This window comes from Ixodes scapularis, unplaced genomic scaffold, assembly GCF_016920785.2.
Source record: "Ixodes scapularis isolate PalLabHiFi unplaced genomic scaffold, ASM1692078v2 ptg002596l_1__unscaffolded, whole genome shotgun sequence".
Lineage (NCBI taxonomy): Eukaryota > Metazoa > Arthropoda > Arachnida > Ixodida > Ixodidae > Ixodes > Ixodes scapularis.
The window spans coordinates 1-110,731 of record NW_024610256.1 but is presented as its reverse complement, the minus strand read 5'-3'; the positions used below and the strand labels follow the sequence as shown (position 1 = coordinate 110,731).

Below are 110,731 nucleotides of genomic sequence, written 5' to 3'. Positions count from 1 at the left end.
GTTTTGCTTGTTCACGTGCCCATCCAGATGAAAAATAGCTTCGTCCGTGAAAAGCAGAAACGAAAGGTGGTTCCTGTTTGTGGAGATGCGCCCAAGTTCGTCCACGCAGAACTGCTTTCGCCGTTCATAGTCATCTGGCTGCAGCTCGAACAGAACCTGTGGCTTGTACGGATACATTTGTCGGCGGATCACCATCCAGACGAAACTTTTACTGATGCCAAGTTGTCTTGCGACTTGCCGCACGGACAGGCGTGGGTTCAATGCAAATGCCGCAAGCACGGCGTGTCGTTTGTTCTGCTGTGGCGACCTCTCTTCAAGTACTCGCAGCCTGGTCTGCACAGTATTTTCCGTGTTGAATCGGTGCACCCAGCGCAGGACAGTCCGACGGGTGGGCGGACGCCTGCGAAAAGTGGCTCGAAACTTCGATCTCACTTGCCTCATACTCCTGGTTTCTGTAAACCAAAGGACTACTTTTGCCCTCTCTTCGACGGTCAGGTGACGCATTGTGGCTGTTTTCTCCCCAACCACGACAGAAAAGGTCTCGGAAGCAGCGTCCAAGGATGCAACCGACCAGCGAAAGAAAGCAGACGACACGCAGACGAAATCCGCCGGCAGCAAGAGCGCCGTCAGCGTTGTCGTTATGCAACCGCGTTTTCTTTTATTTTTGTTACTTGAAGTTTTTCTATCATTGTCTGCATTTATTTTCACGCCAAAGGTAGATTACAAAACCGATTATGTTGGTGTCAATAAACCACGGTCGACGCGGGCACTTTCGATATTTCATTGAAAGCAAACCGAAACCAGAACTCTGACGGATGGATGGATGAATACGGCTGAGCCCTTTGGATCGGGCGGTAGCTTACGCCACCTAGCCATTTTGTTTTACCATTTAAGCTTAGAATATTTAAATGTGAAATCTATAGACCAACTCAACTCTCTGACGTCACGCCGCTGCGGTGGCGCTGCTGTCGGCACTGCGCATGCGCAGATGCTTCGCCTCGGGCGAATCTGGTTTCTGCGCGCGCGCAGTGCTCTCATTCGGTGGGCAAACACGGGCTTGTTTGTAAACAGTGTGTTGGTTAATATTCACTCCGCAGTGCAAAGAAAGTGAGGCTATGAAACCCCCTTGCCGGAAACAAGGAGGTAGCGCCATCTATCAATAGGAGTGTCAAACACACCCCGCACCTTGACTTGGTCGTCTGCGTCGCCTCCCGCCGTTGACCCAGGCAAGTTTCTTGGCCTTATTTTTTACAGAAAGAGAACTACGCTTTGTAATTCTACAAGAAAAAACCGACCTATGAAATACACCTTTGACGAAAAGTTTGAGGGGCTACGGGCAGGCGTCGATTTTTACGGTCCATTTTAGATCGAGCCTGGCGACTTTAGCCACCCTATATATGGTGGCTAGAGAGTTGGGTGTGTCGAGCGGCGGCCGGTGTAGGACGCCGATCTCACTACCCCTCCGCTACAGAGGCTAGAAAGGGTTTCCTAGTGTCCCGAGCGTACGCTCTTTCAAGCGGCCACGGAGAAACCGGTTTGGATGACGCGCGCAGGTGGCGCTGCGTCCAGCAGGCGCGCTATTCTCCCCGTAGGCGCGGCCCGGGCGAAAATGGCGGAAGCACATTTTTCCGTGTGACAGAACCGAGCCGTCCGAGGGTCTTCCTTTGTTGTTTGTGCGGATCTGTGGATTACATCGCGGTGCACAACGAAAGACCAAAGGTGTGTCATGCGTCAGTGTGTTGGATGCATCTGATCATGCCGGCGAAGAAAGGTAGGACCTGCTTCGTGCCGTTGTGCAAAGGCGGCTACAAATCGGCTGCAGAAAAAGTATCGTTGTTCCGAGCTCCAGTCGACCCCCTTCGTCGGCAAGAATGGGCGAGGAACATCAAGCGAGAAGACAAAGTTCTCGACGAAACCTGTGTCGTGTGTTCCCGTCACTTTGATGAACGCTACATAGAAAAAACTTTCAAGCACATCATCAATGGCGAGCTCGTCGAGCTGGACCGCGAACGGCCAGTGCTCACCGACGACGCCGTCCCTACCATATTCCCCGACGCCCCCTCGTATCTGACAAGGCCTGTCCCCAAAAAGAGGAAAGAAAGGAACCTCGCTGACCGTGGTACCCCACCAGTGAAACGCAGGGCTGCAAGCGGATCCACGCATGACTGTGATCCTGGAAATGCCTGTACAGAACCAGCGCCGGAGACGCACCCGTTCAGCGACATTCTGCCACCCTCGATGTATTGCAGCAGAATCATTTTATCGAACGATCCAACGGCACTGTGCTTTGGATGGCACGCCAGGATGGAATCGGACGATGTGCGTGTCATAAAGCACGTTACGTTCTCGGCATGTGCCGAAGCCACCGCTGCACAGGGGAGCGCATACCTTTGCGCCATATATTGCCGAGGCATCAAAGTCGAAGAAATTTGTGTAAGTAGACGAGATGACGCCCTTGGGGCATTGAAAAAGGCCGAACAATTGCTTCTTTGCCCAGGCTGTGAAATTGAGCCAGTGGCAGCTGGTCAGTGTGTCCAGTTTGGTTCCATGCACTTCGCAAAAAACTGCTGTGTGACAACACCTGACGGGAGAGCTTGTTTACGATGCAAATACACAAAAAAGCTCATCCAAAACCAGATGTACAGGCTCAAGAAGAAACGTCGAACGACATTTCAGCAACGGATTGCCAGGAAGTCCCTTCAGCTGTTCCGGGCGAAAAAAAGGCTAGAAAAAGCCCAAGAAAGTGTTGCAAAGCTTCGAACAGTCACAGAAACAATTTCCAGCTCAGTTTTGGAGGAGAAAATCAGGAGCCTCCCACCAAAGCAGCGTCTTGCTGTAAGAACCTGTTTTGATGCGGCATCCAGAAAATCAAGCCGAGGCATGGCGTACGACATGCAGTGGGTCCTGGAGTGCATTTTGATGCGCATGAGAAGCCCCCAACTCTACGAGTATGTTAGAAGACACAAGATTCTTGCCTTGCCGAGCAAATCATGCCTGGACAAACACATGCAGGGGTTTAAAAGCACGTTTGGTTTCAACACTAGTGTGTTTTCAGCTTTGGAAAAGAAAACACGAGACATGGACGAGTTCAGCCGCCATGGTGGTCTTGTGTATGACGAGATTAAGCTCTCCGAGAACATCAATGTGACGGCATCTGGCGAACTGAGTGGCTTCGTTGACCTCGGTCCTTTCATGGAGGATAGCAACGAGACAGCACTGAGTGACCACGGCCTCGTCGTAGTATTTCAACCCTTTAAAGGCAAGTTAATTTAAATAAGTATGTCGTGACGGCAATACAATTGTACGCCTTTTTTGGTTGTTGTACATCCTAGAGCCTAGTCCACCTAGTGAAGTTTGTGATGTCATTTACAACATATTTACTTCAGTGATGCCTAAGCCGTGATTTACATTTTTATATTTCTCACAGTGAAACATCTTATTTTTGCAGGAAAGTGGACACAAATCCTCGGAGTCTTTGCTTCCAGAGGCAATGTAAAGGCGCCTGTCCTCTCGAAGATTCTCCTGGAGGCTACGATACTGGCTGAAAATTCCGGCCTCTTCGTCGATTTCTGGACAAGTGATGGTGCTCCCTGGAATCGCTGTCTCTGGAAGCTGCTCGGCATCAAAGGTGGATCATTTCCGTCCCAGAATCACAGTGAAAGGCTTTTCTTGCTTATCTCCTGTTATTCACAGATATTCCTTACTTGTGCAGCTTCGTCTAAGGAAATCACCTGCAAGGTTCCCCATCCTGTCGACACAGCAAGGAGCCTACACTTCATCTCTGATTTTCCTCATCTGATCAAATGCGTGCGGAATACTTTTGTCTCAAAAGGCGTACAGATTCCATGTGGTCATGCTCATGTTGATGTCATCAAAGAGGCATGGAAAAGGGACAAGGAAGCATTGACACTGAAAGTGATGCCACACATAACACAGGCACATGTACAACCGAACGCGTTTGAAAAAATGCGTGTGAATTTGGCTTTTCAACTGTTCAGTCAAGAGGTGTTGAAAGGGCTTTTCTTTTATAAAGGTGACTTGGAAAGAAGGTTCAGAACAACGGAGCCAACAGAGCAGTTTGTGAAGCTGATGGAGATGTTGATTTTCGTGATGTCATCCAGGGTCCCGTCTAAGGGCCTTCGAGCCCAGTCAGGAAGTGCCCAGTTTTTGAAAAAGTTCATTGCCTTCTTAAGTGAATGGGAAGTGTACGCTGCCCAACACGGTGGTGGATTCCTAAGCGCAGGGACTGCCCTTGGACTCTGTGTGACTCTACAGAGCACACTGTCACTTCTGGACTATCTGATTACCTCAGTGCACTACAAGTACTTGTTGACTGCAAACCTTAGTCAAGATAAACTAGAAAACATCTTTGGGATTGTGCGACAATCCTTTGGATGTAATGACCACCCCTCCCCTGAGCAGTTTTTGGTCATTATTAACAACCTAACTTTCTACAGCCTTGCAAGACCACCAAAGAATGGAAACTCGCCAGCTGAGCTTGTAACTGCACTTTTGCAGCCATCTGATGCTGGAAAAGAAAAGGCTGCTCGTGTAACAGCACTCGTCGATGAACTGTTGGACGAGGGAAGTCTGGCTCATGCCGCAGTTGTGCTAAAAGATCACAGTAGCCTGATTGACCACCACGTCTGTGTCGAGAAAAGAAGTGACAGTCGGCTGATATATTACGTAGCGGGTTACGTTGTCCGCAAGTCCCTCAAAAAATTCCCGTGTCCAGAATGTGCATCTTGCTTGAGTGTCCTGCCCCTGCAGGCTGAGTGCAATGGCAACGCCTCATTGACGAGAGAATTCGATCATGGGGGTTTGCTGTACCCTTCGAAACCACTGGAGGCACTGGTAACCAGACTGGAAAACGCCTTCACTGTTTTCTTTACCAGAAACAAGCTCCATGCTAAGAGCATGATCTGTTTCCTGCGCTTCCTTCAGGGGCATGCACTGCAGGAGGTTGGCTGCAGTGAGCATGGGCGCTTGGTCACAGCAAATGTCATCAAATTCTATGCTCTGACCAGGATGCATTTCTTTGCTAAGGCTGTTAACAAAGATCGAGATTCCCAAAGGGAGAAGCAAAAATTGCTCAAAATGAGGCGATGCCGGTGAGGACCGGACTGCGGTACTGGAGAGGCAGAGCACACCAAATAAATTTTTCGCGAACAAAGACCTGGAATAGACATTTAGCTTTGTGATGTTTTTTGTGGATAATTCGCAAGTTTGTATGCTCTTTTCCTTTGCTTGCGCGAATATACCTTTAATTCGTTTCCCGAGCAATGAGGAGATGAAGGGGTTGTTTGTTACACGCGCTGCGCTTGCTGGCGTCTGCAACGGTCGATTAGTAAAATAAAAATAAATGTCATGTTGCACACACTCTCGTCATCATCTCATTTTAGCGATTTACTTCCAACCTTTCTTACATAAAAGGTGAGCGCGTGCAGCAGATGAAACTACACTCAAGCGCTTCTCTTTTGACCGTACCGCTCCGCGCGGTCTGTCTCAAGCGCGCTGCGGAGAACGCCCGCCGAAGCAGAGAGGTTTTGCAAGACTCGTAGAGAAGTGGTCTTTATATATCTCTCTCTCTATATATATATATATATGCGTGCGTGAAGATTAAACGATAGCGAGCGCTACAACAGCCACACATTTACATCCGGAGACGCGTCTCCCGTTGAAAATCGCGCGCCTACCGCCAAGCGACAGCGCGCCTGCAGGCAGCAGCGCCACCTGCCCGCGTCATCGCAAAATATTGCCGCTCCTCGGCCGCGTTGACGACACTAGGAAACCCTTTCTAGCCTCTGTACCTCCGCTCCGACTACGGTAGTGGTTTTGGCGTACGCCAAAATCAATACCGTAGTCATTTCGGCGTACGCCATAGTCAATACCGTAGTCTTTTTCGCATACCCCCAACACACTACCCTTACGCCAAATTCAATACCTTGAATAACGTCGGTTGAGCAGGGGTTGAGCTCCGCATTTCGCTAAAACTGGCGGAAGTAACTTTCTGCAGCATAACACCCTGATTGTTTGTTGTTTGTATGAGCGGCGGAACGCGCGCGGCAGGCATTAATTAATTGTGATTAGCGTTGATACGGCTGACGGCGCGCAGAGCTGAAGGGCACAAGCAAGGAAGCTTGGGGTGATTCTGTGTCGATGTGATTTGACATCGCTTCTTTCTGGTTCTTCGATCATGGTGCAAATGCAGGTGCCCGACTCCCGAGCGATTCGAAGGCAAGAGTGGTAGCCTGTCCGCTGGTCTTTCAATCGCATGCACTGTCGTCATTTTGGGCACAGCGGAAGAAAATAAGACGTTCACTATTTTAAATAGCGTGCGATCGGCCTGTCTAGGTTCTGGCGACACCGTTTCAGGCTGTAGATGAGAAAATTTAGCCACTACAGTACGACTGCTAGCCTGGGGTCTGTGCCTCACAACAGATCGAAACGGGTAGGGGTAAGGATCCCTGGCAGCGGGACCTTTCGCCGCACGAGCTGCGGTGCGCTAACACACTCGACTTCCGATACCCCCTTGGGTCACAGCGCTTGCTGAAAGAAGTTTGGATCGTTTTACGCAGATTTTGCAGTGCGTACGAGACGCGCAACAGCTACGTACTACGTCCTAGATGCCCAAACTGAGGCTCGCTACTTGTGCGCGACTGTCGTGATCTGCAGCTGGGAACAGTATGTTCGCCATGAAAACGTTGCAGTGAGAAGTACGGAAAAGTAATACTATAGAAGTATAGTATCTAAAACTGGCTTACATTGTCACTGAACATATGGAAATAAAACTGATTAGGAATGCCGATCAGATGGGTGGAAATGTTATATAATGTGCTCAAGTTATGTGTGGCGTCACGTCGGCACAGGAATTCAAACTGGTTGCCCCCACCCCCGCTCCTAAATTCTTCCAATGCTGCTGGCAGCTTTTTATATATATATATATATATATATATATATATATATATATTGTAACTTTAAGGGCCCCAACAGGAGCATTACATAAGGAGTGTGTGTGTGTGTGTGTGGGGGGGGGGGGGGGGGAAGGAAGGAAGGAAGGAAGTACATGAAAAATACAAAAGATCAACATATGAACAGACAGGTGGCTGATACCTACAGGGCTGGTGAGTATAATATAAACAGTGAGAACAAGTGTGTGTGAAATAAAACTGGTACATAAATACACTTGCTAAAAGAGTAATCGAAGCATTGCAGAACAAGACTGGGTTACCTATTGCCGGGCAGAACCAGGGTAATCACCGACTCGCACCAAGCATACTGGAGCTTCCAGTCGAGCCTGGTGTCCTGAAAAGCACTGCAGGTGCTCAAAAACAAAAGACCCCCAAAGGAGCCCATAGAATTTGAATGGATACCTGCCCCCTCCGCGGTAGAGGGCAACAAACTTTTTCACCAGCAGGCCCGTGCACTGACTTACCGGGCCACAGCCGTGGAAGAGGTGCAGCTAGGACCAACCCATGGTCACCTAATAGGAAATACTAGTCGCATTCTACTGCAAAGAAAGGCGAAGACTGCCAGCCCCGCATCCTAAGTTAACGCTGGAGGAACAGGTAGCGTATAGGAAAATTCAGTCGGGGTCCTTCCCCCACTCCCTTTTACTCAGTCGCATATGTTCCTCACTCAATACAGTGGGAACTGCCCAGTATGCCAAGAGACAGGAGCCCTCCGCCACAACATACGTGAGTGTAAATTCAATCAAGACCACCCACCACCCACACCCTTTCCCCTGTAGAGCGATGGGAGAACTTGCTGTCCAGCCCCGCCCTGGGGGATCAGCTTCAATTGGTCAACAGGGGCCAGGCAGATAAGGCAGCATATAGTATCTCGTGAAAAGGGAAGCCCTTCCTTCCGGCACAGACCACCGTGCTGAAATGCTCAGAATAAAAGTTTATTCTCTCTCTCTCTCTCTCTGATTGGTTGAAGTAGTTTGTGATCCGAGATACGTGACATGGGTGATTTAGTCGAGACGATGCTCTTCAAGGAGGAAGTACGAGTGAGTTATGAAGCATTGGATTATAATAGAAAATTTTATGAAATGGGGTTAAGCATGATATATCTTGTGGCGCGACTTATATAGCGGGCATTTCAGTGCAGAGACACTAGTTCTTCGGTAATGGTCACTAAGAATCGACCTGGCCGTGCGATTTTGAACTGACTCAAGATGGTTAATGAAATAAATTTGATGAGCATTCCGAATTGCTGCTGCATACTCCAACTTTGGTCCAACGTAAGTCTCGTATGCCATTTTCCGGAGATGAGATGGTGGCGCCTTCAGATTTCTTTTGATGTACCCGAGAGTGCGCAAAGCCTCTGCTGAGTCTGCTTCAATGTGGTTATTCCAGGTTAAGTGATTAGGTAGTGTTGCACCAAAATATTTATAGATGGAGGCAAGCAGAGATGATTAGTCCAGAGCCAATGGAATACGAAAAATATGACGTTACATGTTTCCAAGTAAAGCGAAGTAATTTACATTTTGACATGTTTAATGACATTAGCCATTTGGAGCACCAGGCATGAATCAGGTCAAGGTCACTCGGAAGATTCAAATGGTCATCAGACAAAGTAATTTTGCAATATAGGACACAATCGTAAGCGAAGAGACAGACTACAATTGATAAGTTGTTAATAAAAATAAGAAACAGTAGTGGACCTAGTAATGCCCCCTGTGGAACCCCAGATATAACGTTAGTAATATCTGACATATGGTTGTTAGCCACAGTGAACTGAGTGCGAGAAAAGAGAAAGTCACGAATCCAAGAAAGGACCAAAGGGTCAATACCCAGGATAGAAAGTTTTGAAATTGGATGACGATGGGGAACTCTTTCGAATGCCTTCGAGAAGTCAAGGAATACAGCATCGGTTTGGCCCTGCGAGTCAAGGTTAGTGATTAACTTTTGTTTGAGTTCAAAGAGTTGTGTCTCGCATGAAAAACCTCTTTGAAATCCATGTTGATGATTGTAAAAAATATGATTGGCTTCTAAATATGATATGAGATGGTAGTTTGAGTCCAGCACACGATCACCGCTTTTAAAGACCGGAATGACCTTCCCCAGCTTCCAGTCCAATGGTGTACTCCGTTCCACCTTCAGTCCGACTGGACGTCGGGAAAAAATCGCGTGACCTTTCGGTTGGCCAGAGCGACGCAGGGAGCTCAAGGTCACATGACACTCTCTCAACGCTGAATTGGCTGGGATAGCTCCTAGCGTTTGCTGCGCTCGGACTGAAGGTGAAACTGAGTATAGGCAATCCTGCTGTGATGACTAAGAAAATATGAATCTGAGGAATTCACAGATATTACTTTGGTGTTGCTAAGAACTTTGGGGCTAATATTGTCTGGACCAGAAGATGATGAGAGTTTTAACCCTTCTATAAGTCAAAGCATTCTGGAAGCAGAAATGTTAGTGTCAATGGGGGCCATGGGCTCAAAACCAGAGCAAGGCAAACTTAATATATGATCAATGCTTTCGTTTGATAGTATGGAAGAGAAATACTTATTTAAAGCGGTAGTGCAATGTGGCTCACACGGCGTTTACATTTTCATTCTTTAGTCGGATAGAGTCAGTATTATCTCTGGGTGAAAATACCTTCCAGAAGTTCTGGGGGTTACTTAGCAGAATTCTTGCAGGTTCAAAGAAAATAACTTCTTTTTCGTCAACTCTACGCTCTGTACAAGATTTGAGACATGAAAAATAATCGTCCCAGACTTTGTTATTATTTACTCTATTAGCTCTTTTATACATGCGCTTCTTTTTGTTATTTATAATGATCGTGAAGTTTTATTGTACCAGGGGTTATGCCCGTCGCTGTTTACAATAACATTCGGAACAAACTGCTGAGTTAGATTATTAAGTTTGTTTTTAAATAGTAACCAGTTTTCTTCCACCGATCTTGAACAAAGGTTTTCGACATACAACTGATAGAACGATGACACGTTCCGATTTATGGTGACGTAGTAATCACCTTTGTTATAGCTCACGAATTGTTTGAACAGTTGGGCTCAGCGTCAGCACAGGGATAGATAACTCGATGATCAAGATGCCGTGGTCACTTAAGCCAGCAACACAGTTGACAGTTTTTATTATTTCTAGTGTGCTTGTAAGGGTACGGTCAAGAATATTGTCGCCACAGGTGGGTTGTTCAACAACTGGGGTGAGGTTAAAATTCAAACATGAAAAATTCTCGCGCAGCATTTGAGCTGCTCGTGGTAAGATGAACCAGTCAATGTTTGGAAAATTTAAGTCGTCAAAGATAGCAAAGTCTCCTTCTGGGTAAAGACTCTAATACCCGTGTCAGACGGCGTTCTAAAGGTCCTTTTCACTAAGCTCCTTTATAAAATCGGCGAACCAGCGCACGCCGTAGAGCACGTGCGCACTCCACATCGCGAGCTTATTGGCCGATTTTACAAAGGAGCTTAGTGAAAAGGATCTTTAGAACACCGTCTGACAGGGGTATTAATGTCGAGCAGTATGGTGCGCAAAGTGTCGCAGTGCTCAGAACCATTGTTCGGTGCCCGATAATACGATGGGCAGGAGATCAAACTATAAGGGGTACTTTATTTGAACTTGTTCCCACGGCCCGGTGTTTACCACAGCATAACAAAGAAATTGAACCTAGTCATCAGTCGTGGGCACGTTAACAGCAAAAAGTAACAGTACGTTACAGTGACAGTCACCGGCTTCAAAAAGTAAAATGTTACAGTTACTGCAAAAAGAGTAACGCCGTTACTTTCTCGTCACAGTACAAAAATTGGACTTAAGAAATCACAAACCAAAACAATATTATTTTATTTGTTACACTATACAGTAAGAAGAAAGGTAAACTGAGAAATTAGAAAAATTTAAACCCAAAGGGTGTTTCTTTTTTTTGTGTGATTCGCCATTTCAGCATTTTGATGTGCATAATTTATTTGCAATAATTGATAAGCCAATGCTTTTGATGAGCGACATCGAAGATGACGCTCCAAAGGCCACTTTTTATACGACCAAAGCGCTGGTAAGAGCGAAGTAAAGCACTCGTATCCAGACCGTGCATGACAAGCAGTCTTGGGCAGTAACTTGCTACTAGTAATGCGTTACTGGTAACTAGAGTTACTTTTTGGTAACGAGTTATTCTTTACTGCTGGTAACTTGTAACTGTAAGACTGTTTCTTTTGTATTGGGTAACTGTAACTGCAACTCCACGCATTAAACAAACAAAAAATTGTCTGGTTTAGCACACGACTGAGAATCGAGTCAGCACGAAACCGGGAGATAAAGGAAGCAGCACCCACAGTGGTAGGGGCGGCGAACAATGTCCGTTTCACCAACTTTGTCTCACTCTTCTCATGTGGGGACTATTTGCAGGTGTCGGTGCTCGTGCAATATGTCTCTGAGTGTTCTCCCTCTCTTTTCGCCTTTGTAGGATGTGCGCTGTCATTCTTACACCCAGCGGGTCACCGTCTCCTCTCCCTATTAGTTTTCAAGAAAGCCGTCCCCACATTGTGCAGAAAGCCGGCGCTTGTTTCACTTATTTGTTCTCTTCAGAGCCGCTCGAGTAAACACGAAGGCAGGTTCAAATGAAATATCCTTTCTCGTTGATAACCTCAAGAAACACCTCAATGGTTGGACACTTTGCTGTGGAACCACAGATGGGTTTTTAGACAAAGACCCCGCAGTGGTCGTCGTACATTCTCGTTGAGCACCAGAAGGCCTCACTTTGTCTCCTTTCCTGTATATTCTTTCGAAACTGTTTGACCCGCTACGTTCAGGCCTGCTTCCGAGTATATCCCGTGAGGTAATTATGCGATCATCCGTGTCCTCAGTCGTTTCGGGGTCAAAAATAAACAAAAACATTAACTGATGTGGGCCGATGACAATTTTGAAAAACAGTTTATTCTAAGTTATAGTCATATGCAAATAGTGGATTTTGAGTTTGAAGCGAAAAATTTTGGCCAAATATTTTCAATTTGAACATTGAAAAGTTTTCCCATGCCTTTCACTGCATTATATGCTTAGACGAAAACCCAGCTAAAATCGTGAAGGTTGTTCTACTAGTTCATTTATAAGGTAAGTTTAACTATCAAATATTTATGAACTGTGACCTCAGAAGGTCTGATGTCATGGGATGGCAGGTAAACGACGGATCTGATATAAAATGAATCCTATAGAGACAGCCAATCATACCTAATTGAGTGAATTTACAAATCTTGCCATATAAAATATTCTTTCTTTAATCTCGAGTTAAAAAGTGAAAGACGTTTACAACTCCCTGTAATGCCGAATTAGAGCGCAGCTCTTGAGGAGGAGGAGGGAAGTAGTGAAGTGAAGGTATACCCCTCCTCCCCCCTCACCTCCTTATCCTCCTCCTCTCCTCATTCTTGAATCTCCTCCGGGGGGGGGGGGGGGGGGGGGGGTATGTGACCTTGGGGGGGGGGGGGGGGTCACATGCAGCCCTAGTGGTTAGTCCATGCTAAGTTTGAGGAAATCTAACATGCTGGGAGCTTGTATCCATTTAGCCAAAAAACCAATTACTTTTATCTAATTGGAGACGTTTGGCTAACAGCTAGGAGGGAGAGAGAGACAAATTTTTTTACAATGATGCTTCGTCCGCATTATCTGCATCTCATTAGCGGTCAAAAAGATGCTGGTAGTGAGGGCGGCAGCATGGTCTCTGCGATGTTGAGAATGTGTGACACTAATTGGGGCCATAGTGTCAGTTGTGCTTCCCAGGGTGGGGTGGTCCAGCTCTTCCAACTGACAGATGTGGAAGGCATGAGGAGGAAGGGGGTGAGGTATTATGAAGATGATTGTGCACGGGTACAGATCGGTTAGGGTAGGCATGCACTAGTTATTAGGCACATATTCCAAAAGCGCCGCAAAGCAATATTTAGCCGACATTTAAGCGTTTGCACGGTGCAGCTAGGCACATAGCCAGGATTTTGTTTCGGGTGGCGCCCGCCCATGACTAAATTCTGTATGAGGGGGAGGGGTGAGAGGTGGTCCCAGCAAAATGCAATATTTCGAGGGGAGCCTGGGCACCATGGGTCTCTCTCCTGGCTACGTGCCACGGTGTATACATGAGTAAATCCTAGTGCTGCAGGGGGGAGGGGGTATTATTGTGTTGCGAGACTTGAAAAGTTTAAATTTGGTATACAAATCACTCCTTTTTATTATTCCGTATACACTGTGAAAACATTTCCTTGCCATTTGCATACTGTTTGGTATACACATCTAATACATTTGGTTAGAATATTTCTTAGTATAGTAGATCCCCAGCTAAAATTCTCATTAGATCCAATGGGAATTTTAACTGGTTTTAACCGGAATCGATTGGTTTTAGTGGGTTCCAATCAGCACATTGGCCAATGGGTCTCATCAATTGGAATTTAATAATTTGGAGGCATCCGGTTTAGAGAAGCTCGTTTTAGCGAACGCCGTTTTACCGACCCCGGTTTATCGAATCCCTTGAGAACCCAGTTTAGAGAAGATGGCGATGAGCTTCCCCTTAGCGAATTCGGCTGCCATTTGGCACGGATAAATTGGTTATCTGAAAACCCAACTGGTACCAATTTTAAATTCCAATTGGAATCTAATGGGAATTGGGATGCCATATGCAAATTAACCTTCAGCACCAGCATCTTCTTTGCCAAGCATATTTTGTCCCTTCATCAGGGAAAGCAACCTACTGGTGCGATAGTTTTGTTTAACCGTGTCTTTCATCTATTCTGGGTTCGGGGCAGCCGAAGTGAAAACAACCTGGGTCCGGACATTTCGTCGAACGCCGTTTCATCGAACACCGTTTCATCGAAGCCGTTTCATCGAACGCCCTTTCATCGAGCGCCGTTACAGCCTGTAATATTTTTGTAATTTATTTTAATTTTTATACACAACGTCATCTAATTCTCCCTTTTTTAAATCACAGGGTGCAGTGACGAGATAAGTTCCATTGTGAACATATCCTGCTTCGAGAAGAAAGCCTCCATAAAACAATGACCCCACTCCATGTCACATAAAACAATTAAAAATGAGACAAAAAAAAAACAACAACAGAAAGCACGATGTGCTTTCTGGGAAGCGGGTAGTGTTTTATTGTCTGACAGCGTGTACGTGTAACCTTGGGTTATGTGAGGGTCCGAAAGGGTTCTTGTCTTCTTCGGTGACAGAGTACAGCCAGGGCTTTACTATTGTCTGGTGCGGGTTGGCCTTCATAAGAAAGCGCCCTGAATATCATTCATAGGCAAAAGGGCCGGTGATAAAGTTAACAGTGAAGGGGAGGTGATTCCAGTCCAGGTGTAGCCCGGAACAATGTTGGCTGAAACTTTGTGCAGCTTTTGTCTCTGTATAGTTTGAAAACTAAAAAAAAAAAAAAGCAGAAACGTTCAATTTGAGCATAAAGCTGATAATCAGAGTATCGTTATGTTTTATTTTGTGTGCTCTCCTGGCAGAGTATCGTTATGTTATAAGCGTGCTGCCCTGGCAGTTAAATGCTTTCCGTGAATAAACCTTCAACTAAACGTAAATGTGCAAACGAGCTGGTGTGAATTGCACATTACTGAAACCCCCAGACTGCCGGTAAAAAAATGACACAGAAACCTAAAAGTGTTTGAAGTGTCGGTCCTTTACCTCCAGTGTCATGTTTTCTGTCGTGTACACGAGTAAAACTTTTCAGTAAGTCGCATACCCATTTGTTTTTATTTCTTTTTATACCAATGGTTTTTATTTCTAGTAGTTTGACTCCACCTTAAACACAGTTTCACAAGTGAAAATGTAAGGTAAAACATCTATAAAGCACTGTTATGCCCCAAAACTCGATACAGAGAAATTCGATGAAACGGCCCTTCGATTCGATGAAACGGCGTTCAATGAAATGGCGTTCGATGAAATGTCCATTCATTCGATGAAACGGCGTTCGATGAAACGGCGTTCGATGAAATGTCCGCTACCCAAAAAAACCGCATCTCCACGTGGTGAATGATGTTGATTGGGGCGAAGCTCTGGCGGTGCTTGTCTGCGTAGACGCTGAGCCGCAGAATGCCGAGCCTTTCGTTAGTTTTCATTCATGTCACGCTGCGTTCCATACCACACATTCTCTTTCTGACATGGATGAAAACGAACGAAAGGCGCTGCGGCTCAGCGTCTACGCAGACAAGCACCACCAGAGCTTCGCCCCATCAACATCATTCACCACGTGGAGATGGGGCGGCGGAGAAAAGCTCACCGGAGAAAAGCTCACCGGAGATAAGCTCACCGGAGAAAAGCTCACCGCAAAACCGGCAGATGCGGAGAAAAGCTCACCGCTTTTTTTTTTTTTAACTTAGCGGATTCCGCGCCAAACTTCGCAATTGAACATAATTCGCATACGTCACTTCATTAAAAATATGTCCTCTTTTTTTGTAATATTCTTGAAGTTCATTGTGCATATTTACTGATTCCTCTGAGATTAGTAATCAACAATTCTTTATATTTATAGAGCCGCAAGTATAAAATCAGAACATTGTACACCGGTAAAAAAAGACAATTCATCGACAGCTCACAGTGCGCAGTCGGGAGCTCTGTCAGATAAAGAGGTTTGTTCTTCGCGAGCTAATATGAATAGCGGCGTGTGAACCGTTTCAACTACAAAATATTCTGCTATGCCTGATAGACGAGCAGGTGTTTGTTGATGTAATCAGTGTCGGCTACGCTGTTTTGTTTCTGTTAATTTGAGTAACAAACCTTTAGTTGCGGGAACAGCTTTGTCTTGTCGTGTTTGTAGTCTTCACTCCGTCGTCGTCGTTTGGGTGGTTTTCATTAGGTGTAACGTTTCCAACTCGCCCTATTCGCTACCTCACAGATTACTACTTTTTATGTAGGTCAGGAGTAACGACTGTGCCAGTGTGCAGCTCTGAAGGTCATGAGTGGCTCACCGTAGAAGGGCACTATCGCACAAAGGCAGCGTGTGGAAACACCAGCGCGAACGGCTAGAAAACGTGCATTTCCGGAAGAAAGAAGCCTCGATATCCCTACTGACAGTTTTATCCTGTTTTCAAAGGTTAACAATAGCTTCAAAGAGAATTTCTGGCACCGCGTTGTTGCGCATGCACTTTCGAATCTTCCGCATTTACAGTTTTTATTTTTAAGTTTCGGGCAGATATTATTAAGTTTTCGGACATTTTCCTGCTCTTCAAGTTCATGAAGTTTTCAGTTAGGCTTTCATCGCCCAGAGAGTAAGCCACAAAAAAACACTCGCCCGCAATTTTTAATTTGCGAGCAATATACACAATAAGCTTAACAAATATATTACGAAAAAGGACATTTTATGTTTACAAAGCTGACGAAATTTAAAAATAATAAATTGATATATGTTTCGAGTGATCCAACAGCCTCCCTTAAAAAGAAAAAAAAATCGGTGAGCTTCTTCCGCATACGCCCAAAGGCCGGTGAGCTTTTCTCCGCATCCGCCGGTTTTGCGGTGAGCTTTTCTCCGGTGAGCTTATCTCCGGTGAGCTTTTCTCCGGTGAGCTTTTCTCCGGGATTCTGGAGATGCGGTTGTTTTTTGCCCTACACGAGCACGGGAGCATGTGCTCACGTGCTCGTGAGCACGAGCACCCGACGCCGGACATCGGATGGACAGGAGCTCGCCCGTAAAAAAAAGAAAAAGCGCGCTGCCCCACAAGCCCGCTGGCGGGACAGCGACCTGGTCGGAAAAGCGTTATCTGTCTCCGCCTAAATGGGGGAGGCACTCACTTGATCGAATGACGTTTTAGCGAATGCCCACGTTTCATCGAATGACACTTTAGCGAATAGTCGGACGCCGCGAAGCGGCGTTTTCGGGTGGGCCAAATGGGTTCACATTTTTGTAATGAGTTGCCGCAGACTGTCGCCGCGAAGCGGCGTAAAGCGCAGCGCGACGGATGGGTTAACGCGCGCCCCCGTTATTCGCTAAAACGACCATTCGCTCAAATGTCGCCGTTCGCTAAAATGTCATTCGCTCTTGTGATATGGACCCGCCTAAATGGAGACGGGAGGCACTCACTTGATCGAATGACGTTTTAGCGAACGCCCACGTTTCATCGAATGACACTTTAGCGAATAGTCGGACGCCGCGAAGCGGCGTTTTCGGGTGGGCCAAGTGAGTTCATATTTTTGTAATGAGTTGCCGCAGACTGTCGCCGCGAAGCGGCGTAAAGCGCAGCGCGACGGATGGGTTAACGCGCGCCCCCGTTATTCGCTAAAACGACCATTCGCTCAAATGTCGCCGTTCGCTAAAATGTCATTCGCTCTTGTGATATGGACCCAATGGAGACATCTGGTCACTTTATTGAAGGCTAAACATAAAACAGCGCAAAACAACGAGGACTAGCGCCCAGGACTAGTGCATCGTTCGTCCTGTGGTGTTTGTCCCTTTCCTTAGTCCTCTTTGTTTTGCGCTGTTGTACCTACATGACGTTTAACCAATCATAAACCTGAAATTTTTTGATCTACTGTAGTTGCCCTTGCAATTGCTTGAGCTCCTGTACCCTGCTCAGCCTGTGAGTTGCCGATGATGAGGTGCGTTGGTGACTCAAATGATATTCATGCAATAAATCATGGTAACTTAAAGCAGCTCCGTTGCCCAAACAAATCTTTATTAACACTTCAATTGTGTCTAACAAAGACCATAAATCCTTGATTACTACGCTCGACGACATGCTGCTATCCCAGCCATTAGGTGTATAACAACCTGAAATGCTTTTCATCACTGAACCAGTAAAGCCTATGTGAATTTCTTTCCAGGATGTTGGCCATGCATTCTCAATGTCAGTGTTTTTAGCTTGGCTTTCTGGTTGTTTGGCATTGAGTATGGGATCCAGACATAATGGTCCCGGACCTTATGATCCCAGACTATATGGTCCCGGACAAAATGGTTCCCAAGTGCCAGGCCGCACAAAATTGTCCCATGCTGTTTTCACTGCATTTTTCTTTTTTTTTTTCTTGCTTTTCACAAGTTTGTAGATTGCATGTATTTATTTTTGGTAAACATTTGTGACATGAGCCATTGGTTATTTTAAAGTTACTTTTTTATTGCTTGGTCTTCACAGGTTTATGTTATTAAATGTATTCGCAAAATACTTATATTGCGAGCCGTTTGTCAATCTAGAGTTTATATTTTTCACGCATAATTTTCGCCATTTGTTCTACTTTTCGTGTGTTCAACTTGAGTTTCAACCAGTCTACCGAGAAATGCAACAGAAACTTCAAACAATCTGCATACAGTACAAACAATTGAGCCGTATCATGAATGACCCTCTGAAAGGCGTGGGCCAAGTGCCGTTTCAAGATCGTAGACCTTTTGGACTGGATTGGGTTTTTATGGCGCAAGGGCTGCTGAGGCCAAACAGCATCAAAGAAGGGTAGACTTTTTGTGGGAACGTAATAAAACATGTCATGTGTTCAAAAGCATGTTTATTATTTTCCATTCATATTTTCTAACATTGCATCAAAACATGCGGTATCTGCACGGTAGATTGCCTTTATTCCCCCTATGACGAATCGACATATGACGAATAGACCGTTAAAAGTAATCGCTGCAGATATCAGTGACATTTTAGACAGAGCGTCAAATGTGTCGGAAATTTTACTCGGGACCATTTTGTCCAGGTTTGCGCTTGGGACCATATTGTTTGGGATCATATTGTCCGGGATGATATTGTCCGGGACCATTTTGTCTGGGACCATATTGTCCGGGACCATTTCGCCCGGGACCATTTTGTCTGGGACCATATTGTCTGGGACCATATTGTGCTACACCCATATATGCTATTTTCCCCAATTCCTGGCCATTAGATATATAGCTTCTGGCACAGGCTTTCATGGCGATGATTCTGAGGTATACGGAGTGCACCAGAGTCAGCGACCCAGACCATGGATCCATTGGTATCACAACACATGATCCCTGCATTAAACAACATCATGTCACCAACACACTGATCTCACCAGCTATTGTGCACATGCTTGGTGACGTCATAACTGCTCACAGGGGACAGACGGCTGTGCACAAGACAGGTGGTGTCGTTTCGTGTACTGCACGCACAAGCCCACAGCGGGGTTATCGCACGTGCAGGGGACTGCAGTTCTCAGAATGAATAGCAGCAGCAGCAGCGTAACAAAACCCTTGAATAGGTCAAAAATATCCTCTCTGGGGCCTCCGACATTTCTACTCTGAACTGCTTCAGACACGTGCGAAAGGGTGAAATTCTATGTGGTCTTTTCTGCCAGCTTCTGGAACATAATTAGAGTCTCCTGCAGGTCAAGAATAGCAGGAGAAGTCTCTGTCCCTCTCTCTCGACATTGGCGGAGCGAACACTGGAGAGAAGCAAACCACCTATCATGACAAGTAGAGGTTGTTTCCTCTTCTCCACTCTCATGCTATTCTTGACCTGCAACAGACTATAGCGCCCTTGTCAACGCTTGCAACATGAGCAGAACTGTGGGAGGGTTGGGCTCATCCTTGCCCGCAGGAAAGGCAGTCTGCTCAAAATGTCTGCGTTCAGATTCTTCAACGCACAGCTACAGGCAACACTGAATTTGCCTGCTGGCACCTGTCAGCATCATGGATCGTCTTGATCAGCTCGAGGCAAGGATGCCGAAAACCTCGTCCTCGGAGTTTTCGTGCAGCATGGACTCTGACAAACACTGTTCCAAGAGTCCGCAAAGAAAAAAAGGTCCAAAGCACCTAGGAAGAGGGTTCCTGTTCAAGCTGAGTCAGCCGCAGACACTGCAGTCGCTGACCAACGTGACTGTCAGCTCGGTTTCTCGGCTGCGCACGGACATCATCGCCTGGTTTCACCAGATAAATTTCAGGTTCCAGACGTTTAAAGTTGCACCAGGTGAGGCCATCCCATTGATTGTATCCAAGCTACCATCTAAGGACTCCATGTAGATTATGTACCACCTCAAGACGGCCAAGCTAACAATGTAGGAGCAAATGAAGAAAGCTTTCCGTCGTCGTTACAACCTGGACAACGAAGCTGAGGCAAAACAAAAGATGTTCAGCACAAGTCAGCACTCGGGAGAGTCCTGCACCGACTCCGCCTTCCATCTACTGGAGCTCATCCATGAGTGCAGCTACCCAGAGACGAAGGCGGAGAAATGCAAAGTTATCCTGGCCACACTCTTCCACAAAGCACGAAAGCATGCTTCGACAAGGGCTTCGCTTCGTTGAATGAGTTGCTGGACTCTTTCCTTTGCTTTGACCAGGTTGTCTTCAGCCAACCAAAGACACCGGTTTTGGCTCTCGCTGCAGAGCGAGTGCAAGCTGCGCAGGGACAAAGAAAGCGCACTCCTTCCTGCTCTTGAAGCAGGGCCGGCCACCGCCTCATCGGAACGCTGACGACAGCAATCATCACCAGCACCCTTCTGCAACAGAGAAGCAAAAGAAGCAGCATGTGTCGCTTCAGCATGTGTCAAAAACTTCGCGGGACTTTCAATGTTCTTCGTCCCAATACCCTGAAGTTCGTCCGCTCCGTCTCATTTGTAAGAGACGCGGCCACTTTGTCACGTGATGCCGGCAAGAGCTGACCCAAGAATTTCTGGAATGGCAACGGCACTTTGAGTCTGTTGCATTGTTGACGGAGAAAAGTGAAAACCTGATGCCCCTACCGCCTGGAAGGTGTCATTAGTAGTTTGTTACATCACCTCATGGTGCTGCAGTGGGCATCAAGACAATTAAGCTCAGCAATGCGAACACTGACCACATTTTCCGTTGATTAAGCCTTTTTTTGCCAGGGGACTTCTGTCTCAGAACCTTGGAAAGTTGTCAACCCTCAGCACCAACGTTGGTGTCACATTTGACAGCGGTACGCAGCTCGGAAGGTGACCTCCAGACAAATCAAGCTTGCTCAAGAAAAGCAAGAAAGCGACTTTGACAGTGGCACATGTATGTTCTTTTTAAGGACTAGCTCGAGTTGTAGGAGAGCCCACTCATCAGAGTCAAGGTAACACTATGATTTACTGGCCCTCGCCAAATCGTGAGCCGGCTCTCTCCCGTGAACTACGAGCTTGAACTCGTGGACGGTACTGGCCGCAATGTAGTGCACGTGGAGAAACTGAAGCCGGTCGTCAAATTTGTGCAGCCTCTACCTGGGGACTGAATTTTGTAAACTTTATAAGTTTTTTTTCTCATTTCTCACGTCGTATGTATATCATTATTTAATCATGTGCATATTGCTCAATGCAGTATTTGTTTAATGTTTGTTGCATGGCAGCGTGATATCAGGTCGACACTTAAAACCCTTGGCACGTGACGGGCTGCAAGAGACATCGCTCTGAGGCAGCTCGTGCGAGCGCTCATGATCGAAATAAAAGAAGTAGTTTTGGCATGGTAGTTGATGACGTTGACATGTCTTTCCTGAGCACGGTGCCCATTTATCTTGATGACCGATCCAGATCGTCACAACAACAGTACCCAGGTAGAATTCCATGATGGGTTTTCCTGCTAGGACTGTCTCCTTGCAGAGCTGAAAAATTGCCGCGGCAGCCGAAATTTTCAAGAGCATCCTTTTCACTCTGTGTCGTCCTTTGATGGTGTTTATGGTGAGCATATCTGCTGTCTCCACTGTCACACACAGCTAGTGGATTGCCTTGTGGCCGGGGCCTCTGCCGTGGTCTGCGTGGGGGTGGGTTGGGGCACAGCGAGTTTTCTTATCTTCCCCTCTGATTATTCATTGTTTCCATACGTGTATATGTGTTATCTTGTACTTACGACTACAGTTTGTTTATGTTTATACCTACTCAGCGGCGGGCTAGCAGGCGCACATGCGTAAGGGTATTAACCTTTCTGTCTAGCCTCGCACGCCGCTGAGTGGGCAAACTTTCTCGTGCAAATAAAAATTATTATTATTATTATTATTAGTGAGGTCCACTGTTGAAAAAATAGTGCCTCCAAGCACGCTCACCACAAAATTTGTTACAGCCCGCATCAGATTTACCGCCAGTTTTTCAACAGCGTTCAGTGTTGTGTTGGCTCGATTATGCCTTAGCTTTGGAGCATCCGGAGTTCTGCCTCCACTGTGGTACACATTGCAAACGGAACAGGGCTAGCCTTCAAAAAACGCAGTGCTGCATCTTTTTTCAGATCCAGGTTCACCGAGGGTTCTTTGTGCCTGCTCATCCCTGGGTGAAGAACTTCCTCATGTGTCAGCAACGCGTCATCTAGGGTCTTGCAGTAGAGTGCGACTAATATTTCCTTTTAGGTCACCATGGGTTGGTCCTGCACCTCTTCCATGGCTGTGGCCCGGTAAGTCAGCACGCAGGCCTGCTGGTGAGGAAGTTTGTTGCCCTCTACCACGGAGTGGGCAGGTACCCATTTAAATTCTATGGGCTCCTTTGGGGGTCTTTTGTTTTTGAGCACCTGCAGCGCTTTTCAGGGCACCGAGCCCGGCTGGAAGCTCCGGTATGCTTGGTGTGAGTCGGTAATTACCCTGGTTTTGCCCGGCAATAGGTAACCCCGTCTTGTTCTGCAATGCTTCGATTACTCTTTTAGCAAGTGTATTTATGTACCAGTTTTATTTCACACACACTTGTTCTCACTGTTTATATTATACTCACCAGCCCTGTAGGTATCAGCCACCTGTCTGTTCATATGTTGATCTTTTGTATTTTTCATGTACTTCCTTCCTTCCCCCCCCCCCCCCCCCCCCACACACACACACACACACACACTCCTTATGTAATGCTCCTGTTGGGGCCCTTAAAGTTACAATATATATATATATATATATATATATATATATATATATATATATATATATATATATATAAAAAGCTGCCAGCAGCATTGGAAGAATTTAGGAGCGGGGGTGGGGGCAACCAGTTTGAATTCCTGTGCCGACGTGACGCCACACATAACTTGAGCACATTATATAACATTCCCACCCATCTGATCGGCATTCCTAATCAGTTTTATTTCCATATGTTCAGTGACAATGTAAGCCAGTTTTAGATACTATACTTCTATAGTATTACTTTTCCGTACTTCTCACTGCAACGTTTTCATGGCGAACATACTGTTCCCAGCTGCAGATCACGACAGTCGCGCACAAGTAGCGAGCCTCAGTTTGGGCATCTAGGACGTAGTACGTAGCTGTTGCGCGTCTCGTACGCACTGCAAAATCTGCGTAAAACGATCCAAACTTCTTTCAGCAAGCGCTGTGACCCAAGGGGGTATCGGAAGTCGAGTGTGTTAGCGCACCGCAGCTCGTGCGGCGAAAGGTCCCGCTGCCAGGGATCCCCACCCCTACCCGTTTCGATCTGTTGTGAGGCACAGACCCCAGGCTAGCAGTCGTACTGTAGTGGCTAAATTTTCTCATCTACAGCCTGAAACGGTGTCGCCAGAACCTAGACAGGCCGATCGCACGCTATTTAAAATAGTGAACGTCTTATTTTCTTCCGCTGTGCCCAAAATGACGACAGTGCATGCGATTGAAAGACCAGCGGACAGGGGGGCTATGTTGCGCTTTTTGCACTCCCAGGAGACTAGGGAGAGGGAAGTGACGTCAACGACACAGCAAACGCAGATTGGGTGTTGATTTCGTTTTCTTCTGTCAACATCCAATCTGCATTTGCCTTGTCGTTGACGTCACTTCCCTCTCCCTAGTCTCCTGGGAGTGCAAAAAGCGCAACATAGCCCTCCAGGCTACCACTCTTGCCTTCGAATCGCTCGGGAGTCGGGCACCTGCATTTGCACCATGATCGAAGAACCAGAAAGAAGCGATGTCAAATCACATCGACACAGAATCACCCCAAGCTTCCTTGCTTGTGCCCTTCAGCTCTGCGCGCCGTCAGCCGTATCAACGCTAATCACAATTAATTAATAGGGAGTTTTCGTAGACCGCGTTGCCCAGTTAAAAATAACCATTGACTCCAATTAGGATATTCAATTGGAACCAACTGGAGTCAATGGAATTCAATTGGTTCTGGGTCATCCAACTGGTCATTCTAATTAGTTTCAATGTTTCCAATTGGTTACACCAACTAGGAACAAAATTCAATTGGCACTGGGCCACCTAATTGGTCACTAATTGGATTCAATGTTTCCAACTGGTTACCCCAATTACGACCAACTAAATTCAATTGGCACTCAGCCACCTAATTGGTCACTCTAATTGGATTCAATGTTTCCAACTGGTTATCCCAATTGGGATCAATAAAATTCAGTTGGCACTGGGCCACCTAATTGGTCACTCAATTGGATTCAATGTTTCCAACTGGTTATCCCAATTAGGATCAATAAAATTCATTTGGCACTGGGTCACCTAATTGGTCACTCTAATTGGATTCAATGTTTCCAACTTTATGTTTTCAATGTTTCCAATTGAATTTTATTGATCTCCGATTGGGATCAATAAAATTCAATTGGCACTGGGACAGAACTTGCCATTATCTCTTTGCTCACCACAAAGTTTCCAAAGATCGCAATTATTTTTTTTTTCTTTTTTCAGTATTGCGTTGCAAAAAATTTTTTCAACATCGCACTTTGAAAGAGGAAAAAAAATTTGTACGCTATTTAATAAAAAAAAATAAAAACGAAAAAAAAAGAAAAAGAAATCTGTTTCTAGAATTAGTCGGAATTGCCGGCAGCGTCGGTGTACACTGGGCAGCAAAGATGGCGCCGCGAGGACGGAGGAAGTGGAGGAAGCATGAAGCACATGGCGCCGATGGCGTGTACGGCATTCGTTGCATGGTTATGGCAATGATTCAAGAAAGTTCTATTGTGTTTTACTGCTGCAGAGTGCTCAATGGTGCGGTGATAATTACTTCATTTGACCTGCCAGCTTGTTAGAGCGCGAATGAGTGGCAACAAACGTTTATTGGAGCAAGGTAAGAAATTTTCTTTGTCCTTGCTGCACTGCAGTTTTGGGATTTCGGATTGTTAGATCTGCTGAGACACTCGTTGTTTGATCTTCAGTGAACGATGCGAGCGTGAATATATAGCTTTAGAGAAGAAAATTTTCCGGGCAGCTATCAGTTCGGAAGTTGTTGGGTATCCGCGAGGAAAGTTAAGTGCATTTTAAGCATCTCAAAACTAAACTATGAATTGCTGAAAACACTGACTGGGCACAGTTTCAAAAATTGAAGCTTTGGGATTCAAAATTAAGCAATTTCGAGGGAATTTTCGATGAGTGGGAAGTGGGGTGGGGGGGTCGGTCGGTCGGTGATGTCGGGTCATTACTTCTGGAAGTTGATGACTTCTAATAAAATAACAGTAGGTGCCGAAAATTTTGCATCTCATCCGGCGGACTATTTGCAGCTATGTTTCAAAATTTACTCTGTCTCACTCAGGGTAAGTTCAAAAACCTACCCGCGTCTTGCGTTGCCTCTGATCCATTCGAGTAAGATTTGGAACACAGCCTGCAATGCACGATTTCTTTTCGAGATATGAAAGACACTTATTTTTTCACCCCTGCACACTTTAAGCATATTTCAGGTGCACTGGCCAGCTTTACAGAGATGCCTTTGAATTGACTGTTTCTTCTCCTTATAGCAGAGATTATGTCTCACAGGCTCATAGGAAACTTAGTAGTTTTAGACCATCCCAGATGCAAATTTAGCCCAGTCTCGGCAAAAGTTTCATCCCCTAATTTTGACCAGAGTGTTTCAGTCACCCAGGGATATTTGCCTTTTAATGCAAGGCCTGCAGGTTTATACCACTGCAACTAATTTCTTTGCAGCGAAAAAAAAAAAAAAAGTTTAGTATGTTTCTAAGCTTGATTTAAACATTTATAATCCCATAAGGTCATTTAATGCATATTTATCCTTTATTTTAGGGAAGCTGCAGCTGCTATCCTGGAAGAAAACGACGATGCCTAGAAGCAAGAAATCATTTCTAATAAGTTAAATAAAGACTGTGTGATTATCTACCTTTAGATCTAGTTGCAACTTTTTCTAGTTTGGGATATCCAAACACTGATGGTTGTCCCAATTCGTATTTGTCAATATGATTTGAACAGTTGGACCAATTGCTTTTTTCCTATTGGGAGTCCGAAAACAGAAATAGGTTTTTTCCAATTGGTTGCATCCTATTGACAATGCCAAACTGGTTCGAATCGGTGATGTTCAATTAGATTTCGACAATTGAAACCAATCGACTTTTTCTAACTAGGAGTCCGAAATCACAGATAGGATTCCCCATTGGTTCTGATTGTCGATACCTAATTAGAACCAATTGACTTTTTCTAACTAGGAGTCCGAAATCACAGATAGGATTCCCCATTGGTTCTAATTGTCGACAACTAATTGGAACCGATTGACTTTTTCTAACTAGGAGTCCGAAATCACAGATAGGATTCCCCATTGGTTCTAATTGTCAATAACTAATTGGACCCAATGGTTATTTTTAACTGGGTGCCCCCTCCGCTAAGTGTTCCGCAACGAAGAAGTTGCTACTGCGCCTGCGCGCCGATAGCCTTGACTGTGGAGTTCCCGCTATCGTAGCGGGTTGCGGAGGGCCTTGCGGGACGGCGAAAACGATCTACGAAAACTCCCTAATGCCTGCCGCGCGCGTTCCGCCGCTCATACAAGCAACAACAAACAATCAGGGTGTTATGCTGCAGAAAGTTACTTCCGCCAGTTTTAGCGAAATGCGGAGCTCAACCAATACCACCTAGAACACAAGGCCTGCGCGTTTCCTCCTCTAAACGTCATCACTAGTAGATCCCCTTAGCGCCCCCTAGCTAGCCCGGATGAGCACCATCGTCTGCTACATCGTCTGCTCCATCACCTGCTTCAGTGGTCGTGCTCAGAACGAGCTCGCATTGCTAAGACCGGCAATCTTAATGGTGTCGCATGCACGTTGCAAGTGAACTGTGGTAGCTCGTTATTAGCTCGCGCTAAGCAGTCGCGCACTTAGCTGTGGCGGCCAGTAAATGCGGCGTAGTTCCTCCGAAAACCCACGGGAGCGCGGCGGCGAACGCCCTTCAGAGGACTCGGAGTCTACGTAAGCCTAGGCTTTGCGATCCCCGTTTCGTCATCCCAACAGCTGAAACAATTCATTACGGTCAGTCCGCTTGCGAAGCGGAATCCACTGATCGGAACTGCAACGACAATCAAATAACAACGCGCATAAACAAAGATAAAGCAGTCTATTTAGCGGTCTCAAACGCCACTCAGGGGATCACACGAGTTTGGAGCGCAGGGAAGAAAGGCGTTTAGCTTCTCGAACTACGTCGTAAGAGGTTACTGTTGATCCGTTACAGACTGTATTGTCACAGTTTCTTAGCTAAATAGGTGATCATTTAAACGTGCACAAACAACATGTTAAGATTACCAGAGTAAGCGAACCAGCCGCTGCAGCATGACAAAATGGGGTCCCCTTCTCAGGCGAACATAAAGAGAAATGGGGAACAAGTAGCAAACAACGGCGAATAAAACAAAACGTTAGCAGACGATAGAAAGATACAAATCACCCAGCAAAGAAGCTTCTTCAACGACGACGATCATTGCGGCGCTTAGGGAAAAAGGGAAAAAATAGAAAGCAGCACCATAAAAAAAAAAGAGCTCTTTTTTTTTTTTCGTGGTTTGTTTCAGCTTTATTTTAATGTTGCAGCAACTTAATTACTCACGTTTATTCGGGCTTCGGGAAGCGGAAGAAGCATTTTCTACCACAGTATGCGCTGGTGTATGCCCGAAGGCGGCCGGTTGATCAACAAACGATGACCCATAGCAGACGTTCCGGCGTAGACAAATAAAATTCGAATATAAATGTATAACGAGCTTGCACTTTTTAATATATATTAATAAATACCAAAAAGCACGTATGCAGATTTCAGATTACAAACTGAATCGAATTCGAAAATAGGAGGTTACATATCGCAGACGAAAGTAGAAGAAAACAACAACAAAGTTGCAGACGGCCCTCAAAATGTCCGGGAACAGCGTAGCAGACGGACTGGCGGTAGTAAGCGCCGAAGTGAAGAGAGCAAAAACTAGGTCCAAGCAAGGCAAAACAAAATGCGCGATGGTCCGAACGTGAAGTAAACAAAAACATACTCACACACAATAAAAAAAAAAAAAAAAAAGCAAGAGGAAGAAAGAACGCGACGTCGAACACGTCGAAGATGCTCCTCCAGAATAAAAAAGAAAGTGGACTGAAAAATGGAAAGAGTTGCTGACGGTGGTCCAAAGGGTGCCGACTTTTATCGTAGAAGGCGACGAAGACGTTAGTCGCCCGGGCGCTGACAATCCTTTTGTTGTTGTTTTTTTGCACTACAACGCTGTTCTTGTTTGTTATTTTCTTTTCTTTTGGACGCGCAAGAAGTCTGCTTTTTCTTGTAACTTCGCTTTTATTAATTTCGGTAATAGCGTCAAATTTGCATGTGCACAATCGACTTCTTCCAGAGCATACTGAGATCGCAATAACGTACGTGGTTCGAAATTGCGTTTTGCTTCTTCATCCTATTCGTCTATTCGACAAAACGGTTATAAGCAAGGAGAAATGGGAACTGCAACAACGAAACAAATAGACTGATAATAACAGTAAAGTTGAAATGTAGCTACGTTCTAAAATTTTGGTACATTGCCCTTTTTTCAAAAGACAATGCGAAGATATATCCGTGTTTTGTCTCGCTTACATAAGTTGCGACAGGGTGTTTTCTTCAGAAGAGCCCCGAAATTGCAACCTGAAAGCTCTTACATCCTTCCCACGCGAAGAAAATGTCCTTCACTTAGGAGGTGGCACCTTTTTTTTTAACATTCAAAGCAGCGAATACCCGTGACAAAGTTTTTCATTGGTCACCTCGCACGGAAATAGGCAAAACGAATGCGTTGCGGAGAATTCGTCTGCTAGCGGAGGCTCCGAGCTCGCCACTCTGCGATCACATTTCTCCCGTGCTCCGCCGGGAGCCCCTACTCTCGTCAAGCTTCGGGGTGTTTGCCGCTTGGGGCGGGTCGGGGATCTACTAACGAAACGTCATGCGCAGGTAGGGGTGTCGCGAACTTTTGTCGAACCAGATTTTTTGGTCGAACTTTCGGGGTTCGACTGGGTCGAACCGGTTCGACGAACCTTCGAACTTTTCACCAGATTCGACCGGTTCGACTTTGTGGACAGTGTGGCCAGCCCTTGATACAAGCATGTCTAGGTTTGGAGAATTTTTTTTTATGCAAAGGGCTATTTTATTTTGTGAACAGCTGCAATTAAAAGAAACTAATTCTAATCACCGAAGAAGTTAATAACTTAATTTTTAGTACTGTATTAACTGAAATAGCCAATCAGCACTGCACTTAATTAATCTCTTAGCCATTACCATCCAATCCGAAGCCAACTGGCCAGCCTGTCGCGCATGCGCACACGAGTCGAACCTCAATACATGGTTCGTCGAACTTTCCACTAAAAGTTCGAAAAAGTCGAACCTGGTCGAACTCGAACCGCGGCCGGTTCGCGACACCCCTATGCGCAGGCCTTGTGTTCTAGGTGGTATTGGCTCAACCCCTGCTCAACCGACGTTATTCAAGGTATTGAATTTGGCGTAAGGGTAGTGTGTTTGGGGTATGCGAAAAAGACTACGGTATTGACTATGGCGTACGCCGAAATGACTACGGTATTGATTTTGGCGTACGCCAAAACCACTACCGTAGTCGGAGCGGAGAGGTAGTGAGATCGGCGTCCTATACCGGCGCGCGGCTGGCGCGGCACCGAAACGAACATCTGTCGCTAGGAGGCGCCTCGGTAGGCCTGTATGCTATCCGATCGCTGCGTTTTGGCTGCGCTGGGACCGAAATGCGGTGCGTGCGGACCTTTACGCGGCCGCTTGTCGGCTATGTTTTTTTACAGAATTAATTGGCGTGGCATAATGAAAGTGTGATAAACCTGGATTCGATAGTCGACCCGATTTTGGAGCGTCGACGAAGGTAAATGCGCACTTGAAGTCGTTCTATTCTCACCGCAACCTTCTCGTTCGCGTAACGGAGGCGTTGATTCCAAGGTAATACTGTATAGGAAAATGGGGAAACTTTTTTTTATTTTTTTTTTCGTGTACTACGTTTTCGAAATACGTGAAACGTCCACCGAGGTATCAGCAGCCGTGACGAAATTTCGCGTTTCAAGCCGCTGTGTCACGGCTGTCAAATGAGTCGACGCTGAACCGCGCAGGCACTTAGCCGGAAACTTCTGGTGCAATTACCCTGTAATTCAAGAGCAGACATGGCTGGCGAGAAACAACGCGAAAAGTTGTCATGATACAAAGCAAACAATGCATTTTTGACACTTTACATTTTTATTCAACGTGGAAAGCTAGCAATGAAATAAAAAACTGATTTTAAAAGAGAGTGAGTGGAGTAACATATTATACATGTTACATGAACCATTCCTGAACGAAATATTCAGGAATAGGCAATGTAATTGTCACTTTGGCAATTAAAAATTCTCAAGAAAAAGCAATTAAACATTACTTTTGTGCTAACCCTCTTACGAAATGGCTTATGGCATATGATCTTCCACATGGAAACAAATATATCTTTCTCGTGTGTACCTTCTTTTCCGCACTATAATCGCAACACTACTGAACATCGTAAGGCTGTCCTGGGTATTTTCGGCCGCATGCGTGAACAGGTTTTCAAGGCTGCTTCTAGAGCAGACCTAAGGGAACCCAGACAGCAGTAGTGATCGTATTTGTCTTCAGTAAGTAAAGACATATTTTCGATTGATCAAAAATATTGTGCCTCCTCACCAGATGACTGCAGTTTGATTGTCGGGATCACGCTGTTTTAGGCAGGACATAGGTATAGGAACACAGGATCAAAGTACAACGAGGTTCTTTACAGCCATTGGCAAGACCCAGAAGCACTCTGAGAATGAACATACCCTATCATGGTTCCATGAAAAGGCATATCTTGCATTCAGCGTTCTGCTTTGAAGTCTATCAGGACAAGAATGACAGTACCTCAAACAGTTATTAAGTACCGTCGCATTTTGGTCACTTAACTTCAAACGGGCTATAACAGAACACAAAGGACAGAAACGGCCTGAGTCTGAGGAAGCATATTTTAGCCTGGCCGAATATAACCTCTTTTATACCGAGGCACACCGAACAGTCCAATGATGACACCTCCGCTAGATTTTTATGTCGTTGCATAAAAATTGCCATCAACAAAAGTGGACACCATTGTGACATTGCGACGGAAATTTTTATGGAGAGTCCATGGTATAAAGTAGCTCTGTGCGAAAGAACAGCTTCATACAGTCGTGTTGCTACGTGCATGCAACCAGGTTAAAGGAACGCTGAACCGAAATTCGGATTTTAGAAAATAAGGCCGCAGACACCGCTGGTTAAAGCACATCTAAAAGGTACTTCTAGTAAAGTACAAAGTAAATGAGACGTTATAACGTCCCATTAACGTACCAGTGTACTTAATAATTTACTTACGCGTAAATTATTAAGTACACTGGGAGCAACGTACTTGAAGTAAAGTACTATAAATACAATGCACTTTCAAAGTAAAGTACAAGTATTTTAACACAATCTTTCATGATGCCCTTTCATTCCCCTATACAGTGATTTTTTTAATTGGTATGCATTACCCTAGGGTAATCAAGGGAGCATGACCTCAAAAACAGCGGCGAATATTTGATAAAGTCAAGCGACCACAGAGTAGTTTTTTTTTTTTTTTCAGGAATGGAACCAAATTCAGAAGACCCTCTTCTGAATTTGGCGCCCCTTGCACTGGATTGTTTCACCCAAGAGGGTTAAATGTACTAGGAGAGAGCATGACGTCAGCACCGTAGCTTCCGCAAGCAATCCTCTCATAGAAAAATGCCCTCTCCTTAATAAAAAAATAAAACAAAAATAAATATGCAAGCGTGCTGGTGATAATTAATCATCATGTGACACCTGCGATTGGTGTGCGAAAAAAATTACGGAACTTTCAAATAGAAGGAAAAGGCAAAAGAGAATGTCTCAAACCAACGTTCTCCTCTGTTTCCTCTTATACGTCGACATGGAAATTTATTTTTTTTCGCACCACAGACTTAGGTGCTACATTATGATTAATTTTTCTCTCCTAATATTTTAAACATCCTCGCTTGCGCTGACCGACCGAGAAGTAGCGAGAGTTCAAAAACCTACGGGAAAGCCGCTCCCAGTACAAACGGGGCGATGCGTCGTCTGCTCACGTTTCTGGTGAGAGTGGAATATCCCTCCCAGTTTTTCTTCAGAGTTGACAAGGCATCACTACGTGATACAAATTTAACAAAACGAAATTTGGGCAATGCACTTTGAAGTCGGAAATTGTACTTTCCTCGGAAAGTAGCAGAAAAGAATACTTTAAGTACAAGTACGTACTCAGAGAATGTACCTCAAGTAAAGTACAAGTTTCCTAAACCTAATTTAAGTAGCACTTTAAGTACAATGCGCTTAAAGTACTTCCCAACACTGGCCGCAGACGTGTTCAGCAGGACGCTACGAGCTTGTGCGTGAGTAAGTACTCACGCACAAGCACGCAAGTGTTTTTGTGAGACTGAGTAAATTGTATGTATGCTTTCTTTGCGAATAAACTTATTATTATTATTATTATTATTGTTATTATTATTATTAACCCCAAAACACCCCTCATACAGCGATATCTGGAACGGATCGAGCGATATTTTAGAGAAGTATCGCTCGATGTACCGCTCGTCGAAGTGAAGTGCGCACACCCCGGAGTTTTCCTGAAGATGCGTGTCTCCCCTCGGAATATTCCTGTCCCAGTGAGGAGTAGAGAACTGGGTCCTTCGGGGTGGCGAACAACGTGTGTTTTTCTTTTGCAGACCTGTAGCCTGTCGTGCATCCTGGAACAAAGCAGTGCTTCGCTCGCTGCTTTTTCTTTACGCCGGAGGTTGACGGGGCAACGTCCATAGTCTCCACGTGTCACCTGACGGACGGGCATGCATGAACGGTTGAAATAAATTCACACGAGCGCTGAAGAAGAGATGAAAGCGGGCGAGAATTCGTCGCTACCCGCCTTGCCGCACGCAAATCCCCGCGCCAGCTGCGCGCGCCTAGCATGGATGGATGGATAAATGGATCTGGCTAAACCCTGTGAATCGGGCGGTGGCTTGCGCCACCTAGCCAACATTATAAATCTAATTATATGTTTTGAATTCCAAGATTAAATCTCACCCCTGCCTCGATTTTAGCCACCAGTCTGATAACCTCCGCTTGGTTATTTCTACCCGTGTAAAGTCTATTTTTCCTTCACTGTCTTTAAAACCCAATGCTTTGATTAAATCCGCCCGGTCACTGTTAACTGTTGGGTGAAGCCCTTTACAGAAAAGTATTAAGCATACATAAGCATACACGCTGACTAGAGCGCCCCTGACGGTGATTTTCCAAACCGGCCGCGGCGATGCATGGGAGAGCCGGCGCGCTCGACACACCCAACTCTCTAGCCACCCTAGTATGTACGATCTCTATGGAGATGGTGGACGTCGAAAGTCAATTGAAACGTTATTGCTCTATTTTATGAACATGGTTTTTGTTCCTTATTTTAGTTTTGCAATCTATTGATAGAACAATTTGTCGCCAATTCGTTGCAGTAATGAGCGCCTCCAACCACGGAAGCGCTGCTTAGCGTCCAGTTTGCTCAGAAATCGATTTTAATGGCAGTAGCCGGGCACTGGTAGTACGGGTAGTAGTACGTCTCCGACTGGTGTGTTTACCGCCTCCAAAAAAGTGGTCCCTCGATTTCCGCCTGATGACGTCATTAAAATGTCATGTTATCACTGATTGCGAACCTGGCGGCGTCTCAACAGTTGTGCTGGGTATAGCAGACGCCTGTTTTGCTGTAGGTCTCTCTCCACTTTGACAGTCCACAGAAGTTGAAGCAGCTGGACGATGGGACGCCGTGACGACAGCGACACTCGCGTTCACTCGTGCTTTTCGCCAGCATTTCTGCGACCAACCGCCAGGATCGCGACAGGCAACAACATGACACTCAAGTTTCTGTGACGTCATTTGTTGCCACTTTGGGACCACTTTTGATGTATGGGCGGGATGGGACGCTCAACACACCAGTCGAAGACGCGCTCCGGGCACCATAGTAGTACATTTGGTACACTTGGTACACTGTCGACAGACCTTTGCCTTCGCTGTCTGAACGTCGCAGTATTGTAGTAATCACTAATCACAGCGTGCTGCAAGAAATCTGACACCGAGGTAAGCGTCCACGGTTCATTTTGTACGTTCTGCTGGTATGGCCTAGCTGCTGACGTGCGTGAAGACACCATGAGCGACATCTCCGACGTGCAACAGCTGGGCGACCTGCTGAAACAGGACGGCGCCGACCACAGCCTGCTGGACACGTCCAGCCGGGTGGCCCAGTTCACTTTAGCAGTCATGGTGAAGCTAGTCAAAGAACGACCCTGGCAAGTGGCCGAGCAACTCCTCGACCTGCTGCGGCAGGAAGGCAGGGCCCTGATGCAGGTGGACCCCACCGAGACCGCCGTGGGAAACGTGGTCCGCCGCGTGCTCAAGCTGGTTCGTGACGACTACGCGAGCATGTGCTGCGGCCGACAGGTCGAAGGGGACAACAGCGAGTCGTTGCAGAAGCTCGTGTCGGCCAAGGGCGACTCCGTGGACGACTACAGCCGGCCCCAGCCCGAACTTAGGGAGCGGCTGCTCGAGAGCCTGGACGAACTCGAGCGCGAGCTCGCCCTGAGCCGCGAGAACATCGCAGCCCAAGCCCTCGAGCACATCCACTCGGGACAGGTGATCATGACCACGGGGCGCTCCCGGACCGTCGAAGCCTTCCTCCGCCGGGCGGCGGCCCAACGCACCTTCCAGGTCATGGTCGCAGAGTCTGCGCCGTCCTTCTCGGGCCTGGAGCTGGCTAGGGTACTGTCTCGAGCTGGCATCCGGGTCACCGTGGTGCCGGACTCGGCGGTCCTCGCAATCATGCCCCGCGTCAGCAAGGTCATCATCGGCACCCATAGCGTGATGGCCGACGGAGGGCTCAAGGCGCCTTGCGGCGCCCATGCGCTCGCCCTGGCCGCCCGCCAATGTGCCGTGCCGCTCATTGTGGTCGCGCCCGCCTTCAAGCTCACGCCGCAGTACCTGTGCTCCGAGGACCAGGAGGCCTTCCAGCGGTTCGGGTCGCCCGAGCGCGTGGCACCCTTCGAGACGGCCAGTAGCGCCGTGCAGCTCGTGGCGCCGGCCTTCGACTACGTGCCTCCAGACCTGGTACCCCTGCTGGTACTAAACTCCGGCGGCAACGCGCCCTCGTACGTGTACCGGCTCCTCAGCGAGATGTACCACCCCGACGACTTTAAGCTCGGTGCTTGATGTTGGCCAAACATGAGACACCATTTGATAACGACGCTTTATTCTTCTTTTTCTCCACGACCCGGTTCCGTTCCGTATCCTGCGGACGACGTGGGGCCTGCCCGGTCACTTGAGGTACCTGCACGGAAAGCCCCGGTTAACAAACCCACTTTAACGCAAAAGCACTCTACCAGTATGGCACAGTGGTGTAGCCGGGAATTTTTTTGGGAGGGGTCGAGGTGGCTCGGATGTCCCACTTTTAGGTGCGGGGGGGGGGGGGTCGGGTCAAAATGCACACATATATTATAAGGTCGGCTGAATTTTCAAGAGGGGGCCGAAACCCCATAGACTCTCCCCCTGGCCACGCCACTGGAATGGTGCCTGGAGCACATCCCCGACTGGTGTTCATCGCGTGGTCGCCCCGATTTGCACCTTTTTACGTCGCATTGTTCTCCGCCACGGCACTGGCACATGCGTCAGACGCCCGTTCTGCCGCGGGCCCCTTCGCAGCTCGACACTCCCTCGAAAGCTTCGGTAACACGCACATTCTCTCCCGCTTTTTTTGTGGGAACTTGTAAGACAAACCGCCAAGATAGATAGATCTCGCCGGCCGTTGGGTGCACGCGTGAAGCCGCCATAACTTTAGTTTGCAGGAGGCTCCGCGCGTGCCTTCTCACACGGTGAGGTTGTCGCGCGTACGGAGAGACATTCCCTCGATGCGGTGCTGGCATAGGCAAAGTAGCTGGCGAGATATTGGGGCGTCCACCAGAGTGACGCTCCGACTTCTGCAACATCTCTCGTTTTTCCTTTGGGTCAACACTTGGGACGTGCGCCAGTCGGAGACGCCTTCCAAGCAGCCTGGTGTCCCCGGAAAGGGAGCATTTCTTTAACCAAGCTGGGACATCCTCAGCAGTTTGCTCCTTCTCCTCAAGCTTCCCGCCTCCCTAGTCCTCCCGAATGGTCGTCGAGATGCATGTGCCTTCCCGACGTGAAAGTAGCAGTAAGGCTCTTTGCCCGTGTTTAACGATTACTTCAGACCAACTGTTGTTCTACGATCTGGACGGATGGACGGTAGTAGCTATACCCTTTGTAATGGGTGCAGCTTGGGCCACCTAGCCTAACATATTGTAATCTTTTCTCTTTTAAAATTTGTATACATTTTGTTTTACTCCTCCCCCCCCCCTCTTTTTAAAGTGTTACCATTGCTTATTTTTATCTGCATTTTTACCCCTCCCTAGATTTTTTCCACCCATCTTCCAATCTCCTACCGCAATTCTTTCCCTATCCATTCGTCCATCCATGTCTGCGAATCCCAGTGCCCCTTCCAGATCCATAGTCATCCCCACGTCTAAGAGGGTGGGACGACGCCCCGTGCACCTCAAAATTGCATGTTTTCTATTTCCTGGAATTTAGCCCTATATGTTTTCGTTCTTAGCACCCTGGTTTTAGCTTCAAACAGCCTCCAACGAGCTCTCCACTGAATTATCATACAAATGTTCCTTCTTTATTTCTTGTTTTTGTGCCCTGTATATTGTTAAGGCTGATTTCCCCTGCATTCTCTCTTCCCACAATTTCCTCACCGTTTCCTTTACTCGCTTCTCTACTTATACGCTCTGATCTTCCCCATCTCGTTGAATATATTTAGATCTCTGCTTGCAGGTTCGGCTTTTCCACTTAGTATTTAGACTTTTCACATATAGATGTACACTTTCGCTGCCCACCGTATATCCTCAATTTCAGCTAGTCTTTGTTCAAAGTTTACTGATCACTTCTCTACTCTCGAAAGATGCCCAACCCATATCCCCCTGTACTCCCTCATTTGGTGTCTTCTCATGTGCCCCCAACGCCAACCTGCCCACACTCCTTTGCTGTATCTCTAAACTTGCCTAGATTTATGACCTGATGCACAATACAGCATTCCTAAATGACAGTCCTGGCACCATGACTCCCTTCCATACACCCCTAACGACTTCATACCTATTATAGATTGAAGCCCTGTGTTTCATAACAGCTGAATCTCATTTCCCCTTTATTAGAAAATCTTCATGTTCTTTTAGACACTTTCTTCCCTCACTTAGCCATACTCCCAGACATTTGTATGTTTCTATGTGTTCTATCACCGTGTCCCGTATCTCCAGGGGTTCCCCCTTCTCGTCATTGAAAATTATTATACCCGATTAGCCCCTACTGAATTTTAGGCCTTAACTGTCCCCTTCCCTGCTGCAAATCCTAATCAGCTCCTGCATTGTCTCACGACTTTCTGATACAAGTACAATGTCGTCTGCATACATTAACCCTGGCAATACTTGGTTTACTTTATGTCCTTCCTCCATGTAATCCAGGTGAAAACCTAGGTTGTACTGTTCTAAGCTTTTTTCAATCCCACTGAGGTTTATCATAAAGAGCAGGGGAGACAATGGGCAACCCTGTCTAACTCCTCTTTTTATGGCTGCTGGTCTTGTAGTTTCGGCTTCCCATGTTATAACCATGTATTCTCCATATAAACTCGTTTAGAAACTTGACCAACCATGGTTCCCCCTAGCGCATATCCCTTCAGTTGGTCCCAGAGTTTTTCCTGATCCGTTGTCATATGCCCCTTTGATGTCCAAAATGCTACCCATAATGGCCCTTGACTTGTCATTGCTATCTCTATGCACTGAGTGATTACGAATAAGTTATCATATAGTCGTCTATCCGTTCTGAAACCGTTTTGAAGCTCCCCCAGAATCTAATCATCCAGTTGATGGCCATTTCGATAGGTGCCAGTGCATCCCCTATAGATCGTCATAGCTGCAAAGAGGACTTCCGAAGAGTGCCAGGAGTGACTGGTCCAGATACGCCCACTATATTGTTGAAAGCTCGTGTACTATATGTATTCAAAGTTGGCCAAATAGCAGACCATTTTTTCTGCTAAACTGAGATGTCGGCGGCCTCTGGCATGACATTAGACCCTGCCGCTTCCTCACACAGATCACACCGCAGGTTTGACTTTAAATGGGGTTAGACAGGCATTGTCCGGCATCCTCTTCTTCTTGCGCAGATCGTTTTCCTTTTTGCCTGCCCCTACCCCCACTTTGTGACTTGCTGTCCGCCCCCACTGCGTCGACTTCGTGATGACGCGGCCCGCCGCAGCAAAAGGTTTCCGACTCCCGTTTTAGGGTATTGCCCGGGAAACACATATACTGTTTTGTGCACTGCAAGAATAAACGGTGCATTGCAGAAGAAATTCCGGACCCCCAGAATGTTGCACTAAGGGTTTGAATAAGATATGAAAGTTTTGTGACTACACATTACTATTAGAATCAAAAGTTATAAGCAAGTTTTGGAAACCGTCAATAAAAAAATGTTGGGTGGGGCCCACAAGTACACGAAGGTGAATTGAGACGAGTAGCATCTGCCGCCGACAACAGGCCTCGTTTTATCGTCTGGACATTCCAGATATTGTCTGGATGGGAGAGCCTTCAGCAATGTATAGAACACACAAACTGCGTTAACCTGGAGGCAGCCGAAGAGCCGCTCCACGACGTAGCATTCGCTGGAATAGTCCGAGGGAGGAGGCGCTCGAGACCAATATCGAGGCTAGACCGGGGACAATGCACAAATGTTTCCTGCCGGCAATCTACGCTTTTCACCACCCCGTCGCAATATGGTGCATTGGAGGCCGTCGAAATTGCGGTGTCCACAGTCGAGCGTTGATTTTGGCCTCGATCGAGCAGCCTCCCTTGCTTCCACCGAGTGCCACTTCACCGAGCCATTCTTCGGCCGGCGCCAGGGTAGCCCCCCCGTCCCCCCGAGATAAGACGTGCGGGTTCCATTTACATTTGATGAGCAGTCTACCATTTGGCCAATTCGTCACAGGACGACTCGCACAACACTTCGTCGAAGAGGCCATTTCGCAAAACGGAGGGCTGGTTCGAGTCTTGATACCAGCTGCCATGTGGCCTTTACTCCCGCCCTCATCAATTTCACGAATGCGTAAGCCAGATTCAAGGAGTCTGCTTTGGGTACCCCCACCCCCTGCAAAGGAGGAGGTCCTTCCGGATTACCCCGAAAGCCGACGTGAACTGCAGAGACAGACTGCGAAATGACCTCCTTTAGGAACACCTGGGAGGGCAGGCAAACGGAAGCATTTTGGACGCAAGGACCACATTCAAGAAGTGCTTTGAATGCGGTGCTTAGTATCAAAACTTTACAAAGTGTTACCGAGCGCCATTCGGTTTAAAAAAAAGGTTGTAAATAAGCGTGTGTGCAATGAAACACAAAGATGTCTTTAGGTGGTGCAGTGATTGTGCTCTTCGTTCATCCGTAGATTTCCGGTAAAATAAAAAGCGAGCAAAATGGGCTACTGGGGGAGAAACAAGGAAGCAAAGCGTCTGGTTGACGCTGCTACTCCTAGATGGCAGCACGTAAAACGCAGGAAAGCTTCTTTGAAACTCGCGACCCCCGACAAGACCTACCACGAAGAAGGCAGGTCACAAACTCGCTCCCTGACACATGAAATCTCGCCACCCCATCCCACCTCCCATCCAAGCCAGATGACTCTAGTCAAGCTAGCTTGGTCTCCTTTCCTCACCTTGGTTGTAGCGTTGGACTACTATTTCAGCTTCTCCGAGAAAACCCTAAAACATATCCAGCAAACCCGAGCGTGCGTTGTGCCATTGTTTCAACACACAGTGTGTTTTATCAGCCATATTCTACCACAAAAACCGTCGCAAACAATTTGTGTCGGTTCTTCGTGATGGACTCGACAGCGCGAGGTCAAGCGATTCCATGAAGCCGTGTATGTCACGAGGTCACGTCGTGCGACCTCGTGATGCAACGCACCGTGTGCTCGACTCATTCGCAACATATTTTGTGCTCCCCGGTCTTTCGGCACGATCGAGTTAGTGGAAAGTTTTTCTTTCTGCATAACACGTTTTCAACGAAGAAACCTATAGTCATTACATTTGAGCACCACTCAAATTCATGGCCCGAATTGAAGCATGCACGCGTTCATGTCACCTCCTTCCTACCCTTCTCTGCTTCCGCTTCCCCAGATGCTCCGTCCTATATACTGAAGATGTCTCCTGCCATGAGACAAAAGATTTAATGGAACCGTTTATACCGTCGAGACGAGCCGTTTTCCTTCCTTTTAACTTTTACCGCGTGTTTACCTGGCTTTTGAGTTTTTTTTTGTTTTTTTTTTCCTCGTCCACCAACTAGCACAACGAGTCTTATTAAACAAATTCGAACAATCGGCCCCTTAAATTCTGCATTCCACATATTATAGGTAGGATTCCGCGTTACCGGTGTTGGTTTACTGAGGCGCTTATTTTTTCCCTCGGACTGGGTATTTTTGGGCGTCTATTTTGGGTACTGGACAGGCACGTGTGACCACTTTGAACCTTGAGAGAAGGAAGCAGGATGAGGGTTCACCAAGCCTCGCAAAGAGTTGGGTGCAGGCCGAGTGGCCAACGAACACCGAAGAAAGCTCGCGATAAATTTCTTTCCCAAGACCTCGTGTCTTTCTCTGAAAGCTTTGATTCAGGGTTTTTTCTATTTTTGATACAACTGGCTCGGGGGTTCGGGGTTTACCGTCAGATACCGGAACCCTAATTATAAAACATTAGAGACAAAGGTCGTCGGCAACGTTTTGTACGACCGAAGGGCGCTCGGTAACGCCCCGTAGAGCGCCGCGTGAGAGCGCCCCTTGCGAGGGCTCAACTGGAAAGCAGCCGGTAGTGAGACGGGGTAGGGAAGCGAGGCTTCACTTGGCGGCCCAGTCGGTGTGCCCCGGCAGGCCGGAGGTGAGCCGCAGGGCGGAGGGGCGCCTCGCCGCCTCGTGGGCCGCCTTGGCCGAGTCCATGCCCAGGTAGGTGCGCGAACCTGCGAAGTGGTGGCCGCTGTTGGAGCGTGTCGCGGGGGGGCCAATTTTGGTCCTTTGTAAAAGCGAGCCTTCTCGGTAGACCTTTCCAGAAAATTCTGCAAGGCCTCTCGTCGACCCCAGGGGCGGTTTGCTCATCTCGCGGCTGCGGTTGCGGCCAACAGGAAAATTTTTACGTCGCGAGACGAGCTCCATGGGGACATGGGAGGTACCTAGCATCCCTGTCTAATGGCAGAGAAATCTGTGTCCCTTCGAGTAGAAAAGTTTAATTTTGCTCGCAGAAACTGACCGCAGAGGCTTTCAACTGGAGTGTAATAAACTGCCCCTTTATACTTTAAAAGTGGCAGGCACTGTAAGGTATCGGGTTGGCCGACGAGACTCGTCGACCGTTGCCACGCACAGCCGAGCCACCGGGTTGAGGAGAAAGAAGTGGTAGCTCGTGGGCAGTTGGTTCTGGCGGTTGGAATGAGCGGCCATGATTTGCGGGTGTCTTAGAGCAAGTGTTTAAGAGACGTTGAAACCTGACAAGTGGGGGCTCGTCCGGGATAATAAGATGTCTCATCGACCGCTTTTCGTACCGCCAGACTTTCTCCGTACGGTGATGCAGCAAACGGATGGTTCAGCGCTCCATCGGGAACAGATCGCCGCCCACATACGCGAGCTCTTGATTGCCGCGCCCATCGAGCTTGCAGATGGTGAGCTCGACCCTGAGCTGCCTCAGCCCTTGCAACCTTTGTTGCCTCAGCCCTTGCAGCCCTTGTTACCCTCTCCGTTGGTAACGCCAGCCGTCACTGCGACCAACGGAGCGCCCGATCAAGATCCCATGCATGCCCTGTGGATCTCCACCCAGCCTCCCAGGTTTTCTGGTTTTGGAGATCTACAGTCACCAGAAGGGTTCATAGAGAAGCTCGAGAGTTACTGCCTAATCCAGGGTGTCAAGCCAGAGGATCGCATCAGCCGTGTCGTACCCGCAGTTCTCGACGGAAGTGCCAAGCTGTGGTTTCGCTTCGCAGGGGAGTTTACAAGCTGGGGCAGCTTCGTCACCGCGTTCCATAGTCAGTTTGCGCCGGTGGACAAGAAGAAGCGACTGAAAGAGGAACTGCGGAAACGAACTCAACACCCCGAGGAAAACCTGAAGCAGTTCATATATGTCATCAGCAGTTACTACGACAGGATCGGCGAGCCTGTGACAGATGCGCAGAAGGTGGAGAGGGTACTCCGACAGATGCACCCGCAGTTCCGGGATCTCGTTGAAGGAAGTACCTTCGCCACGCTCAAGGAACTCGCCGACGCTGCCGATGGATTAATGGAGCGCGTGTGGCGACGTTTCCAATACGTACCCCCTCCCCAACTCTCAAACCAAGTAGCCCGGGACTTGGTGTTCCAAAGTCGAACAGCGACGCCAGTGCCTCGCCTAGTTCCGGTGACTCGAACGGCGACGCCAGTGACTCGTCCAGTTCCGGTGACGGATCAGAGTGTAGCAGACTGGACCACGCCCACCCTCGCTGCTCCAAACGCGTACCCCTGGTGCCTGCATCCGGCGGCCCTGCAACCTTCGTACTACAGGGACCAACTCGGTGCTGTCGAGGCTCACAGCGTAGCACCGTCCCAGATGGGTTTCGGCAGTTTCGGCAGCCCAGTCCGACAGCAGGCCGTGCTCCAAGAAAACAGCTATGATCGCCAGCTACAGTGTCACCGGTGCGGGGGTGTGGGACACATGTCACGCCAGTGCCCTACGAGCGCGCGCCGGGGCTGGGGCCGGCCTCGCTGTTTTCGCTGCAACGAGCCCGGGCATATGCAAGCGAGTTGTCCGGGAAACGGCAGACAGTAGACGCCGCACCGGCAGGCGTCTACATGTCAGTGCAGGTAGCTGCAGCAGCCGGTGGAAAAGAGCCGCTTCTGGAGCTTCGCATAGGGGACAGAATCTTTTGCGCACTCCTGGACACCGGGTCAAGCGTCAGTCTAGCAGGAAATGCAGCTATTGCGACAGCGGTGGCTCGAGGAGCGACTGTTCGAGAAGAGCAGCACTGCCTTCGTCTTGCAGCCGGTTGGTCTCAGACAACAAGCTCCGTACGATGCCGAGTGCATTGGGCAGGGGGATCACGTAAGCAGCGATTCCTCTACATGCCAGGCCTTTGCAGGGACATAGTGCTAGGCAGAGACTTTCTTAACGCTACCGGCATCTCCATACACATTTCTTCGAGCGCTTGGACGATCGGGTCTGAACAACAGAAGCGTATTCCATTTTCCAAGGGTGAAATCCAAAGAGAAGAGTCCGGTCAGGCCAATAACGAACAAGTCTATAGCTTAGAGCGATTGTTCGCCGAGTCAAGTGAAGGCCCTTGTGTGCAGAGAGAACAGCCTGCGGATGATCAGTCCCTACGAGAAAATGACTGGCGTCAGGCCTACCATAACAAGAAGATGCCTACAGATGATCGACATCTGCTGCACGCCGAGAATCCTGACGTTGACTATGCAAAGCATCCGGATGTCTTAACCATGCTGGGAAAGTTCAGCACACTATTTGACAAACGTCCTGGCTGCACGGGACTGATGGAGCACACCATCAACACTGGAGATTCCGCACCGATTCGCTGCAGGCTTCGCCCCGCCAATGCTCACAAAAGGCAGATTATGGATTCCTGTATCGAAGATCTGCTGCAGCAGGACTTGATACAACCCAGCTCGAGCCAGTGGTCCTGTGCCCCAGTCCTGGTTGCGAAGAAGTCGGGAGGATACCGACTAGCTGTTGATTACCGGCCGCTCAATGCTAAAACCCAAGTTCCGGTATACCCGATGCCACGGACAGACTGGGTACTGGCAGAGCTAGGCAGAGCTCAGTGGTTCACAAGCTTCGACCTGTCCCAAGGTTTCCTCCAGATTCCTGTCCGCCACGAGGATATCCCCAAGACTGCATTCATATGCCACAAGGGTACATTTGAATTCAAAAGGATGCCCTTTGGCGTGGCTGGCGGACCAGCCACATTCCAAGCTCTCATGGACAAAGTACTTGTGGGAATCAAGCACAAATTTTGTATGGCCTTCTTGGATGATGTCTTGATATACTCCAGTTCATTTGAAGATCACTTGTGGCATATTGAAGTGGTCTTGTCTAGGATCGCCCACGCTGGGCTTACCATCAATCCGACGAAGACGCAAGCCTGTAGGCGGTCGCTGAAGTTTCTAGGGCACATAATTTCACCGGGAGAGTGCAGGCCTGACCCAGATAAAGTTGCAGCTGTACGCGACTTCCCAACCCCCCAAAGTGTCAAGGATATTCAAGCATTTCTTGGATTGGCCGGGTATTACCGGTCTTTCCTGCCAAAGTTCTCTGAAGTGGCCCGTCCTTTGACCATTCTTCTACAGAAGAATGTACCCTGGCGTTGGAGCAACCAGCAAGAAATGGCATTTCACCAGCTCAAAACCATGCTGGCAAACGAGGTGGTGGTTGCACTCCCTGATCTCAACCGACCGTTTGTGGTGGAGACCGATGCGAGCGGCACCGGCATCGCAGCAGTCCTCTTGCAGGACACGGAGGGACAACTGCGGCCAGTGTCATTTATTAGTCGATCTCTGAACGCAGCTGAAAGGAACTACACCGTGCAAGAATGGGAGTGTTTGGCCGTAGTCTGGGCCATTGACAAGTTCAGGCCGTATTTGGAACATACCAAGTTTGAGGTACACACCGACCACGCTTCTCTCAAGTGGATGTTCACCACCGAACAGACCTCAAGCAGGGTACGTCGATGGGTGCTACGCTTGCAAGGTTTCGATTGCCTCATCAGACACCGTCAAGGAGCAGCAAACATCCCAGCTGATACCTTGAGCAGGTTCCCTGCTCCAGTCACGGGACCGTTGTCGGAAGCACTGGACACCGAACGCGATGAGTGGTTCCCCATAGAGACGGTGGAGCCAGAGCACCGACTTCGGTTCGAGGAAAATGCCACAGTGGAGGAGACGGACATATCACTGCTCCTCAATGCATCCCAGCTCGCTGATGAACAACAGAAAGATCCTGAAATCTCCGAGGTAATTCGCTACCTCCAAGACCGAACTCTGCCGACCGACGAAACAGAAGCACGTCGAATACAACATCTTTCTGATGATAGTGAAATCGATCATGACGGACAGCTACTAAAGGTTTCAGGGGAAAGAAAGCTCATCTGGGTTCCAAAACAAATACGCCAAACGGTACTGCAGTTGTCACACGATAACCCTTTAAGCGGACACTTGGGGTACTTCAAGACTCTGAAGCGGGTCGCGGAGAGGTATTTTTGGATCGGTATGAGGTCTGACGTTTCCCGCTATGTGCGATCTTGCCCGTCCTGTCAGACTTTGAAGCCTCGTCGTCAAAAGCCCGGGGGACTAATGGACAGTACCTGGGCAGAGGAACCTATGGCACACCTGAGCGTAGATATAATTGGGCCATTACCTATATCAAAACGCCACCACAGATATCTTCTCGTGGTCATCGACAAGTTCACGAAGTTTATTGAACTATTTCCCCTTCGAGCTCCGACCAGTAAGGCCATCCTGGAAAAAATGATTGGCGTGTTTTGTCGACATGGCTTCCCAAAAAGCATATCCAGTGACAATGGAAGAGTCTTCGTTTCTCGGCTGTGGAAGAACGTCATGAAGCACCTCGGCATCAAAGACCGCCACACGGTACCGTACCGCCCTGCAGGGCAGATGGTAGAGCGGCATAACGCAACAGTGAAGCAGTGCCTCGTGGCATACTGCCATGACCATTGTGACTGGGACCAACGTATCCCTGAAGTTTCATTCGCAATGAGAACTTGCGAAAGTGTGACCACAGGGTACACGCCAGCTTTTCTGTGCTATGGGCGCCAGCTCCGCAAACCATGGGAACAAAACCCCGGTCAACTTCCTACACCAGACAGCCGAGCTCCAGGCTTCGTGGCAGAGGTGACATCTAGGCTGCACGACGCACACGAGTTTGCGCTAGAGAACCAGAGAAGAGCCCAAGAGCAGCAGCGCCGCTACTACGACAGAAATCGACGACAGTGTAACTTTAGGATCGGTGATCTAGTTCTCCGTGATCTGCACACTCTAAGCGATGCCAGCAAGGGCGTGGCGGCAAAATTGGCACCGAGACGTTCGGGGCCATTCGTGGTGGTGGGGAAAGTGGGGCTGAACGACTATCGCTTAAAGGACCGCAATACTGGACGACCAGCAGGACTGGCACATGCTGACCAGCTGCTGAAGTTTTGTGAAGACCGGCTGAACATTTAATCTAAGGGGGGAGGATTGTAAGGTATCGGGTTGGCCGACGAGACTCGTCGACCGTTGCCACGCACAGCCGAGCCACCGGGTTGAGGAGAAAGAAGTGGTAGCTCGTGGGCAGTTGGTTCTGGCGGTTGGAATGAGCGGCCATGATTTGCGGGTGTCTTAGAGCAAGTGTTTAAGAGACGTTGAAACCTGACAGCACCAATCTCAATTTTAGGGTGCTGGATGGCGCATTCAGCAAACGGGTATGAAGCCACCGGAAGTAAGCGGCTTGTCCCCGAAGTAAGCGCCTTGGCAGGCTTTGTCACCCTTCCGAGTAGGGTGCCTACATGCTTCCGAACATGTAGGCCCCCTACTTCCGAGCGCTGATTTGAAAAGCATCAAACTTCCGGAGGCTTCACTTGTGCCCTGTTTGGAGAGCGGCCATGCGCTATCCAGCCCCCTACAATAGAGATCGGTGGTGGCAGGTAAAGTTACGGCCAGAGAAGGTCAATGTGAGCGAAAATAAAAGATTGCGCTAAATAAAAGAGGTGGCAGTTTATTTATATAGATGCAGCAGCGATCCGGCTCGAGACGGGTCGCAGTTAAGAAAGTCAAGTTAAGAAAGCCGCGACTTGTTGTCGCTGTGCAAAACTTTCAAATTCAAAATACCTCTTTTTTTTTTATAAATTTCTTATTTTGCACATGTGTCTTTCTTTTTAACTGTGATCCTTTTTACAAATCATACACTTGCTTCGACTGTGCCTTACATGGCTTTTGTTGTTTGTCCCACGTGTTGAATCGATGCGTAAAAAACCAAGATGACAGCATCGCTATGACTTGCTTGCAATAGCGATGCTATTGATATTTTCTCAAAGCATCCTTTCCCCAGCAACTACAATTTCATGTTTTTAAATATACAACCCGCTTGGTACAATTCTCTTCAGTCACAGGAGGCGCCTATTTAGTACTGATACACACTGAAGTTGAGTCGATTAGAAAATAAACTTCTACAAAATAAACACAAAAAAAATATAAATTCATAAAGAAAAAAAAAAGCCATGCAATTTGAACTTTGAACTTTCGCCTTGCGACAACAAGTCCCGGCTCTCTTACTTCTCGACTATAGCAGACGGTCTGAGTCAAGTCCCTGGCACAGATATATCAATACACTGCCACCGCTTTTATCTCGTGTGGATTTTTCTTTATTTTGGCTCCTATTTACCCTCCCTGGCCGTAACTTTGTCTGCCGCTCCTACAGTATAAAGGGGTGGTTAAATGGACTCCAGTTAAAAGCCTCTGTGGTCAGCTTCTGTGAGCAAAATATATACTTTTGTACTCGAAGTGACACAAATTTTTCTGCCATTAGGAAGGGACGCTGTCCCCATGTCCCCATGGAGTTCGTAATGTGACATAAAAATCCCTCTTAATCGCAACCCCGGCCGCGAGATGAGCAAACTGCCCCAGATAGCACCGCGCATGGAATTGTACGGCTGTTCTGATGTATGCTCCAGCCAGCTCGTACACTCACAAAGCCTATACGTACACTGTTTTGTTATCCTGCTTTCTTTGCATCCTGAAATTATAGAATGCTGGCACGAACCTCCCATTCATGGGTCAATGTACCAGATGGTCGTAGTGTGTCCAAGAGACTGCCATCTCCAGAATGGTCTATTGGACGTTGCAGCTTCCTGCTGGGTGACCGTTACTGACCAATGAAGAATTTTGGCCGGTTATCGCGTCCATGATTGGGTGTCACTTTGGTGAGAACATATCACCTACGCACACATGGCAAAAGACGCCCAACGCTAAAGTGACCATATTCTTTGGGCCCCAAAGCGGGACGCGTATCGGGGGGGGGTATTGTGTTGCGAGACTTGAAAAGTTTTAATTTCGGTAACAAATCATACCTTTTAATTATTTCGTATACACCGTGTGCATTTCTTTTTCTTGCAATTTGCGTACTGTGTGACTTGCAGCTATCTAATACATTTGGTTGGAATATCCCTTTAGTATTAATGTATGTATTTATTTTTGTGTACTATGTCCATAGTATAGCTGCTCACAGGTCATACGCCGATCAACCTTCAGCATCTTCTCTGTCGAGCATATCTTGTTCCTTGATCAGAGAAAGCACCCTCTCACCGGTGCGATCCTTTCGTTTAACCGAATCTTTCATCTATCCGCGGTTCGAGGAGCAAAAGCGGGACAAAACGGCGTCCCACAAGCACGCTGGCGGGACAGCGGGACCACGGCCAGAAAAGCGGGACCTGTCCCGCCTAAATCGGGACGTCTGGTCACTTCACCCAACGCACTTGTCCCGAATGCTCCTTCGTTCACCGGTGTATAGTTGCCATACAAATTTGTAAAGGAAGCGCGGGTTGCAGATCGCTTCCAGCGTGAAATAGCCTCACGATTTCGGCATGTCCGACACCGCTGTGCCACGCCACTTCATTTGTGGCAGACAATCAGCATTTTTCTTTTCTTGGTAGACAACAATGTTTTCTAGTTTGCTTTCACCCGCATATTAATTTGGTAGCAGACAAATTGCAATTTTCGCTCGCTTTAGCAGATAAACTGTCCGCAGACGATTATTAAGCTCGATATGTGAAAAGCCGATTGGATCTCGCAGCGACCCACATGGAACCCCAGTCATCGAATCTCGATCGGTGAGAAAGCAAGATCTAATTTGCCTCTCACAAAGAGAGGCAACGTTATCAGACTGTCAACTGAGCAAAGAACGCAGGTTTGTCTCCACAAACGAGAAAAAATTAGCAGTTGGACGTCGATCCCCACTGGAGTCCTGATGACAGAGTCTCAAATGGTGTCATTCTCATGATCCTGCACCTCACAGCTTTCCCTGCAATCAACGGCCATCTCAAAACAAGCGCTCTCGTCAAGCTTCGGAGCGTCTGCTGCTCGGGGCGCCTCGGGAATTTACTAACGGCGCAGATGTGCTGTCTCCTATTCTTCTAGGTGGATGGACGGCTGAGCTCTTTCAATCGGGCGACACCTAGCTTTTAATTTCAACAATTGATTCCCATTAAATTTGAAACGAATTAAGAATGACAAAAGTTTCTGTCGCAGCAACTGTGGCCATCTAGCGGGCACTACACGAAACTCGTAAGCGCATGTTTGTTCTGCATCTCTTGCGTCGCCACACTCGATTATTGAAGCACGATAAAGTCCCGGCCAATCTATTAGGTGTTCAACGTGTTTCTCTGGCAGGTTCAAGCAACGGCCATTTTGAATTCCAGGCGGTCTCCAGCGGGTCGCTCCAAAAATGCGACTCCATCTTCCATTCATCGATTTGGAACGGGCACCGCGGAGCGGTTTTTCTCGTCCCTCGCAGATTTTGGAAACCGATTTGGATCTATTAGTGGAATTTGCCATAAGCGTTCATCTCGGGGTTAGCCAGGTGTTTACGTTTCTCGCCTTTGCACGGCAGGGAAGCGATACCCGCAAAGTTTGCGGCCTCGCGGGTATTGCTTCCCCGCCGCACGCAGGTGGTCTGTGACAAGCACATTCACGGAGATTACTGCGTTCATCATTCATGTTTCTTTTTTTTTTTTTTAATTGAAAAATTAATATTTTGTTATAGTAGTAAGCAGATTTATAAGTCCCCTCAATTAGGAAAGCTGCAATAAATTTTTCTTTTAGATGCCACAGTTCATAAATATACAATTGTAATATCCCAAAAGATGCACCACCCCCAAAAGGTAACCCACCCTTATTTCTAAAAAAAATACTGAAAGATAGCCCACTTCTAGTAATTGCAGGGCCTTGTCCAATGGTGACCTCGGTAGAAATGGTGTTACTTAGCCACGGCAGCATTTAAGCGAACATTGCTGAGTGGTGAGGACATCCGTCTTTGGTACCTCCCTACAATCGCAAGTCTCGCAGGTAACAAAATGTTAAAATAGCATGTTTTATACTTTGTTTATCGCATACCTCAAGTTAGCACGCTCCTCCTTTTCGCCCGATTTGCTTTCGACTTCAGGAGGGCTATCTCTCAAGGTATTACGGTAGTTATAGTAAAATTAATTGAGCTTAGAAGTACACAAGTGCAAGGTTGGGAACAACTTTTAGGAGTTCAGCTCAACTTTCGTTTAGTTAAGCATGGGGCATGGTAGTGAAAGGCTTGGAGACACTATTCAATATTTGATTAAAAAAATATTCGGCCAAAACTACCTACTATTCCCTTTGAATTCCCTTGAAACTCAAAATTCACTATTTGAGCACACATGCCTAAAGTCTTGTATAAGTTAGATACCAAGTTCCATACAGGTCAAGTTAAATCAGGTTACGGTAAGTTAGGGAAGTTTAGTATCGGTTATTTATTTCTTTAGGTTAGGATAGGTCAGACCAGCTTAGGCAAGGTTTGGAGAGTGAATAGAAATGGGACACACCCACGGCCCTGGTGTAGCTGCTCCCGTCTGCACGCAGCAGCAGCTGTGGCTTGTGGCTGGCCAGCATGTAGCGACCCCTGGGCTGGGTGCCGCCCGGCAGCGCGTGGACTCCCTGCGAGGCCTGCAGGCCCCAGCCACGGGCCTTCCTGCACAGCGCAGGCACCTTGCTGTGCACCTCTGCATGGCTGCCACGGTGCCCCAGGGGTCCCATTTCGGGAACCGCGAGAGCAAAGTCTAATCGGGCTCGCATGCAGCGAAACCGTTAGAAGATGGTCTGTCTGCTAATGCGAGCAAAGCAAGCGGAATTGTCTACTACAATGCGTCATTTGCAGACAAAAAATGTGGAAACATTGTATGTCGTTTGCTAACGAAACTGAAAAAAGTTGGATTGTCTGCTACAAAGCAAGTCCCAATGCGAAGTGAGAATGGATGCAGGCTGAAATTGTGATCGTCCACTATTTCGCATTGAAAGTGATTGAGAAACCACATTTCCTTGGCAATGTTGAGTTGTTTTGCTGACGTACACAAACTGATATCGACCAGTGGATGAAGGAGCACTCGGGACAAGCTCATCAGAAACCGCGAGACCTCTCTTGCCATTTGTACATTAGTGAGAAGTTCTCAGCAAAATACTCCGCCGATTGTAAACTCATGAACAGGTCAAGCATTTCTCATTGGTCGATTAAGCACGCCCAGCAGAAAGCTGCAATGCCACGTTCAATCGGTGGCCCAGAATGCTCTCATTCTGACCTTAACCAGACCCCAAGGATCCGATGCTCGTCGCCTTGAGAGTCAAATCTAATTTGGCTCTCATGGAGCGAGTTTTATTAGCAGACCCTTCACCTGCTAATCCGAGCAAAGGGTTTGTCTGCTGTCAGGTAAAATATCATTTTTTAACACAACCAAAAATGGGTGGACCGTCTGCTAGGAGTCGAACGATGTGGCAAATTAATATTGTAAAAAGCTGAAATTGGCAGTCTCCTAGTTCTCGCTGCCTCCTTTGCAAATATTAAATCATTTTGCTGCCATATAAACGCTGAAATTCATAGATGAACAAATAAACGCTGGAGACAGACACACCAGAGGCTGTGACACCTCTCTCACCACCAGGGTGCAGGCGAGAACTTTTCACCAAGGTATTACCCAATCGTGTAGCCTCAAATGGATAAGTTCTCGCTGGTCAGAACGGCGTGAAGTAATGTCCCATTCAATTCGTCAATGGAATGCGCCACGCACGCAGCATTCACTGCCGCGTGCATGGCGGAGTTCGCAATGCACGCGGCTGATATGCGGAGGAGCGGGGTTCGAATTCCGCTTGTCCCGGCGCTTTTATTTCATCGATCAATGGTCTTCCGGAAAGTTCCAGCTCGTTCTTGGTTGTCGGCGAGCATTCTGGTTCAGAACATTCCCGAACAAACTGCGTGTACAAGAGCAGCGGTAATGCGCCGCTTTGAGCCAGTCGCCCAGATGCGTGGTACTTTCTTCGCTTGTCATTAAACATTCCTTTTCAGTTTTACATTCGTCATTTTCGCCCCGTGGGGCTGGCTCCTAGAGGATTCCTGTAACGCCAGCTCCAGTGCCAACTCACCTGCTCGCTCGCAGGTGCCTGCACCGTGCCAAAAGCGCACGTATCATTATCTGTCGCGGCCGTCAAGTTGCACTCTGCCATAGTGACCTCGAAAAAAAAGAGCCACCGCTCAAAGGAGAGGCGTAGAACCTTGTTGATAGATTCTTTGGGGTCCGGGGAAAGCAAACATGCAATCCAGGAAAATCTAAGGAACGAGAACGCCCTTCAGGGGGCGCTAGAGGGGAGACAAAGAGTAACTGTTGCAAAACAATTTACTTTATGCGAACATTCGTAGGTGTAAACTTAAATAAACGTATTGAAAAATTTTGTAAGCCTTCATTGGCATGAACTTGGGTACTTTCAGGAAAAATAAAGATCCATTTCGCCCATGCCATATTGTGTACTCCATAGCCTGCCCGATGGTTCATTTTGTCCTGCGATTCTTGGTCCTGCACACGAGAGAAGCTGCAAGAATTGTTCCCAGCTGAAACGCTGCAGGTTCCTGTCTTCCTCCGGGTCCCTGTCAAGAAGCTTCTGTCAAAGCTCGTCTAGCATGCAGCAATCTTTCCTGCAATTCATCCAGTCTTTCATCAGGCAAGACTAAGGCCCGACAAGGTTTGGCAAGACCTTTTGGTGCCTGTGGTGTACCGAAGTGTTTTGCGCGGGGATGAGGACACCGACAAACACCCCTCCGCAGGCCCAGGACTCCGTTGCTTGTACGCTGAGCCTCCTTGAGCAGGAGACACATACTTCTGTTAAGCCTCGGGATGGTAAAGCTAGTGGCGCTTCGCACTAAGCCTCTCACAGTGTTCCATCTCGCTCGCTACTTAACATCAGCTCACAACGACTCTTTTTCGTTGTAATGCAGTAGCGCCACGGCCGTAGTGACAAATGCTGCACTCAGTCTCGAACAATAATACCACGAACAACGGTACCACTGTATGCTGTTGGCATCTCGCAGAACGATTTGGTCGATCCTAGCTGTCGTCTGCTTGTTTCCTCCTCTGTGTGAATGCGCTTGGCAGGCGAACAATCCGCGAACGTGTCGTCACGTGAACAATCCGTCTGCGGATCGGTCCGCCGTGCTTTCATAAATTGTGAGGCGACGCGACTCTGTCAAAAATCTTGAAAGGTGAAGCGTCCGGCAGTCCGATGTCTGTTTGGACACCACCCAACCAACATCACGATTTTCCTCCTTGCTTCCTCCGCTTTTCCGTGACCTCAGTGCTCGTGAGACCTGACGTCACACGCCACTTGCCAACGCTCTCCATTTGTTCTGCCGGGCCCTCGTATCCTTGAACGCGTTCCAAAATTTACTCGATCTTGTACTTTTGCATTCGAAAACCTAACTGCATCCAGCGTTGCTCTATCTGCGTTATCACGTGGCACGACCCGCCGGAGAGTTCGGATCTGGGTAAGATTTTGAACACAGCCCTTCCCTTTCCCGTTTTTGGGACCTGAAGAGGAGTGGAGGACTCGAGCGATTGACCAACAGCCAACAAAGCTTGCGAGTGGCTGTCTGGGCCCTCGTGATGAGAGTGCTCAAGGCCCCCGTGGAGGACACCGGCAAAATTTGACAAAAAAAACTTTCCCCTTGGCAAAAAAAAAAATGGACGGAAGCGGAGTGCCGTATGATTTAAGTCGGAGTCGTATCGCCTCACAATTTTTGCAGTATCCCGTATGGATGGGCCTTGAATAGGCTGGCGCCGTCGACGCTATGTCAGCAACTTTTTGGACGTAAGAAACGGGAGAGAAAATGCACTAAGCAGCAAATTAATAGTGCATTCCTACGTGAGCTAAAATTCCAAAAGTAGCTAAATTCGGAGCTGGATTTAAAAAAAAAGAGACAAATAATTTGGGGGCAGTCACAAATTGGCCACCCCAAACTTCTACTGCCTACTGGGCTTTAAGTCTGCCCCCGAAAATAGTAATTTTTTTTTTAAGGGCATCAAGTTTTGTTTTCACGTTAATTCGTGGTTGCGTTACATTTGTGCAAATACGGTAACATCTCGCATCAACATATAGGTACAGTGCCCCTCAAACTTAACGCCGCCACTCGGTTTCGCAAATATTGATCCATTCAATTTTATTGCATGCTACCTAAACATGAATTGATCGCGGCAGCTGCTGGAATACCTTCTCCTGGTTAAGTTTTCATCGGGGACGCAAATCTTCACCAACCATTTTGACTGCTATGTTCAGAAAAGGGAAGAAAAGGGAAGAAACCGAAGCATCTCGTGGCGGCGTTAAGTTTGAGGCGCACTGTACCTCCTGGCAGGTATTTGGAGCCATAATGGAGCACCAACCTTTTTCATTTTTTTTTTCCAAGAGCCATAACAGGCTCGAATTGCTTCGAAAAGGACACTTGACGGCCCAAGACCCAACATGTTGTGTGCAAAGTTAAGATTATTTTCCTTATTTCAATGTGGCGTAGTTTCGCGGGCGTCCGCAAAATTAAATAACTAATGGAATAAGCATTTTCCGACGTTGGCCAGCTTCGTCTAGCCCTCGTGCCAGATTGCCTCGGTCATCTGTCAAATGCAGCCAAGGTGAGGCGGGACTTGGGGTTTTTAAAGGGATACTGAACTGAAGAATTTAGTATTCATAATAAGTGGCACACATTCTTTCCACGAGCCAGGAGCTGCCGGTGTGTGCAAGCAACGAAATTGACGTCATAGTCCCCCATTCGCGCTTAAGATGATAGCGAAATGTAAGGGCCTTGGGCCAAAGGAGAATAAAGACAGGCTTTTCATCTCCACAATTGAAAGCTACGTGCTTGCTAGACCAATTGATCGCTTACCTTTCAGAAGAGACTCCACTGTGGAGATGAAAAGCTGGTCTTTATTCTCCTTTTCCCCGGAGCCCACACATTTCAGTGTCACCTTAAGCATGGATGGGGGACTATGACGTCAATTTCGGTGAGTGTGCTCGCTCACATCGGTGGCTGCTAGCTCAAGAAAAGATAGTGCGTCACTTACTATAGACACTGAAATGTTTGGTTCAGCATCCCTTTAATGAACAGCATCCACTTTCTACAGAAAAGATATTTCCCCACTAAATATAGCGGACAACTTGCAACGTGCCGCACATTGGCGTCACGCGACGCCATGACGCGACGTAACAATGTGACGTCACGCGACACGCTGTCGTGCGACGTAGTGACAAAATGCGGTTAGGTCAAAGCAAGAAAAAATGGTGCGTGGAAAGTTCCCATACAAAGCTTCAAAAGTGAATGGAGGTCGCAGGTGGTCTCGTAGGCAGGCATCCCGGAGACGTGTCCCGGGCGCTAAAGCGTGCAAAACCAAGAGCGCAGCCAGGAACGCACCTGTCCAGGGAGTCTTCCACCTCGAAGCTGTCGTCCAAGAGTGCGTCACTGTCCTTGTCCCAGAGGGGAGCTCTCGCCCATCGGTGTCCTGCCAGCGCCTTGATGTCCTGTTGGCAGACCCAGAAGTGCCCAATGGTGCCCCTTTAAAACCGGGAGTCTTACGGGTGCTGCAAACGGGGCTCGGGTAACGGCTAAATATCCCGTCAAGAGTCGCTCGAGGATTTGCTAGGCCCTGTCACAGTCCTTAGATGCCTCTCGTCCGGAAGCCTTCCTTCCCACTGCAAGAGAGCTTTCCCTAGGGACGCGCCGAACCGCCGGAGGCGCGCTCTCGGCGTTGCGGGCGAACCCGTTGAATAGAACGAGGAGCCTACCGGGGAAGAGCCGTCCGTGCTCCCCTCAAAAACTCGCCTAGCATTTTAAAGGCCGGCATTCGAAGAGACGGCGTCGAGAGCTTGCACTTAGGCTGGCGCAATTAGAAATGTGTCTCGGGCTAGCAACGCGCGCGAGATGCTGCCGCTGGGCGAAGCTGTCCAAAGACGGCGAGGCGGGTGTCGGTACTTGCGGCATCGTCCGTCGTCGATCTATAATCATTATTTTGATTTAAATACTTTTTGCCCTAATGCGCGAGTAAAATGCGTTCCAACTGCCACCGACATTGGCATTTAAGGACCGCGATAGTAGTTTACATTCTGCGCATTTTTTATTTATTTTGCGAAGTATGTGTACAGAGCAGAGTTCAGTGCACGAAAGAAGTTGAGTTATTATTTTTCTACGAGAGTAAGATTAAGATTGTTGGAAGATATCAATTTTGTGGGTGTCAAGCTTTATGAAACGCATTTCATGGATTTTTGTGGCAAGGGTTATCTTTCCAATGTTTCAAGCTCCTGGCAGTCGCTCACGAAGTGCCAAAAAGACGAGACAGGGACACGGCGCTAACTATCAGCTGGGTGCCTTCAGATAAGATCAAACAACCACGTCCAATCAACATTTTGAATTCTTACGAAAAAAAATATGTTGTTTGTGTACCCGGAAAAACATATTCAAACTTTTTTTGTGAAAAATAAGATTCATGTTTTGGAACAAAAATTACGAAGTCGCTGTTGGTTAAGTGTGCGTTTTGCAACTTGCGCGAAGTCGGCATTTTGGAAAGTTACAAAACAAAAACTGTTCTTGCTGTAGACTTAATATATTTAGTGCAGAGTGTGGACACACTGTGAAATTAGTAAAAGATTTCTCGTTGTTACGAAGCATTTTAATGTTGTAATAAAAAATTACAAATATGGCACATACGCGAAATTGTCCAAATTCCAAGCTTTGTAGCCCCGCATAAACAAATTCCGGAAACTTTTTTATTACTATTGGGACGGAAGTGTTCGGCATTCGTACAAGTTTTCTTTCAAATTGAAAGCGTGCATTCTTTCCAAAAGATTACTCAAACGTAGGCTGGTTACTCATTTTGTGAGATTTTGAAAATCACTTAAAAAAAAAGGCCATCTTTTGTTCCACAAATCAGGCCCTTTAAAAACATATGGCAATATTTACGTATTTTTTCAAATTCACAATACCCCCAATACAATTGCATTAGCAGAACTGCCGTTATTGGAGTAGAGAAAGATATTGTATGTGCGTATATATTGTCTTTATTGTAAAAAATAAAATAAATTATACAGAAAGAGGCGGAGCGAGACGCCCATAGTCTTGGAGGAATGGGGAGACAAAGAGGTGTGTGTCTAGGAATTAGGAGGTGGGGATCTAATATTCTACGTACGAGTCAGTGATCTGATGGGGGCACTAGGTCGTATCCCCCGTCGGTCTATATCCCGGCCCGTCATAGAGTGTAGTGTGGGGTTGAGCTATTGACAACTTCAGTTATACAGATGGGCTGTGCAAGGTCAGAGCCTGGGTGTGCGATCTGTTGCCTCCAGAAAGTCGATCAGGGCCTTAAGTATGTTAGTCTCTTTCGGCCACTAGCGCGTCGGGAAAAGTGGCGCGTTGGAATCTCCTGGGGATGTGGTAGTTCACGTAGCTCGTCTTATATCTAGCGCATCGCGGTCCCGGATGATGTGTTGCCTACCTTCGGTCGAGTCGCACGAATTGCATTGTGGTGATTTAAGTTTTCCGATGAGACGGAGTCGCCTGTTTGTAGACAAACAGTTGACTTGTAACCGGTGTAGCGGGGCTCGTTGTTTTCCAGAGAATTTGTTTCATGGAATCGGGAGTGGGACTGGTGCTGCGTCGTATTCAAAATACGGGGGTATGCTTCCTATTGCCGTTGAGATTAGAGATTCTGCTGCATCGTATGGATGAAGAAAAATGGTGGGGCGGGGATCCAAGTGGACGAATTCCTTTGCCAGCGAATCTGCGCTCTCGTTTCCAGGTATGCGCATGCGCGATGGAATCCACCGGAATTGTATTCGCGACTCCAGCGACCTATAGGGGGCGCCACCACCAAACAAACATGGCGGCTGAGTCCAGGTCGCGGCGGCTCGGCCGGCCGCCTGAACAGGTGGCGCGTTCAATTTAACAGATTTTCTTTTGTTTAATGCCCAATTTTATAGGTATTTGAACTGAGACGGTTAAGTGTAGCCGGTGCAGATAAACTTGCAAACTTGTTTTGTTTTGCCGGTGTTTTTTTTTTTTTTTTTCGTGTCAAACTTTTGTTTCGGAGATTTCGTTCAAAACCGAAACTATGGGCTCCGGAGAGACGGTAACATACTAATCAGTTTTGATCATCTAAGGAAAGCGGCGATGATTATAGAATTGTTCCACAGAGAGTAACTTTTCAGCTAACTCGCATGCCTCGACCATGCGACTTATCTGTCCGCGAAATCGAGCTTTTGTGCGTATCCGCGTTTACGAAACAGCTCCAGTCGTCTGCTCGGCCAGCAACACAGGCTGCAGGAAAATTTCGAAAATTAAGCAACCGCTTCTTGAGCCAAGGACCCTGTTAACCCCCCGGCGCCCCACTAAGCAGCTGATACTCGTATTTCAATTCAGGTTTTAGTAGCAATCGAGAAGTCATTTTGACGAGCAGGTTATGCATTATATTACGTACTATGGGGGGGGGGGGGGGGGGGGGGGTCCCACTAAAGCGATATTAGTATATCTTTCGGGTTGAAATATGAGCTCAGTTGACTAGCTATTAGGTGAGCTGCTGAATAAAAGTATATTTGACAGACGGAGACATACTATTTAAACTTAGCCAAATGGTCCTATAGCCGGCAGCACGGAGACAAACTGAAGAGGGTCTTCATTGAAGATCCACGCAGAACCTCTCTGCATTGAACTTTGCTTCGAATCCTGAACGGAGAAAATTAGTACTTTTTTGTGGCCGGTCAACCTGACCAATGTAGACGTATATTACTGCTGGCTTCGACGTCCTCGTAATATAAATATTGGAGGCGTGATAGGTCAAAATGCCGTGACAGCATCTCACGTTGCGAGACTTGTCTTCCACCTTTTAAAAACAGATAATTTCCCTCATTCATCATTTGCAGCGAGCAGGTTTTCCTGAATCAAGTAATTGCGAAATCAGCCCAACTCCTTCAGTGTGGTCCAGAGGCTTTTTCGGCGAAAAGCAGCCAAGATGAATAGCCAACGCACCGACCGGCGTGGGTGGCTCAAACTTGAAGCTAACCGAACACAACCAAACTCAAGAAAAGCAGCTATTGAACCTTCCCATTCACTTGACTGCAACATTGATGTTTTCTCCAGTATGAGTTACCAAGCAGTCGTCACTTTGAATGTGATTCGAGACAGACAAGAAATCAAAAAGTTTTTCCGTGATTCCTCCCCATCCAAGAAATCGAAAGCACGTGACCGTGTGCTGTGGAGTAAACGGGCTTTCAAACACGTAATAGAAGAAAACAATCTACTGAGGCTTCACCACACTAATGATCACTCAGGCAAACTTAAGAAATATTCGGACCTTCGTCAAATTACATTGTTCGCCACCGCGCCGACAACACGGCTCCGCGAAAGCCACCAGAGACGCGGAGGGGCGCGGAGCGACCTGGACCGGCTGGTTCCCGCTTTTCCCGCTTGGCGGCGTCCGTTTTGCTGGAGTCGCGAATAGTCGCTCTCTCGGCCGAGGTACGTCTCGTCGGCTGTGCAATAGACTTGGCTAGTGGACAGACTTTCTCAAAATGGATGAGTTGTTGTAAGGCACCACGCGGGTCTGTGAAGATGGCAATTTTCGACGAATGCCGAAAATTGCCGTCTTCACATGGCATATTTAAGTTCAGAGAAGGTGAAATCGCCGTCTATGTTGATTTTGGGGTAGGAAAAAATTGGGGGAATTTTGCTGCACAGCTTTCCTTGAGGAGAGTTTATCGGTCATGAAACTCATCTGAGAAGCAGTCAGCCAGTTCCTGAAGTGATGTCCGATTTTTTAGTGCGATGGTTGCGTAAGGACATTGAGGAGCCACTGGCTCCAGAAAGCATCGTACAGTGGTTCAAGGTCGTCTCAACCCTGTATCTGCGGAGAGACCCTAGCTGTGCTGGTCCCATTGCTGTCTTCCTGGCTTTATGGCGTATCGGCCAAGTGCAGCGTCGACACGTCGGGATTTGATCCCATCTTCGTCTTAATTGTCAGTGCGCCGTGCAATTGAGTGGGCAAGTCTTGCATTGGCACATATTTTTAGGTATGTGAGCTCAGGTACAGGTTTGCTTATTGGAAAGATGATTTGTTTTTTTGCCATATTCGAGGACATGGTTATGGCATTTTCTAGACAGGGAGGCCGTGGGTTATTCATTATTTTGGAGAAGGTGGCTCTGTATAAGTGTCAGTTAGTAATATTGTGAATTCGGGTTCTGGTTCAATGAACCTTTGCCTCGGAAGAATTCATTCTTCCGAGGCAAAGGCGAGGTTAAGAACGCTCGCCTTTTGTAGGTGTGCACGAACGAGTGTCGGAGCTCCGGAATTGAGACAGTGCTGACCGAAGTCTCTGGTGGCTTCATGTACTCCAGTTCCTCTTTGAGTTGCGGTATCACTTCCCCATGCGTAGTGATTAGCATTGAAATCTCCGCACCAGATTATAGGGCCTGGGCATCGACCTCGTATCACTCTCATCTAGTCCGGGTCCCAATGTTGAGCTGGTCGAATGTAGATGATAAAATTGTTACAGCTCGTTGAGCGATTCCCAGCTTTATGGCTACATGTTCATTGGCAGTAGTGTTTCGATCCGATAGATCTATTTCTTCCTGCGTAATATGTCTGTTTACTAAAAGGGAAACCCTCGATTTTCTATATGCGTGAGCAGTGATACTACGGTACTCCACGTATGGGGCAATGCGCTGGGAACCTTTCTGCGAGTACATCTCATGCAAAGCAAGTACGCCTGGTTGGAGTTCAAGGAGTCTGCGACGGAGCTTTGGCAAGCGAGGACGTAACGAGTTTGTGTTTCATTGAATAACAGATGGAAGTTCTTTAAAGGTGTTTTGGTGGTGATTTTTGTTTTCTGGGAATAGTCTGGACGTTGAACATAGTAGTAGCCGGTATTTAAGTAGCTCAAGTTATCGTAATTGCTTGAGCCTAGCTGACACAAGAGCGGATGAGCGGCTACGTACCTAATATCAATGATGGTCATGATTGCTCGTGCAATCGGGTGCTTCTGCGTGATAAGGAAGGTACGGAGTAGCGTCGCAAGTGTGCACAGAGCGCTTCCTAATCACTGATATTGGGGATTGTTTGAATCTTGGGCATGAGGTTTCTGGGATTCCTTCCAGTTCAGTCGAGTTTGTCACACTCGAAGAATCGCCCTTTTGTTTATTTGGCGACGCTCCGGATGTGGACGTAGTTGGTGCAGACTCATACCCGAAGGAACTGACTGGAAAGGGGAGGAAAGTTCTCATCATCTAGAAGGGGCACCATAGCCTTCCGTCTTCTTGCTTTGACCTGTCTTGAGAGGTGTATTCTCACTTTCAGCAATTATGGTATGGTTGTCTGCGAGAATAGCGGAGTTCTCTAACAGGTAGCTGACCTTGTGGACTTGTCGGTAGGTTGATATTGGTGTTTCAGTTTTGTAGGAGGGACAGCTTCGTGAAATCGCCCCATGCCTTTTCTTGCAGATGACGCACCAAGGTTGATCGACTTGGCAGTCGGCGCACTTGTGGGAGCCTCCACAAAGGCTGCAGCATTATTTTTTTAACATGCAGTCTCGACATGTCCAAACTGTCGACATTTGGGGCACTGTCGTGGCTTCTCGTTGTATGGGAGACAACTCTAAATCGAGTCTGTCCCGCAGAGACGTGTTTGGGCATTGTTTCGGTCGCAGAGACAAGCTTCCCAACCTCGAAGGAGCCGAGCCTCCCAACTTGGACGATTGGCACACTTGTGCCGATAGCTGATCTGAGGTCGGCATCTGTGATCTCCTTATATACGCCGCAGGTAACTCTAACAGCAGAAGCTTGGGGGTTGAGGTTCATAGGTATGTACCTTGATTCCCACTAGACTTGTTCGTGCCACGATGGCCTTTTTTGGAGTCAGAGTCTCGCGTGACAGTGGCAACGAAACTCAACCAGTAATTTGTTCAAATTTGCGCAACGCCACGAGATTTGACGATGTAAAGCTTTTCAGATACAGCCAGAGGATTCATTTTTGTGATGAGTTTGGTTGGATTTTCAGGCTCATTGATAACTGTTAGATCATGATGAGATGCGTTTATGAGGGTGGATTGGCTCAAAAACGAGGTTCCGGAGGTGTGACATTGTTCCATATTTGGCGTTATCCAACCGGTGACATCAGTCTGAACGCCATTCATCCCGTTGTCGTCGCAGCTGTTTGGTCCGGGTGTGGAGTTGCCCCTAATCATACCTCCTGAACCGTGGGCTTTGTTCAGGGTGACAGCCTTCAAGTTTATGCGAAAACTTCTTGAGTGTTGTCGTCTAAACAGCTATAATGTTAAAAAGAAACTGAATTCACTTTTGGAAGCAAGATTGAGCATACATACAAGAACCCCAAAAACATCACTCATACAGCGGTGTCTCTAGCAGATGGCCGTAATTTTGGAAAAGAAGCGTGCGATTCAACATGGCCGACGAGGCCGACGAGACTTCTGACGTCGCAATTCTCATTCCCTCTCCTCTTCGCTTTCTCTCCTCGAGCAGCTGAACCAAAGCAAAAAGGAGAGAACAAAATCGCTTCCCCTCATTCTCGACTGTTCCAGGAGAATCATGACGTCAAATTCCTTCCTTGGTCGCGCCTTTTTTTAAAAAATACGGACATTCATTTGAGATATTGATGTATGAGTTATGTTTTGGAGTTCGTAGTGTCCCATGCAATGGTTCCGCGACCTCATTTTGCGAAATCAAACTTTCGGTTCGGCATTCTTTTAAGCTTGATAGCTGGGCTAGTTGGCAATCACTGAACATACGAGGTAAAATAGCACAAACACAAAAACAAAGATATTTTACCTCAGTATGTTCACATTTTAATTCCTCGAGTCATGCCTCGCAAATGTCTAGTTCTTGCTCACCGTGCAAAGTACTTCCAGAGAGCACCACACTGTGCAGTGAGCCAGAGCAATAGCTCACATTTTAAAAATGCCTCGCAAGGAATTGAGCTAGCTGGTGCCAAATCGTACGAAACAAGTTCTACCATCCTGTTTGTAATGTTATGTGTTCATGTGAGTCTGTCTCACTTCAATCGTAGCTTCCACTCTTGTCAGTGTCTAACACTGGACTGGTCGTAAGCAAAATAAATGAGCTAAAGCTTAAGAGACAACTTGTAGATTTGTATTCCAAAATGAACGATGCTCGAGCTACAGTAAGTCTTGGTGGGCAAGGGGAGTCTACTCCCCCTTTGCAAGAGTCTCTCAATAAAACCTACGCTTCACATTTATCGCAAGTACCTACGACTATGGCGAGTCACGTACCGCAGGCGAATGCTCCGCCGCCACTTGCCTCCAAGGGTCGCTCATTTCAGTGCTGTGCCGGCACTAGCTTTTAACGGCCACATGTGCCTCATGCATTGGCGCATTCGGGTAAGACAAACACAAAGACATTGAGGGGCTTTCGAAGAGCCTAAATCTCCTCGATAAAATCCACGCTTAGCAGTTCTCACAAGTACAGACAACCATTGTTGTGCAAATGCATGAAACGCGAGCCACGAGCGAGTGCTCCGCCGCCATTCGCTTCCAAAGTCTGCTCATTTTAGCACCGCGCCACCGTTCATTTTTGAGGGTTACACGAGGGGAAGCCATCGTGCATTGGTGCATCTGATGCTTCCTGCTAGATGAACACAAACGCATCGAGGGAATTAACCGGAGCCAGCTTTCCAGCGCCATCTGGGGAGGGCACGGCCAACCAGGCTCGCCCCTCCCAGCTGGGAGAAGCTGGCCATTACAGAGAGAGTCCAGCCCCCATCCGAGGCAGGCATTGGAGGGCGTACCTGGAGGTCGTAGGGTGGCGGAGGACCGGATGGCTCCTTGCCCAGGAACTGGGACTGGAATCCCCGGCCGCTGTCCCCGCGCACACTGGGGATCGGGGGACCCGCCGTGGCACGCTGGTCGGCCGTGAAGTATGGGTAGCGCAGGGCCTGCACGTGGTGGCCAGAACCACTCGCCCAACGTACTACTGCACTCCATGATAATAAAGATGACGATAACGGCGGTGCTGCTGCTACTAAGGACGATGCTATGGTCTTTAGAAAGACTGGCTAGTCTCCCAATCACACGGCCCTCTCGACGCAGCCAGGTGGCAGCACCGTGGATGAAAGGGGGCACTGCACGCAATAGGCGTGCTGTCGCGCGCAGTCGGTTCTCTCAAATGTTACTGGATCTGTTGACAAGCTTCCTAGAATGTCTGGCACATATTCGGGGCGCCCCTTTTTGGTGACGCTCACTACACTATCGGATCGCCTTATGGACACAAGCAGCAGAACAGGTGGAAGGTTAAATGCACATTGCCTGCGGTGCAAAGTCATTCAATTGCGGTTTTTATGGTAAACAAAGTTTGCGCGAAAAGGGTGTCGTTCCAAGACGGTTCTTCTCCGTTGCCCGCGGAGGCGTTGTCACTGATGGCATGGGAATGCCATCCAGTCGTGCCCGCTCATGTGCAGGAAACAGAGAAGAACCGTTTTCAAACAAAGCTCTTCCATGGGGCTTGTCACTGTTCAACTGATAGCTCTAAGAATGTTGGCTTTCCTTGTGTGGCTGCTGCTAGTGGCGCTGTGAATGGGCATGCTCCTTTCAAGTTGGGCTTTTTTTTAGGTCTCGGTTAATAATTCTTTTTGATAAGATAATGGTTGGTTCTGAAACTTTGGGTTCGGAATGCTAGCGCTACACTGGACGGAAACTGAGATAGCCGCATTGCATAGTTTATGCAACAATGCATTAAGTATGCATTGTTGCATAGTTTATTTTTGCATGGCAATTAAACTATGCAACAATGCAGTTTATTTTTGCCATACAAAAAATTACTACTTTTTTTTCTATTTTGGAAACACGCTGCACAGCTGAATGTATGGCGAGGAAAGCCTTGAAAAAGACTCTGGATTGTGCATACTCTTTGGCAACTGAAAGATGTATTGGACGTGGGAGTGACCAAGCTACATTATCCAGGGCACACTTCAATGATGGTTGTTTGATCCACTCATAAAAATCCCTTAGAAAAAAAGAAAACAGTTACTATGCTTGAGGAGTCCACGTTTTTCAGTCTCAATAAGGTTAGTGAGAAGAGTGTTGTGGACGTTTCTGCTTTCTCAGCAAGGGCAAATTTCCTTTGTTAGGCTGTGAGACACATGCCACGGCAATCCCAACAAGCATACTCCAGTCCTCCACCCTCCTTCGTTTCCGGTTTTACACCAAAGCAATGAACAGCGAGAGGGCAGGAAAGCAGCAACGGCTTCTGAAGATGAGGTGAAAGCTATTCAGCTGAAAATTAAGCACTCATTTGTGTCCTCTAGATTTCTTTTCATGGCTTGGTAACTGCCCCGTAAATTGCATACTATGAACGGACAATTACTATTTCTTACGATGTTATGCGTTGCGTGTCCTGTGACTTTGCATATCTTTTTGAAAGTTTGTGCAATGAGTGAAGTTAAGCATGCATCATGTGCAGAACCCTTTCATTCATTGTTTGTATCGAATAAAAGCTTGAAAATTGCGGGAGTTGGGATTGCTGCGTAAACAATTCATAGACTGCATGCCAAAGATAGCCAACGGAAATGCTACGTTGATCCGAGGTTACGACTGTCAACATTTGCACACTTTTATACAAATATTTTTTAGAATATATAAAAAATGAAAGAAAACACTGTATACATAACTGCTTATTTTACTAAATCACGTAATATGGGTCTTGGCAGGTTTTCTATCAAGTTTTTAAATGCTGACATATAGCCCTGGTGCAAGAGAAAAAGAGACGGACAAATGCAAAACTCTCGCGTGTGCCTGTCCTTTTTTCCTCTTGCTAAAGGGTTGCTATGTCAGCCCTTAAACTAGGTCACCAGCACTCTCAGTCATTTCACCGTATCATTCCGTCCCGGAAAGTGGTAAGTGCACAGCAGCCCAAGCATAGAGCGAGAAACAATCAGCAAGCGCGTATGGGCAGTGCGCCTGGGACGCTGACTGCTTGCAATGCCGTATGTCTTCATTCCAGGCACCACAGTGACTGGAGAGACTAGCCGGTCTTTCTAGGGACCATAATGACGCTAATGTGGTAGTGGGGTGATGATGATCATGATGGTCATGATGAGAGGGCACCAGAACTTCCTACCGCAGGTGCGAGATGGATCTAACCCACTTCGAATAAATCATCAAAATGAGCTTCCCACGTTGGAACACTGGGTGGTGGATTTTTCATGGAATTTTGAAGGAAACGCTCGCTTCAATATGAAAAGCAAAATTTTTCTAATGGCTCAGTGAGAAGTTAGGCGTTTCTTGAGCGTAGGTGAAAAGATGCTCCTTACAGGTGGCTTCATTGGACAAAAGATCATAAGAGGAAACTCTGACCAATTTTCCACCCTTTTTGTTTTCAGCCATATGTCCTAATGGCCCGCAAGCAATTCCCGGCAATGGATTGGCTGCGATTGCTGAACATGTCCGCTGCAATCCATCGTGAGGAGAGATGAATGGTCACGAGGCTGTTTGTCACCTACTGGCACAGGGCAGATTGCACATACATCGCGTCAGCACTCACTAAGCAGGTCCCAGCCAAGTGCTGTTGCAGCAGTCACACAATTTAACAACATGACACCGGGATGGTCAATAAAAAAAGCATGGCTGAGCCACTCGGTGCATTTTTTGGTCTCCATCAATCTGATACACTCTTTTGCTTGATAGTTTATGCAGCGGTGCTAAGCACACTTGGGCCGCATTTTATGTTTAGAGCAAGCACAGAAGAAATGCGCATTTATTTCCTCAGCCCAAGCAATGTGGGCAAAGCGAAGCGAGCCGCCTGGATCCGCCTTGTCAAGTGGGTCTTTCGTATTGTTGGAGACTGTACGGCCACACCATGGCTCGTCAGTTTGTTTGGGTGCAACGATCTGCGCCGAGCGCCCAGCGAGAAATCGACGAGCCACGAGGATGTACAATTGGCTCAGTCATGCTTTCGTCGACCTAAAGCCCCTCAATAAAGGCATTTTTGACAAGTGCCACCAACAATTGTTGTGGAAATGTGCGAGACATGTGCCACGAGCGCGTGCTCCGCCACCATTCGCTTCCAAGGGCCGCTCGAGACATGGGTATTGTGCACTGGCGCATTTGACGCTGCTTGCTAGACAAATTCAAACACATCGAGGGGCTTTATGTCAACCATCCAAGTGGCACCTTCGTGCAGTCACTCGTCTTATTGCATCCACTTTGTGGCCCGCAGCGGCCTCCAGTGGGAGACATAGAAAATCTAGCGCGACGGCCTCTCTCTCTACGAGGTGTCGGACGAGTGCGCGTTTACTTGTCAGGGCCGTGGACGCGCGCTCCCGCCAAAGCCAGCGTCCGTACCAAGAGTGCCATGGGCCGCCGAGCGGGGTTCCAGCGCAGCAGGTCCCTGAGCAGGACCAGGGCGTCCCTGCCCGCGTTGGGCACCACGTTGCCCAGGGGCATCTCCGAAAACTGGGGGAAGCGGAAGTTCATGGCCGCCGCCAGCTGATGACCCTCGGACCAGTCCCGCTGTGGGAAAGCCTGCCGTCAGTGATGACGCCCTCCGTCCATCCGTACTAGAGTGCCCGGAATATACGTTCCAAACAGCGGTCCCTTCATTTGCGCTCGTTGCAAAAGTGCCTGCCGCAATCCCGGCAGCGGCACGGCAGCGGGGTGGATGCGGCAGACGTCTGCTGCGGGTAGCTCTCCGGCTCGACAATTAACCCGAGCGATCGGGAGCCGAGACAACGACCACCACCCTCGCGTTCGATTTTTGCCGGAGCCTCAGAGACCAACTGCCTGGACATTCGATAACATGACACACCAGCTGCTGCGACGTAATTTGTTGGGGACTGCTTTCGATGCACGGACGGCGTGGAGTGCTCCATAGCCTCCCCTATACTTACGAAGCCTGGCAGTTCGATGACGGAGCCATAAAGTGCCCAGTTGCAGATTTAGAGCACGAGTATCTGGTAGCACAGAGCATTTTTCGGGGAGTCTGGTATTCAGCGCACAGATTTTGCACCGGCGAGGACCTGAAACATGGCTTTCAAACCTGACGAGAGAAGAAGCGGTAGCCCAAGGAACGCGAGAAGCACGAGCAGACATTCCATCGCTCGGGACAAGAGTGTTTCGGCGTCTCGCCGCAACAGGGTGCCCATTACATGAGTCTTGTCTGCTGCTCTACCTTTTCACTTTCGCCGGCTGCGTCTCATGGCGATCTGCCAGGCTTTGTCAGTATAGAGGAGGCTATGGCTCCACAGACCGAAGAAGCATTCTAGGCACCGTACACGTATTATGGGCGCCCGAATCGGGGAGCTCGTCCCGGAAGCGGAGGACAGACCTTGTCGGGGGTGCCGAGCACGGAGCAGATGCGGAAGATCTGGTCAACCTCGCTGCGCCCGGGGAAGAGTGGCTGGAGGGAGTACAGCTCGGCCAGGATGCAGCCCACAGCCCACAGGTCAATGGGAGAGCTGTAGCTCGTCGAGCGCAGCAGGATCTCGGGGGCGCGGTACCTGCCAACAGGGACCACGCTGCTGATCGCCGGACGCTCCCGGGGCATCCGGGCACTAGACCCTTTTGTGGAAACGCCATTTAACAGCTGTTGCGCAGTCGAGTCTGCCATTGTTTGGGTGTGTTACCCTGAGGCGTATTGAACTAGAGAGCCATGTCAGCGTTTGGCAGGGACTTGGGTCCCTGCTGAAAAATGATGACCACCAATCTTGCTCGATGGGGTTTTGCGAAGGGCCTATTGCATTGTTCCTTAAGACGGCGGTCGTCTCCACCGTAGACGAGACATTCGGCCGGTGCAGCGTGACTGCTTGCCCGGGGCGTCTAGCAGGCACTGTAGGGACACACGACTGCAACCGGATCAAAATGGGCGGGAGTGGTGACCGAGTCCGAGATTCCTGGCCCGTGGGGCATAGGCACGCTCGACCACCGATCCCCCCAGGAGTTAGAAAAACGCCGAAGACAGCCTCCCACAACATCCTCACTACTGGACTCGCCCCACAGCTCGTGCCTTCATTTGCACTACGCCTGTTGGCTGGCACCGCCTGCCAACAGGCGGCGATGCCAGAAGCGCATGTCTGCCGTTTGGCCACATACTCTGGTCAAGCTTGGGCGTGTCTGTACCTCGGGGATCTACTAACAACCACCTAATGGACAGGCCTGGTAATCTAGACCGGGACACGACAGCCACTCTCCACCAGAATCCACCATTCTATCAGTTACTGCTTTGGAGGAAAGGGTGTTTTCAATAGCAGTGCACGAGCACAGCCGAAAATGACCTTTTCAATTCGTTGAGTTTGCCGCACGACGCGCCACCGACAATCCGGGCACCAGACTGTTCTTGTGCTTTGTTTAGGGCTACTTATCGCTGCCCCCTTTGGCGGCTGGGAACTTTGGCAAGGATGCAAAAGGTGCCACGCCATAATGGCACTCATCTATACTCCACGTCAACTATTTTGTGCTACATTGTCGAGGCTAGCGTAGCTTCTACTGTGCAACAGCCCTGCACTGCTCCGAGAGCCAAGGCTCTGCCCTTTCCACCTCATTCGCACGCGCAACTAGCTTCGTCAGTGTTCAAGCAGCGAGAAAGCTAAGCTAGCTTTGACGACGTAGCACAAAATAGCTGACACCGAGTATAGTGCGTGCTAAAAGCCTCTATGTCCCGTAGAAGACAGACGAACCTCGGGTGATGATGCCAATAAACTTTGCGTGACATCTTTGAATTACAAGAACGTTCGTCGGAGGAATCCACTAGAAACCATCTATAAAACACATTCTGTGTTAAACAGATTGACAGTTGTAATTCAATCTATCCATTAAAGGGATACTTCAACGAAATTTGAAATATTCCCGTCGTGTTCAAAAATAGGTTGAATATGATCCACAATATCCGTAAATGACAATCGCACGTTTGTATTTTGATCCTGTTGGCTGTATTTTTTGTTATAAACGGCCCACTCTGGCAAGCGCTCAGAGAAGGCCCAGCGGAGACCACGTGACATCCAACGCAATCGTGACGTAGGTCGTCTCTAGACGAGCAAAGCTACGGCGAGGCTGACGTCGAGAGGATGGCCTAGTCGTTCCAGCCACCAAAGCGGCTGCTTTTGTACGAATTTTGAGGGAAGGCTTAATCTTCTGTAATCTTGTAGGGGGACAATAGCGACTTCTGCGACACACAAAAGGCATTCTCAGGAAGAGGGGAGCTCCTCCTTCCCCTCTTCTCTCGTCGTGGCCGGAGACGAGACAACCTCCGTGTTTAGCTGTCAAGGTTCCTCGACGGGCATTACAAGCGAGGCGTTAGCGACATCCATCAGGTGCTCTTCGCTAATCGTTTAATTGGTTTTAAAATTCCTTTTCGTGACTTTTTTTAACAATATATTGGTATGTTCGATGTGATGCTGCTTTTTTGAACACATATAGACCAAAAAATGAGCGCCGAAATTTCGTTGTAGTATCCCTTTAAATCGTCATATGCATAATAACAAAATACACGAGAAACATTTTTTTTTTATTACATTTTTACGGGCAACTCCGGTCAATCGAGCAATATAACGTCAAGCAACCTGATTGCATAACATCACGTTACACCACAATTCAACACCCAATGACCAGATCTATAACGTTGACAGCTTGGCGTCACGTGACACTGCAGCTTCGCACCCTGAACCAACGTTACGTGGCATCAGGCTGCGTGACACGGCACACATGCCACAGACAAACACAAAAACTGAGTTGGGTTTTGTCGGAATGCAGATGCCTTCGAAAGAATTTTGCCTTCGAAAGAATTTGTGGGTCGTATTTTTTACATAGTTGATTCAAGCACTAGTGAGAGACAATGCGCCACCTTCCCCCAAAACACTGCAATTCTGCCGCATAATTGCGAAGGAAAAAAAGCATTATTTCTCGATCTGCAGAGTGTGTGGCGGTCACGGGGCAACACGTCACGGGGAGTGCGCAAGTTTTCGTGCCGCCATTTTATGAAATGAACAAAACCATTCCCTCTCTGCGGCATCTTTCCTCTCGATCGCTCGCCGCAACCTTCGTTAATGTTAAGCAGGTGCTCTATCGTAGCCAGACGTTGATACGTCGACAACCGTGGGCCTCGAGGATGAAATCCAACAAGAAACCACGTGGTACCGACATCCCTCAACTTGACTTGACGAGTACCCTCAGATTTATTTCATTTTTTAAAATAAAACCTAGTGCACGTGAAAACAAATGATGTTCCTGGTTCTATGGGCAGCATAGATTACTTCCCGCAATTAACCGGCCGAAGTCAGAAAATGGTTGTCCCTTTAAAAGAGGGCAAAGGAGGGGGACCCACCAGCGTGTGGACACGTAGTCCGTGTAGGGCGGCTGGGAGCGGATCTCCCTGGCGAGGCCGAAGTCTGCAATCTTGACCAGCTCGGGTCCCGTGCAAAGCAGGTTCTCGGGCTTGATGTCCCGGTGGAAGAAGCCGTGCTTGTGCATGAACGACAGCCCCTGCAGGATCTGCTGCAGGATGCTGCGGATCACGGGCTCCGCAAATGGCTTCTCCCTGCGTGCCCCCGGGGGATGCCCGTTCTGTAGGGCCGCCACCCGCTCACTGGTCCGCATTAAACTCGCCCTAGCCTAGGGCCAATTCACCCCTTTTCCTCGTGACTCCTATTTGACCTTCTTGTCGACTCGCAATTGCGTTGGTCCAGGAGCGATAGTGACGTGCCTGGGGTCGGCCACCCTCTTTTAAGGCCGTCGGTGATTATGCACCAACATGCGGCTCTGACGTCAAGCGCTGCTGTCGGAACAACGCATGCGCAGACCTGTCGCTCGACGCGCACCTGGTTCGTGTGAACGCGCACTGCCCACACCCGGTGATGCGGGTCTTTAGGTAGCTGCGCTCAGCCTTTCATTGTCGACACGACGGCCATTCGTCCATTTCTACCCCGTTTGTCGACGTGCCAGCAGCTCGTGGGTGCCATCACCTAGGTACTTAGAGCCACACGCGCGTCGACACTTTCTCGACTGAAAACTTTAGAGCAGGGGGTGAGAAAATCATTGTTTTGCTCGCAACTGTTTTAACGAACGGGACGGAAAGCACTTCCTGGATTTTTCGTCGTCGACAAAAGCGGCGACTGGCAGCGTTAATTCTAAGCAACGAAATTGTCCTCTAAAGCGTCGCTTATTAACTGGCTCTAGCCTGCAGCGTAAAGTTCATATTAGAACAAGGGGTCTGCGTTTTTTCTCCCACCTTTACTCTCCTGGTGCGGCCCGCGGCAGAGCAGGCATCTGCCACTGCCGCTGGGGTCACGTTGGGCAAGAGCAAGACTTTTACGGTGGCATCGGGCGGGAACGGAGGAACCACATTTGAGGGCGCGGTAAACTCGAAGATGCGTTTCGGGCACCCTACTTTATGCGCATAAAAATGGGTAGAAGATTGGAAAGCAAGGGAAGGCCCAAAGCACCTGTCTTTGATGAGCTGGTACAGGTTCTCCCGCATGTACTCGAAGACGAAGTAGAGGGTGTTGTCCTCTCGGATGACCTCCTTCAGCTTCACCAGGTTGGCGTGGCTCAGCTTCTGAAGGGACTGCACAGGCACGCACACGTCACTCTACGCCCAGTGTAGCCACGCTCCATTCCCTGAGCAGGGCCGCAATTTTGTTGCCCAATGCACCTCGACCTTGGGATAGGGTGACGGTAGGCTCAGACAATGTCGTTTTTTGCTCTGTCGTACAGTAAAATATTAAGAGGGCTAGTTGGATAAGCATTTTGTAAATAGTGCAAAGGTCAAGTACACACTGACGAAATAGTGCTTGTTTGTCAGTGTGTACCTAACCTAAGCGGCACTACTTGTAAAAAACTGTCATACACTGTTTCAACGTTTTTGGAAAATGGAAAAAGCATTTCCAGCGATATCGGATCAGTGGTAAGATTGATTATGAGGAACAAGATGGCAGTCGCTACTCTCAGGTGATTTAGTGACTTTAGCCCACGCAGCTGGGCTAAGAGTCACCGACTTCTGCTTACCTTCACCTCTCGCAGGTTCATGCACTCGTCCCAGGAGTAGTACTTCTTCTTCATCCTGCAAACGGACATCACATTTAAGGCTTCCTGTTTTGGGGGTTTCTTTTTCTTCTCATTCCTTTTTTTGGGGCCTATTCTTTCCCACATATTGGGGGCTTGCATTTATCGAAGTCTATGTTGAAAAAAAAGAACCATGGGCACGTCTGTTAACGTCCGTGAAGGACGGTGTCTGTCTGCTACGAGGTGTCGATCCCAGTAAAAAAAATTAAATGAGAAGGCGCTAACATTGTCTGCTCACGAAAAAGGGGGAAAAAGGAAAAGTACAGCGTTGGCTAGCGTTGTCTGCTATTAAAAACAGGAAAAAAAAAAGAAAGTGGATTGCTGGTAACAAATTGAGTCCAGCAGACAGAATCAAAAGCGAGCTTAAATTGTGACCGTCCACTGTTTCACGAAGAAAACAATCAACTACGTGTGCTTCCTTTACAAATGACGAGTTGTTTTGTGGCTGTACGGGTGCTAAAAGCTACTGACAGATAAAAGAAATTCTCGAGACGAGCATTTCTTCGGACTCAATCTTGGCCTGAAGAATCTATCTCCGATCTGGAAGTTTTCTCGCTGCATTTCCCTGTATATCGTAAGGATAGAAATGGTTTCGGTGGTGGTGACTTTTTGCTCAATCATGAAAGTTTAAAATGTTGCAAGATAGATTTCAGTCGCTTATCTTGTGAAACTGTCTGGTTCCACGCAGGGCCGTAACCAGGGGGGGGGATAGGGGGTCCTGACCCCCCCCGAAATTTTTTTCTGTGTACGGCCCTGGTCGGTGCACTTGCAGCCAGCCGATTTTAATCTCCACCTTTGCGCACGCGCAGTGGCGCCGGTCGGCTACCGGGTACCAATCCGGGACCGGATCTCCGGTTTGCTGTAACTCTCCATTATATGCCGCCGATGCATATGATTCATAGGCGAAAATAAGACAATAGACACTTTCAAAATGGCCGCCGTTGTCCCCGAAAACCCCCCCCGAAATTTTTTTCTGGGTACGGCCCTGGTTCCACGTCTATCTTAAAATACCGATTATCTTACTAGAGGCTGTTTTTATAGACCTCCGGCAAGTGACGCTAACACAATTTTTTCTGTGAGTAATGCTTTATCTATTATCGGTGATGGTTTTGTTGTGGTTGGAGGCGACTTTAATTTGCCCGATGTTCAGTGGTTGGATCGTCAACCCTTGACTGTTAACTCTTTGGGTGTATATTCAGCAGTTCTTAATCTTATTAACGACTAAGATCTGAAGCAGTTTGTTAAGAGCCCATAAGGATTTGTGCCAGTCGATCGAGCATCCTTGACCTTCTTTTTAGCAATCATGACTCGGTGATCTCTGCTGTAATGGTCATCCCCGGTACAAGTGACCATAAGGCAGTGGTTGCGAAGTTGACTTGTTCATTCGAAAGCAATATTTTGCTTCGTCCAAAGAAAGTGTATTTTTTTGATAGAGGTAATTATGCTGGCTTATCTGATAACCTCAGTTCATTCCTTCCTGTTTCTGAAGAAATCAGTATATCGGGTAATGTTAATTTATTGTGGAAGGTTTTTAAAGGTAGGTTATTAACTTTCATTAAAATTTTTGTTTGATCAAGAATGCTTACGTTCAAGTGACGTGAAAACCATGGTTTAATTCTGAGCTACGCAAGCTTACGAATAAAAATAAATGTGCACTGAAACAATATTGCATACGCAATGACTATGTCATATAATAAACAACAAAGGTAGGAGCTATTCTCAAACGTGCAATAGCTTTGTCCCGAGCAAATGATTTCGCGACGCTGAATACCAAGCTAAAACAGAACTCCAAGGAGCTAAGGAAGTTCATTCGGTCTAATCGCAACGATACTGTGGATGTTCCATCTCTGATCGTAGATAGTAACCTTGTCTCTGAGTACAATTTAAAGGCTGTCACCTTTAAAGGGATACTGAACCGAAATTTGAATTTCGCAAAATAAGGCTCTAGAAGCGTTGAACGGGACTCTACGAACTCCGAAACATTGCTCGTAGTTCGATATCTCAAACGGATGGCCGCACTTTTCGAAAAGAAGGGCGCGATCAAGCGAGGCTTCTGACATCCCTGTCCTCCGGGAGAATTTGAGAATGAGGGGGAGCGGCGTCGCTTCTCTCCTCCTCGCTTCGGTTCACCAGCTCGACACGGGACGTAGTAAGGAGGAGAGGGAATAAGAATCGTGACGTGCCTTGCTTTGTCGGCCTCGTCGGCCGGGTTCAGTCGGGCGCTTCTTTTCTAAAAATATGGCGATCCGTTTGAGATATTGCTGTATGAGTGATGTTTTTGGGTTTTGCATCGTCCCGCCTATCTGTCCAGCCTTGTTTTGTGAGTTTGAAATTTCGGTTCAGTATCCCTTTAATGATTACTTCTTCGGACGTCACTATGTGTAACTACATTTAGTCGGACGTTGCACCTAATCTTATGGTTTGCTTGCCTGAAATTCAATTTAATGTGCAAGGTATCTTTAAACTGCTAACCAAAGTAAAACAGGGTTCAGCGACTGGTCCCGATGATATTCCAAATACTGTGTTAAAGTCTTGCGCTGATATTGTTACTTGTGACTTGGTCATTTTATTTACTGTATCCTTAAAATATGGTTCTTTACCACTTGACTGGAAGTATGTGATTGTTGTGCTGATCTATAAGTCTGGTCCCAAAAGGCTGGTTGAGAATTATAGGCCTACCTCCCTCACGAGCGAATCCCGTAAAACAATGGAGCGCACAATTAACACCGATCTTATGAATCACCTAGCCCTAATTAATTTTTTTTTACTCCAACTCTGCATGGTTTTCGATCCGGGTCATCCTGCACCACGCAACTAGCGAAATTCTATCATGATATAGCACTGTCATTCAATAAAAGTAAGCGGGTCGATTGGATTTTTCTGGACTTTAAAAAAGTGTTTAATATGGTTCCTCATACTCAAACTTCAGAAACTTAAATTTGATTTTAACATTTTTTTTGTTGGACAGGTGAGTATTTGAATCCTCGGAAACAGTCCATGGTAATTAAGGGAATCCGGTCCCCGTATGTAAAAAGTTATTTCCGGTGTCCTGCAGGGATCGGTGCTAGGACCACTCCTGCTTTTAATTTATATTAATGATATAGTTGAAAATGTTTTTTCTAGCATAATATTATATGCCAACGACTGTGTTTTATACAGTGACGCCTCTTGTAACACTGATATGTTTGCTCTCCAAAGCTATACTTAGATAAGATTGAAGCTTGGTGTTTTCAATGGAGCATGTCTTGAAATCTATCAAAATGTGTTCACATCAAGTTCACCAGAAAATCAAACTTTTTTTTCCCTCATCATGCACTATTTGGTGGGTCGCCGGTTGGACTTTTAACAGAGGCAACAGACATATTGACTATATCACTGCAAAGGCTGGTCGGCCACTAGGTTTCATTAAAAGTAATCTTAGGTTGGCCTCATCGTCACTAAAAGAAACCTTGTATTTCTCGCATGTACGATACATTTGCCTGTACGATCTGGAACCCATATAGGCTTAATCTGGAAGATCATATTGAAAAAATACAGAATCGTGCTTGCAAGTTTGTTACGGGAAATTATAATTTCAGAGTAAGTGTAACTGAACCTCTGGGCTGTCAATGCCTCCGTTTGAAACTTTTAACATTTTTCCTGACAGTAGTTGAATCTGTAAATCAACATATCTCCTGCAGCCTGCTTGCGTGTCTCTTACAATAGATAATTCAAGGAAGATTCATCCATATAAACGTAAAACTGATGTTTTTAAATGTTCTTTTTTTCCACGGTCTATCGATGTCTGGAATAAATTACACAATGACGTTGTAGAAATTACAATGCCGGAGTTGTTCTTTGACGAAATCCAGTTCTTCGTTTAAGTTTATTATATTCTAGTGTCACTGAGTCTTGAATTGTTGTTTTTATGTCTGTATAACAGCGTTTCATTTTGTTTTGTTATAATCTTTTGATCATGTATACTGTTTTTTTTTGTGCCCCCCTACAGTCATGCCTTTTTAGGCGATGTAAGGGTTCAAATAAATAAATAAATTTGTTGACCGCAAGGTCTTTCTCATCGTCCGTGTGCGGGCGAAAAAGTTATTGCCAAAACCCTGCTCAATCGTAGACAACTTTCACCAATTGAACTCGTACGATTCCTTCTATAACGAGAATGAAGATTAAAGGAAAAAATTATCGCAAATTTATGAGTTTCAATTACATTTAAATAAAAAAAAGTAAAACCACCTCCATGTCCACTTGATTTTTTTCGCCTTGTAGCGCCGTGATCATTGGCGATTGCAGCCGTGTGAGAGGCCGTTTCCGCAGTGCTGTGGCATTAGCACCTGTCAGATTTGGACCTAAATTGAGCGAATGGTTGTCTCATGAACTGTTCCCGAAGTGCTCGCTATTCTGGTGGAAGGAAATGTTGCTGTGGTGAACGTTCATCCAAAGATGGTTGGTTTCGGAGCAGACGACTCTTGGCAAGCAGACAACAGCCGGTTCCTCTGGGCATCGCACTTCGCAGTTGGCGTGGTGACACAAATGCTCCCGTCACGTCAAGTCACGCCCCTCGCTCCGACGCTCTTATAGGGTCACAAGGCCCTAGCCTTCACAGTTCGCCAAGTTATCATGAAACGAAGTAGAGTATAGCGCATAAAAAGCGACGAAAATTAACCGATACTACGGCACAATGTGAACGTGTTCCGACGAGGGAAAGCATGCCATTCCTAGTTCACGGAACACCCTCCGGACGACACTCATTCCTCGAAAAAGCTCCATTAGAGCAACAGAGAGAGGCACATTACAGCTCGAGCGGGGGAAGAGTGTATTTTGAGGGCATACTATCACGCACCTTGCTTCGACGCCCCTCCAACATATTTTCTTTGTGGAGCAACGCCGACAGTGGCCATTTCTTGGGCACAAAGCGCGCCATTAGATCGGAGTCCTCGCCGAGCCCCGACTCAACATTCGTTCTCTGCTCGAGCAAAGTCGAGCACGTTTTTGCGGGGAGCCACCCGAAGAGGCCATGCTTCTGGGATGCAGCTTGGTGACGCAAGCATTGCAGCGGAAGGAATGCTCGGAGAGTACGAGCAATCCCGGTTTGGAGGCAGGTCGAACTACTTCCAAGGATGTTTTGTCATCAAAGCCTGTCGTGTCGATTGCAGAAACGGTTAAATGTGACCACCAATGCCCCTTTGACCGTGTGAACGATGGCGGAGGGAGCTGCCAACATGATGCATGTCCCTCTGCGTACGTTTCCTTTGTGCAAATACTGGTTCAGCGAAGAGGCTCTTAGGAGGACGCCAATCTTCCCAAAAACATGCTAACTTTATCTCTGAATGGTGTAGCTGTTGGTGCATGAAATACTGCTAAATGTAAATACATGCGTGTGTCTCGTCTTAACACAACACGTCCTATTTATTCCGTTGATAACATTCCTCTTGAATGTGTGCCACCCTACAAGTATCTGGGAGTGCACGTAACAAGTATCCGGGAGTGCACGTAACAAGTATCTGGGAGTGCACGTGCACGTTACCTTTAAAAGAAACATTTTCTCACGCATACGCCATTGAAACTCATCCTTTACAAAACCCTTGTTCGCGATAAGCTTGAATATGCTGCATCTATCTGGGACCATGGTCTTGAATCGCTCATTTCTGAATTGAAGTCTGTCCAAAATCGTTCTTCCCACTCAATCCTTTCGAATTACCATCGTACCACCAGCATAACTGCAATGAAAACCAGCTTATCCTTGCCAAATCTTTCTTTGCGCAGAGAAGTTTCCCGCTTGTGTTTGCTCCATAAAAAATATCACATTAATTCACCTCTCAAGCAAAGGCTTCTAACACAACCCCATTATCTATCAGTACGGAACAATCATATATTCAAAGTTAGTCCTGCAGGCATTCCATCCTGCAGGACTAGCACATATTATCATTCCTTTCTTTCCAGCACCTCTTTATATTGGAATCACCTTCCCATGGATGTTGCCAAAATTGTGGACTGTAAGAGTTTTAGAAATACCTTGACTAACATGTATTGCTTCACAGTGCCACTTTTATAGAGTCCTCCAGCCGTTTTGCTGTTGTGTATTTTTTTCTATGTGTATTTTTTAAAATCCACTCCCCTCTGTATTGCCTCTGGCACCGAAAGTAAAATAAATAAATAAATAAAGTGCCTCGATAGGATGCGAGAAAATAAACCTTCCCCGGAAAAGATAAAAAGCAATAGCGCAACATTTATGTTCTCAGACTCATTTGAGTAATCCCAACACATGCTTCTATTTTGAGGTCGACGAAATAGAAGGTTTCCGAATCCCTTTCAACTCAATAACTCAACTTTTGCAACGCAAGTATTGCTCTAAAATATATTTTGTTTTCTGACAAAGTTAATTTTGTGGCACATGTTCCTTATCCAGGGACGTAACAAAATGCTTTCTGTGAGAAGTGGAGGCGACACACGGGGGGGTGCGGGGCAGGGTGTACCTCTTGACGGCCACCTTCTCGCCCGTGTCGAGGGAGCGTGCCAGCACGACGCTGCCAAAGGTGCCGTCGCCCAGCTGGTGCAGCAGCTGGTACCGCTTCATCGGGGAGTGCCGCCGCTGCATGCCGGGGAGGTGCCGCAGGGGGGGCTCTCAGGGTGCCCTGGCAGGGCTGCCGTGCACAGAGAGGGTGCCGCCGTTCACTCAGGGGCCACGTGCTGCACTACATTCACGAGCCCCTGCCCCCTCCTCTCCAGCACTCTACTATAAAAAGTCCTGGGAGGATCCTGTACCGCTTGACCCACAACAGAAACAGTGCTCATCCAGTGTGGACTTGACCGTAACTTACCGCATTTTCCGGACTATAAATCACACTTCGGTATATTGAGCCATTTTCGGGGAAAAGTTGGTATATAAGTCGCATCTTTGTATAAGTTGCACCTCCTTGCACGGTTCACGCGACGAGCTTTTTTGCGCATCGGTATCGCAAAATCAGAGTTTCGCACAATCGGCTAGATTCTATGTACCATTTGACACGCAACTGAGACGTTTTGACTCGCAAGAAATGCCCATAGCACGGCGCTACCTGGCGGGACAATCGAATGTTTCGCAGCAAAAGGATGTAAAACGCGCAAAATGAGATGGTTGTGGGCTTTACTCCAGTGTACACATAGTGAGCGAATGAAAGTTTAACGTGCCAGACACTCGTAAACGAAGTTTTGGACCACCAGGCCTAGCCTAGGCCAAGTCAAGGCGACGAAGCGAGTGTCGACGCGCAGGCAGATAGATAAATCTTGACACATTTCTTTCGGTGCCGCTGAAACATCAGCTAGCCGCAATCCTCACTTTTACATGTAGAAACACGGTTCTTTCAGTGTTACTGGACTGAAGCAAGAAAATACAGAACCATGGCTGAATTAGGCAATGTTGATCACATGCTGCAGAAGCTTTATTCTCACTGCCTTGCCTATTCACATTGAGCCACTTAACCGTAAAATTTCCCGCTTTCCGAGTCAGTTCTGAAAAGTGAAGAAGAGTGCGGTAACAACATTGCCTCCAGGAAGGAGCAATACCACCTATGGCTACGTAATTGCAGGGCGCTACAAAAGATGGCGTGCGGTGCATAAAACAAATTGTGTCGCACCCTAAATTTAAAAAAAAAGAAATGCGTATAAGTCACATTACAGTATAAAATGCACCAAGATAAATGTTATAAAAAAAAAGCGACTTAGTATACATCGGAAAACACGGTACCACCGATACAGCACTGTGTTGGCACTGTATAACAAATTTGGGTGAGAAGCCAGTGCCACATCAGCAAGGTCAGTGCTATTTCCAGTGCAGAATTATAGTGCTGATGTAGTACAGTGGTGTATGTATCAACTCCCCTTCATAGGCCTATGCACACATACAACACAGTGCTGATCCAGAGTTTAATTCACAGTTAGAAACAGCATGCACTAACCTTAGCATTGATGCAGCGCTCGCTAACACAGTGCTGCAGGTGGTTTCAATGGCCTCATGTGCAGTATCCGAGACACTGCAAGGATGTGTCACAATGCTCACAATTCTGGTAACTAAAGGCCTGTGCAAACATATGGTGCAGTGCTAAACCAACACTGGGAGCAGCACTGATGCAGCACTGTATCACCTATGTATCGCTAATATAGAGCAAAGTCGGCGGTGAACTAGCAAGGTCAGCGCTATTTTCAGTGCTGACCAATAGCTGTGAGGCAGTGCTGGGGTGTATGAAGGAACAGGCTTTTATAGGTCCTTGCACATATGGTGCAGTGCTGATCCCGCACTAATTCAGCGCTGGCCTCAGAGTCAATGCAGCACTTGCCAACACAGTGCTGTAAGTGGTTTCAATGCATGGTGTCGTCTCATGTGCCGTACTCGAGGCATTGCAGAATGTGTCACAGTGCTTATGGTTCCGGTGACTAAAGACCTGTTCACAGATACAGCGCTATAGGCACAGCATTGACTTTAATCTATACGAGTGCCGTAACAGTGCTCCGCTGCATGGGCTTTTTTATGTTTACAGACACACACTGCAGTACTTACTCAGCACCAAGTTTGACGCAGTGTATCTCAGGGCTGCAATGCATGTGTGAGCTGGTCTTTATTCTTTTTTAAAATGATGGTGTATGCAAAGAACAGTGGCAAAGGCTTTCTCCAATACCATTTGGTCTCGCCTTTCTCAGAACAAAGGCATCTCACTGCAGCAGCAGAAAAAATCAGACCCTGCCCAAAAAGCATTTCTGTCGCCAGCATGAGATCTTGTGAAATCCATCTCACTGTGGTGAGGTCCTCCTCTATATTGAAACTTGAGAGGAGAAAACCTCAGCAGAGAGAGGAGGAAATAGAGTGCTAAATCAGTGCCACCGTGTTGGAACTGGAAGCCAGTTCCCTGCACCCCCTTGCACCTGACCCCCAGGAAGTGACAATGTGCTTCCAGATGTAACATGCAAACTCCACATAAAAGAGAGTGCAAAACAAATAAACACCAATTAAAAAAATCACTGTATAGGGGAATGAAAGAGTATTGTTAAAGATGTTGTTAAAAAGTACTCACTTTACTTTGAAAGTACATAGTAGCTTACTTCAAGTACATTACACCCAGTGTGCTTACTCCTTTACATAAAGTACATCACCTCTAATTTAGTACTTTGTACTTTAGTTCAATTACTTTTAGTTTTACTTTACCCAACACTGTCCAACCTCTTACTTTGCTCAGGAAAAATGGATTATAACTAGGGTTCTATGTTTTGGGATAAATCCGAAAAACTCCAAAAAAACAGTCATCAGTAAAATTTTTGTCAATTCGGTTTTATCCGATAAACTCTGAATTTTGATGTGGCAGTTCCTTCCCCCCCCCCCCCCCAAAAAAAAAGATGGCATTTTACAATTAAATTAGCGCACAGGGTCAATGGTCCTGGGAAAATGACACCAGTTATCTTTAAAATCTCACACCAATGTCGAAAGGGGCCATACCGCTTATCTCGTAAGGGTTCATCAAGAACAACAGCTAATTGTACTTTTGGGTCACAACAAAAGGCACTGTTTTGGTTTCCATATTGAGCCATACTATTTGTGCTTAAGAGGAGGGAGGGGTTGTGTTTTTGTAACAGTGAAAGCTGGACCATAGGCATAAGATGGGGAAGAGGGGCAGCTGAAACTTCTCTACTGCATTCTTCAACACTCAACCTTGCGTGGCCGCAGGGTAGGTTGATGGAATAAGATGGGATGAATACGAGCTTCCCGGTGACTGCCTCCGAGAGTTTACTGATTTTAAGATATCGACATGTATTGAAGTAACACTCGCATGCAACTTTTGTAACGGGACAAATTAGTACTGCCAATGGCAATGGCACCAATGCCAAATGCAGCTGAAGAAAAATTAATTGATACAAGCGCATTTTATTTTTTGTGTCTAATATATGTTGACACGCGGTTAGTATTTATTTAGTTTTAATAGGAAATACCACGAAATTGAACTCTGAATTTCTGAGAATTGTGAATCAAACAAAAATAAACATGGATGAGCTTCGTTTATTGGAATTTATTTTTGGCAAAAAATAAACTCTGAAAAACACGCTGCCACTTCACAGTGCACAAACACCACACTATAAAAATACATACACACAAAAACATGCTTCTGCGCTGTGAAGTGCTAGCATGATTCACCAACTCACCCAAGCTAAAGTAGTGACCTGAAAAACACCCTCTAAACTTGATGCAAAAAACTCAGAAAACATGGAATCCTAATTATAAACTCAGCTGGAGCTTGCGCCAAACCTCAACAGAACTGCCAAGGGTTTGGGATGACGGCGGCCGAAGCAATAAGTGTGCACGGAGAGGAACTGTCGACGAAACGTCGTAATGTGTGCCGCTGAAACAAATGCGGGTACCTTTCGATGAAATAACATCCAGATGAAAATGTCGCCTGAACTGACTATCACCGCAACCTTTGGGGCAAGCTCGACAGTGACAGGTGGCATTTGCCCAGTCACTAGGCGCCCGCTCAAAACGTTAGCCCCATCTTCTCCGGCTGCTAACCTCAAGTGGACTATCAGATGCATGTTAGGGTGGTCTTCCCTTTCTGCGGCTCTTACCGGGACTTGTCTATACACCCAACGACAATGCGTGTTGGTTGGAACGGCCCCGTGCATTGATCCGGCTCTTGGCTAATCTGCTAGGGTCTGCCGTGCTGCTCGCCAGCTGCGGCTACCAGAGGCCTTCGTCCACTGTTTGCCGGTATGGACCGACACACCTTCTTTACTAGGACAGTGGACTTGTGGCGCTCCATGCCGTCGGAGGTCACAGCAGCGGACAAAACAGATGCTGCAGGAAGGTGGTGCGGCACCCGTATTTATCTGCCTCTTTTTATTCTTATTGTTAAGTTTTACGGGGATTTGTTTTATCTGTTTGTCTTTAACAACGGCATCACAGACGGTATGGGCTACTCGCCTTACTGCGGTGCCGTTAACTCTCCTAGCCGAGTCAAATAATGATCCTAATAATTGTAGAAAGTGGCAGCCAGTTTTTCTTCTCACCGCTTGATGGCCACCTTCTCGCCCGTGTCCAGGCGCTGGCCGAGCACAACCGAGCCGTACGTGCCATCTCCGAGGGGGCCCAGGGTCACATAGCGGTTCATCGTACGGTCCGCGGCGCCGGCAGTAGGTCGGGCCTCATCGCTCCATCCTCGTCGCGCTCTGCTCCGTGCGATGCTGAAAGGAAATGCATCCCGAGGCATCGAGCTCTGCGCCTCCGTGCGGATACGCCGTACTCCCGGAGCTGCATGCGCTCCTGGCTTTGAGACGTGCCTCTCTGGCGCGACCGCTCGTTCTACGGGCGAACGTTTCAGGGTCTCGTGCTCGAAACACGAGCGATCGAAATTACGTGCGGTCGAGGCTTGTTACGTTCATCGCAGCAACGGCCCAGCTCGCCGCCAACTAGACACCGCCGCGGAGCATGCGGTCTATAGTTGGCGACGACAGTTCCCAAGAGATTGTACGTACTGTTTGTAAGTGCCAGGGGGTTGCGTGAATGAAACGTTTCGGCGGTGTGACTACATCAGGACGGTACCATCATCCCTATGTTGACGGCGTTGCTTACCACAGCGTTGCCAGGGCAACCGAGGGGGCAAGATCTGCCGCGCCGATCACGTGCGGCGGGCTGCTCGCGCTGCTGCACACTTGTGCCAAGGTCACCGCGCATCTTTACCAACTTGACGCGATCGCTTGCAAGGCGCCGCACACTTTTAATTTCCTCAGCCGTTGCTGGCAATCAGTTCACAGACAGATCGTTTCGTCGGCACTCATTGAATTGATTTGGACATACCTTCGAAATTCCGAGCGCTTGCCATCAAAAGATGGCAACAGAAAAACGAAATTTCTCTAAAATGACACACACACACACACGATATTTTGACAAGTGTTTTTCGACATGGGCCACATGCGCTCAAAAAGCTCTCCGATTTTTTCCTTCTTTTCATATGGAGGCTGTCGGATATATGCATAGAGTTATTATAATGTACGCTAGAGGTTCAAGTGGCGCTAGTGTGCTGACGCAAATTGAAGCAGACAGCAACCAGTCCAAAATTGACTTCCGGTAATGCATTTCTATGGGAAAAAGTGAGTGCATTTTCTCTCAGCGCTCGATCATAAGAGCAAATATCCCAAATAATTCGTACGTATTAGGTAGCTTGGAACATTTCTCAGTCCGACCGACGAAATAATTGGTCAGTTACGGCGTTTTTCTTTCACATTCATCGCATTAAAAACGGTGCTGAAACGGCTTCGTACGTGCATTTATGTGCACTGTCGGACACTGTTAGCGCGAACACGACGTCGGCGCTTTTCAGCATGAGGGATATGCGTGCCAAACGAACGAAGTACATTTGGAAATTAAGGGGGATGGCAAGAACTACGCAGTAACACTGGATCAGTAACTACCCGTGCATGTACGATAAAAATAAATTGAAGGCCACGTAATTTTTTCCGATTTTAAATAAGTAATATAACGCTTTATTCTTTCTGCTCTGAGCGAAGCTGCTTGTTCTACGTTCAAAATATCACCCGCACGCTTGAAATCTTTGAAAACAAGTGCCCGATAAAAGCTGTGCGGCAGAGAAAACAATACAAAGAGACACTTTTCATAGCCCACGGACTTTATTCTCTACGTTTTGAATGTTTTTTATCTGCTCATGCACGACGGGGCCATTTCCATATAGTGACAGGACTGGCATATTATCAATACGTAAGCGTCACCGGAATGCTGGCGAGCCTTGAACACACTCTATATTCCTTTCGATTGTAATTTTGCTTTGAATCGTCGCTTGTTTTTTACACAACTGCTGCGGAACACACGTTTGGGATTGAAATGTAGCGAAGTTAAACTTCGTTCACTTATGAAGAAAAATGCGCTAACTAAAGCAATTACACTTTTACAGTGTTAATCAAGGTACATACTATTCGGTACGACCCAAATAACCAAAGTGTTCCGTGTTATTTTCCGGCGAAGAGACACAATGCACGCGCGTTTTCCCATAGGAATGCATATGAGCACCGGAAAAGTAGACTGGTTGCTGTCTGCTTCAATTTGCGTCACGGAAGTTGCATAGACACTAGCGCCAGTTGAACCTCTAGCGTACATTATAATAACTCTTGGTCGGATCAAACGTAACGTAGTACATCAATTTATTATCAATAAAATTCGGTAGTTTTGTAAAAAAAAAAAAAAAAAATCCTTTTTTTAAATATTTGTTAAACTTATTGGGTATATTGCACCCAAATTAAGAATTGCGGTAATTGCGGGCGAGCGTGGGCACGAGTTCGTTTCATGTCACTCGTGCCCACGCGTGCCCACTCGCAGCGCAGAGCGAGTTCGCTTCGGCCGGCACTTCACGAGTGGTTGCACCCAGAGGTTGCACCCTCCGGGTTCGTTTCAGCACCGACACCCCACGCGTGCATGCACTTCCTGCACCGAGAAAATCGAGCGTGCGGCCAAATGCAATCCCATCATGCCAGCTCCGGAGTAGGACGCCGATCTCACTACCCCTCCGCTTCGACTACGGTAGTGGTTATGGCGTACGCCAAAATCAATACCGTAGTCGTTTCGGCGTACGCCATAGTCAATACCGTAGTCTTTTTCGCATACCCCAAACACACTATCCTTACGCCAAATTCAATACCTTGAATAACGTCGGTTGAGCGGGGATTGAGCTCCGCATTTCGCTAAAACTGGCGGAATCAACTTTCTGCAGCAAAATACCCTGATTGTTTGTTGTTGTTGGGACTCCCTCCCGCGTGGCTCCGGCTAGACCTGTGCGCCGGTCAGAAATCGCCGGCGGCGGCGCGCCGGTGTTTGTACCTCCGGCGGCGGCGTGTTGACGGCGCGGGGATCAACGGATCGGCGGCGGCGCGGCGCGGAAGAGGGAGGGGAGGGGGGTGTAAATTAGAGTGTGAGGGGGAAAGAGGAAGGAGTCGTTTGAGTTTAGAAAACAAGATACAAATACCATAAAAAGGAACACGCTTTTTTTTTTCTTGAGAGTTACGTTGCTTTCGCTGTGAAGAGTGCGTCCGTTAGAAGAATCAGGTACTCTGGCGTCTTGTTTATTCTCTTTTGTAAGAGAATATGCCGCCGGCCGCAGCCGAGGCGCAAGATCCTCCGCAAGACTACACTGTAGCAAGACGAGGAGTGACGACAACAGGTACTTTATCACCGCGTTCGACCTCACCACTCGCTTGTCGCGCGCCCCGTGCCTGACAAGTCGACCGAGCACGTCTTCCGATTTTTAGAACTCGTACTCTTATTCGGTACGCCGCAAGCCGTCATCACCGAAAATGACAGGGTCCTAACCTCACGTTTGGCTTCGCGGTACTTCACTGACAGGCACATTCAGAACATCCTAAAAGTACCTTACGCTCCCGAAGTTAACGGCTTTGTCGAACGCGCCAACGGAGACATCCTTTCATGTCTACGAAAGAACGTCTACGGCGACATCGACCATTGGAGCGCCTATAACCAGCTTTCAAGTGAACGAGCAGCCGCACGCCGGACTCCAGACGTACCGTTCGACTTTGTCCCACGTCGACCAATGGAATTTTCCCGGCTTTCCGACCAGGTCGGCGACGTCCACGCGAACCACGACGCTGCAAACGCGAACCTCGCTTACTACCTTCACGGCATGAAGCGTCCTACGATGCTAAACATCGACCAGCTCCATACAACGTCAAGGATAGGCTATGGTACACGAACGGCCTTCGTACCTTGAAACTTGGCCCGCCTTTCCACGGATCGTACGTTATCACCACCAACGTGGACAAGCAAACCTACACCAATTTCCAGGTTTAACCCGCAAGGCACACCGGATTGCCGCCAAGCTGCCGCACGATAGCTCTTTTTTTTTTTTTTTCACGAACCTGCAGCGATTGACGTCGATTTCAGCGCAACTCGCTTTGCGCCGCGCAGATCCTCCGGTTACACGCGCTTCACGCCGACGGCGCCCTCCACGATGGCTAGACGCATAACAGAGGATCACAACAACATTAACAAAAATATGCGAGGACGCAAAGATTATGAGCTCGGGAGTGTAAGCTAATACGCTGGCGGCAAAGACCCGTAAGGAGAGCCTCCCCGCCTCGACCGGATGGGAGCCCGACTGCAGCTCGACTTCGACCCCCGATGCTGCATCCCGGCGTGGGAATGAGCAAGGAGAACCCTTAGGTGCACAAGATACGGAACGATAAAAATAACGGACAAGACAAGATGTCTCAAACACAGCTTCTATACCCGTTTTCACGTCAAGAACCCTAGTAAAAACAAATTTAAAAAAAGTCCGACTTCTCGCGAACCATTACTATTTTCCACCTTTATGTGAAGAATTAAGATATATGTAGGTGAATTTTACTATATATATTATGAAGACGTACACGTTCCAGCGCCAAAATCATCGCTTTTTTCCTCCGACAACCAAATCTCGTATGACTTCGCGTCGCGTATACGAACAATGCTCAAAACTTTCTTTTTTTCTTGAAAAAACGGGTATAGTTTATTTGAACAACGAACGCTCTTATATATACGTCAAAATCCTGGCCACAAAAAAAAAAAAAAGAAAAAAAAAAAAAAACACTACAACCTAAAAAAAATGGGTATCAAATTTTACGAGGGGCTTGATAACGGTGTCATATAACTTATTGAATAACTAAAGTACGTATCAAAGACCACACAATAAAAACACTGAGGTTTTGCAGTAAAGCTAAAAAAAACCGAGGTTTTTTTTTTTTTTTTTTTTTTTTTGTAGTCAGTAACACGTACATTAGCTATTTTAATAAGTTGTACGCCACGGCTATCAAGCCTCTCATGAAAGTTAGTACCCAAATCGACGTCAGTGCGCTGTACGTCGAACTGAAGTTTTGGGGTGCATTCTATGGGACACATAGAATGCACCCCAAAATAAATAAATAAAGGGTTTGCCCTTTATTTATTTATAACATTTAACCCAACCAGGCAGACGTCTGCCGAAATGTTCACCTTCATTCTATGGGACACATTTTTTTTTTTCGAGTGTAGGTCACTGAAAGCCGGACACTCAGACACATACAAATGATTCATGGTCACATCAACCAGCCACCCTGACGACCTCGCTTGATGAGTGACCAGACACATGCGATAGCAGGCAACTCCATCACAACCCTTACTATAATATGAATATGATACACGCGTGACGAGATGTCCCTACAGCGTGCAATTCGCTTAACGATTGTCGATGAAACGATCGTGTCGACAAAACGTGTTTCCAGGAAACGTCTGCCCATGAAAAGTTGTCCACGATACGTAATTCCACGAAACGAGTTTCGACGAAATGAGAGGGTCCCGTACACCACTCCTGCCTGAAAAGTTACATCTGGGTTCTTATGTTTATTTCTGGCAGCCCTGAGGACCACCAGAAAGGGGGTTAACCTTTCTAATTTGTGCTGAGCATTCAAAACTAAATTTACACCGAACCTCTTTGCCGCTGATATGAAGTAATGAGAGATTCCATGGTTGTAAGGCACACACACAGCATTCTTCACAACCGTTTTTTCCCCAGGAGCCGGATTAAACTTTCAGCACCTTGAGCACGACTCTAACAATTACATCGTGGTGGTGGCCCGCTTCCAAACGACGCATCTTTTGCAACTCAACTGGCTCTCCAACCTAAAGCATACGAGATTTTTTACAGGCGTTATCTTTCGCAGACGCAATTACACCACTCTTAACTATTTTTAAGTGACAGCTGTCAACTTCTAACATAGACGCTGCCAACAGAGGCTTTGCTGATTCCTTGCCCCACCTCCAGCACAGGTCCTTTTCCGTGTGAAACAGGAGGCCTACTAAGCACTCAATTCGACTGTTGCAACCGCAGGGTTGTGCGGTCCAATCTACAAGGACCGCACAACCGTGTCAACGTGAACATCAATCTCGTTTTAAAAAATCTCGGACAACATTGGAGCAATTCACGACCCGATGCGCACTCCCTCTTTGTGAATAAAAAGAACCATCAAAGTCTACGGCAGTGGACTCTAAATAAAACTCTATAATGCTCATAAAACTATCTATATCAATCCCAGAGGCAGACTGCAACTTTACTAGATTATCATCACACCACCTCCTGACCCTTATTAACAGCTCCGACTTATCTATAGAGTAATGGCCTTGATGTCTACAGGTGTCCCATCACACCTTCTCCCATGATACGGATTCAATATTTCAATCAATTGCTCAGAGTTTTTGAGTGACAATGGACTGTTGCTCCGCTCCTATCAGTCATCTCTGGATAAAAATCGACAACACCTTCTGCCAAGCTCCATTTTGGTTCACAACTATTCTAACAATTACACGAGGATATGTGATTGTTAGAGTTGTGCTCAAGGTGTTAGGAACGTTTAATCCGGCTCCTGTGGAAAAACCGGTTGTAAAGAATGGTGTGTGTGTGCCTTACTATACCTTGGAATCTAGCTCTCTTAACTTTATATCAGTGGCAGAGAGGTTCGGTGTAAATTTAGTTTCCAAAGCTCAGCACAAATTAGAAATGTTAACCTCCTTTTCGGGTGCCAGGGGTGCCACAAAAAACACGTTACAACACGTGCCGGAACTATTGATGGCGTCCGCCTAAGTGCCTAGCGAGAACACTGGAAGAAGCAAATAATGGTTTGCACACGCAGTCATGCGTGGCTTCAATTGACTTGGCATAAAAAGAGACAGTGTATTTGCGGCCTACGGCGAGGCCACGGATTGGTTGAGATGTGGTGCGGTGACGCAGTGTGTATCTACACTGAGGCTCTTGGATTAAATCAGTTGAAAGTAAGCGCTCTGTGGTGTTCTTCCTCTGTCTATGTCTTAAAGCGCAATAATGTTTTCTCACGTACAATACCAACTCGCCCAGCAATCAGCAATGGTAGGAGAGTTCTAAGGGAGATCATGCGTATTTCGACCTCTGGTAATTGTATAAGCACATTGTCCTTGGCATTGGACGGTGATATGAAGCGTATTTTGTGTCTCTAAGGTCTTGTTTTGTGGGTTTTCCAAAAATTGTAAGGGCTCTTCTGGAGCTGGAGTTGCCTGTTATCGCATGTGGCTGGTCAGCCCGCAAGCGAGGTCATCAGGGTAGCTGGTTGGTGTGAATCATTTGGATCTGTCTGAATCATGAACCATATGGGTTCTGTGAGTGTCCGGTTCTCGGTGACCTAGTGAAGAGGAGGTGTTTCTTTTTTGGTGGTGAGGGTCCTGAGCTATATATAAGAGCGTTCGTTGTTTAAATAAACTAGCAACTGTGTTCGAGACTTGTTGTTTTGTCCATTTCTTTTATCGTTCCGCGTAAAGGAGTAAAAATGAAAGGGAAAAAACATACAGACACCGGTGTATTTATTCATTTTTTTATGCATAATATAGTAGGTGAGACTGATACAGAAGCAGAAAAAAAAGAAACACCAATGCTACGCACCCCTCCACACCCCCCCCCCCCCCCCCCCCCCCCCCCCACACACTAAAAAAAAAAAAAAAAAAAAAATTTGGCGGCGCCGGCGGCGCGCCGGATTTTTTGCCCGGCGGCGGCGGCGGCGTGCTGGCTCTGGGGAGTCCGGCGGCGGCGCAGGGCGGCGAGAGCAAAACAGGCGGCGGCGGCGGCGCGGCGCGGCGGCGCACAGGTCTAGCTCCGGCCCAAAGTCTCAACCCTGTCTCCCAGTGGGTCCGGTGCTGGGGTAACGCCGAAAAGGTTTGACCAGAGGAAAATTGGCGACTCCCTCGCCGGGGGGAAGAGGCAGGGGGGTGATGTTTTTTAGTTTTTTTGCCCGATCCCCCGAAGGTCATCCTGGTGATATCCCACACTGCCTGGTGATAGTTAGGGGGAGAAAAATTGGTCTTAAAAAGGCGGGAGGAATCACGTTTTTGTCTTTTTAGACTTAGGCTAGGTGGCGCAAGCTACCGCCCGTTACAAAGGGAATAGCCATTAACATCCATCCATCCATCCATTTGTATGAGCAGCGGAACGCGCGCGGCAGGCGTTGTTAATTTTGATTACCGTTGATACGGCTGACGGCGCACAGAGCTGAAGGGCACAAGCAAGGAAGCTTGGAGTGATTCTGTGTCAATGTGATTTGACGTCGCTTCTTTCTGTTTCTTCAATCATGGTGCAAATGCAGGTGCCCGACTCCCGAACGATTCGAAGGCAAGAGTGGTAGCCCGCCTATCCGCTGGTCTTTCAATCGCATGCCCTGTCGTCATTTTGGGCACAGCGGAAGAAAATAAGACGCTCACTATTTTAAATAGCGTGCGATCGGCCTGTCTAGGTTTTGGCGACACCGTTTCAGGCTGTAGATGAGAAAATTTAGCCACTACAGTACGACTGCTAGCCTGGGGTCTGTGCCTCACAACAGATCGAATCTGGTGGGGGTGGGGATCCCTGGCAGTGGGACCTTTCGCCGTACGAGTTGCGGTGCGCTAACACGCTCGACCTCCGATACCCCCTTGGGTCGCAGCGCTTGCTGAAAGAAGTTTTGGATCGTTTTACGCAGATTTTGCAGTGCGTACGAGACGCACAACAGCTACGTACTACGTCCTAGATGCCCAAACTGAGGCTCGCTACTTGTGCGCGGCTCTCGTGATCTGGGGAACAGCCATGAAAATGTTGCATTGAGAAGTACGAAAAAGTAATATTATAAAAATAGAGTATTTAAAACTGGCTTGCATTGTCACTGAACATATGAAAATAAAACTGATTAGGAATGCCGATCAGATCGAGTGGAAATGTGATATTGTGCTCAAGTTATGTGTGAAGTTGCGTCGGCACAGGAATTCAAACTTGTTGGCCCCACCCCCGCTCCTAAACTCTTCCAATGTTGCTGGCAGTTTTTTTTTTTTTATTATTATTATTATTATCATTCTTATTGTAACTTCAAAGGTCCCAACAGGGGCATTACATAAGGAGCGGGGGGGGGGCGGGGGGGGGGGGGGGGAAGTACATGAAAAATACAAAACATCAACATATAAACAGACAGGTGGCTTACACCGACAGGGCTGGTGAGTAATATAAACAGTGAGAACAAGTGTGTGTGAAATAAAACTGGTACATAAATACACTAGCTAAAAGAGTAATCGAAGCATTGCGGAACAAGACAGGGTCGCCTATTGCCGGGCAGAACCAGGGTAATCACCGACTCGCACCAAGCATTCCGGAGCTTCCAGTCGGGCTCGGTGTCCTGAAAAGCCTTCAGGTGCTCAAAAACAATAGACCCCCAAAGGAGCCCATAGAATTTGAATGGGTACCTGCCCACTCCGTGGTAGAGGGCAATAAACTTGCTCACCAGCTAGCAGGCCTGCGCGCTGACTTACCGGGCCACAGCCATGGAAGAGGTGCAGGACCAACCCATGGTGACCTAAAAGGAAATAGTAGTTGCACTCTACTGCAAGGAAAGGCGAAGACTGCCAGCCCCGCATCCTAAGTTAACGCTGGAGGAACAGGTAGCGTATAGGCAAAGTCAGTCAGGGTCCTTCCCCCACCCCCTTTTACTCAGTCGCATATGTTCCCCACTCAATACAGTGGGAACTGCCCAGTGTGCCAAGAGATAGGAACCCTCCGTCACAAAATAGGCGAGTGTAGATTCAATCAAGACCACCCACTACCCCCACCCTTCCCCCTGTAGAGTGATGAACTTGCTGTCCAGCCCTGCCCTGGAGAATCAGCTTCAATTGGTCAACACGGGCCAGGCAGACAAGGCAGCATATAGGACCTCGTGAAGAGGGAAGCCCTTCCATCCGGCACAGACCACCGTGTTGAAATGCTCAGAATAAAAGTTTATTTTCTCTCCCTCTCTGATTGGTTGAAGTAGTTTGTGATCCGAGATATATGTGATATGGGGGGGTGGTTTAGTCGTGACGATGCTCTTCTAGGAGGAAGTAGGAGTGAGTTATGAAGCATTGGATTATAATAGAAAATTTTATGAAATGGGGGTTAAGCCTGACATCTTATGGCGCGACTTATACAGCTGGAATTTCAGTGCAGAGACATTAGTTCTTCAGTAATGATCATTAAGAATCAACCTGGCTGTGCGATTTTGAACTGACTCAAGATGGTTAAAGGGATAAATTTGATGAGCATTCCGAATTGCTGCTGCATATTCTAACTTTGGTCCAACGTAAGTCTCATATGCCATTTTCTGGAGATGAGATGGTGGCACCTTCAGATTTCTTTTGATGTACCCGAGAGTGCGCAAAGCCTCTGCTGAGTCTGTTTCAATGTGTTGCACCAAGATATTTATAGATGGAGGCAGGCAGAGATGATTAGTCTAGAGCCAATGGAATACGAAAAATATGGTGTTACATGTTTCCAAGTAAAGCGAAGTACTTTACATTTTGGCATGTTTAATGACATAAGTCATTTGAAATACCAGGCATGAATCAGGTCAAGGTCACTCGGAAGATTCAAATGGTCATCAGACAAAGTAATTTTGCGATATAGGACACAATCATAAGCAAAGAGACAAAGCCTACAATTGATAAGTCTTTAATAAGAATAAGAAACAGTAGTGAACCTAGTGATGCCCCCTGTGGAACCCTACATATAACGTTAGTAAAATCTGATATATGGTTGTTAGCCAGAGTGTGAGAAAAGAGGAAGCCACGAATCCAAGAAAGGACCAAAGGGTCGATACCCAGGATGGAAAGTTTTGAAATTAGATGACGATGGGGAACTCTGTCAAATGCCTTCGAGAGGTCGAGGAATACAGCACCTGTTTGGCCCTGCGAGTCAAGGTTAGTGACTAACTTGTGTTTGAGTTCAAACAGTTGCGTCTCGCATGAAAAACCCCTACGAAATTCATGTTGATGATTGTAAAAAATATGATTGGCTTCTAAATATGATATGGAATGATAGTTTGAGGCCAGCACACGATCACCGCTTTTAAAGACCGGGATGACCTTCCCCAGCTTCCAGTCCAATGGTATACGCCGTTCCACCTTCAGTCCGAGCACACTGGATGCCACGAGCTATCCCAGCCGATCCAGCTTCGGGAGAAAGTCGTGTGACCTTTCAGTTGGCCAGAGCGACGCAGGGAGCTCAAGGTCACATGACACTCTCTCAACGCTGGATTGGCTGGGATAGCTCCTAGCGTCCGCTGCGCTCGGACTGAAGGTGAAACGGAGTATAGGCAATACTGCTGTAATGACTAAGAAAATATGAATGTGAGGAATTCACTAGATATTACTTCGGTGTTGCTAAGAATTTTGGGGCTAATATTGTCTGGACTACAAGATGATGAGAGTTTTAAACCTATAGGTCAAAGTATTCTGGAAGCAGAAATGTTAGTGTCAATGGGGGCCATGGGCTCAAAACCAGAGCAAGGCAAACTATATAGGTATATAATCAACGCTTTCGTTTGATAGTATGAAAGAGAAATATTTGTTTAAAGCTGTAGCGCAATGTGGCTCAGACACGGCATCTACATTTTCATTCTTTAGTCGGATAGAGTCAGTAGTATCTCTGGGTGAAAATACCTTCCAGAACTTCTGGGGGTTACTTTGCAGAATTCTTGGCAGGCCCAAAGAAAATAACTTTTTTTTCGTCAACCTTACGCTCTGTGCAAGATTTGAGATTTGAAAAATATTTGCCACGGACTTTGTTATTATTTGCTTTCTTAGCTCTTCTATACATGCGCTTCTTTTTGTTATTTATAATGATTGCAAAGTTTTATATTGTACCAGGGGTTATGCCCGTCGCTGTGTACAATAACATTCGGAACAAATTGTTCAGTTAAAATATTAAGTTTGTTTTTAAATAGTGACCAGTTTTCTTCCACCGATCTTGAACGAAGGTTTCCGACATACGACTGATAGAACGATGACACGTTCCGATTTATGGTGACGTAGTAATCACCTTTGTTATAGCTCACGAATTGTTTGAACAGTTGGGCTCAGCGTCGGCACAGGGATAGATAACTCGATGATAAAGATGCCGTGGTCACTTAAGCCAGCAACACAGTTGACAGTTTTTATTATTTCTGGTGTGCTTGTATAAGGGTAAGGTCAAGAATATTGTCGCCACAGGTGGGTTGTTCAACAACTATCGGACGTACGGACGACATGACAATATCGGACGTACGGACGACATCAGTGACCGGCCGATTATGGAAGATTGGCGATCACTCGCCGGTCGATCAAGGCGAGTCATCACAACCGCTACACGTGGACAAGATCTACTACGCATATGCTGGGAGCACGGTGACGTCACACAACCATCAAGATTCCAGCCAGCTGCTGCATATAAAAGCAACGCCCGTGCCTGCAGACTTCAGTGGACACGGCAACCACGCCGTGGCTATGCCTAACCTACTTCCTACAATCACGCAGGTTGGTGATCGTAAATATGGATTTCGTAGTGACCATCTATGTATTTTAGTGTTGCCGTGTCCACAAATACTCCTGCAATGTGCAAGTGATTGTCTGTCAATGGCAAGTCTGTTGCTGAAGCTATCGGGAGATGTCGAGGAAAACCCCGGTCCAGTCACAGATGAGATACTGGCGCAAATACTTCAGACTCAAAATGACATCCTAAAAAGAATTACCGAAATCCAAGAAAAACAAAATTCCTCAGAAGCCAACTGCTTAATTGTGCAGAACAGGCTGTCGGAGATTGAGAAAAAACTGGAGTGCGTGGACGAAACCAGTAACAGACTTGCCAGGTTGGAAAGTGCTTTCACCGGTCGGGATGATGAAATGTATAATCTCTCTAGACAAGTCGACGACCTAGAAAATCGGGGGCTGCCCAATAAGGCACTGTTTGCTGCCACCCGGTGGTAGCAACGACTTCCGGGTAGACCCGCTTGCTGCCACGGACCAATCGGATGGCTACACACCACGTGACCGTGCTAACATACTAGGTAATTAGATTTTATATTTATTTTATTTGGTATATACAAGATATATTATGTTATAATTGCCTTATAACGATATAACTTATGTTATAATTATTTGTGACGTCACAACTTGCTTTGTTTGTGAATTCTTTCTGGCCGTTCCCGCCGTTTTCCGATTTGCTGTCGGCTGGTACCTGAGCAGGCGTGCGTTTGTGTACGGCACAGGATCTTCGGCAAGCTTCGGATATCGCCCTGAAATAATCGCGAATCGGCATTCTCGATTGTTGATTGGTTTTTTGTAGAGTGTTATTGAGGGTTCCAGATAGTTATTTTCACTTGACATCTCTTGGTTTAGTTGTAATTGGTGCTGGTTGTGTTGGTGTGCGGGTCCCGAACTAGGCATGCCACGTGTGTTGGTAGCCGGTGATTCGATGTTGAAAGACCAAGCGCGGTCTTTCACACTGAATCCTGGCGTGGCTGTCGAGGTCAGGTCCTTTAGTGGTGTCAGGATTGAGCGGTTGTTCTCCATGATCGCTGACAGTCTGCCTGGCTTTGATGCGGTGGTCGTGCATGTTGGCACTAACAACGTCGGGGATAGTGACATCACGCGCGTCGCCAAATTTCGTCAGCTGGTGTCGCGCATCATGGAGAAAAACCCCGAGATCCAGGTCGCGTTCTCGGCCATCCTTCCGAGGGAGGTGAGCCTTCGGAAGAATGATCGGTGGGCGGTCAGTGCCGAAGTGCTGCAAGAACACAATGATGAGGCCAGGAGAACGAATCTCATCTTGCAGGAACTCTGCCGCAAGGAGGGATACGGCTTCATCGACGGAAGCAGGCAGTCGTGGAGTGGGCTGCTCATGCTGGATGGTGTCCACTTCAACAAGAAAGGCAGCAGGGTAGGTTTGATCTGCGTATTTGAGCCATAGCATGAATTTAGAACAATAAATTAGAATCAACATGTATGCAAATAACGCTAAAAGGTTGCTGGGCCTTAGATTTTCGTGGTGTCGCGTTTTCCCCTAAAGTTTCCATATCTTTGCAGGTGTTTGGACGCATCCTTCGAGGCGGCCTTCATGGTGTTGTGGCAGGCCACGGGCAGGAGGCTGAGGACCAGGAGTGGAGTCGCCATGCAGCAGAGGAGGAACACCAGGAGCTGCGTCGTGAGTATGGGGACCAGGCCAAGGAGCTTGCAGAGTTCTGGAACGGTAAGTATAACTTCCCTTCCCTTAGTTCTAGTGTCGGAGGAGGCCCAGCCTGTGTGGGTGAAGAACAGGTGCAGGGCATGTGCACTGTGACAACCACCGACACATGCACCACCAGCTGGGCCGCTGTTGTGCAGAGGCCGCCGAAACGTGTGTCACGTGGCCGTGGCGGCGTTGACGGCGTTGACAACACTGTCAGAAGTAGGGGCTGTGTGCCGCGCACACAGTCTTCACAGAACACCGAGCCCTCTCGGGGTGCCCCAGCCGCCAGCGGTCATGCCACTCGAGAGCAGAGGCTGAGAGGAGTAAAGCCCTCTAGGATGCCAATGATGCTTTCTGATGGCTGTGCTCCTGCGCTTGCCGGGGGAGTGTGGGTGCACCGGAAGGCTGGCAGATCTGTTGCTGCCTGTGGTGCCTCGGTGCGTCCCTCCTCTCCTGTGGCGCAGTGCATCGACCCCCATGAGGGTGTACTGGCCACGGCCTGTCGCACCACTCGAAAGCAGAGGCGGAGAGGAACGAAGTCCTCAGGGATGCCAATGACGCAAACAGGCGGTCGTGCTCCTGCGCTTGTCGGGGGAGTGTGGGTGCACCAGAAGGCTGGCACATCTGTTGCTGCCTGTGGTGCCTCGGTGCGTCCCTCCTCTCCTGTGGCGCAGTGCATCGACCCCCGTGAGGGTGTACCGGCCACGGCCTGTCGCACCACTCGAAAGCAGAGGCGGAGAGGAACAAAGTCCTCAGGGATGCCAATGACGCAATCAGGCGGTCGTGCTCCAGCGCTTGTTGGTAGAGTGTGGGTGCACCAGAAGGCTGGCACATCTGTTGCTGCCTGTGGTGCCTCGGTGCGTCCCTCCTCTCCTGTGGCGCAGTGCATTGACCCTTGTGAGGGTGTACCGGCTACGGCCTGTCGCACCACTCGAAAGCAGAGGCGGAGAGGAACAAAGTCCTCTGGGATGCCGATGACGCAAAGGGGTGGCTGTGCTCCTGCGCTTGTCGGGGGAGCTCGGCACTCTTGGATGGCGCATACATGTGGTGCTGCCTTTGAGTGTTCGTCTCTTTTAGAGGACTCGGTTTCTTCTTCTGGCAGAAATAAAGGGTGTTCTAGTGAGATAGTGGGTCAGATGCCTCTAAGATGCATTTCTTGTAATGTACCAACAGTGCATGGTCAGGCTGGTGCAGATGCTCCTGTCAGTGGTGCAGATAGGGTGCCTTGCACACCCTTTGGGTTAGGCAAATTAGCTGGAGGGGGCACTCTGGGTCTAGGCGTCACATTCAGTGACTATAGCGAGTTTGAATCTAGCTATAAGCAGTGGCTAGCTGCCAAATTCACTCCCATGAGAATTGGTCACTCTGAAAAAAATTTGTCTAGTTGCACAAGCCCTACATCTAAGGACCCCTTCCCTTATAGGCGTATCACTTTTGAGTGCTGCCGTGCTGGGAAGTCTCGATCTAGAGGAAACGGCATCCGAAACAAGCAGAGGTATCTTGCGACAGGATGCCTATGCAAGGTGTCAGTTTCTTTAATTGTGGAACCGATGCCTCATTATAAAGTTCACAGCATGGTAGAGGGCCACAACCATCCCGAAGGGCCAGGGTTCGAAATGTGGTATCCGCAGAACAGGCTTCTAAACAAGGCTGAAAAGAAAGAATTTGAAGACGTCCTTTCATGCAATGTTAAACCAAAGGATTTGAAAGAGTTGGTATTTAAAAAGACTGGAAAGCATATTACATCGCAAGACGTTAGGAATGTAAAGCATGAAAATGTGAGGAAAATCGAGAATAGTCTGCATCATGGTTCTCTCTTGTTAAAGCAAATGGAAGATTTAGTTAAAAAATGTCCTGGTTGGATTGTACACATTGAAAAGGATTCTAGCAATCAGCTTTTGTTTGTATTATTTCAGTCTAACTTAATGAGGCAGTTCACAGAAAATTATTCAGAGGTATTATTTTTCGATGGCACTTACAAGGTTAATATTGAAGGTTATATTCTACATTCAGTACTCTGCGAGGACAGCACAAGCCATGGGAGACCGATCTGTTACATGTTTGTGCAGCGGGAGACTAAAGAAATTCTTCAAGCAGCTATAGCGAAGTTCCTCGATTTAAATCCTGCTGTGGTGTCGAATTGTAATGTAGCGGTGATGGATAAGGACCTTAATGAAATGAATATTCTTGCACAGCTGCTACCAAATTGTAGAATTTTGCTATGCTCTTGGCATGTGGTAAAGTATCTGCACCAAAGAGTTTCGCAACTTTGTTCTAGCAGAGTCGACAAGCAAGCCGTTAAGTCTCTCATATCAAAGCTAGTTTTCTCTTATGATGACAATACTTACCAGGAACTCTTGGAAGAGCTTGAAAATGAAATGCAAAAGGAGCTTGAAAGTGAAAAGCAAAAAAAGTCCAGCTTTCTTGAGTTTTATTATAAAAATTGGCACGACTGTAGGGAGATGTGGGTGCATGCATACCGTCGTAACATCTATACCTTTGGGAATAACACTAACAACAGAATGGAAAGCCACAATCAAAAGATAAAGCAGTTTATGCACCAGCGTATGCATTTAGTTGATGCTGTCAAAGCCTTGGTTCAATATGTAAACCATGATACTTTATCTGTTAGCTTTGCACAATTCCAAGAAACCATGCTGTGCCTTGACACACGAAAAATTGATGCATTTCATATTCAGGTATCTACCAACTGTACAGGATATGCTAGCAACTTAATTTATAAGGAGTATGAATCTTACTTAAATGGAAATCTTGCATATTGTATGAATAATGGACAGCATACAGTCAATAGTAAAAGTAATTGTTACATTGTTTCACAGGATTTAACTGCCTGTACATGCACATTCCAAAATCAGTTCCGGCTTCCTTGTAGACATATCTTTGCTGTTAGATCTAATCTTTCAGTGGATCTTTTCGATGTCAAATGTGTTGCATTTCGGTGGTTAAAGTCTGGCTTTGTTGAAACTGATGTAGATACTGCACAGGCAGTAGCGCAAAAAATTAGTTTGAATGTATCAACTAAAGGAAATCCCAAACTGGACACGACGGAATCAAAGTATAATTACGCTTTAAGTGAGCTCTCGGAATCGTGCAAAAGCATAGCAAACACTTTGGCATGCTGTGGTAAATCTGAGCTGCTGGAAAAGTTATCTGAAATAAAGAGTTTTTTTAATAACCTGATAACCTATCCTAGGAATAAGACTTCCAAAACAGTATTCAATCAAGATGAACAGCAGGATTTGAAGCAGGCTCATTGCAAGGATGAAGATGAGCTAAATGAAGAAGGGTCATTTGGTAGTGAGGATGGCATTGTAGAGAGCCCTGCTAGTATTCCAAGCATTAAAAGGGAGGAAATTTGCAATTCGAGCACTGTTGAGCGTACGCAATTAAAGCAGCATTTTGTGGACCACAATTATTGCAAAAGTTTAGACATGAATACAAACTCTTCAGACATAATTACTCTGTCTCCAGAACCGGAATTTCATAATGAAAGAAAACGTGCTGAAGTTTCACATACTGTTGTAGATCTGACCTGTGACGAAGTATTGGATAAAGACGTATTGATCGTTCCATTGAATAAGTCTCCTCGTGGTAGGCCCAGTAAAAGAAAGAGGACATCTAAAGTGCAGGCATTGCCAATCATGAAGTCTGGTAAAAGTAGCACTAATTGTAACATCAGCGACCGCAGCATGCTTCGTTTAGAGCGTGCAGCACGTTATATTACGCAGCATGATTTATTGTGTGTGCAAGGCATTGAATGGTTAAATGATAATGTGATCAATGAGGCACAATCACTTATTCATACACAGTTTAACCATGTTGGGGGGCTACAGGATGTTCTTCTTGGCCCAAGATTGTTGTTTAAAAAGCAAGATAAATTTGTCCAGATCCTTCATATTCCAGATCATGAACATTGGGTGACTATTACAAATTATGGGGCCCCAAACAATTCAGTATTTTTATTTGACTCCCTCTTCGAAGAAATATCAAACAATTTGGTTTCTCAGGTCTTAAATATCATGGGATTAGATTTACATCAGCTCATTGTTTATGTTATGCCTACGCAGCGCCAGATGAACACATATGATTGTGGGGTGTATTCTATAGCCAATGCATATTGCATTGCATCTGGACAGGATCCATGTTCTCAAAATTTTGACCAGAGTTCTATGCGAGGCCACTTATTACGATGTCTTTATGATGGTGAAATTTTACACTTCCCTATTACAACTTCACATGTGCCTAGAATGAAGCATAGAAAAATTTGTTATGCTGACAGGACATTATTGCTAGATACGAGTGGACATATGTAATAGAAGCTGCATTTTTTTAAATACCAAGTGTAACAAAAAGGTGTGGCTTTAAATGTTTGATTTACCAGTCACAACCACCTAATGTTTGTTCCTTCAGAAATGAAAATCTTAAGTTAATGCTCATGATAACGATAAATATAAAATAATTTCCCTTTAATATAAAGAATATTTAGCTTTAAATTTAGCCGCAGCCAATGATGAAGGGTTGCCTGAGCCTCTACTTCTGTGTGAGCCATAGGTCCCAATCTGAGGCTTTACCTTTAAATTATTTTATTAATTTGCAAGAACCTGCATGGATTATCTGCAGGTATAGCCTAAATTTATTAAGCACAAAGCTCTGTGAACATATACTAAACTTTTATACATAAAACGGGTAGGTTCTGCTTTTGTTACTGTACTCTTGTTATTAATTGTGCCAGTCGGGTCTTTAGCTTTATTGATACTACAGTGTGAGTCAAAGGGATCAACGGCTGATTGACGGAATTGCAAATATTGGTTTCTGAATGTATTGTGCTAAGGTCCTTCACAGAAATGCTAAGCAATGTGCATTAAAGGTATAGAAGTTCCATTGATCAAACTACCTAAGTAAAAAATTAGGATGGAAAAACTTGAAATCACTACCCACGGCGGCGTCTTAATGGCGAAAAAGCCAAAAGATGTTGGCAGTGCTCTCTGCGTTGATAGGTGGGGATCAGCAGCGAAGACACAACGAATACTATTTCAGCATCAGCTTCGGTGATGACACTGCTGTTGTCAGTGGCTTGTTTTTGAGGTTTCCCTCATTGAGGCGCACCTCACCCAGCGTAGAATTGTAGAGGAGTCTGGATGTAGCCGCCGAAACTCCACCCAAAAAAGTCAGTGGACCTATTTTGTTCTCTTACACTCTCCAGAACAGAGCAACCTTCACTCACTCGTTGGGAGCTAAGTGCACCCCAAAACAGCACGGATGAAAGTTGTAGACAAGAAAAGTGATGCGGTAACAACCAGAGAGTGCAAAGTAGACAGCGACATGTAGCCGAAAATAATTGCAGAAAGAAAATGAGACAACACAACTGTTTTGTTTGTGTTTTATCTTGAATTTTTTGTTTTATTGGTAGAATAAAACACTCATGCACTGACAATTCGTGCAAAAATAAAAAAAAAGATTGCATCGCCTTTAGTTTAGAATTGTCATCCGCTATTGCACCCCTCCAGATGCCCATGTGTCAAGTTATTGTCTGCAACCGCAGCACGATTCAAGCGTACCGCCTGTAGGCTCTCTAACCGTCTGTGATTTTACGTGCCTCCATCTGTCGGTTGCACCAGACACCTTTTTTTTTTATAGCAGACAGCTGTCGAAGGTAGGGATTTCAAGATTTTGGTCTCTAACTCTTTACTCAGGTAAGTTTAATAAGTAAGACTTTTATACCCTTGATCAACGCTCTTCAGCCACCCCTCTAAAACATTTAAGTGCAATACATTCACGAACCAATTTATGCAATCGCTTCAAACGGTCATCGATTCCTTTGACTCGCCCTGTAGATACTAATTGCACTAATCAAAATGTGTTACGCGAATGTTTAACAGCTATCTTCAATTATTTCAATGTATAGAGCTCAGCAGAAGTCCTCCAGCTGGTTAAGCAGAAGGTATAATCGAACTTCAAAAAATATTTCATACGCTCGAAAACAGCCCGTCGAGAATTGGCCGGTTTTAATCATGCTCACTCTCTTTTACATGGTCACATGGCATTCAAACTGTGTACTAAATTCAAAGTCATGGGTCATCATTCAATATTAAAAATAGAAAGTAGCATGAACCCCATTTTTGTGGCCTCCAAATATGTACATTGAAAGAAAAAAAATGTTGCACAGGTCAGAGGAAGCACATGTACACATCATTCTGAACATGGCGACGTACCGCGGGCTAGACAAAACGATGGCGGCGCACGACGAACGTGGGGCCGCTACTTCGCAACTGTTGTTCATAGTACCGGCCAATTGATCTTCAAGCACAGAGCATCGAGCAGAAGAGATATAAGTGTGAAACAACCGCACGGGCAAACAGTGCACCCAACTTAGTCGTTGTCTGCTTCGCTTGCTGAAGAAGAAAAAGAAGTGCAGTTGGGTGTCGCGATGTGGCTTCTGATATCTCTCTCCTCCTCTACCTTGCTTCCTCCTCCTCGGTACAGATTGTCCACATGTCTCGGTCATGAGCTTCTGTGCTCATGTTTTGGTTTCAAGCAGTGGAGTTTTTTTGGCCTTGTTAAATATATATGTGACTGTAGCAAAATATTGATTTGGGTAGTCTCCTGACATCATATTAAATCGCCTGGCAAAAAATTAAGAAAAGCCTTTGTGTGTGTGTGGGGGGGGGGGGGGGGGAGGGGGTTAGTGTTTCTTTAACCACAATTTCTATAAACTTCCCAACGTTATGGGACCGACTTGGCTTCTATTAGTATGTGACTAAAAGAAGCCGAATGGTTGCAGCTTTTCTTTGTTTTTCTTTTGATTTTTTTTTTCTTTTTAACCTAGGCATATCAAACAGACAAGAAAGAGCTTGAAGAGATTTATAAGAATTCTCAAGCAGCTACTTCCATGGGCTATGGTAGTAAAAGGAAAATGAATATAGATGCAACCATTTGGGCTGTTTAGTGACTCGTGACCAAGGAGCAAGTCTATCCTGAAACATTAAGAAGTTCACAGGAATCGTGTTTGCGGTTCCTAATTTGTGTCATATATTTGACTCGGGTCGGTAAACAAGGTTGTGGCATAAACACAGCCAAGCATGATTGATGCTATAAATAGTTAAAAAAATATGATGCAAGAAAAATTGGAGGGCTACAGCGGTTTGACTGGTTGGTATCCGGGCTGGCTGATTGTCACAATAGGATTGTGCGAGTTTTCAGAACTTCTGATTGTGACATCAAATAACATACAATTCGATCTGATTTCGTATCAAACACTGAGTACTTGGAAGTTCTGCAATAATTCACATGTTTGTGTTCTGTTCTCGCTGGTTAGTGTCCTATAGAGCGCTTCTCGCTGTACACTGGTGTACTGTGGTGGAGCAAATGCCACGAAGCAGGCATTGCGATTTTGCGTGTCCTGCTTTGTTGCAGCACACCTGCATGCTAAGGGGAAAGCATTCCTCTAGAGCAAGACGTGACAATTTTCTAATGAAACTTCGGCTTGCATATATGGTAGACGGACTCTGATATTCTGACGATATCTTTTTCCATTCCTAGATTTAGCAAGGATGCTCCAAAATTGCAGAAATATTTATATGGACTTTTTAGGTTCATGTTTTATGCCAACTTTTTTTGTCTAGTTGTCACTTTTATATATGTGCGAGTAAATTGTAACTCAATTAGCTGAAGTAGTGGATGCAAGCTTGGGAAGAACCTTAAAGGAGTTTAAAATGTAATTTACGTTTGTGGGCAACCTAAGGATCCAAGTCATTCGACCAGGTGGCCTGCGTGCCAAATGGTCCACAATCATTTCCACCACAGGGGAGTCAAGTACAATTGGCCACGCGAGCGGCGCTCCGCCGCTAATAAACAGCTGTTGCAGCGGATGTGTGGGAATCTTGGGATCGCAGCGCGGGCGATGACAGTGAATAAATGATTACAGGTTGTTGAACCAGTGCATTGTGTCATTCTCCGAGATAGGTAGTACCAAGTGGATTCCCACGCATTTAGTAATCAAATGACGAATGCTTTTTTTTAATGTAGAACTGCAGTTTTATTACAGCCTCTAAAACTTAGAGGAAACAGATTTAGGTACTCAAAATTATTGTATTTTAACATTATTTCACTGGATGAAAACGAAGTGGGCGCTCATGCCCCAAAAGTTATCTTAGCTGCTTCAAGAGCTGTTCCAAAACGACTCAGACCAATCACATGACTTGTCTTCTGAATGTTTGCTTCTGGTGCATATCAAGACGCATGTCTTAAAGGTAACTACTGAATAGTTTCAGTAAATAAATTTTTAATTTATTAATTAGCTTAACGAGGTGAGTTCTATCCTATAGCAGCAAGCAGATGATGAAACTTTTTCTGCCATTTCATTTGTTCTTGTTTAGGTAAGCAAGAATGCTTCGCGATCCGGAATGTTACATTGCTTCACTCCTGTGCATCGTGTTTTTTGAAACCGACGAATCAGAGTCACTCACTCCTTAACCCTGGAGCCGCTGCTGAATGTGCCTATTGCCTCCTGGGACTTTAACAAGGTAAGCGGGCTTGTCTCATGCACTGCAAATCAGTTTTTACAGGTTGGAGATGGCCAAACAGCAGGATCCCTCAACATTGGCTTTTGTGACCTTCTGTGGTAAAGACACATCACCAAGTGCATCCTGCCAAGAGTGCAGAAGCTGAGTTTCAACTTAAAATTAATTGCAAAGGAAATGAAGGAAAAGGCTAAATATGCAATTAACAAAGTATAAGTCGAGATTTTCTAACAATATTTTTATTTGTAACCATAATTGGAAATTTTGTAAAGCCTAGCCTCATTTTTACAACATATAATTTAAATTATTTTACAATTGTTTGATGTGTATTGATGAAGCATATAAATAAAATTGCATTTCAAATTGGTACATGTGTCTTTGTGTCATCAATCTAATTTACTGAAACAATACCAGCTGAAATGCTTTTGACAGTTTCATAACTGTGACCTATGTTTAGTTTCTTCATTGAATAATTTTTACAAGGCAAATTGTTCGATTTTTTATTTGTGCCGTGGTAGGATTATTTTTGCTCTGGGTAGTAAAATGTTATTTAACATTAAACAACCAAGATCTAGCAGATGTGTGTGCAAAAGCTCGCAGGTCTTCGTCTGGAAGGCAGGCTTCTCCCACCGTTCACAGGTGTATTGCAGGGAAGTGTTGTTGGAACTTGAAAAATACTATTGGCCTGGCTGCTGGCCATAATTTTTTTTTTGTTTTATTAACAATGTGTTTCTTTTTGGTTCAACATGGACACTAAGCTCTGTTGCAACTTAAAGACAGTGGAGGAGGCCGCCCCTGCCAGCCACAATTAATACTTCTCCAGCGTCTGCTTTGCTAGGGAAAGAGGAGTGATCTGTAGGAGGGGGTCTTACTAGTCTTGTAAAAGGGTATGTGTGCTGCAATTGCTTTCATGCAGCATGACACTTCATTGGGGGGAAGAAGGCAAAGCTAACAATTGACGGGCACTGCAAATAGATGTGATGCATTTGATGAGTGCATCTTCCATTGGAACTGGAGAGCTTTCTAAGTGCTGGTTTTCACCGCCATGTGCAGGGCATTGCCAACACTTGACTCCTCAAAACATTAAGAATTTTTCAAGTATTGCCATTTCATCATGCGAACAGCACTTTTATTACAGTCTTATTTTAGTTGTAGAATACAGCTAAACTGCTGACCCACTTCCTGTAATATAAAGGCCCCATTGCCTTTTGGATGAGTACATGGGTTTTTGTTGCTACTATCCTTACTCCATAGCAGAAGCAGAGATGCCTGCAAGGCACAGTGATGCCCACTCTCCCACAGAGGGTATGGTGCTAGACTCCCTCTGTATGAATAACATCTGATTTTGAATGTGTCTCCATGTGTTTTTGTGCCACCAGGGAAAAGTGGCAAAGTTCAATTTATAGGTGGAGTGTCCACAGTTTTCACAGGAAACGCTTGTGTGAGGTTCATTGGAGCAGCACTGACTTGTTCAACCTGATCCAACCTTGCTTTACAGGTTTCTATTTGTCTCTTGAATTTATTGGAATTTGCATATAAATAATGTGCAGATTATAAATTTGTTGATTGTTTCAAGAGTGTCATGTGAGCTTCTTTTAAACGCTAGTGGGAAAGGCGTACACGGATGCAATCATGTGAAGCTTGTGTGAATATGAAACGTAAATCTTGAGTATGTAGCAATTAAAATTCAAGAACTCCTATTCTCCTAACTTCTAGGTTAAAATTGTAAGTAACCAGAAATATTCCTTTAGATGCATACCTTAAATGCTTAGTGGAGATTCTTCCATATTCTTAATACGGTATGAGCAAGACCTAAAATAAACTCGTGTAATAATTTTTTTTGAAAAGCAAACGAAATATTTGTGAATTGTATCTCAATTATATGCTGACGCAAACCAAGCTTAAAGGAAAAGTGGAGTGCTCTATGCTCATGAAACGAACGACCCCCCCCCCCCCCCCCTCCATTGTCAGCAAACCTCTTGCTAAATGTCCGTATTTTATATATTGACGTTAAAAAAAAGTTTGATATTGCAACACGTTAGCCTTTTAGTGGCAATTTCTCTCGCAGTTCCTAAAATGACCGCTCTCAGAAGTGCTTTGTCACATGGCACTCTTTTTTTTTTACTTTCGATTTTTTTTTTTTGGAAAGGGGGGGGGGGGGGTTAAAAAGAACCTTGACAAGAATAACATATTAGGAATCATTAGGTTCAATATAAAAAATACTGGCATTATTGGTTTCATGCAAATAAAAAAGCTCTGCCTTTTTTTTTTTTTTTTTTTTTTTTAACGGTTGATTTGTGCTGCGGGAACACTCGGTCTGCCATGGAGTCCCGTTCTCACATCATTTGTTATCTGGAGTCCCTTGACAGACACCCAGGAGCTGGGACTCCTGGCGTCTGTTAGGTGACTCCAGAGATGAAATGACTGATATGGGAGGAAAAAGCCAAATGGACGCGCCAAGAAGACATATTAAGGCATGGGACGTTTTTTTTGTTTTTTTTTTTATAAGCCATATTAGAGCTGGGCAATTGATCGATTATCCTACCGATTAATGCTTTAATTGCTATTATTTTTTTAACCGGTTAATCGGTAAAATTTTGACGAATCAAAATAAAATAAAAATTAAGTGCTTTCACCAAGCAGAAATGGACGAGCACACCTATAGGAAAAATTTTAGGTGAAATTTTAACCTATAGTAAAACTGTTCAAGGCAAACTTTGTAACCCCAGACGAGTGCGGAAGGTTTCACGTGTCCCCAGCCACCTCAACGACGTGCGAGTGTCCGTTCAGAGCAGCAAAGACTGCTGGGAGCAATCAAAGGAGGCCGCTCTTGCCGGAGAATATCAACAAACCTCTTTGCCTTATGCGGCTGAAGTAAGAATTTGGGAGTATGAGTGTCTCTTAACTGTTATCAACTACGTATTAAAATTGATTCATAATTACAATGATTGGGCCGTTTTACATGCACATATTCAGAAAAAAAAGATAGGTGTCATTTTGACTTTAAAAAAAATATGCATGGAAATTAACGAAATCGATTAACCAATTAATTAATTAATCGATTAAAGGGTGGCGATTCATCGGGTTAATATTTTTAATGGACGCCCAGCCCTACACCATATACATATCATAACAATGGCACAGCGTTTCGCCTCCGAACTTCGAGCACGCTTGCTCCTTCATTTTCAAGGGTAGGCTTTTCATTGTGCGCAGGAGCACGGCAGGGAAGGGGGCGGATCAAGTGGAACCGCAAAAATTGGTTGCTCGACATACTGCGCAGCCGGTGTGCTACAGAGCTACCGAAGGAACAACGGGGGAGGGAGGGGGTTGTACTTATGATACGCTGACACATCCCCCTTATTTAGAAATACCTGCGTCCGCCCCTGTGCACGCGCCAGTTAGTTTTACAGCGTTATTGGAAGTATTCACTGGCGGCCATAGTTCTGTGCGCGACTGCTGAGCACGTGCTGATGGCGAGCTTGCACGGTTCTTTTGCAACGTGCATTCCACACCGTCAGGATTGCCGGTCTTAGCAGGCTAATAATGTGGGCTCGTTCTGAGCATTCCTTTAATAAATACGTTTTCCTCACTCACTCGTGCGCTCTAGACAGCACCCACAAATATGGCGCCCAGTGAATACTCCTTATACGTACGAAGCAAATTACCTCAATACACAACTAAAATAACAAAAAAAAATAATAGGTGAGTTTATTGTGGCAATGCAGCCAGAGGCAGAGCGCGTGCGGTTGTACCTTGAGCGCCGATTGCAGCTGTGGAAGCGCGCTTTTCAAGGAGCCGCGTGCATATTCTTTAATCGGTGCTAAAGGCGCGCGGTCACACGCGCTTTACGTATGGCTGCATCGCCACAGGA

At 46.8% G+C, this 110,731-nt stretch overlaps 3 protein-coding genes and 1 long non-coding RNA gene across 11 annotated transcripts; 3 read left to right on the top strand and 1 right to left on the bottom strand.

Annotated features, from left to right (window-relative positions):
* The first annotated feature begins 24,618 nt into the window (after positions 1-24,618).
* LOC115316367 lies at positions 24,619-25,873 on the top strand. The gene is made up of 2 exons (XR_003917874.4): positions 24,619-24,833; positions 25,781-25,873. It is a non-coding gene; the product is annotated as an uncharacterized LOC115316367 (long non-coding RNA).
* Positions 25,874-33,956: 8,083 nt separating this feature from the next.
* Positions 33,957-38,608, top strand: LOC115316365 (translation initiation factor eIF-2B subunit beta). Its single transcript, XM_040502175.1, has one exon. The coding sequence runs from the start codon at positions 34,208-34,210 to the stop codon at positions 35,261-35,263; it is 1,056 nt and encodes a 351-aa protein (XP_040358109.1). The 5' UTR covers positions 33,957-34,207; the 3' UTR covers positions 35,264-38,608.
* Positions 35,287-84,879, bottom strand: LOC115316364 (serine/threonine-protein kinase ICK). Of its 7 annotated transcripts, none has more exons than XM_029975751.4 (13): positions 84,862-84,879; positions 84,300-84,473; positions 79,748-79,915; positions 73,224-73,278; positions 72,662-72,783; positions 71,545-71,757; positions 68,554-68,725; positions 67,572-67,739; positions 64,022-64,168; positions 55,633-55,739; positions 50,741-50,886; positions 40,993-41,107; positions 35,287-35,381 (listed from the first exon to the last, which is right to left on the bottom strand). In XM_029975751.4, exons 3-13 carry the CDS (start codon positions 79,867-79,869, stop codon positions 35,369-35,371), a joined length of 1,380 nt encoding a protein of 459 aa, XP_029831611.1. In that variant the 5' UTR covers positions 79,870-79,915; positions 84,300-84,473; positions 84,862-84,879; the 3' UTR covers positions 35,287-35,368. The 7 variants fall into 7 exon arrangements, with proteins under 7 accessions (XP_029831611.1, XP_029831610.1, XP_029831615.1 ...); XM_029975750.3 differs by having other exon boundaries at positions 84,765-84,865; XM_029975755.4 differs by lacking the exon at positions 84,862-84,879 and adding an exon at positions 84,765-84,852 and having other exon boundaries at positions 40,947-41,107.
* A 12,380-nt stretch (positions 84,880-97,259) lies between these two features.
* LOC115316366 lies at positions 97,260-104,981 on the top strand. Of its 2 annotated transcripts, XM_029975759.4 has the most exons (3): positions 97,260-97,834; positions 97,928-98,032; positions 98,179-104,981. In XM_029975759.4, exons 1-3 carry the CDS (start codon positions 97,538-97,540, stop codon positions 102,652-102,654), a joined length of 4,878 nt encoding a protein of 1,625 aa, XP_029831619.2. In that variant the 5' UTR covers positions 97,260-97,537; the 3' UTR covers positions 102,655-104,981. The 2 variants fall into 2 exon arrangements, with proteins under 2 accessions (XP_029831619.2, XP_040358108.1); XM_040502174.2 differs by having other exon boundaries at positions 97,260-98,032.
* Positions 104,982-110,731: the final 5,750 nt, after the last annotated feature.

What these genes read in the sequence shown, in the direction of transcription:
- LOC115316366 (XM_040502174.2), top strand. Translation starts at nt 97,538, where the DNA reads ATGCCACGTGTGTTGGTAGCCGGTGATTCGATGTTGAAAGACCAAGCG. An exon ending in TCAACAAGAAAGGCAGCAGG is followed by an intron (nt 98,033 to 98,178) that starts GTAGGTTTGATC and finishes ATATCTTTGCAG; the next exon opens with GTGTTTGGACGCATCCTTCG.
- LOC115316365 (XM_040502175.1), top strand. Translation starts at nt 34,208, where the DNA reads ATGAGCGACATCTCCGACGTGCAACAGCTGGGCGACCTGCTGAAACAG.
- LOC115316364 (XM_029975751.4), bottom strand. Translation starts at nt 79,869, where the DNA reads ATGCAGCGGCGGCACTCCCCGATGAAGCGGTACCAGCTGCTGCACCAG. An exon ending in CGCCACCCTACGACCTCCAG is followed by an intron (nt 55,740 to 64,021) that starts GTACGCCCTCCA and finishes GTCTGCCAACAG; the next exon opens with GACATCAAGGCGCTGGCAGG. An exon ending in GTGGAAGACTCCCTGGACAG is followed by an intron (nt 50,887 to 55,632) that starts GTGCGTTCCTGG and finishes TGCGCTGTGCAG; the next exon opens with GAAGGCCCGTGGCTGGGGCC.